The sequence below is a fragment of the Lycorma delicatula genome, chromosome 1 (assembly GCF_047948215.1).
Source record: "Lycorma delicatula isolate Av1 chromosome 1, ASM4794821v1, whole genome shotgun sequence".
Classification (NCBI taxonomy): domain Eukaryota; kingdom Metazoa; phylum Arthropoda; class Insecta; order Hemiptera; family Fulgoridae; genus Lycorma; species Lycorma delicatula.
Genome location: NC_134455.1, coordinates 310,984,730 through 311,107,247, shown reverse-complemented (window position 1 = coordinate 311,107,247; position 122,518 = coordinate 310,984,730). Strand labels below are relative to the sequence as shown.

The 122,518-nt window shown below is 29.5% G+C and overlaps 1 protein-coding gene across 3 annotated transcripts; it reads right to left on the bottom strand.

Annotated features, from left to right (window-relative positions):
* Positions 1-6,654: 6,654 nt before the first annotated feature.
* Rab32 (RAS oncogene family member Rab32) lies at positions 6,655-99,343 on the bottom strand. Of its 3 annotated transcripts, XM_075381596.1 has the most exons (6): positions 99,180-99,343; positions 39,257-39,348; positions 19,220-19,427; positions 15,078-15,259; positions 11,197-11,340; positions 6,655-7,831 (listed from the first exon to the last, which is right to left on the bottom strand). In XM_075381596.1, exons 2-6 carry the CDS (start codon positions 39,305-39,307, stop codon positions 7,715-7,717), a joined length of 702 nt encoding a protein of 233 aa, XP_075237711.1. In that variant the 5' UTR covers positions 39,308-39,348; positions 99,180-99,343; the 3' UTR covers positions 6,655-7,714. The 3 variants fall into 3 exon arrangements, with proteins under 3 accessions (XP_075237711.1, XP_075237716.1, XP_075237702.1); XM_075381601.1 differs by lacking the exon at positions 39,257-39,348 and having other exon boundaries at positions 99,180-99,340; XM_075381587.1 differs by lacking the exons at positions 39,257-39,348; positions 99,180-99,343 and adding an exon at positions 85,946-87,482.
* Positions 99,344-122,518: the final 23,175 nt, after the last annotated feature.

Sequence of the window (122,518 nt, the reverse complement as noted above, 5' to 3'; positions counted from 1 at the left end):
ATTAGCTCCAAAACATCCTCCAGAAGAAAAAGTTGCAGTATTTTGAAAATGTATCAATAATTTAAAAATCTTTAATTCATGATTCGTTTTATAAGACGAATCATGTATAAAATCATACTTTCCCTTCATTATAACTTCATTATTAACTTTTGCTTAGAAGTTGCTTTAAAAATTTGTTTTTTCTCTTAGTGAGCTTTTAGTCCCCCTTCTTTACATGCTTATCTCCATTATAATTAGTATAATTTATATATATATATATTTTTTTTTTTAAACAGAATCATATTTTTTTATCAAACTTTTCATTATTCTATACTTATGTTTGATGTTTGATACTTTGCACAACTGTACTTTTAGATATATTACTGGTGACTACACCTGGTAAAGAACATTTAGTAGTTAATCAGGATAACAATGTTAAGAGTCTATTTCATCATAGTCTTGGTTGTTGAAGTGCTTCATTTATGGAAAACAATTATTTTTAAAATATCAAGCTGTAGTCTAATGTCAATTAGTGATAACTGGTATTATGAATTTATTTTTTCAATTTCTGTCTGCTATCTGGACACATCAGGATAGATTCCCAGTTATGATTATGATGAATACTAATAACAAAGTTTCAAAAGAAATCTTGGATAATATATCAGATCAACTTGTTCACCATCAATTTCATTAGGTCCAGCATCACATTAAATTTTATAAAATCTAATTATCCTACCTACTGTCTTATTTTCATAGTATGTATTCTACTAGAAAAAGATTGAATGGTTAAAGTTGCTCTAGGTGTTTAATCTTTGTTGGGTAAGTAAATAATCCCAGAAATTTATCTTATTTTCATATTATTTTGTCATACAGCCCATTTACCATTTACCTTTATGTTGAACATTTAACATTTTTAACATTTGTTTTTGTGTAACCTTAAATTATAGATACTGAAGTTTTTTTACAGTTAGAATAATGTGAGGTAGACAGTTGTTTTCAGTTTATTATGTTTTGTCAAATAATCTGATAAGGATTTCCTTATCTCTGGGGCTTGTCTTTCAGGTGATGAGTACTTATAACCTGATTGGTAAAGTACAGAAGTCATTAAATACAGAACTGGAGAGATTAGATTAACTTCTTCATAGATGCACATTAAGAAATAAAGGTGAAGTCTCTAAGGTCTCTAAGTCTTTACTTTCCTCAGTAACAATAATGATAATGGTGATTGTGATAATATTAATAATGCCCCAGATAAAACGTAACCCCACATCTGCGGCAGGCAACGACTCTGTACTTTTGGTACCTTTGCTTATTTTGGCCAACAGGATAATAGTTTTGATCAGGAGCTTCCCTGTGCAGAATGGGATTGGCAGTCCTGAGCTGTCCGAATTAGTTGAGCTTGTGCTTCTTGGTTTTGCTGTTAGCAGCGAGGGCATGAGACATGATCGTGATCCGTGTGGGCTGGAACCTGGTTGAGGGTGGGCTGTTGTGACCTTAGCTCTGCTAAGTCTGACGCCGCTCAGCGTGAGTCAGTCACATCGACCCTTGGCAGGGATTGTCTTCCTATGGGTAATGTTATTGGAGCTACGTACAAGTCCAGGAATGTCGGTACTGTGAGTCAGGCAGTGCCAGACTCCCTGGCTGGGTTAATTTGTTGGAGGCAGCTGACAGGGGAACCCAGGCAGCATCAATGATATGGAGCACGTCCAACTCTCTCTCTGCTTACACATCTTATGACATATTGACTAATGAAACTATAGGTTATGGAAGCATCAATGTCTAATATTCTGTGGTAGAGGGTCCATGTAAAATCCCTCATTCAGGAGAACCTTTGTCTTCAGAAGCAAAGAGAAGGAAGAGTGTCTAGTTCAGTAAAACAGAGATCAAACTAAATTTTGAACTAACAGCTTTAGGCCAATTTCAAAGTATCTAGTGATTAAGAAGAAAGGAGTGAGACTTTTCTAAAATTAGTTTTGTGATTAAATCATGTTAGCTGCAAGAGGACCTGTAAAATAAGACTAGGAAAACTGCTACAGGTTAGTTTGTTAGTCATTACAGCTACCGAAAGGTACGAAAATACGACTCATTGACTTTGAGGTTGTACCGCATGATACACTAAATACCTACAAGGGAGTTGTGTGCAGGGCCATTCTAAACTGCACAGTAGAAGAGATAGTCAAGGAGCTTCTGGAACAAGGAGTTTTTATGTACAAACAATTGCACACCTGACATATGCAGAAGTTGTACACTCCGTTTAACATTTAACATACCCAATTGTCCTAATAAAATTAAGACTGGCTTTCATAGACTGGTTGTCTGTCCTTTCATCCAGACTCCACTGTGGTGTTTTGGATGTCTGAAATTCAAACATACAGAGGCAAGATGTACTAAGAAACAGATCTGTCCTTGTGGCAATTAATTACATCCAGATGACACGTGCAAGCATCTGGAAGTTTGTGTTAACTGCCATTTAACAAATGGGATTATTTTGCTAAGCTAATTTATCATTTTGCTAAATCGCAAAACTGTCCGATCTATAAGGAGAAAGTAGCAATAGAGGAGGTAAAGACCATTCAAAAGGTCAACTTCTTCGAAGCCAGAAAAACTGTAATCAGCAGATCACTAAAGCTTATGTCCTATGCTCAGGTTGCCGCAGCTCTGGCAGCTTCTTTTAAACCAAAGGATGTAATTTCTTTACTGGCAACAGCATTAGCAAGCATGGACGAACATTTCATCGATCACAAATTGAAGAGTCAATCAGTAATTATTAACAAATCCAAAGTCAATAAAGAAAGAAGTGAATTTATTTAACCAAGATTGTTACACAACCAAGGAATTAAACTTCGACCAGTCAAAAGGCAAGGGAAAGCAAAAGCAAAATGAAAAAGACTGATGCTAAGGTAAAGATTGAAAAAATCCCAACTTGGGAACCTACAAACCAGAATCAAAAATTTTGTAAAAGTAAGAATTCAAATGACCAACAGTGATGCCTCCGAAAGCACAGAGGCCTTTGGGTGAGTGGGTGAGCATTAAAGCCTCCCAACATGCTTCAGCGGGAAGTGAATCGCGTTTCAACTCTGATGTACTGCTGACCATACCATCGGAGCTGGTACCATCTGATGCCTGCAGCAAGACTTCCTAGCCCACCGGTTGGTCTAGTGGTTAACTCATCATAGCAAATCGGCTGATTTTCTTTGGTGGATAGGTTTCAATTAACCACAATCTCAGGAATGGTCGACATGAGACTGTACAAGACTACACTTCATTTACATTCATACAAATCTTCCTCTAAAGTAATACCTGACTGTGGTAACAAAGGCTAAACAGAGAAAAATAGAGAGAGGAAGACAATTTTAATAATAAGAATAATTTTAATCAAAAGAAGAGAATTTTCATAGTATAGACGGACATTTCATTAGTAATGGTTATAGTTCTTTTAAATGTTGTTAGCGAGTTATTTTAAGTGTGTTTTAAGTGGCGAGGGCTCTTTACACCCTTGTTATGTCATATTTCTTTTGGAATTTTTTAATATCCCTTGGCAATTTCTGAATGATCTATTCATATTATGACAAGACTAGTATACTGGCTATGTGGCCAGTGTTTTCTACAGGGAAGTAAAAGAAATTTTTGTTTTTAATGTGGATTGTGACTAAACACCAGAGTAGTCAATTCCCCTAAAAAAAAAAATAATGCCCTGGATAAAACCAATCCCACATCTGTAGAATAAGATCTATGCACCACGTCCATGGTGGGTACTTTACACGTCCATGGTGGCATGGTACTTTAGCACCTTCACTTATGTCAGCCAACAGGACTGTGGTTATGTTCAGGAAATCTCCTATGGGGTTTGGGATTCGTGGTCCCGAGCTGGTTGCGATTATGCTCAGTTACACTGTTTCCAGTGGTGGCAGGAGACATGACTATGACTGTTTATCTGATGCTGGTTGGAGTCCTCATCCCTTCTTCTGATTATGCAGTTTAAATGTGAGCTGATGTGAGCTTAGCTCTTCCGATGTCTTGCACTGCTGACAATGAGTCCAGTCACTTCAACCCTTGGCAGGGATTGTCCTACAGGTAAGAGTATTACAACCCTTACTGTTATGTTTGAGCTCTGGTATGTCTGTATTTTGGGTCAGGCAGCATCAGACTCAGTAAAATTGTGGTAGGACTCCCTGGGTTAAATCTGTGGGAGGCGGCTGACTGGGAGAACCCAGACAGTATGATCCAGGGTACGCCCAACAGTCTTTCTGTTCACACCTTATGACATATTGACTGGCAACACTATGGGCAGTGGATGCATTTACTTCCACACCTTCCTTGGCAAATGATCCATGCAAAAACTCTCGTCCTGGAGGGCTTCTGTCTTCACAGGGGACAAGGAGGAAGAGTGTAGAATTCATGAACGTTGAGAAGACTGATTGAACAAAGTTTCAACTAAAAGGCAACATAGTGATACCAAAATATTTGGTTATCAAGAGGAGCTAAGGAGATTTTAGCAAGATAAGTTCTTTCATGATAGCCTGAGGCATCAAAGAAGTTGCTGGATGACCAGTAAATAATTAAAATAAGACTGCAGTAGGATTTACAATCCTCTTGACTGCTGAAGGCAAAGATTGGACTGGTAGATACTGAAGTTTCACCTCACAGAAGTCTAAATATCTAGAAGGGGATAATTATGTGCAAGGACCTTTTAAACTCTAGAGAAAGAAATTGTTGAGGATATGAATGAATAATGAGATACTTCTCAATAGAGAAGTTCACCCTCCATGTGGCATGTACTGATATTCAACAAACCAAAGTGCGCAGAAAAGTTAAAGGCGCCTTTCACAGATTAGATCTGTGTCTGTTCATCCCAACTCCATTGTGATGCATTGGATGTAAGAGGTTTGGACAAACAGTGGCATGCAGCACAAGGAAACAGATCTGTGTTTGTGGTTCATCCTGACGACCTGTGCAGGGATCCTACTGTCTGTGTCAGTTGTCATGGGAATCATTCAGTAAGGTCTACAAACTGTCCAATGTGTAAAGAAGAGGTAGCATCCAGAAGAAAGGTAATGTTGTATGCACAGGCTGCATCAACTCCTGCAACTTCTTTCAAACTGAAGGAAGTAATTGTGAGCTAGCACCAGTGTTAGCAAATATGGCTGAACTCCTTTGAGGAATGAACCTTAGGACAGTGAGTGCAGATTGGGAAGGAGGCCTGAGGCCAAGAGATTGAAAAAGGTTTAAAAAGGTTTAAAGAGATTGAAAAGAGGTTTAGAGATTGAAAAAATCCTCATGCAAGGAACTGAGAAGGTGAGGGATAAAAATACTAGAAAAAGACGACTTAGGAAAAACCAAAATAGAGCCCACAATAACACAGAGGCCGTTAAGTGAGAGGGCAATAAGTTTATCCGCCCAACAAGCTTTAGCGAGGAGTGCATTGGAGTCGAGACTCGAAGCTGCTCAGACTTGTGAACATGCTCATCGCATCATCTGAGCCAGTATCAAATGATGCTAGCAGAAAGACATCCTCTATAATTTGCTGTGAAGGGTTGGAAGGATCAATCTCTGAGGCATCAGAATCTTTCAAATTCAGGAAGATGAAAAAGGAAACAAAAGGGGATGGCCTAAGGGTAAACCTAGGGGATGGCCTAAGGGTAAACCTAGGCGATAGAATTAAAGAATGAGTATTTCTATGAGTTTTAACATTTTTTATAAAAATGAGTTTTTAATATTTGTGTGACGCAGCATTTGAAAGTTTTGACAACGTTTTGCTGTAAACAGATTGCGTGTTTTAAACGGTTTTTGAAGTGTTTTACTTTTAAGTGGCAAGGGTCCTTTACACCCTGATTATATTGCATTTCTTTTGGGTTTTTAATATCACACACTCCATCATTTAAGACAAAAACCATTTTTTAAACCCTGTATTCCCCTAGTAGTCTCACAATTAAAATAAATATTCAACATAAATATTTTCTACTACCACATATTTCTAATGTAGAGTAGAGGGAATTTATATTTCAGTAATCTTCTTTACCTCCTATTCTTCAATAATGTCTATAAAGGGAATGTATATCATCTGATAATCATGAATTTTCAGTTATGCATATTTATTTACTGGTAGTGATGTCATCTTTCAAGCTTTATTGTAATAAAGACAATACTACAATTTACACAGTTTATTCTGGTTATATAATTCACATTAAAACTATTGATCAGGTCTCCTCTTCTATCATTTATCAACTTCAAAATTTGTTGGTTTGGGATTGGAGAAGATATACATTACATATATATGTAATGTCAAATGGGATTCAGCCAGGATTAGTTACTTTACAAATAGAAGGTAATCTTTAATCTAAAAGGTTCAGAGTTGAAATTTCCATCATGCAGATATTTTTAAGATAATACATAATTAATTTGTCATTAAAAAAATTGGAACACAGCTGTAATTGGGCATTGGCCTATAGTTGCTGGATAAATAATAAACCAATGTAAAACAAAACTGATGGTCTAGGATGTAGAATATATAACTGGAGTAAAAAAACTATTACAGAACAGAAAGAAATGATTAGCATTAAACTATTCAAATGACTTGTGCCATATAACTGGTTTTACTACTATGGAGAATGTCGACAAAAAGGGTTTTATAGTAAATAATATAATTCAAACCTATAAGTAGATCAAAGTCGAATATTGAATTTCATAAAAGTCATTTTATTAAATAAAAAATTTATTTCAACAAATTAACATTATAATTTTAAAAAATCTGTTATTTAAACATATTCTTATAAAAAAGCTTAGTAAATATAAATTTATATTTTTCATAAATATATATTTTTTAATAAAGATTTATGGCACATGTACAAAATCTCAGTCTAAAATAGCAAAATTATCACTACAGTGTTTATAAGGCAGAGCAATATCAGTAATTTGTTCTTGAACAGAATGCACATTATACATTTGTCAATTTATTCCTAATCTCAAAAAAATTCTTACTTGTTCGTTTCTGTAAAACATGAGTGCCTTAGAATAATTTAGATAATAGTATTTGTTTTTTAACTGGTTGTTTTTAATAACAATCTAAAAACTGAAATTTTACATTCTGTAACTACAAAAAATAATTTTAATTTAAATGCAATAATACAACATAATGTAAAATTAAACTTAAATAGTTCTTATGAAGAGTACCGTGCTGTACAGGTTATGTGCAAAAGTAATTTTATGGGCAGTTTACATATCTACTTACCAACCTTAATTTCGATTAAGAATGTTTTAAAACTCCCTAACTAAGCGTTAATATTACAACTATTATTTTTAATCAAATAGGTACTTAAAATTAAATAAGGATCTTATAATATTCTTTTACAATTACATAATATTAAAAAAATAATGATTGATACATTACAAATTAAACTAACCGCTTATGAATAAAAAATAGATTTCTGACAAAAAAAATTATAAAATTGTCATATCTACCAGTGACAGGTTGTATAATTTAGTTTCTTAAGAATATAAATGCAATGGGTGTATTTTAATCAAACTACTATGATTAATACTTAAGGAATGTTATAAATGTATTTATAAAATATGATGTATATTCATTAAAACAAAATATAAATTCTTATATTTCATATGTTAATTTAAATATAAAAAAAAAAAAAAAACTATATAAAGAGTAATCTCAAGTCATTTCTTGCTTATGTTATGAAAGGACACTTTATTGTGTATGTGTGTGTGTGTTTTGAACTATCGATTAACAAGAGCATGACTTTCTATCTTCTGACCCTTTCGTTTTACCATGTAGAGGAAACTTTGAAGTATCTCTAGTCGAATCTTTACCATTCTGACTTAATTTGTCATTTAACAAAATCTGAAAAAAAAATTAGTATTACTACAGAATTGTAAATGAGTTAATTGAAATTAAGAAAGACAAAACAAGCAATTATGAATTAAAGAAAATCAAAAGACATTTCTGCAATTTAACAGTACAAAGTAGTTTTTAAGTGGCTTAATTTTTACTAATTTTGGTTTTGGTCTCATGAATATAAACTCAATTGTATTATTTCCATTTGCTTTACTATATTTACATACAAGATTTTTTTGTATGTATGCAGTCTACCTTCAAGTTTTCACTTTAGTATGTGTTTTACCAAAATTTGTGCTATTTTAGACTGCACGTATTATTAAATGTTAATTAGACTAGGAGGTTAGCTAGTGTTAGGTGAAGTTTGGTTAGGTGATATATCTGGAGATCCTGGGTTTAAATTGTTAAAAAAAGGTTGTATTGATTGATATACTACAAAGAGGTCAGTACATGGAAATGACATTACTTACCTAACCCAACTAAACCTCCAATTTGTAATTGTTGGTTAATTAAAAAAAAATATATAAATCCTACAACTTGATATTAAGTGAAAAAACCTATTTATTAGACTTTTTTAACTGAATATAATGGACAACATCATGAAAAAAATTTAGGAACAGACTGGAGTGGTAGACCTCATGATGATGGTTGCATACTAAAGTAGCACTGATTTTTGTAACTAACTTAAAACATCATTAAGTTACTCTTTCTGGCTTATGGTGCATACATAGTGTGTATTCACAAATTTAAAGTTACTGATTTTGAGCATTTGAAAATAGTGCTCTCTTCAGGAATGGATTGATATGTGACAAATATTACATCAAGTGTAGATGAAAAACATACCATTGGATTATAATATGATGGATCAACTTGTCATTTTTCATGTTTCAGATTTAAGAGAGGCTAATTTTCCGATTAATTAATAATTGTATCAAATCATCACGGATGAAATGAGTATTTTTTATTGTATATTAGTTAATTGATTGTTTTAGAAGCTATGTACCACAGTATGTCAATTCATGAAAATATTTCATCCTAAAAATAATTTATGAATCTTTCAGATGTTCCATATTTGGAACAACAAACATGACTTGCTTACATAACTTCAAAGTATAATAAATATTTTTAAATTAGTAATAATCTAGTAGAATTATTTAACTTTAACAATCAACTGTACTAATATTAAATAAATTAGAAGAAATAATATATTTGACTGCCCTCACTGATTACACTAAAACAATAAAGATGTTACAGCAACAGAAATTGCAGGCTCATTATTATTTTGTGTTTGTTGTTAAACAAGCCTCCCAGCATCAAATACATTTTTCAATTAAATCTAGATTTTCTAGACAATCATTTCATCTTTGCTGATGTTTTAGTTTTGTATAAATAGTCATATTTTTCTTATTTTCTTCATATTTTATAGAAGAGATTCTCTCTGAATGTAGTTTTACTGAGTTGATTGGTTGAATGCTCTATATCATGGTTAGTAATATTTTGTAATACCATAATTTACATTTTTCATAATCATTCAACAATTTAGCCTCATTCTTCATTAAATTATGAAATTTTTGTTAGCTGCATGAAATGCTATTCATCTACTATTGTGTTAACTGAGTTTTTATATACTGTTGAACTGATTTTTTTTAATTTGGCTAAAAACTTAGTAATTGCCATTGAATTACTCACTTCTGTTTCTGTAACAATCTTCTGTAACTTTCCAGAAACAAGTAAAACTCATACACCAGAGCTCTAAAAACTCTAATTTTCTAGTCATAATTTTATAATGATGATAAAATTCTGTTAAAAGTATACAAATAATATAATATTGTAATTGTAGACCTAACTAAATGATAAATGATGTTAAAAAAAATTCAAATTAGTAACTATAACTGATCTAAGAACCTCAAAATAAAAGTAGAATAGATGAAAACATTTGGAAATTTTTGTACCAGACCTCATAATATCAGTGAATACAAAAATGCATTTGGGATCCAGCTGACAAATATTTGAACTTAAATATATTGTTAAAAATTTCTTCAAATATATTTTTTGATGTTTATTGTGTTATTTTCATTCACTAATATTTTTCTTTACAACATGATATATTTTTAATGTATATAAGAGTAATTCCCAGACTGTGCACTGTGGTGCCCCAGGGAGTCATGGCCTCTTCAAAGGGGCGCCGTGAAATATTGTAAAAGCTTCATAATTAATTGAATCAAGACATTTATGATTATTAATTTAATGTTAATAAAGAAAAAAGTAATGAAGATATACTAGTTTTATTTATTTTTATTTCTTACTTACAAGTAGTCATACTTTTACTTAGGGTAGGGCACCATGAAAAAATTCCAATTGAAAAGGGGCATCGCACTTGGAAACGTTTGGGAACCACTGGCATATAACATATTAACAAACACAGATTCAGTCAAAACCATTTATTGTAATCTGATTTACTTACAGTTTTTCTCTACTGAATAAAAACATGATTGTCAAACAGTCTATCCAACTTTAAATGTATTTGACAAACAACATCGTTCAAATTAATTTGTCAAATATATTTGATAATGAGTGGCTTAATGATTTAAAACCATTGCATTTTAATGTAAGCTCTTTAATACTCAAGTATTATAAATAAAAAATGATTATTTGAAGGAATTTTAGTTGACAGTCTTTGCTTATTTTTTTTATATATATATATATATATATATAAAAGAATATATATATATATATATATTTTGAGCATACATATATACAATATATAATTTATATACATATATAAAATACAAATGAATTTATATTATATTGGAAGTGTGTTTCTGTGTTTCTAAAAATGTGTTATTATAAATGCAATATAAATAACTTCAAATATAATAATTACAAAAATATTAAGTACTAAGTCAGAAGTACTTTCTTCCGAGTTTGAAAGAGAAATTTCAACATGATACAATCTCTGGGAAGTCATATTTGTATTTTTTTTACATAGAACAAATCTGCATGTCTTTTTCTTTCAGGTGATAAAACTCGTGTAAGGAAATTTTACAATTATGATATGCAATAATTTTTTTTAAACCGACCAAAATTGTCCAGTGCCAAGAAGCCCAGGGTTCAAAGTTTTAACAACTATCATACACACATCTGGGATTTTGATGTCTATCTTATATAAGATATCCTAGCCGTTGAATCAAAGACAAAATAATGTTGCTTGCCCCGATTTCCTGTATATTCATGCATATTATTAAGAAGCATCATACTGATAAATACTCATATAATGTCTCAACAAACTCATAAATACCTAATTCAGTTTATAACTCAGCCTTCCACATATAATTTTTGTACATTGTAAATATTTCATTAAATCTAATTACCTTTGTAACTAAACTTTTTGTGGCTTGATCTATATTAATGTTTTCTTTTGCTGATGTTTCAAACCAATCTGAAAAGTTATTTTCTTTACAGAACTGGTCTATTCTCTCAGGATGGTTCACAAGCCCCTCCTTTTGCTGATCACACTGAAATTAATAGTAAGAGTATGTTAATTGACAGTGAAGTAAAGAAGAGAATATTATGTAATAGTTAGTGGTTTCAAAGTTAGTGGCAATCATTATATGTGTGTTAAGTGCTACAACCATAATTTCAGATTTCTTGACTAAGGCACCAGCTAAATTAACTACTAATAAAAAGCATATGCCAGGTTTACCATGAAAACTGAGTGAGGATTTCTATTGCTTTTATCATTAATTAATTAGATTGAACAGTAAAATGAGATTCCTGATAAATAAGAGGTAGCATCTTGGTGTCTTAACTGATTCAATGAAGCTGAAAGTTCATAAAATTATAAATATTATATGAAATTATTGTTAGGGTAGTATCTCAGATAAAAATGGCCAGAATTCTTTATTAAGAAGAGCTGAATAGTCATGGAATCCTAAACATTTAATTTTCAACTCTTCAACAATAAGAAAAACTCTGGAAGAATTATTCAAACTTCTGTGAGAAAAACTCTGGAAAACAAAAAGTTACTAATACGTAACATAATGCATTAACATAGGTTACTAAGTCATGGGATATCATCCAATCAGGTTAAAATGTTTCCATGAAAAATAGGCAAAAACCTACTTAAAAGCAGAATGTTATGATTGAAAATAAACTTTCTTTAATCTGCAACATATTTCAGAACAAATTTTTGAAAAACACTTTTCAATCATTTACTTTTATAAGTAACATTCCAAAAGCAGGTTATAAGATAATATGGAAAAGAAAATTACTGAAAACTATAATTTTCAATTGTTTATTTAAAAATCATTACCATGAAATTTAATCAACACTCATTATATAATAGGATATTTACATTAGAATTGTGGTGGAATATTATTTATTTGACTAATGAAATAAAAGGCTGCAGCAAATATTATTGAATTAAAAAATTCAATACAAAAAAATCTTGCTAACCATTTATATGAATTAGTGTCTCATGAATTCTGTAGGACAATATTCAGTGTAACAAATTGCTCTAAAAATAATTCTCTCTAACTTTATATAATTTTTTTTATTTTATTGAATACATAAATTTTCGCAGTTCTTTTTATTGTTTTATTTTTTTCAACCTATCAGTTACTATACTAACACAATGCTTTTTAAATTACAAAACAAAATTGGTTTATTCCCAATATTGTCTACAAGAAAATTAACTCTCCCTGATTACCATAACAATCTGTAAGAAATCCATATTAAAATGTAATAATTGTGTTTTTCCCTGTTATAAATTAATGGTCCTTCCTCTCTTCCCCTTTCAAATGTACTTCTGGACTGTCAAGCTTGAGACGTTATTGGTTGGTTAATTTTGTCTTGTGTCTAAGTCTCAATGTCAGGGCTACACAGTTAGTCCCATATTGACATTAATATTGACAGTGATTTGAAAACTAAAGTTTAAGGTTGCATTTCACAAAAATCGTTAAGTAGGTTTTGAAGAAAGCTGTGAACACTTTTGTTGCAAGTACTTAATTTTTTTTTTAATAGATTTAATTGATATCTGCTGGCCATATTGGTAATTAATTAACAGCTACCTAATAAAATAATAACAAAGCAGTGAAATTGAATTAAATTGTTTAACCATTTTTGCTTCAACGAATGAACATTTTTTATTCAGTTACTATGATACTACTTTCTGAGACATTCCAAGTGTTGCAGAATTATCAGTTGCAAAGAGAAAAATAATTTTCTCTTGCTAGAGCTACTCAATATTAATTTTATATTGTTGTAAGTTAATGAGTATTGTTTAAAACAATGTTATGGTAATAAAATTGTTGTTGATATTTTGTAAATACAAGTAGTGATTCTGATTAATGCTAAAATTTATAATAGCATAATATAATTAACCAAATTCTTCATTAACTGTAAATCAATTTTTGTTTATCTCATATTCTTATCCAGATTTGTTAAATCTTATATTTATTCTTGATTTTATATCCTTAACTTTGGATTAATCTAAATATATAATTAAGTTCTTGAATTATTACTAAATTATTATAATAATAAATGAGTTATTGTATTATTTATTTCTTTTATTATTTTTCAATATAAAACTAAAATCTATGATTACAGGGTACATAAATGAGACAAGCATGGCCTGGTCATCTGTACGAATCAAATCTGTATTAGTGTTTTATAAATTACAGCAGCATACAAATTAATCTGAACACATGGAATCTTTTTTTTATTTTTATTTGTGACTATACTAATTGACCACATCTGTTCTTTAAGTTGTCTTTCATGTTGTAGGTAGTGTTTTGTGAAAGATTATTTCATTGTTTAATACAAAATCATGTTTTTTTGTTCTGTGCGTCTTAAATATATAATAGTAGACCTAACTCCAAGAAAGTATTTGAAAATTGTTTCTCTTTCTGAGCATAGCGATATTACAACAATCAATAGGCTTCTGAGTGTGGTGTAGGACTAAGGGCAGTGAATGCTGTTTTACATCAATTTAAAGAAACTTGGTTCCTTTTCAACTCAAAGGAAAGGCAGATATAGCTGTAAAAGAAAAAAATATTCCAACTCAGGATTGGTTGGTTATTAGTAAGAAAAAGTAAATTTGATTTAAAATGCTGTGGACTTAAATCGAGAATTAGGAACCGGTAAAAGATTTATACATGTCAACTGTAAGACAGACTTCTTGTAGCTGGACGGAAAGCTTGTCAGCCAGCTAAAAGCACCTTTTAATACCAGCAATCTGCAAAAAAAGGCTCTTGTCGGTCAAAGCACACGCTATCTGAACCAAAGAAGAATGCTATGGAAACTATGTTTTCCAACAAGTCACATTTTTATGTCCAGGGATAAAGAGTTTCATATGTAGAAAAGCCTCAGATGAGTCATCACTGGTTCATATTCAATAATCAGTTAAAAATCCAGGAAAAAATGTTTGTGGTCGTTTCACATTTGAACGCCCTTGTTCATTACTTCCAGTGGATGGTATGTTGAAAAGTGATGGATATAGCAAGATTGTGAAGGAAAGGGATGTGATAATTTCAAAACAAATTCTCACAAGACAATGGAATGTTCCAACAAGACCAACAAGATTTTGCCACACTGCCAAAAATGTGGAAAAACATTTTGAAGAACGAAACATTTAAGTGCTTCTGTGGCCAGGCAACTTCCTGGTCTTAACCCAACTGAAAATCTTTTGGCAATAATCAAAAAACAACAAAAATGAATTGTACTACAAAAATTGGTTTCATTAAAGCAATAATATAGGTATGGTTTTATGATGAGAAAATAAAAAAAAAATCATCTATGTGAAGAGATCAATAATAAAGGACATTACTAGATATTCACAAATGTACAGGTAGGGTTTTTTCTAAATAAAGCTACTTTTAAGTAAATAATATCTGTGTTTGGATTAATTTGCATCCTACTATATAAATAATTCTTCTTGGTTATTATTAATTTTGATTTTATTAACAGATTTACTGTTCAATAACAATATCCACTTAAGAATTAACCATCCTTATAAATGATCATATTTAATTTCAGTATAACAGGGAAATCTTAAATAATGTATGTATTATTTTCTGGCCAGGCCAGATAATAACACAGGAACGAAAATAACTGTAAGAACAATATTTACTTTGGGTCATTAGTTTGGATCATTAATATTCAAATTTGTACAGAATTTAACTAAGGTGTTAAATATTGAACAATATTTATCTTGCTATAATTTCTAATTTAAATTAGTGATTAATTCTTTTACCTTGTTGGCTAATAAAACACATGGAATAGAACTACCATTAGAAAGTTGTACTTTAGAATCCAAATCTTGTTTCCATTTCAAAACAGCATCAAATGTTGCTGATCTTGTTACATCAAACACTATAAATGCACCAACTGCTTCCTTATAATAAACTCTTGTCATGTTTCCAAATCTTTCCTGACCTGAAAAATGTGTACAATACATTAGTTATGTTAAAAATAACACAAGCAGTTAATGCTTAACAATTTAAAGCAGTTTAATGCTGATTAATTTACCAATTAGACCAGTTAATAAGAGAAATATGTAAATAAATAATTTTTTTTAAATAAAAATTATTACTTTATTTTCATTACAACAATCTTTGATATAATGATATAATAGTATAATTACAATAATTACAATATTGCTTTGATATAATAGTTTAATTAGAAATATTAAGTAGATGAAATTATGGGTAAAAAGATGTAAACCACTGCTGGGAATGAAACCTGTAACCAACTGATCTAGAAACTAATTTGCTAACCACTACTATTTCAACTGAGTGACTTAATCTCACAATTCTAATAATTAATATGTAAGAGATGGAGTTTATCATTTGCAACGGAAAAATTAGAGAATTCATGAAAAAACAAAATAAAATATGAAAACAAAGTTTTAAGAAGGATTAATCTGATTCAAAGTTAAATAGTTAAACAAGATTTGTTCATTATATTGATAGTTCAATAAAATTTACTGAACTATCAATAAGCAGATAGCAGTAAAAAATATATTATCTTAAGAAGTCATGGCATTAAAGAAAGAATCATATTATATATACATATTATATATTGCATTACATATTATATATGTATACATATATTATATATTGCATACATATTATATATTGCATTACACCTGTCTTTGTTTTTATCTTTTTCTAATCAGATATTATAATTCCTAATACTTCCTATTCACATTTAGATCAATCATATTTTCTATTTTTAAAATCTCTCTTATTTACTAGATTTTAATTGACTTTTCCTCATCTATATCGTAAATAGTTGGTTTGCTCTTCTACATTGTTCTAATTAAGCTTCTACTCTCATTTACACTCCTCATTATTTATTTGTTTTTAACTTGTCGGTCAACTTAATTTTCTTTAAACTTTATTATATTTACATTTCAAATACCTCCACCCCTTCCATTTTACAATATGATTTCAGAGAGTTATAAAGAAAGACACTATGTTTTTGTTACATAACATATTATCTGTCTGTTAGGTGTCAATCTGTTTAGTTGTAAGTGCCATGTTATGAGAAATATTTTTACTAGAAATCAACCATCCTCATGAATAAAAAGCACCTATACCATATGTATCAGCAGAAAATTGTTTAATCAATATGACAAATTTTAGGTGTTTAATATCACTATAAAAATTAAAAATACAATTTTTTCCACAAAAAAAGAACAATGATAAGTGGATAAAGGAAATAAAAGAGAGTAACAATAGTCTTTTAAGGGTTAATATAACTTTCTATAGTAATTATTTAGTTGAGTAGTGCCTCACCTTGAAATCACAAAACATATCAAATTCATTCAAAATTAATATTTATTCATTTAATGATGTATTTTGGGTGTCAGAAAATAGAAAATTAGTAAAAATTTACATTGTGATACACATAAAAAAAAAAAAAATGAAAACTCAGAATAACACAATAGAACTACTAAAACCATCACTAAACAACTTAAAACGAACAAAAAAATGAAAAAGTAAGTTAATTATTAACGAAAACTGCAATAATAACCACTAGTACTTTAAGCAAGAAAAACGCAACTGCTATCTAGAGCTGAACCTAACCTAATTATTTATTACTTAAATAATCAAAACATTACTGTTGATTAGTTTGGTTATATTATATAACATATTATATATATTTTTTGATTATATTATTTATTTTCATGTTTATATCTTTAAATGTAATGTTTCACTATGATATAAGTATTTTTTTCGATTTTCATTAAGTTATATGTTATTTGTATCACTATGTAAATTTTTACTAATTTTCAATTTTCCGACACCCAAAATACATCATTAACTGAATAAATATTAATTTTGAATGAATTTGATATGTTTTTTGTGATTTCAGGGTGAAGCACCTCAACTAAATAATTACCTTTCTGGAAATGTGTATTAAAAGAATTAAAAAATTTACATACTGTAGAATTTCAGGTAACAATATATATTTTCATGTTTAAAATGAAATAGACAAATAAGATAAGATTATTATCATTAATCATTAATTAATTAATAATTATTATTAATATTAAATGACTATTATCATTTATAAAATGATAATGAAAATTATCATACTAATTAGTTAATAATTAATTAGTGTCTTACTAATTAGTTAATAATATTAATAATTAAGTAATTACTAATTACTTTGTATTATATGTGTGCATGTAGGAAAATTGCATGTATATTTGTATAACCGTACTTCTACGGCATAGACTTGCAAGAAAACTAAAAACCATAAAATTCTTTATTTAAATTTTTCAAGTTGCATTACTCTAAATGAGCTGAAGGTTTGCCCCTATCTTTATCAACTGAACTATTGCTAGCTAAGGTGAGACGAGCAAGCACAATTGTTGTACTATCTTACTAGATGACATCTTACTAATAATGTGACACATTTGTATATAAAATTAAAACTCAACAGATTAGTACAATACAATTACTAGTACACTAGACACAGCACCCATATTTCAGCTCACATGTTGTAGATTCATTTCAATTTGAAAAAACTCTTGCAAAGTTCTGCGCAAGAAATGACTTTTCATATTCAACTCCCTCACTATTTCGCAGTCAGAAATGCACTGATATTCAGAGTATAATGCACTAGACACATTTGATTAACCAGTAGACCCTATACACAAGCATCAAATTTCAACTCACTGACCACTGTGACTCACTGCATAAGCGCGTATGAAAAATACACCATTACACACTCAATGTTACCTCAAATTCTTTTAACCTTAAATTGAGTATAACTCACGAACAATTCAACAAATCTTCATTCACAACTTCAGATATACTATTATAGCACAGCTAAATTTCAATGAAATTGAGGTAGTACGTTTGGAGATTTTCACGCCAGAAAATTTTATACATAGGCTTATATATCTTATATATAAATGTAAAAGTTTATCTGTTTGTTTGAAACAGCATCATGCGAGAACAGACAGAGTGCTTTCAAATTTTCAGAATACATTTATGTTATCCCAGGGATGTGGTTTTAAGCTATAGATTGAGACCCTAGTCACCTTAGGGGTTAAAATATTAAAGGTATCAATCAAAAACAAAAATTAATACTTTTACTTCAATAATGAAGTAAAATGATTTTTTTTCTTTAATGAATATCTGTTCAAATTTAATATTCTCACATCTGTGAGAATAACAAATGCGTTAGGGCCCCATGACCATATATATATATATATGTATAAGGAAACGCCAATTTATGTGAATGGTATTTACATACTCCTCATTCCTAAAAATGTAAAGAAAATTCTTTCATTTTCATCCCCCCAAACCCACAATGTGACAAAAGTAATATCATACTTAAATTACAAAATTTTTTCAACTTTATTAATGGTAACCAGAGAACTACTCAACCAACCTTGATCAAGTTTTCGCATACACAACTTCATTTATACTACTACAGCATATCTAAATTTCAAGGAAATTGATCTAGTAGTAAATTTTATACATTATATATATGCATATAATATAATATATATCGAAACACCAATTTAAGCAAATAGTATTTTTATATGGCTCAAATCTCAAAATACCTTTCCAGTAAAGAAAATTCATTTCCACCCTTTCCAGCCTGCGACTATAAGTAATACTGTACCTTTCTTCTAAAATTTTCATAAATTCTGCCTTCTGAATGTGTTTTCCTTCTTTTTTTCAACCATAAAAAATATTTTATTTATCATAAAATAAGTGTTTTCACATAACTGATTAAAAAGTGCTTTTGTCATATTTTTCCAAGGGTTGAAAAGTTTGAATTAATAGTTTTTTTATTTGAAATTAAATTAATTTATTAATTATCGAATTGACACTATTAATTAAAGAATAATTATAACTAATACATATTTACCAGCAATATCCCATAGCTGAAGCCTAATGACTGTGTCTTGGTCCCAGTTGAGAACTTTAAGAGCAAAATCAACGCCAATTGTTGCTCTATAGTGTTGTGAAAAAAATTCGTGGACATAGCGCTTAATAATTGAAGTTTTTCCAGTACCTAATTCACCGATTACAAGTATTTTAAATAAACACTCTCTCTTATCTCCAGATGCTTGGGTCTGTAAAATAAAAAAAAAACAAAGCAATTTTAATTTTTTAAATATAAAAAAAAACTAAACTAGTACATATTTTGTGACAAATAATAATATCTTTTAAATTCAATTTGAATTCTGTATATGCAAAATCTTAATTTTTTTTTAAGGATTGTTTACGTACTAATTTAATTTTATGTATAGTCCAGAATTGTTTTTATTCTTATGAAATTATTTCCTGCTAAGCATTTATAACTTTCATTGAACAGCAACCAAGTTATTCTGATTTTAATGAAATATCAACTAAAAAGTTAAAAGCACATTTTTTTTTATTTTTCAGATTATCGTTTTTCATCATTTTTATTTTCTGTATAATATTTATTTTATTTTGCAGTTTTGATTTATTTATATTTAAACATTTGGAGAGACCTACTAAGATACTGTCGATATGAAAAAAAGTTGTTCGCAGAAAATGCAAAAGGAGAAAAACATTCTTAATGAAGACAAGAAAATGGTTGCCAAGAAATCAGATATGTGAATTAAATTTCTCTATAATGTAGTAATATAGATTGTCTTTTTATGATAAGCTGACAGTAAAGCTTCTTGAAATTCTGCTTGAAATAATTTGAATATGAGAATGGCTGTGTATTTTGTGCTTCTCTAACTTATAATAAGCAGTGATGATGACTAAAACAAAAATATCTTCAGTTACATTAGAATACATACTATACTGATATTCAATATATTTCCATTTGAAAATTCTAGAAAATTATTAGGAAAACTTGTAGTAAAAAATAATATCCCTACATCCAGAGAACCTTACTCATGCACAGTAATAAATGTTGACATTGATTCCCTATATTTCTTTCTTACTTTTATCAATACAAAGCTTTCTTGTCTTTGAGTTCTTGTAAAAAAAATATGAGATGCAGTTTTTGTGTGCCAATATTTTAAATTAAAATAAAACAAAATTATGCTGAATAAAAAAAAAAAATATATATATATATTTATGTTAAAAAAAGCGCAAAAACTCTGTTTTTTAAAAACTTCTCTAACTTTTTGAAAGGTGCACCAAATTAAGGGATAATAAGAGAGTGATTGTCATTTAGTGCCAATTTTTCAAAGTCAAAATTAAATTTTTGATAAAAATTTTTTAAGTTTTAATGTGGTTTACAAAGCAAGTTATATTAAAAGAAAAGAATAATTAAATAATTTTTAATTTTAAAGAATGATATAAAACACTTATTGTTTAATGTTAAAACAAATATATGAAAGTGAAATCATTCAAGACACCTAAAAAAGTCATTCAAAATTGATGGTGGAAGTGTAAAAGTATCGGAAAAGAAAGATAATGGAAAAATATAAATAATAAAAAAAATTTTTATCATAATTGTACTATTTCTATAATAATAATAATACTTATACTTATACTTATTTTCATAATAATTGTATTACTATTTTCAAGAAGAATTTTTTCATTTACATCCACTCTTAAAGAAAAATGTAAACAATTAAAAAACTTTAGAGCTTAGTTATCAAAACACCTCAATGTGAATGTAAAATGTTTTTTGTTCTCTTGTTATTAGTTCTGCTTTAGTTCTAGTATTGTCTGTTCATTCCTAGAATTGAGCCTGTTTCTAGAGCAAGAATTTCTACTAGATTCTTGTTTCAAGCATAATAATGGGATAACACAGTAAATCACTGAAATTTTGACAAAAAGTTCACTAAAACTTCTATTTCTTATTCATAGCTGAATATACTTTAAAAGCAATGATTTTAAATATACATAATCATTTAAAGTTTAGCAGTTTTAAAATTTTCATCAGTATATTTGTCCATGATTGTAACAATATTTGATACTTAAGAAGAATAATTCAATTTTAAAAGGAATGAATAATGTTTAATTAAACAAAAAATGTATATAATGATAAAGTAAAAAAAAAAAAAAAACATTTGATATCAGACTGTTCAGTCATCCCTATACATCAATTTTATTTTACAGATATTAGTAGCAAGAGATATCAGAAATTTCAGACACTTCTGAATTATAAATTACAAGTAATTAGAAACAGGACATTGGTACATACTGATAAGATTTTTTGTTCATAATTAAGGAAAAACTAATAAAATATTAGCCTAAATTTAAAATAATAAAATTATTATTAATTACACGATGAAAGTAAACATAAGTTAACCAAAATGGGACAATTCGTAGGACACAGATGCATGAAATTAATGTTACATAAGTTATAAATTCAGGTTAAGATTAAATTATTACTCATTGTATAGATAGAAAGAATTGGAGAAGAGCATCAAACTACAAATTTAAGATAATGTAGATGTGGTTTACGACAATTAATAATTAGTTTTTAATTTATAAGTCTGAATTTATTTTCATCAATCAAAATAAAAAAAAAAGTTAATTTAATATACAAAGTGAATCATAATGTTTAAATTACGCGTATTGAAGAATTTTCATCAGATTATGTTTATACAAAAAATTGTCAACTTTTAACACAATTATTCTTTCACTGATAAATAACTAATTTGTCAAATTTTAGGTACTCTGCATATTATAATGTAAAATTCTCACCTAGAATATAAACAGCATGTTCCAAATAAAAGTTGTTAATGTCTGTTCTAAGTTGGATGTTTTATGATTAGATATATTTAATAATATTCCATTATGATATTTATTATAATAAAGTAAATTAAAAAAATACAAAGCTACTTTCTAAAAAATATCTGCCTAAATTCACATTTGGAAAGTGAAAAAAAGGCTCTAGAAATCAATATTACTTTGTAAAAATGTAGTCAATGAAGCTGATCTTTTCTACAAGTGCAAATAAAAATTAAAGATGTTAAACTGAATGCAATTTAAATTGTATATTATATTTTGAGAAGGATTAGCTTAATAAATAGATATTTTATTCAGATCAATAAATGATTACATATTTAGATCATGTTAGGAATGAGTTGATGTGTTAATCTATAAATAAAAACAAGAATTGACTCAAACATTTCCTGGAAGAATCGAGGGAAACTAGGATTGCATATTCACAAATTTATAATAAATGAAAGAGCGCTTCCTAATGGCAGCGTTAATAACAATTATATGAATAATATATAAATAAAATACAAAATAAAATAATTTAAAAGGTATTGATTGAAATTATTTGAGTATATAATGTTTGTACACAATTATTATAATGCTTGTGTACATTAATTTTTTATTTAAAAACTCTGTATAGTATTTATTATATGAAAGAAAAGTATTTAATATAATTTTAAATATATTTGTTTGAAGATCTTTTAAATGGGTCATAATTTATTAAAAATAGTGACAGAAATTTAATAATACTTCAGTTATTAAGTGAAAATTTAAATTTCATTACAGTAAAGCATTTTGTTTAAACACTACATACACATTAGATGACTGATTTATATATTCAGTTTTAATATTACTTTTGCTCTAAAAATTATGGTTGTTTGTGTTATTACAAAGTTCTGTTTTGGCAGAAAAATTATGGTTACAGTCATAATGTCTTAATTTAAAACTGCTTGGCCAAAAATTATTAATTAACACCTGATTAATGTTATTTATTCTACAAAGTACTGTCATTTTATCATAAAAAAAATATAAACTATTTTGTTGAAATGCCTAACATATTATTTTAATATTATGTTATGCTTGCCTTAGAATTTTAAAATGTTTATATATATTTTTAAATTGAAACAACAATGTTTTTATTTACTTGTTTTAATATTGCTATTGTACTAACATAGAAATAAACAACTGACATCAGAAGTTACTGTCAAAATACTGGGTTAATGGAATAATAAATAGCATTTTACCAGAGAAAATTATTTCATTAACCAGATTATTATATGAAGTAGATTTGTAGCATATTGTAACATTTACATATTTAAAGTAACGAAACAACATAATTACATAATAATTCATATTTTGTTTTCTAATGAAGCTATATTATAGATTAAAGAATTTTAATAATTATCATACTAATACTACAACAATAAATGTTTTCTTAAAATTCATTCTAGCAGCTGATTAGTGTAATATACAGAATTCAGTTTTACTATTTTTTCTTTTTATTTGTAATATGAGTATTTTTGTAGCACATTATAACTTACAATAAATAAAAGTGAAAATGTTTAAAAGATAGAGAAAAATGAAATGAAATATTTACTTAATTTCTTATATGTTGAAATTTTTGATACTTTTGTAAAGCAAAATAATCTGCTTGTATCATAAAAAAAGGTAAAAAAAGGGGAATTAAATTTAATGTGTTAGGTATTATAATAATAACCCACCAGGTTGGTCTAGTGGTGAACGTGTCTTTGCAAATCAGCTGATTTGGAAGTCAAGAGTTCCAGCATTCAAGTCCTAGTAAAGTCAATTATTTTTACACATATTTGAATATTAGATTTTGGATACTACCAATGTTCTTTGGTGGTTGAATTTCAATTAACTATACATCTCAGGAATGGTCGAACTGAGATTGTACAAGACTACACTTCATTTACATTCATACATATCATCCTCATTCATCCTCTGAAGTATTATTTGAAAGGTAATTACCGGAGGCTAAACAGGAAAAGAAAATGGTATTATAATAATGTCTTTTATTAACAATATCTACGATGTTATTTATGTGTAGCTATGGCCCCATTATACAGTTTCAGGTTTGTGGTTGGAATCTGCTTCAAACATAAATTTCAAGATTTTTCTCTGTACTTTATCATATATATTTTAATATCCTTCCCATATTCATAATGCCATTCTTGTGACTGTCTCATTGTAAATATGTGACCTATCATTAATGATATTGGTCTGAAGTCATACTGATCCTGAGAATCCTCCACTGTTGTGTGAACCTTCATTTTTAGAATTTAAAAAAAATGTTTCCATAATAATATATTAAAATTAATGCCTTTTAGTTCTTAAAGTCCGTTCTGCTTTCTTCCATAAAGGCAGGAATTATAATTATTTTTTCCCCATTATTTTTAACTTTATCTCATGTTGTTTATTTAAAGATGTAGTTTAAAATACAACTTAATGATTAACCATTAAATCAAAGCAATAATTATTTTGTTTGTTTAATATTATCATTAATTATTAAATAATAATTAAATAAAAATAAAGGGATTAAATACAACTAATAGACTAGAAGAGCTGTCATGTAAGAAAATTGAGTTTTTTTGGTTAATGTGTAGTAAAAAAGGTTATCTAAACAAACTGCAGTTACCTGTACCTTTTATTACCTGTTATGCAATTACAGTTTGGTACCGCTTTCTAAACTGAACAAATTATGACTCTACTACTCATCCAGATCCAACCATAACCTAAGATTTAACAGCAGCTTATTAAATTTACTGACTAGTACTAGATTTTATAGAGTCAAATTTTTCAGATCTAAAGATAAACTAAGTTACTTTATTTCCAATATTTGATGAAAATATTTAAAAATTTAATGGACTGTTAATATTTGGTTTAACAGTGCAAAACTCTTATAGCGTATCTATCATACATTTTTATCTGAAGAAGTTAAAACTAGATTGCTTGGTAAACATTTTAGAGAAATAAATTAATAATTTTCATCTGTATTAGACTCTATTTTTTTAAGATAAAATTTTTATTACTGATCCATTAAACATTGGTTATGCAGAAAAAAAAAATTAAACCTGTTTAGCGAAATTTTGGTTAAACATTGTGTCAGAGTAACACCAGGATTTCTTGGATAACTGAAAACATAGTCATAAAATTGCTGGTTGTAGTCAAATTTTTGAATACTGAAAATGATGTTTTGTTTTGAATATGAAAATGATTTATACAAAAGTAAAATATGGCTGAATAAATGTTTATTTTAAATTTGAATTTCGGTAAAACATATGAAATTGACTTGTGAAGTTGTGTATTTAATTGTTAAAATTATATCAGACAGTTATGAATTAATTGTATTATTGTGAAGTAGTCCCTTTTTTTAATTATGGTGTTTTTATCATTCAGCATTCTATTCAGAGTAATTTAGTACAAAAAGAAAATAAGTTAAACATCGTAGCTTCAGTAGCACATGGCTAACACTAACCATGGTAATGTTGTGATAAATTGAACAAAATTTATCATGATAATAATAGAACTAAAACTTTCTTTACTTTTTTTTTAATGAGTTTTAGGAAGGAGAGTCACCAAACTTTAAGACTGATAAGGAAAGTGGTCTTCATAGCAAGACCAACAATGTTTGGTCTTTCTGTAAAAATCCTGATCCTTGATAGAAAATAAACCCAGAAAAAGTGTTTCTAAATCTTATTAAAAATGACATTATAAAAAAAAAATTAAAAGGTGGGGTTCGTTGCACCTTAAAAGAAACATTATGCACTACTACAAAAAAAGTAAGTCTCTTCAGACCTAACTGTCTCATAAAACCTTCATTTTTTGGAAAGTCAAAAGATGGCAATTGTGTGTGCATTTTAACTAGAATTTGTTTTCTTGACTGTTTTCATTTCTTTGAGACATTACTCTGAGAGTACTGAAATAGTGTAAAATATTTCTATAAACTTTTTATATTTGAAAATTTTAAATAAGGTAAGAAATTTATACGTTCGTGTTTAATCATTCCATACAAACATGAACCATCATTTCTATAAATTCTTTTTAAAATAATAAAATTCTACAACAAAAAACTGTAACATGTGCTATATAATCATTTTTTGGACATACTTTGGACTGGCTTGTCTGTGACACAAGAATCTTAAAATTCTTATACTGAAATTTATTTCCTGTTATTTTTTAGTAACTTTATTATTATAATAGGAAATTTTTTCTGGTCAGGCTTGGCAGCTTTCAATACTACAAAATTAAACTATCAAAAAACTGTAGTTGGGCAATAATCTGTTGTTTTTGAAATAAATAAATGACTTCTTTTATATTTTGTTTTACTTATGGATTAAGTATATAAATGAATATGACAAAATTAGAATCTGTATTTAGAAAATGTTGTATCACCCCATGTGATGTGAATCACATACATCTATCATGCTTTAGATAATACAAAAAAGTAAAAATGAAGCCAGTTTGTAAGTTTTTTTTCTTTTAATCAAAAGGAGTGGTATTGCTTTAAAAAAAGCAAAAATTGGTTAAAAGGAGAAGTAGCATGTAAGCAAGAAAAGGAAAAAATATTGTTCATAAAATTTTTCTATCAGATTGGGAAGAGTCCATCAATAATTAATGTCAAATCAATGAAAAAATAAAATAATGAAAAAAAAGATGTTTTCAGTAAATTAGAGGCAGAAAATAAAATTCATCAAATGAATTGGGAGATTTTAACAGATTATTTCTTGAAAGAGAAAAAAATAATATCTTGCAAATGAATAATACTGTTTCTAGTAAGAATAAGATTATGGATGTTTTAATTTTTAAAAAATATATTTTTTAAATTTATTTACTTTTGTAAAATTACTTTCATACATACAAATTTTTTTATGCATTTGTTTATTTATAAACAATTCTTAATTATTAATTCTTAATAATGATTATTTATCCTTATTTAAAGGAAAAAGAATTATAAATCTATAAAGGATTTTAATTATGAATTCTATAAGATATAAAGAATTATTAAAGAACTATTGTGTTTATTTCACACTGAACCCAATTGTTCATTAATTTATTTACTTATATTAAAATGATTGGCTGGTGAGTTTTTATATAATTATTTTTAAAAAATATTTTGATACACTCATAATGGTTCAAAGCACCTCCTTTTCCTATTAGGATAATTTGTGTCCTTTTTTATCTCTTAATAAAAAATTTATGTATGTATAAATAAGTGTCAAAATTAAAACATAATCTAAACACCTTTGGCACTATACAAAGTAATTACAGTATTTTTTAACTATCAGTTACAATATTGTTCTGATTTGAAGGAAAGAAGATAGTTTTTTTTTTCAAAGAAAATTCTATAATGATTCATTTTTTAGTTCTTAATTCATGTGATGTAACTGAAATTTGTTTTAATATCAATTAAACCTTTATATTTTCAAGAAGTCTAGTAGGTTTCAAGATAAATTTTTACATTAAAAATAAAATCTAAAAAAAGAAAGACACAAATAAGAAAGTAAATTATGCACTAAAATGGTTAATTTGAATTCATTAGACAAGTAAATGTGTTTATTTTTGTGACTCAGTTGATCCCTGATCCAGTGTCAAAAGATAATTAAATTTTAATTATAAGATGCTTTATATCAGTAGCTTTGTAAAAAGTATCATTTCCTTCATTATTTTCTAAAATATTTAATGTACATTATGGAAGGAACTGATATTATCAATACTCGCTCTTGTGTATTCGGTTGTTGAATATTGCGCCCCTGTGTGGGAAAACAGCACCCACATAACAAAGATTGATCTGCAGCTCAAAGAAGCCATGAGAATTATCACTGGTACTCCAAGATCTACTCGCATTCAGTGGTTGCTTGTCCTGGCTAATATTGGTCCACAAGATCTGAGGAGGAAAGCAGCTAAGGTAGACTTGACTCAAGAGGATCACTTCTCATAAGAACTCTCCCTTGTACGATGCCCTACAAGATCTACCAACAACTCGGCTGGGGTCACGCAAACCGCCCTGGTCTGATTTATTTAGAAAGTATCAATTCTGTTAATGTGGCCTCCAGGTGGCAACAATGCCGGAATGAACGTCCAGCCAACAATGCTCACCTGGTTCAAGAGACAACAAAGGATGAGTGATTCCAACTAGTGTGCCAAACCTGGTTCATGCTGAACTGCATTAAGATGGGTCAAGGGAGGTGTGCTGATGGCAATTGCGGAATGGAGGAGTAGACAATGAAAGATATTGTTATGCAGTGCCCACTTGGAGTGTTTGATAGTGATCTAGTAACTCTAATCAAGTGACTCTGAGTGCTCTGGACTGGTTGTCAAATTTGGACATTTCCATCTGATTGTGTATACTTTTGTCTACTTGTAAAACCATACGATATATATATTGATATTATGAGTATTGCTAATATGTTGTGTATGCATTATTGCTAACAATTTAAACAAACTCAAACACTTTTTATAGTTCCTTACATCACTTTTACATCAAGTAAGCAGTGATGTAATTTCTATCAGTCATTTTTAAATAATGATTGTTAAGTTAATAATTCCTTTTTTGACCATTTTACCGATTACAAAATATTTAAAGGCAGACTCAAAGAGAGAAGTTTGGGACAGATCTTGTAAAAATACTTAATTAGTGAGCTATATTTAAGAAAACTGGGATTAACCTGATACTTAAAGTAAATGTAAAAACAATCTGAGAAGGTTAAATTGAAATTCATTAGCAAAGATAATTGAGAATGTAGGAATAATAAATATTGGTAAAGATCATGAGAATAAATAACTAGTGACAAAAAATTTAATAAAATTTACTGTACCATTGATTATTTAAAGTAAGTTTTGACTGCACATACAGTTGCAGAAAGAGTAATATTTTTTCAAAAATGCATTAATTTTAAATATTTAACCTGTTAATGTGTTAGTGATAAAAGTTTGATAAATTAATTAATTTGTGATGACATTGCAACGTACTGGCTAAGTTAATAATACTCGTAATAAAATGGGTATTACTTAAGAAGCTCAGGTGTTTAAATTAATGTGGGTAAATATTTTAATAGGATTTTTGTGATTATATTGTACAATGATAAGATTAATACAATGATAGGATTGATTGAATTAAGAAAAATTCAATCAATTGTAATGAAAAAGTTAACTGTTTAAATTTGTTATATTTATTATGACAATAAATTGTCTAAAATGATCAAAACAAATGGAATCATAAGTTTATGATTTCACACATTTGTAAATTAATTTGCACATATTATTCATATGTAAATGTTAAGTTTGGCATATTTTACAAGTTTGTTCTCCTCAGGTACAACAATTTATTAGTTTTTCTACCAGTTAGTGACATATTTATAGAAATTTTACTTCTAAATAATTCTTTTTATCTTTTTGTGTTATTACAAAAAAGTCTAAAATATTAATAATAATTTAGCATATATTAGAACGTGTTTGTAAATAAAAATAAATAATTTTTATAAAATAAAAAACTTGTTTAGTTTTTGTAGCTTTCTAATAGAAATATTAAAATGTAGTCTAAAAAAAATGTATGTAGTCAAAAGTTCACAGTAACTTCACTTATTAAGGGTTTTGACAAATACTAATTTCTGATATCCTCAAAAGATATAAAGTTAATTTTGAAAATAAAAACTAATCAATTTACGCTTCATTTATTTTAACTACTTTTGTTTTGAGTTTGTAACTATGTATACAGTGAGAAATATTTTTGGAGTAAAGCAATTTTTAAGTTTTCATTGACTGAATTCCTAAATAGTTTATTTTTGTAGGTTTGTTAACCTATCTTTATCTTGAAAATCATTTAAGTAATCAAAGTATAATAGTGTGGTATATCAGTTCATTCACCTAAAAAGACTGCAACTGGATAGTACACTAAAAATATTTCTTTTTAAACTAACATTTTATTTATTTTTTTAACTTTCAGATTAATAAAAAGAAGTAGTTTATTTATATAATTTTTATGATAACATGTTAATACTAAGGTGTGGTGATAACTAGTATATGTCCTTTTTATATCAGTGCATAGACAAGCTATTATATTATACTGGAAATGACTTCTCATGAAATCTGAGTAAGGTGATTGTATCATAACATATTGTATCATAATACCAGTTATGATACAATCAGATATTCATTATATTATATAAATTATTTTCACTTACTCTAATATCCCCAGATGAATTGTTACATATATTAAAACTTTTTTTTTTCATATTTTTATATTTTTTTAATATTATTAAGTTGTTTCAGTTTTATACGATTCTACATAAATATTAGTGATTTTGTTGTTTTATAATTCAATGTAAAATTTTGGAAATTATGATCTGTTTTTATTTTTTAAACAGTGTAAACCTGCTGTTCCAGATTTTATTAGGATGTGATTCAGATGAATTAAAATCCGGATAATCCCTAAAGTCATATAAATTAAATATCACAGTAACTATGAAGTTATAATATAAAAACTTATTTGAAATAATCTTTAATCTACTTAATAATGTTAAATACAAATTTCATTAATAAGATCAATTTTGAAGTAAAAAATAAACTTATAAAATAAGAAATTGGTCTACAATAAACTTAATATGTCATTCACATTTCTTTAAATGAGGGATGGACAACTGCAATTTGTATTATGGGTGCAAAAACTTATGCTTGTGTGAAAAGTCATCTAATCTGTAGCTAAACTCTTAATTTACTGATGAATAAATATGAAAAATCTAAACCTTGTGTGCATTTCATAATATTATGCAAACTTTAAATAAAAGAAATTGGTTTAAAATTACAAAAGAAAATGGTCTTCTGAACTTTAAATAAAAAAATAAAAAATTATATAAGTATGTATTTAAAATAATTTGATACTGCATGCTGCATTAGTCTTGATAATACAGATGTCTACATTTGGACAGAATCTGGATAACTGGTATTATATTGCATAAATATTTTCTGTAGTCAATCAAATATTTTTTTTATTATTGAACAATTCAAATACTGTTAAAAATATATTCAGTTTTTGAAGTAATAATTTACCAATAAAGAGAGGATGAATTTCAATTAAATTATCCTTTCTTAATCTTTGAAGGATGAAAATGTTGTTTATGTGGAAAATTTTTGAAAACCAAGATTATTTCTACTGTTTAAATTCATATTTTCTCTCTGTTATTATGTGTTTTTAATTGTATACTGCAAATAAGGATATGCATTAGTCTAATGCATCAGCAAATAAGGATACAAGCAAATAAGGATACTGCAGATAAGGATAGTTTAATGCAAGTGTTGTTTATACATAAGCTATAACAATTTATTGTTAATAAACTAAAAATAGTATTAATAATCTTGACCAAAAATTAAAAGCATGTTGATATTCCAGGTAGAGCTTTATAAAACTTTAATCTCCATAAATAGCGGATCAGAATGATGATGGTTCTAGAATTAAATTGACACAGAAATTAAAGCTGGAATTTAACCTTGAAAAATAATCTGTCAATTTCTTTGCTATTATAGATTTTTAATTTACTCACTTGAGCATCTTAATAAGATTTTTTTTTAATTTCTATTCTAGTTCATAATGTTCCATTTGGTTTCAAAAATTATTTTATCATAAGAAACAGTTACATTATTTGGTCTCATTTTAAGCTTTTATAACTTTTTACTGGGACTTCTTAAATGAACACAAGGAATATAAAACAGAACCAGTTTTCACAAATTATCCTGATAACCTATTTTCTCATAAATCTACTTTAACCTATATTATCGTCAACCAACATCTCATAAAATATATTCTTAGTCCCATGTAGGATTGTTTCAGTTAGAATATATATTTTTATCTATTTTATAACCACAGTAAAACGTTTCAGTTTTATTTACATTGTCTTTCTTTATATATCATCTCAATACAATTTTAGCTACAAAGGTTAGGTTAAAATTAATGTTCATATGATTATTGTGGATTCAGTAATTTGAAATTAAAATAGTTAAAAAAAATACTGTTAATAATTAAATTAAATGAAATATGACAATTGATGGTTCTTGAACTCTGCTGATAAAAACAGGAAATGTGATCTTTATAATAGTATGAGAGGTGAATTATATCTTGTCATGTAAAGGAAATAATACTACACAAATAAAAGATTTTGTAATGTGAAAATGTTCATGTAGAACTTAAAAGTGAGCATCTTGAATATATTAATACATTTTATTTGCATTAAATTAATCATAATTTTTTTAAGTTTACTACATTATTATAGGAGGCTACAAACTAATAATAGTTTGGCAGTTCAACTCCATTTTCAGATCATTAGTGAGAGTAATTATAGTTAATAAAGTTTGTCTGAAGAAAGTCATATGAGCATTCATATTTAGTTAAAAATAACTATTACTTTTAGTAAATTTGAACATGGGTTACAGCTCTATAAAACAAAGTCATTACAGTTGATTAAATGATTACAAACCATTAGTTAATTAGCTGATTACAAATCACTTAAATATTTTTTTGTGTTTGTGTTAAAAGTTCTTCTGTAGGTGTCCAAAATGCTTCCATAGGGGTCTATCCAAGTGATTGTCACTTGCAACCATACCATACAATGCTGGAGATAAATTTGGGTTTTTCTTAACATGGTTGAATGTAGTTGATGTTAATGTGAAACTTTCTGTAACATTGGTAATGACTGAATTTATTCTCTCATAACAATATCTTAATTGGTGAGGTCATGATTATTCAATTTCGAAAAATGGTAGAAAACAATATGCCGTTCAGTGAGTTACTTGTAATTAGGATTGAAAGTGACAGTATTCTATCCAGTCATAAAGTGCAGGGTAGGTTTTTGTAAACAGTAATAGTAATAATACTTGCAGAAAGTGTATTAAATGAAATTTGGATTTTTCTATTGCTATCTTATTGATAATCAATATTAGTTTCCATGAGTCATTGTAACATTTTTAATAAAATGGACTGAATTTTGGTATTTATAATTTGTCATTAAATCAATTTTGTCTTTTTATCTGAATTACTATTTTGTATGCTACATATATTTAATATTTATTAATTGTTTTATTTCATAGATTTTTAGAGTAATAAAATGTATTTATAAGAAATATTTATGTTTGTTATTCTCTCAATATTCTTGTTGAACCGAAAACACACAAAACTATAAGTGATTTATAAGAAATAAAAACTTACCTATCTTTCAATCAATTTAAAAGATTAAGAGATCTATTTACTACAAAACATTAAATTAGTAAGTGGAAAAAACATTTAATAAATATTATGTTAAATATTATATCAAGAAATAAAAAATAAATTCTCTGTCTGGTTGTCATGAAAAAATTATTTATGATTACGCTTTGTAAATAAAATTGTAATAATAATAGTATTATTTTTACTTTATAATAATAAAAATAAAATGATATAATGCCCTGAGGTAGATAATGCTCATGTCTGGAACATAACATCTATGTTCCACGTTCAGGGCGGCAACAATTGTACATAAGCACTATTCATAATGCTGGCTAACGAGGCCCCGAGTGTTTTCCTCGGAGATGGAATTTTCTTCCACCTGAACTCCACCTACAGGCTATTCTACAAGGTGTGGGTTTTTTGGCCACCTGCAGATATGAAAATTAAAACGATTAAGGAAATAGATTCACGTCGCCTTAGAGCTGGTGATATGGTGGGCAGGGACGAAGTAATTGCAGATGCAATGGAGGCCCTTCCACTGTCCACATGCCCTCTGCAATGGCAAGCATGTAGCTAAGGTGAACATGTATGTCAGTGCATGGGAGCCCAAAAAACTACAATGTGTAGGGGCCTGGAGTCAGTGCAGAGATTGCGCATCTGCTCTCTGCCAGGACATATGCTAGTTCCACTGGAACTAGCATATCATCTTGGACTACCAGGGTTGGTAGTCCAAGAATGGGGGTGAACCCCGATGGCTAACCTTTCTACAAAGAGTTTCTACAGAAGCGATTAAAGATCATGCAAATTGAACAATCACCAAATGTGACAGGGATTTATTTATATAAACACCCTCGTCTAGAACCAGCTGTTTCACCTGAGATGAAACTGAGAAAGAGCTTTGAGTCAAGAGGGATAGAAAATGTGGCTAAGAGCTTACAAAGAGCTCTACTGAAGAACAATGTACCAAAACCAAAGTATCTGGTAATTACGCGAGATGATGGTAATTTTTCGAGAGTAAGTACTTTTCTTATTGCTTGAGAAATAAGTAAATGGCCAAAGGCCCAGTTAAAGAAATCAGGAAAAAAAAAACATGATTTATGTATTTATGATTCACAGTCACAGAACATCCTAGGACTTAAAAATATTGTCAAATTTGCTGTATGTTGATCCGCACAGCACACTCAATAGATCAAAGAGTGTTGTGCTCTGTCGGGATCTGCTGAATTGCACAGAGCAGGAAATAGTTGAGGAATTGACACCACAAGGAGTGATGGAATGCCGCAGGTTAAACATGAGAAGAAATGGTGAAGGGCATGAAGCAACCAAGGTGGCCTCTAAACCACAGAGGCCACAAAAAAACCATACAAGGGGGCCTGTCTCCCCTGCCTGAGAAAGGCCCTGAGTTTTCAGGGCTTTCAGAATGAATCTGTTCAAAAAATGGAAAAGGATGGCCGAAAGGCAAACCCAGACATTAAATAATTAAAAAAATTAGTGAGTCGATTCGTCAATGGATTATCAATGGATATTTGTTAAACATCCATGAGCTCCAGCGGTTGGTACATGATGTAGAGCCAATTTGTATATGCCTGCAAGAAACACATTTCAACCGACATGAAAATTTCCAGTTAAGAAGATGCAGTACATTTCGGCGAGATCAACCGCCAAATATATGAGTTAGAGATGGATATTAACATCGACTAGAACTACCACCAAAGCGGTTGAAATAAACACAAATCTGCAAGCGGTCGCAATCAGATGAAGAATCCACTGCTGATCACTATCCGCAACATATACTTGCCGAATTTTGATTGGCGGGAGGATGACAACATGGTTAACTGCTCAGTTTCCCCCACCTAAACTACTGATGGGGGACTTTAATGCAAAAAATTCTCTTTGTGGGTCGGATTGAGTAGATCCCCACGGAAGAGAACTGGAAAAGTTCCTACCGAATTCTGATTTCATTATCTTAAATGATAATTCAGAATGTCTTACAACGCCAGAAATGGATCGACGTCCTGTACAGATGTTGCACTTATAAGTGCATCGATAGAAGCGAGGTACTTTTACCAAGTTTCAGAATATCTGTACAGAAGTGATCATTTCTCGGTGCAACTTGTAACTGATGTTACAAGGAAAATATGTCCGATCTTCAAAAGATGGATCTTTGATATGGCAAACTGGACGAACTTCACAGCTAGTAAGATACTACCTGAAACAACTGGAGTTATTGAAGCCAATATCGATGCTATAAATAACGGCATATTTGACTCGGCATCAAGATATATTCCCAGAACATCCGGAAACTTGATCATCCCTAGATGACCAGAACATCCGGAAACTAAGAAGTGATCCGAATTATTCGTACCATGTACGTTTAAAAATAGAAGAACTTATGAAAGCATTGGAGAAAGTTGGCAACACAACTGTTGGTCCGAATGAAATTCATTATGTCATGATCAGGCAGCCGAATACCACTGCAAAACGTAGATTGTTAAAAATATATAATCAGATATGGCAGGATGGAACGTACCCACAGCAGTGGAAAAGACCATATGTTGTTCCAGTTCCAAAGAAAGATAAAAATTTGACAGATCCCAATAGTTGAAGAAAGACTAATGTGCGGTGAATAAAGCACTTACAGTCAAGCATCTAATAGAAGAGTGTACCATATATGAGGATCTCAGAAAGGGGTTTCGGTCTAAGAAATAATATTGCAACCGACTTGAAAAATGGAAATAAGGAAAAAATAGTTGCGTATCTGCATGCCAGTGGACTATTAACAAGTCTATCAGCAAATTCACGCTGTGTTAAGGAATCTCTAAATGAAGTAGTTAATTTTATGGATAAAAAAAAGCGGGTCTTGAAGCTAGGCACGTATGAAGCCGGGAGGTAGCCCTGTTGCCTAGGACGCCCGGGCTCGCCTGCACGCAAGAGTTGGGAGAATGGGGGAGTCGTGGCGTCGAGGCATCAGGGCGTATCCGATGATGGCATGAGGAACAATTGAGAGTGGACAATTGCGGGGCAAAGGATATGCGCAAGTCATGCCTGGAGCCAGGTAGGTCAGGACCGGGAAGGGCAGCCTCCCCGCCGAGGGATTCTTTGGCCGTCCTGAACAGGCGGTCGAATACAGGGCAATTTATAGGGGGACAGTCAACTGCCACGGCATCCTGGGGCGACTGATGTAATGCTTAATGGGGGTTCCAGTTGTCGCGGGGGTGCTTAAAATAAAAGAAAAAAAAAATCTATGGGTATGGTAATTTTTTAATAATGTCGGTATTGCGAAGTTATTTGGTTCGATGCCCGTATAACAAAAAAAAATAAATAATATTAATAATGTCCGGGACAAATTAATAATGTCCCGGATAAAGCCAACCGTTCGTGCAAAAACATCTATGCACTGGTCAGGGCGAGCAAAGATGTGATACTTCGATACTTTTACTCATATCGGCCAACGAGAAAATGGTCTTGCTGAGGAGCTCCCTGTGGTGTACGGGACTGGCGATCCCGAGCTGGTTGCAGCTGGATTGGTCGGAAACTGAACGGGGAGTGTCCATCCCACTTCTCGGTTGTGGAGCCGGGTTGAGGATGGGTTGATGCGAGCTTGCTCTGCCGAACTCTTGCGCCGTCCAGCGTTAAGTCGCTTCGGCTCTTGGCAGGGATTGTCCCATGGGTAAGGGTATCGGAGCCCTTATTGCTATATGCGAGCCCTAGGATGTCGGTATCGTGGGTCAGGCAGTACCTGACTCCTCAGCCTGGGTTAAATTTGTGGGAGGTCTATGATCTGTGCAGGGTATACATTTGTGCAGGGTTTATGATCCGGGGCACCCCCAACTGTCTCTCTGCCTGCATCTCGTGATATGTAGACTGGCGAAAATATAGGTTATGGATTTTTCAACTTCCACAACATCTGTGGCAGAGGGTCCACATAAAAACTATTGTTCTGGAAAGCCTTTGTCTTCACAGGCGAAGAGAAGAGTGTAGAATTTAGTGATAAAGAAGAGGTTATATATCTGGGAAAGAAGAAGGAAACTTGTAAGTTTAGACCAAAGAATAGTGGTTCAGTACTAAAATATTTAGTCATACAGAAGAAGGATGGCGATTTTTGAAAACCAGCCCTTTCGTGATAGCTCATGGCATCATGGAAGGTGCTGGTGAATCATGTAAGGAAGACTGCAGTAGGACTCTTCATTGAAACAGTCAATGATTTACAATCCTCACGGTTATTAAAGGCGAAGAAGATTGGACTATTAGATGTTGAAGTATCACCACACGGAACCTTAAATACATCGAAGGGTGTAGTTGTATGCAGGGACTTGTTGAACTATACCGAAGAGGAGATGGTCAATCAACTCAGTGAACAGGGAGTTATAGCTTATCATCAATTGAACACCTGGCGCAGTGGAGAAGTACACCCTCCATGTCAGAGGTATTGACATTCAATAAGCCAAAATGCTCAGAGAAGATAAAGGCTGGCTTTCACAGTCTAGATGTCCATCTGTTTGTCCCAACACCATTGTGATGCTGTGGATGTCAGCAGTGTGGACATACAGTGACACATTGCACTAGGAAACAGATCTGTGTTTGTGGTGAGCCGCTCCATCCTGATGACCCATGCAGGAATCCACCTGTCTGCATCAATTGTCAGGGGAATCATTCAGCAAGATCTAGACATTGTCCAATATATATAATGAAGAGGTAGCAATCCAAGAGATTAAGATCATTCAAAAAGTGAGCTACGTGGAAGCAAAGAAAATTGTAAAAAATAGATTGTTGACGACAATATCATATGCACAAGTTGTGTCATCTCCTGCAGCTTCCTTCACTACAAATGATATGATTGCGGAACTGGCTGCAGCATTAGCAAGTATGGTTGAATGTATTATCGTTAACAAACTTAGAAAACGTCCAACTAGAGAGGGTAGCTTAAATCAAGAGAAGAAAACACCAGCTATTAAGGAAAAGAGTTTGTCTCCTTTGAGAAATGAACCTTTGAAGATGGACAGTGAATGCAGGCAAGAAAAGAAGCCTGATCAAAAAATCTAAATTACTAAAATCCCCATGCTGGGAAGTGACAAGATAGAGGTGAAAATCTTACAAAAAAAGATTTAGAAAAAACAAAAATGGAGCCCCCAAAATATCTAATGCCTTTAGCAGAGAGGGCTAGGACTTTGGGTGCCCAACATGTTCTACCCCAAAATATCTAATGCCTTTAGCAGAGAGGGCTAGGACTTTGGGTGCCCAACATGTTCTACCGGTGAGTATATCCAGTTTGGACTTTGATGTACTTCTCACCGCACCACAGGATCTACTGTCATCTGATGCTGGCAGTAGGAGATCCTATGTGATTTCCTCTGGAGAAACTGAAGGATCGATCTCAGAGGCCTCAGGTACTTCCGAATTTGACATCGTGGCCCTCAGGAAGATGGAGAAGAGGAACAAAAAGGGATGGCCTCAGGGGAAACCTTGGTGATAGGCATTAAGATGAAGCTCATTTTATATGCCTTGACAAATTTTAACGAATGGATGAATATTTTTATTTTTGCGTAAAATCATTTTTTTAAATATTTTATTAATATGATAATCTGGATATGTAATTCTTGATGTTTTGTTGTGAGTGTTCTGTGTGATGTTAAATGACAAGGGCCCTTTACACCCTTGTCATATTATGTTTAATAGACCTTTCAATGTGCGGTTTAATTTTCATCACAGAGAATTTTTGTTTTGAACAAATTTCATAAAAAATGGCTAGAAGGATTTTAAAATAGTAAGGGCCTTTACACCCTTGTTATGTTGTGTTTTCAGGGTTTTAATAACCATTGGATCATAAAAACAAAAAAAATTAGATTAACGTTTAAATTAACGTATAGATGGAGAGTCTACTTTCTTAAAACTCAACTATGATGCAAAGACTGCAAGTGATTTGCCTTACATCACTATGTGGCATGATAAGAGAATATTTAATCTGAATGAATGTTTAATCATAATATCCAGTGTTATGAAAAGTCAACTGTTTGGTTAAGCTATTTTACTTACCCAATGATTTTTTGAATAATAATTAACAGTTGGAATAATTGTAGGTATCATTATTCTGGTGGGTTGAAGATACTACCTATGAAATATCAGGTCTGAAAAAAATAAAACATTTTTGTTGTAACTGAGTCTATATCTGTTACATATGATGTATTACTTATTCTTGAGAGGGCATGTAGGCCAAAAAAAAAAAAAAAAAAAAAAAAAACTGTTAACTTCTACTATTGCTTGGTAGTGACCGAGATATGCTATGTGGGTAATTCTGAAAAGGGAGTTGATCCTACAAGCAGTACTAAATCACATGAGACCTGATTTAAAATGGAGATATAAATTTTAAAAACATTTTTCCCCAAAAAAATATTTTTTAAACAGGATTAAGCTGATTAAAGTAAAAATAAAAATTATAGTATTTTTGTTGCAGCAAATGGATTTAACTGATGTCCTTTAACCATTTTGTAGAAGTAACCAATTTGTTTGTAACAAACAAATTGGTTAAAGGACATAGGAAAAAGTCATGCTTGAAAGCTATTCTCAAGATTAAAAAACATCTCATATCTAAATACAATGGAATATACTATATATTTTATAAATATTTTGTATTAATTATATTAATGGCTTATAAAATACATAATGTTAATATTTTGTTGAAAAAAGTATTCTGCAACACTAGAATTGCTTTAAAAGTTACATTACTCTAAATATAGAAGGAAGTTTTGTGATTTTCATCTGAATACGTTATGAAGTCAATGCTGGGTAAAATTATACTTGATGATATTATCTTTATCTGTTCAAAATTAATCATGCTATTTGGAAATCAAACTCCTCTAATTACTTAACACATAACCAACACACATGCACATGTGTGTACACACATAAAATTTTTACTATAAATTGTTATAATTGTAAACAAGCAGCTATATTACATAATGAAAAATATTTCTGAGTATTTTGTAAACATGAAACTATTGAGTAAATAATTGTTATCTTATAAATATTATTAGAATGAAGATATTATTGTTCTGAAATTTTTAAATAATTTTTTAATATTAAACTAAATAATACATTTTCCCTTACACAAATTCTATGTCAGGTTAGACTTGTTCTAAAATTTAAATTATTTGTTTGTTTGGTGGTGAATAATTTTGTTTATATAATATATCTACATTAATAATGCAATCTTATAAAAGTAAAGTTTAAATAAAAGTTAAATAAATAAACTATTTTTATCACAAATATCATATTATGGTGCCATTAAATTACTTTGCTTTTAAAAGGTTTATTTTGAAATAATAAAAACTATTCCTTTTGAAATATAAACAAAGAGTTAATGAAAAACTTAAAGGAACTTATGATAATATTATCTTCATAATAATAAATCAAAAAGGAAAAATAAAAAAAAATTTAATCAAATTTTAATATGGAAATATCTACTAGGTAAAGAGAAAAAAGTTGGCATAGTTATAAACAATTTTTATACTAATCTAAACTAATAGGATTCAGTGTTAAAGAACTACCTTCCCAACAGTAACCTAGAAATTTTATAACAGTTTCAAAACAAAATCCAGGCAACATTACTAATGTTATTTGGTTTTCAAGGTAAGTGGGATCCATCATATCTATTTTTTCCTAACATATAAGATAAGTGAGACATTATAATGAAATTTACTTAAGAGATTGGATAAACAAACAAATAATTTGGTTTTAAATATACTATATAATACCTATGAATAAGGAGGATACACTATATTTTATAGATTTCCATGTCAAAGACTAAAGTACCATTTTATTATGAGTAAATGTTAAAAACAAGATGTTTATGAGTTATGCCTATTATTTATTATTTTTGTTTTTTGTAAATGAAAATTACAGATATAATTTCTATATCTACAATTTAAAATCTGTATTTTAGATTTTCATTGGAGAGGGCTGTGTTAGATGGTTTATTTTATTCCATATTTCTGAAAGTTTGCCTTTCCTGAAAGGAAAATGTAACTTTAAAAAAGAATTTTCTATAGGAAAAAAGAAAAATTAAAAAAAAAAAACATTGTTCATACAAAAACATTTTCTTGAAAAAGTGCTGATATGAAAGTTCAAATCTGCAATTAGAGAAAATACTCTTGAGAAATTTAAGGAAACCCCAATCTTTGAAACTCCTTGTTGAGAGAACACTTACACTGATTACACATTACACTGTTAGTGTAATGAATAAATGACCTGCAATGAATAGAAAAAAAGATTTTCAGTGCATTTTAATTTTGTTGCTAGTTTTGTGACATAAAGAATCATACTTGTTTGTTAGGTTAAGTATGGTTAGCTTAATTTTATAAAACCACTGGGTTGATTTAGTAGTGAACGCATCTTCCCAAATCAGCTTATTTGGAAGTTGAGAGTTCCAGCATTCAAGTCCTAGTAAAGTCAGTTATTTTTACACAGATTTGATTACTAGATCGTGGATACCGGTGTTCTTTGGTGGTTGGGTTTCAATTAACCACACATCTCAAGAATGGTCGAACTGAGACTGTCAAGACTATTCTTCATTTACACTCGTACATAGGCATCCTCATTCATCCTCTGAAATATTATCTGAAGGGTAATTACCAGAGACTAAACAGGAAAAAGAAAGCCTACTTTTATAAAAAAATATTTTTAAAATGATGAAGGGAATTTAATTTTATAAAAAAGTGAATAGAAATTCAATTAATATATGATATTTTTCAGTTACCATACAATAACAATGTTAATATTGTAATAATAAACACTGAAGTATGAATCAATGGGCTTGAAAAAACAAAAGAACTGTTTTACTGTTTGAGGTACAATGAAAAACATATTCTGCAGAGTTTAAATAATGGTGTGTTGAAGCAGTGCAGAACATTTGAGAAGCAGGCAATTTGAAACTCTTGTTTAAATATTTATAAAACATATTCACAAAACAAAATTTGTTAATCTGATAGCTTGTTTAGCAAAGAGCCGGCAGATCGAACTAATTATTTTGTTTCAAATTTATGTCTAGTTAAATGGTCACTGGATTTGAATATCTGTAACAGAAGATTCCTGAATGAAGAGGTTACGATGGACTTGATTTAAATTTTATAAGAAAATGATAATCACTTCTAATGATAGGTAGACATAACCTGGAGATGAAATGCTAATTTGGGTATAAATTTCATGAATATTTCTTTATAATATCTTCAGATCTTTTCGTAGAGGTATCAAGACTAAATTGTTTTTAAAGAAAGTATTACATTGTATGTTAGCATATAACAATATTAAAAAATCTGATATGGACACCACATGACTTATTGTATGCCTATTAAATTACATATACACATTTAAAAAAAATGAAAAGTACGTACAAATTTATATCATTAATAACTTATGATAATTTTTCATAATATTTTTATTGTTATTATTGAATTATAATTTATGGTAAAACCTTTTTTTACAATCAGATGTTAATAATTATTAATAAATCTATATATTTAAATAAAAAAAAAAAAAGTTAAAGAAAAAAGAGGTGAAGTCAGATTCGAACCGATGTGCCTTCCCCTTCTAAGATCCAAATATTTCATTAATTAAAATTTTATTTGGCTATAACTCTGGAACCAATGAAAATAAATACCACTTATGATATGTCGTTGAAAAGCTCTTAATGAGGTATTATTACTGCAGTAAAGAAAAAGTCCAAAATCCAAATTCTTTGGATTTTTTAGACCAGTCGATTGCAATCAAAAGGGGTGTTGCACAACTAGATATTAAAAAAAAATAAATCCAAAATTTCAACATCCTACAGCTAATCGTTTTTGAGTTATGCGAGATATATACGTGCAGACGTCACGCGGAAACTAGTCAAAATGGATTCAGGATAGGTCAAAATTGATATTTCTGTTGAAATCTGACATTTTTTGCGATCACAAACAATACTTTATTTTGCGTATAAGAAAATAAAAAAAATCATCTAAATGTCATTCTGAAAGAAAAAAATGAGTACAATACTTTTTTGCGCTAGAATTAAGTTATACGAGTCATCTGTAATGTATAAGTGAGCAAATGCCTGTTTGATCTAATATGGATTACCTTAATCCATATTTTTCTATAAAAAACATTAAATTTCTATAAATTTTATTTTATAAAATTAGCAACGTGCAATAAAAAAGTGACTTATTTACGTTTAACATCCTTTAAACAAGCACATGCAATTAGTGAAAGGTTACCAATGTAATATATTTGCTACAGTTAATTCGTCATTTAAAAAAAAAAAAAAAAATTAAATTAAAGTTCAATTTTAAATAGCTGATATAAAATTATTAAAAAAAATTATTTATTAAAACTACTATTCTAATTTCCAATTCTAATATAGGAAAATTTAACAAAAAGAACTTATCTGTTTTTTATTAATTTTATTATGAATTATTTCTGTTAACCATCCTTGAAGTTACAATTTCAATAAATTCTTAATTGATTTTTTTCATATGGAGATATTAAATATTTAAAAGAACTCCAACAGGAACGTTGTGGTTTTATGATATAATTTTTAATATTATTATTCTTTATTTCTATAAAGAGATTCACCCATTTTGTATTGATTTAAAAAAATTGAATTCTACGAGCAAGGACTAAGTAAGTAAAATCTAACATTTAGAGCTTTTCCCAATCTGTACTGGCTACCGTTTTGAATCCGAAATTGATGAAAAGTCATTACACATTGTTTCATATGATAGTAAGGAACATAAGTGTAAAATTTCATAAAAATTTGTGAATGCGTTTGATTGTAATTGTGTCAAAAGCAAACAAATCAATTTAGTCAAAAATATTACAAAAAAATGAATGCGCCATGTTTTAAAATTTAATAGATTGTATGAAAAGTTGTAACTTGAATATTTATATTTCTAAGAAAAAAATATTTTTATATTAAGTAAAAAAATCTATACATAATGAAATCGATTCCGAATTTATTCTAAAATATATTATGAAAATCTTTAAATTTTAAATACTCCTGACTGAAAAACATTTCAGTCAGAGGAGATAGGTTATCATTGTACTAATTTTGGTTTAAGAATTTAAAAAAGTAGGTAGGCATGTATGACAAAAGGCTTATAATTAAGACTTATTAGTATATAATATCTGACTGAAAACAATTATTCTTAAACAATATATATGTTAGAGAAGATACGTCTGACAGTGTAATCATTCTTCCTAGAATTGTTTGAGGTGCACTGATGAAAAGTAATATTTGGAAGATTATTTTAAGAATAAAGATATTAGCCTACAGACTAAGTTATTTTGTGATTGTTTTTTAAGTTTACCATTTAATTTGTATCATTTTTTTTGTAGGAGAGTAAAAAAAATACGTAGCTTACTTTATGAATTGTATTTTTACAATATTTTTAACATAAACTTCTTTTTTAAAAACCGTTCAGTAATTTTTTTGCGTTTAGGACATCCAAAGTTCTCAAGCTACACTGATTTATGTAAATCATTTGCTGTACTCTACTACATACCTCGTTTCCCTATGATAGTTACAAGAAGAGTTGTAAACTTTTAAAATGAATAACAGAATGACGTTACCACCGACTGTGAAACCTCGGCAGTGATATCTCGTTTAGGTTTTGGGTTTTCAAAACGTGATACCGGTTGAAATTTGATTTGCGTTATGAGGTTTGAAACAGTATATGAAATTATCTAGAAGTTGCGCAAAGCTATCCATAACCTCTGATAAAAAGGCTGAAAAATGGCGTTGTTGCTGCATGCGATCCGCGTCCTAATTTCGTAGTTGTGACGTGTCATCTTCTGAGAAAATTCGGATGGAATATTTTCAGTTACCCACAGTCAAGACTTACCACCAAATCGCTTCCATCTCTTCATAAAGTTAAAGAAATTTTTAGACAAGAAATTCTGCAAGTGATGATAAATTGAAAGATGTATCGGCAGCAAAAATGTATAAAATTTGTAGACCGTTTCGAAAAATGTATCAATGCTGACAGCGATCGTGCAAAAAAGATTAACTTACGTAGTTTGATGAAAAAATTATAAATAAATTTATACATAAATTGTAATAAATTACAAATCAATGTTAAAAATATATAAATATTTTCATGTTAAAATTTTTAATCTTTATTTTCAAGATAACCCACAATTTCTGCTTATCATAATAACCTTAACAGATTTGATCCAACCTCTGATGAAAAATGAAAATTATGATTATAAAAAATATGACACAACCAAGTTTTTATACTTTCCTGGTGTTGGCTAAATCTTATATATGATGCATGAAAAAAGTTTAAAAAAATTAAAACTAAATCAATATTTCTTAAATCGAATTCTTTAAATGCAATAAGTAAAAATATAGCTTTTTGATTTTTGGGGAAGGGGAAGAATTTGGGGCAAAAATTTTAAAATTGTAAGATAGGTAAGTACACATGTAGCGAGTTTAATATAAGAGGGGGTTATGTTAGCAAAAGTTTGAGAATATTTGCCCCAAAGAAATTATCTATCCCACCCCTTGAAAATATTGTTATCAAACCTTTACCGACAAATTGCTCCATAAAAACGAGTCTCCGTGCTAAATTAAAAAAATCAGTTTATCCTGTCAAAAGTTATTAAGCTTAAAACATGCCATAAGTACGTACGTGTGTACGAACATAAACCTTGCTTTTTTCCCCCTGAGTCATGAAACGTCGAGAAATGCAAAAAGACCCATACCCCATTATTTGACTGATTACTATACTTTCCTTCTTTCAGCATAGCTCTAGAGCTATGATGCCAGGAATGCATGCTTAAGAACATGTTGAGCATAAACGCAAAAATTCTACCAATGATCTTACAAACTGTTTAAAATTCCAACACTGTAAAAGAAAAAAAAATTACACATGTCATCATCACATGAGTGTTATCATGTGGTCAATGAGAAGAGTAATATGATGATAAATTCATTTATTTTGTGAACATACACATAAATAGTTTTGTTTGATCTATATCCCTCTTAACCTGACCTTTTTTAGTTTTAAGAATTTCAGTTTTTTTTTAAAGAATTTATAACTGCGATAATAATGAGCATAGTACATTGATTAATCTAATATATAAAGTTGTTCTCGTAGAATTTATTTATATATGATTATTTTATAAAAAATTTTATTAACTTTTTATTTTTACTGACAAAAACCACTACCTTTCGTGACGGAGGAGTAACGTCTCCTTTCGTCCGGAATTCGCAGTTCAAATTGCGGACAGGCGTGGTAGGCGTGGCATTTTTATAACCTGTTTATTTTAATGTTACATTCGCTCTGATAGGTTGGTGTCAGAAGAAGCATTTTGTTATAAAAATTCCTCTAATTTATCCATTCATCCGTCCGTCTATCTTTTCACAAAAAACAAAAAAAACGGGATATGAACGAAAAAACGGGAAAAGAAAAAATGAATTGTTCACAAAAATCTAATAAAATTTGATAGTTTGCTTATTCATAGCTTTATTTATCTACATACATATTTAAACATATTACATTAAATATTGTACGCATTATTTGTATTTATAAATATAGTTTATAAAATCAAGGAGATATTTTCTCAGTTAAAAATATATAAAGAAAAAAGGTCACTTTACAGTTTATTTTTATCTTTTTTAAAGACATTTATTATAATTAAATTTTTGTACATATTTTATAATCAGTTCCACTTCTGTTATTGTTTGAAAAGGACGTTGTTATTATTAAATAGCGGTGAACCTTGCTGTGTGTCTGATCCGTGATCATTATCTAACCAAATAATTGCTGTTCTTCCGTTCTTTTGTAATCGAATAAATCCCGATGAAACTGCGATTACAGCAAAAAATTATCGGTTATTTATTTTTAATTTGTAATCAAATTTTGTTGCTAGTAGACTCTAATAAATCAATAGATTACATTTTCATTAAATAGCATAAAAATAAGCATTTCACAGTAAATAACAGTAATAAAAATTAGTTAATATCTATAACTGGTTCAGTTCACTGTGTCACACAATTTATGAATATAATTATGTGGTTTAATTAGAAATGAGGAATTTATTATTTTAAGCTCGTAATTATAAAATAATAATAATAATAATAATTTTGTTTTAAGATGGTCTCCATGTCTCCTCTTATCCCAACCTTCATGAAGAGTTTTCTAAACAGAGAAGCGGAAGACAAGTATAAATGCGACGATGTGCATAAACAGTAATAAAACTTTAAAATATGCATTTATCTATCCGAGAATTACTAATATTATACGTCAAAAAAGGAAAATAACTTAAAAAAGTTATAAAGAAAAGCTAACATAAACGTGTAAATCTGCGTGCATCATTAATTAAAATTGCGAAAATAAACATCTTGCTCTGTCAAAATCGAATCAAATTCGGTGAATCATTAATAAAATAATTTTTTTTATATAATCTGACATTCATTTCAAATAAATCAATATCATTGTTGTCACAAAATTTCTTAAATCAATGCATCGTGCCAAAGGTGCCAGGTTTTCTAGACTGCAAATTTTTAAATAACATGTGACGTCTGGGTCTAATATATTGGTTTGCTTGGCATTTCTCCCACCACTACCCTATTCGGTCGCCCTAAAGCATAAGACCGAATGTCTGTGCCACAAACGGCTATTGAGCCTTGAAATATTTTAGCGACCAGTGTCCTAAATAGCTCCTAGAGCTTACCTAACAGCGTGAGGGGACTAAGTGCGGTGCCATACACCACCGACTTACGTGTCCCAATCGCTCACTTGTCATATATTTACTAAAATGGGCAGGCGCACCCCGTTACCTTCTAAAAATATATATGACATCCGTAAATTAAAATTTACTTTGTCTAGACAGCAATTCGCTGCCACGCCTAGGTCGCTGAATGCCAGCAAGTACCTGTCCACCATATTAAAGCGCTTGGATTCTTAATTGGCGGGTGGCCAGTCATATATATCTCTAGGTTAGCTTCTCACAGCAGTGCGGTAGGAGTCTTTTCCCCTTGGGTAAACTACTGATGTCGGTTGAACAAAGTAACGGCATCAAGGAACTCCCACACGGTCCGACAATGCGGCTCTCGTCACATTGACTCGCCGCTTGTAAGTGGCCAATTTTCTCCTTGACCTCTAAGTTCCAGGGTGGTCTGGTTTCTGCCCCCCTCCCAAGAGCAGGGCAGTCAATCATCAGGTGTTCATTTGACTGAATCTAACGTATGGCACTTGAAGACCAGCACTGGTGAAATCAAAGTTAATAGAGCCAATGAAAGCTTTATGGAAAACCAACAACTCTTGCAGCTTACGCCTCTTCTGCAATGGAAAAATATCCCAGTGCTAACATTCATGTTCGTTTGAGGGAAAACGCGCATCAAGACTACAACGATGCCTCAGATTATAAAATAATATTTTTTGCAGCCTCTGCCTGTCGAAACATGACATTTCTTCTATAATTCCATAATACAGAGTAGTGCTCTAAATGTGAACAAATCATACTACTATATAAAAGCAAAATAGTATGAACCATTAGAATGAAATGACAAGAGACCCGCAGAAGCAGCGGAAGATTTTTTCTGGCTTTAGAAGTAATTCTATCGAGTAATTAAAAAGTAATTTAAAGCAAACGTTACTTCCAGATCCTCAATTAAACTTTCACGACGAACGATAGTGTCAGCAATCTTATACTCATTATTTAATCATTAATTTCTTGCGAGAAAAACATGAGCAAAGGTTTTTCAAGATTTAAAGGCATGCGATTTTGAATTGCCCAATCGTAAATATGTTTCCTTCTGCAACTCTAAAGATTCTGTATAACTGTTTACCCTTCTATAGAATTTCATATTATCTGCAAACAACAAAATTTCAGAAAACATTTCATCCACTATAAAAATAAATGATATAAATAACAATAGGCCAAGATTTCATCTCTAAGAGACTCCTGAGGTAGCCTTATACAATGAAGAAATCTTACAAACCACTTATAAGTGAAAATATTTCCTGGAAAGGTAAGACTGGATCCATTTCAACATCATATCTGAAATACCATGACGGTGAAGTTTCCTTAGTAATATATAACGTGATAATTTATCAAAGGCCTTCTTAAAATCGAAATGCGCAACATCAACCTGCCCTCCAATTTTAACCTCAAGGGCTGCAAAAGACATCAACTGATTCAGATTTGTGGCGGGTAGATCTTTTAGCTATAACACTGATCAATAATGTCACACAAAGGTCTATACAAATGTTCATAGACTATTTTCTCAAAAAGCTTTGCGACTGAATTAAATACTGAAACGGGCCTATAATTCTTAATGTCATGTAAATCAGTTTTTACTGGAACAGGTGACATTAGTGCGACTGGGATACCTATATTATCAGCCATTGGATATGGGTTATCACGGTTTGTACCTACTTCATTGCAATCACCTGGTTCATATGTTGACTGAAAATATTCTCCGAACTTCTCACAAAGATCTTTAACATACGTCAAGACTCTAACCCCAGTTCCAATAGGATGAATACCTCTGGAATCATTAAGGAAAGACTTCAAATATCTAAAGAGATTCTATGGCTTAGCCTTAAGTTCGTCTTCAACCTTAGTCATCCTCTGCAACTTATTCCCCTGAAGAAGAATATTTATAGAAGAGAATTTTTAAAATTCTCTTAAATAAACTTTTAGAATTTAAAATTAAATTTTACTAAATATGATGATCAAATTACTTAACTGGGATCGCTTAACTATCACTACACAATGAGAAAATAATGTTTAAAACAAAGTAAATAAATTATAAAAGAAATTAACAAACAAGTAATATTTATATATACCTCTGCAAGTCGAATGTTTCAATCGGAGTGTGTAGGATAAAAGTAAAAAATACTAAAATATTACATTAAATAAATTCTATTTGGATTACTCGTTTTATTGTCTTATAAGTATTATTAATTTGATAATAAATTATTATTATTTCTTCATTTATTTATGTAGTTTTATTTGTTGACGATGGTTGTTTAATAGTTGAAATGGTTATCGAGTTTCAGTTATTAATTATAATTTTTTTTTTATAAACGTTTTCTTGTTTTTCCATTTTTTTTTTGTTAAGTTTAAGATAAGTTCATACTTATGAGCATCAATAACCGATACTAAATTGTATCAATTAATTAATTTTCAGAAATAGCACTTATCAGTAAGGTACTTGATATAATTTAATTTAAAAATAATAATCCATAATGACTATTAATTTAATTTCTTTAACCTATCAACATCATTAAAATGTTTATCATTTTTTAAAAATTCAGATTGGTAGAGTTTAAAAGAAACAATCTAGTAGAGTTTAAAAAATCTATTTGTTAAAACGTAAAAATATGTATATACAAAAAAGTAATGAAGGTTCTTTAGGTAGAGGAACGAATTTTTCTCCTTGATCACGTCTTTCGTGAAAGTGAAAAGTATACTGATTTGTATTTAAAGTACAAGTTTTCTGAAATGATTCATTGTACTCCTGTTCCTCACTACAACGCAGTTCGAACTATTATTGAAAAATGTTGGGCAACAGGCTCTGTCGAAGACGGTGATCGAAGTGGAAGACCACCTAAAGTAAATGAACAGAAGCTGCTTGATATTTCGGATGCTATGGCCGAAAATTTATTGAAATCGATGCATAAATGAGCACCAAATCAAGATATCGGACTTGCTGTCGCACATAAAGCTATAGAAAAAGATCTGAAACATCTCCCCTAAAACATAAAGTGTGTTCAAGAACTGAAACCTACAGATCATACCAAAAGGTTTATTGACCAAAATTCCATAGGTATCCTCGACATAACGTTTTTTACAGATTAAGCGTTGTTTCATCAGGAAGGGTATATTAATTCACAAAGTACACGACTGTGGTCGACAACTAAACCCCCATGAATTACACAAAGAATTTTTACACGAAGCGAAAATTGGTGTCTCGGTCGGTGTGAGTAGAACGCGCATTGTGAGAATTTTTGAAGATACAGTTAATAGTGATCGCTTTTGTGCTGTTTTAACAAACTTCATTAGTCAGTTAACAGAAGTGGAAATCAATCACGGTTAGTTCCAAAAAGACGGCGCCACAGCACACACAGCTAACAGGTAATGACATTTTTACGAAATTTCTTTGGTGAACGAATCATCTCGAGGGGTTTGTGGCCTGCACGATCACCCGATCTGACTCCTCCGGATTACTTTCTATGGAGGGCAGTGTATCAAGTAAGCAGTTATCGCAAGCGAGACCACGCACGATTGACGAACTAAAACCGCAATAACTGCATACATAGAAGACATTCCAGTACATTAGCTGGTTAAAGTTTTGAAAACAAATTGAAACGCGTGCAGTGTCGTGTTGATGTTGGAGGAGATCATTTTCAACATCTTTTATAAATTATTCCAGTAATTGTAATATCCGTTTCTATAAAATAATGAAATAAAAAAAAAAAAGTAATAATTAAGAAAGTTTCATTAAAGTTCCATAATTACAGTGCACAGCAATTTTCTGAACGCTCTGTATTTTAATAATCTATTATTTACAGCACATATAATAAACCGGGTATTTTATATATATGTATAAAAACTGATATAAATACACACACATACACACACACACACACACATATATATATATATATATATATATATATATATATATATATATATTGTATGTGACATAATATAAATGTGTTATATAAACACATTTCAGATGCACCACCATTTTAGATTGGAAGATCAGAATTTAGTTTTAATTATATAATTTTTTCGTCTCATCGAGCTTTTTAAAAATACATCAAATGATCATTGGTTCCATTTGAAATTTTTGAACTGACCCTCCCCACCACCAGTCCCACACATCACCGGAAAAACGAGTGAAATATATGTTCATTGACGTAACCTCTCTGTACAAGGAAGATGCCGCAAACCGCAACCAGTTATCTCACCTTATAAAAAACGTTTGACGGGAGTGTAAGATTCTTTTCAGCCACCCGGTATTTTCTATTTATCCAATAAAATATGACCCAGGGACAGATCACTCTTCTAAAAATAAATAGATTTGTTTTCTACTTTAAATCTGTTTTTGTTTTTTACTAGTGAATTAATTCAGCACAAAAGCTTACAAAGAAAGCTTGTGCGTGAGAATATGAAAATGGAAATTTGTAGCGTATAAAAAATGCCATTTCTCATACTCCCACCGGGAACAAACCTATAATATGGATAACGAATGGAAAGTGAGTGAAAAATTTATTATTTATATTGGAAGGATAGACAATCCGAGTTAAATAAAAAGTTGTTTATTGATTTATGTTTTCTAAATTTATAAATTTTCGCTTCAGTCTGCTGAAGAATAGTACTTAAAAATAAGATATTATGTAAATATTTTAATAATAATTCATATAAAATGGGTGTTAATGGTCTGGTTGATGTTTATTATTTAATATTTAATTACTAATATTTATAAATAGAAAGTGGAAATTCAGATAAACAGATACTATCAGGTAGAATTGCTTATTAATTTTCATTTGTAATCTCGGGGTGAAGTGAACAAAACCTATTATAAATACTAATAGTATTAAAAATGCTATGCAGTATATAAGAAATCTGGGGGATACCTTTCTGATTTAACAAAAATTGAGAAGCGTCATATGTAATTTGGTAAATTTCAGTGGACACTGTACTTCGGTAGCGGGCCGATGGACTCACAAACAATTCAAATGATGTTTCTTATGTATTCTGTGATATATTCAATAACTAAAATGTATGATATTTTAGTTTGGTATGCAATATGATTTCGTATATCAGTTACATGCTTTTATGTATGATGCATCAACAATAACTGCACGTATGATTTCGTCAAGCAATAGATAATAATACTCTGCTAAAGAAGTAAATAAAATATTCAAATTTTTTATGTCAACGCTTATGTAATTTATAGATGCTTAAAATTAACATTCTCAGTAATAATTAAACTAAGAATTATGAAAAAAATGATCCCTTTTACGCAAAAATAATTACAAATTTCAACGATTTTAAATAAAAAGTTTTTTTTTTTAATTTTAATTGTAGTTTAAATCCAAACATAATTTTTATTGACACACTCTGTGATATCCTACACTATTTTTATTCCACAGTAATTTTATTAAAAAATCTGAAATTAATTAAAATAACGGTGCAGAATCATTTTTAATAAAAGTTTTATATTCAGTAACTTGTATATTATAGGCTACCATATATAGCTTACGGAATTGATGTTTCTTTTTTCTTCAATTAAAGTTCAATTCAATCAGAACGGAAGTTACTACATTACTGCTGGGACTCATCAGCTTCAAATATCCGGTGGTTTCATCGTTATTTATATTATTTCTTCTATATTTTTAAATTAGTCCAGAACGAGTAGAAATAGGTATTTGTATAAAAAATTATACAATTTTTATTTCTAAACATGTTACAAGAAAGCAGTTCTTATTTATTTATTATACTTGCAATTCATTTTTTTTTCAACAAAAAATAAAATTATTCGAGTGTATACAATAAGAAAATAAGAAAGTTAAATTGGTAGATATGAAGTTTGTATTTGTACGAGAATCACTGAATATTAGAGCAAATTTATTACAAAAAAAAAAAAAAAAAAAAAAAAAAAAAAAAAAAAAATGAAAACTTTAACACGTATTGCTCTAAACTATGCAACATTTTTAATTTCATTTAACATAATGTTCTTGTATTTCGGTAAATAATCAGGGGTTTAAAAAAAATACCTTTTTTCTTATAAGATACTACAAATAAAGTAAATTTACTTAAATTTTGTAATTGAATATTCATGATGTTTTGTGTTTTAAAAATTGAGAAAGGTTTTTTAAAAGTCGATTACACTACATTTAAATTTAAAATGAACGTTAGAAAAATTTCGCATGTGTGTGACGTTATTTTCGCTTTTAGTTGATAAGGTTTATTCACCTTAAATATATATTTTTTAAATATGCCTGCAGTTATGATACTACCTGTATAATCTCTACCTTCTGGTCCGAGATTTTCGTTCAGTCTATTGAAAGCCGCGTGTATGTTCGTTTTCAATCTAATAGTATCGGGGGTTCAATCTACGGAAATGATTCAACATTATTTTACGTTATCATTTATTGTTTTACCCATCTCATCTTTGAGAATATTTATGATTGAGATTTAAATTGCGTAACTAAGTAAATAAAAATTAAATATCGAACTTAACCGATTTATAAAAAGGGTATTTTACATTTAAAAAATAATAGAAAAGAGTGGTATTGGCTGTTTGATTAAACGTTTATTCATTTTTATTAATCAATAGTTAATTTAATCTACGTCATAATTTTATTGTATTTTCATCTGCAAAATTGCACAGCCCTCAGTTATAATTCATTAATAATTCAGATGGTGAAACGTAATGAAAAAAGGGTTGATCAAATTTTCTCTTCGCTCCTTTACATCTTATATTCAGAATTATATTAAGGTTTGCTCAGAAATTTTACATCACTTTATTTGTGGTTACGTTCTCTTTTAAATATTTAATTGCTTCACTGAATTTATTCTCTTATTATTACTATTATTTTAAAAGTTACGTTTTCCTATTTTCATTGCTTTTTATCTTCTTACTTTTCTTCTCCTTTAAAAAAGTTGATTTATCTCATTTATAAAGCATATGTTGTATAAATTTTTAATATTTATCTTTATAATTCTAATATTTTACTAATTACAGCAGTATTTTTATTTCCAGTAATGAGTTACTGGAAACTTAATGTTTTTTAAAAGTTAATACTATTGTTATTGGTGTTAAATTTCCTTATGTTCTTTCTCCTTTAATTTTTTTTGTAATATTTTTCTTTTTTTTGGAAATATTACTTTATCTATTGTATTAAAATAGTTTAAAAGAGTTTCTAAAAATCTTTTCCTAACAATTTCTGTTAAAAAATACAGTTTGCGAGTTTAATATCCTTTAATTAATTTTTTTCATTCTAAATACTAACATTGTACAATTGTAATATAGACAATCAAACCCGACTAAATTTAAACTTCTTTATATGGATATAAACTTGGATCAAGGTTCATCAAGGAAGTGCTTTCTTAAGTGCAAACTGGTGAAGGCGCAAAAAATTGTTGGTATATTTAAAGAAATACCAATAACTTCGTTTTAGTTTGGGTTTTATTTATTTTTTTTAATATACTGTTTGCGAACAGCTAGAAAAAATAGTCTTACTACAAGAAGTTCATTTGAATACCACGAAAACCTTTTTTGTATGGTTTCAAAATTTATTTACACTCGACTACATTTACAAAAAACTTGTAAATGTAGTCATATGTAGTAAATTTGATCATATCTCAAATCACATTATAAGGAGTCATCAGCAAAACTCCGCAAAAATTACACACTAGTATATTAAAAACTTTTATGCCAAGCACATACAATTAGCAATTATGAATTACAACTAGAACAATAGAAAGAAAAATTAAGAAAATTATATGTAACAAATTTGAAATTAAGAATCGAATAGATAGTAGATAATGCACCATACTCACATCCAAGTTTACTGTAAATATATTAAGACACTATAGGGACACTTAGGTCTAGAATTTGCAGTCGGTTCAATCTTCTAATGCCATCTCCATTGTCTAGTAGATTTACTGTCAAGTGATTTGTGTGATGGTAAAGCCGAAGCGGTGGTTAAGAGGAGAAACATTGTATCTCTTCTGCACGGACCGTAATCCTAAATAATTCTGGATCTCATTTTTCTTTATAAAACAAAGTTCATCTGTTGTATACCTCGCTAGCTTATTCTGAAATCGCTGTAGGATATCGATATTGCTTCTGCTCGCGGTGCTCCGTAGTTCAGATTAATATAATTTATAATTTTTAGTAAGTCCAGATAAGGTTTAGAATTGTTGAATATATCGGCAACTTATTAGACAAGGACAAACGAGAACGTCTGCCCAACAACCAGAATATCTCCTTGTACTTCATCTCAAGTTGTCTTCTCTTCTCTTCTCTTTTACATGAACTTTCCTCGTTAGTCGATGATCAAGATGTAGATCTAGGTATCTTAAACTCTCAGTTTGCGGAATTATAATGCCATCAAGGTAGAGCCAGAGCAGTTACCTATCCTCATCGTGAATGTCATATGGTTCGATTTGCTTGGTTAACGCGTATTTCGGTTTTCAGATTTCAACGGAAATATAAATTTTGACCATTCCTGAATGCATTTTGACTACTTTCAGCGTCACTTCTGTACGTACATATGTACGCATCTCGCATATTCTCATCTCATCTCTCTTTTTTATTGCAATTGAATGAAGAAAAAGTGTCCAAAAAGGCCTAAAATTCAAAAAAGTTTGGATTTTGAACTTTTTCAAAACTGCAGTAATAAGCCCTGATTAAGATATTTTCATTGATATATCTTAAGTGGTACTTATTTTCCTTGGTTCTAGAGTTATAGCCAAATAAAATTTTAATTAATGAAATATTTGAATCATAAAGGGAAGGCACATAGGTTCAAATAAGGCTTTCTCCTTCGTATTTTTTTTTTAAATTTAAATATATTGCTTTATTAAACATTATTAACCCGTGATTGTAGAAAAAGTTTTACACTAAGTAATAATTCAATAATAACAATAAATAAAACATAAAAAAATATCAGAAGCTATTAGTAAAATAAAATTTTGTGTACTCTTGAAAATGTATATATGTAATTTAATAGGCATTATTATATATGTGTATAGATTTGGTGAAAAATCTCATTATTTAATATTAATTGAAAATTATAATTTAGAATCGTATTATTTTTGAATTTATTATTTTAATTTCTGTTTAATTATTCTGGAATTTCTGTTTATTTTATCTACATAAAGTTAACTACAGAGTGACTAAAAAATAGACCCTCACGACAACAACATATACACTTAGGCATTTATGCCCGATCTTTAATAAATTGCAAAATATTCGTGTCTTTTAGTTCATTACACCTCTGATATTGTCGGACAATATTCTCCCTTAGTCGGAGTTGATCATCATTTCGTTTATTTTTTTTTTTGTTGCCAATCATTTAATCGCTCTTTGGTTTGATATATTTCTTCTGATCTTAATTTGTGTACACGTTCTCTAGTTTTCAAATTTTGTAAAATGCGTCTGTAAGCATTGACGGGCTATTTACCTAATGTTCTACCATCCTATTTTTTTATTCTTCCTTTGTTTGCAACATTTTCTTCCTTTTTACTCTTTTTTTGTTTTTAAATTTGATATAGTAATACTAATAATAAAGGGACTTTTATTCTATCCTGATATTTATTGTATAAATATTTGATGTTAATAAAAACTAATATTTCTGCAATTGTGTAACTGTCCACTTTATTAAAGAATTGGAGGATAGTATCTCACTTTCAAATGGAATAAGTTTAAAGGAAGTGCAGCAAAAAATGTACATATGTAATTTAATAGGCGTACAAAGAAGTCATGTAGTGTCCACAAGAAACTTTTTAAAGAAGTACTACCATCACTTCTACAAGTCATGTGTTCAGCGAAACAGACTGGTTATTGTGTACAAATGCTATAGTACAATATCAGTGGCTTAATCTGTATACGTCATTATCTGATATTAATCGATAAAAAAATAAGAACCCAACCTATAATGATATGTATTGTTAAAGTAAATAACATATTTACAAGAGTAAGTCATAACATTATCAATACCTTGAATCATCGATATTCCCACATACGTTCGTTAGATAGCTTACATCGAACGTAAAAATAGGATAATCTATACAAAGGTGATATAAGATAGAGAGTTGTTCGTATTAAAAGTATATTCGTATTACAATTCGGGTTCTAAAAGAGCATGGTCACTGAAAGGCAGATAAAGCAAACTTTGTAGCTTTACATTAATGACGTTGTTTACATGTCATATCTCTTGCTTTTTCAGGGTATACATACGGTTTATGAATAGTGCATCCCGATCTCCATGGTAGAGTGGTATCGCCTCGGTCTTTCATCCAGAGGTCCAGTGTTCAAATTCCGGTCAGTCATACCATTTTAAATAAGCTCAAAATTTTCATTATGGCAAAATGACTACAGTCGATGTCCGTAATCTTATAAAAAAAAGTCCACGCTATACATGTAAAGCTAGATTATAAGAGTTTATTAATCTAATAAAATAAATTTATTATTCTCTTTTATCGAGATTTTTTTTATAAATTTTGGCGTATTATTACAAAATGTATTTACTTTTTGTAAAATGCGTCTGTAAGCATTGACGGGCTATGTCAAGTCAGTACAAATACTATTATGATTTAGTATTAAAGAAAGATCTGACAATGATGTACGTTTTGAGTACGACTGTGTATTGAATGTGTATTAAATGTGATGTGAATATGTAAGGTATGAGGACCGTTATCGACGTAATGAGAGGATGGTAAATTTTTATGTTTCCAGAGTCTTTATATTTCTATCGCTAGATCGATGTATTTTCGTTGCGTTCGGTTTGGATGTTTGTGTCGCTGAGGATGGTATTGTTTGTTAGATTTGTTTTTGTCTTCAGTCATTTGACTGGTTTGATGCAGCTCTCCAAGATTCCCTATCTTGTGCTAGTCGTTTCATTTCAGTTTACCCTCTACATCCTACATCCCTAACAATTTGTTTTACATATTCCAAACATGGCCTGCCTACACAATTTTTTCTTTCTACCTGTCCTTCCAATATTAAATCGACTATTCCAGGATGCCTTAGTATGTGGCCCATAAGTCTGTCTCTTCTTTTAACTATGTTTTTCCAAATGCTTCTTTCTTCATCTATTTGCCACAATACCTCTTCATATGTCACTTTATCCACCCATCTGATTTTTAACATTCTCCTATAGCACCAAAAGCTTCAAACGCGTCTAATCTTTTCTTCTCAGATACTCCGATTGTCCAAGTTTCACTTCCATATAAAGCGACACTCCAAACAAACACTCTCAAAAATCTTTTCCTGACATTTAAATTAATTTTTGATGTAAACAAATTATATTTCTTACTGAAGGCTCGTTTAGCTTGTGCTATTCGGCATTTTATATCGCTCCTGCTTAGTCCATCTTTAGTAATTCTACTTCCCAAATAACAAAATTCTTCTACCTCCATAATCTTTTCTCCTCCTATTTTCACATTCAGTGGTCCATCTTTGTTATTTCTACTACATTTCATTACTTTTGTTTTGTTCTTGTTTATTTTCATGCGATAGTTCTTGCGTAGGACTTCATCTATGCCGTTTGTTAGATAGGTGATTTTTTTTTTATATTGAAAGTTAATGTCTGGTCTATTGGCGGGGATTATTCTATCCTTATGATTGTCGAAATCCCAGTATAATTTGTATTTGATATTTCTGAGTATGAATGTTTGGGTATTTGTTAGGTATCTCTGTTTTGATGAGTTTATATGTTTTAGTTAGCGCATGGTATACTATTTTAGCTAAGTAATTGTTATTAATTTATTTTATTGGTTGCCGAGTAACGTAATTCTATAAATTTTAATATTATTGTAATCAGATTATTAATTTGCAGATTTTATATCAAAACAGATCAGAAATATTTTAGCAGTGGTAATAGAACAGTGTCATTACAACGATACCACAGGTAAAAAAAAATTCATATCTTTTTCTATTTTGAATATTAATGATATAAATTATGGCTTGCTTACTAAATATTTTCAGAATTATTTTTAAGAAAAAAGGTAAGACGTTAAATGAACGAATAAAAGAATACTTAGAAAGGATTGAAAATCTTGAAAATGAAGTCCAATCATTTTTACAAGATACACAACCTGAGGCGGAATATACTGAACCTTTAAAAAATGAATATCAAGAAAACATACGCCTAGCGCATTTGGAAATGATTTATATACATATATTAGAAAAAGAAATTAATTCGCCAAGCAAAACACAAAAAGATTTAGAAAATGAATTGAAAAGAAAGAAAAAGAAAATTTTTCAGTTATAAAAAAAAAAATACTTAAAAATGAAATCAAATCATTTGTACAAGATACAAAATTTAAGGCGGAAGAAACTGAACGTTTAAAAAAAGAATATCAAGAAAATATACGCCACGCGTTTTGGAATTGAGTTATATAACTAAACATAAATAGATTTAAAAATGAATTGGATAGAAGAATTAAAATGAATATTTTTTTCAGTTATAAAAAAAAAATATTTAAAAATTAAATTCCATCATTTGTACAAGCTACAGAACTTGAGGCATAAGAAACTGAACATTTAAAAAAGAATACCAAGAAAACATACACCACGCGATTTTTGGACCTCAATTGTATAAATATACTAGAAAAAGGAAACATTTCTCTAAGAAAAACACTAATAGATTTAGAAAATGAATTGGATTCAAGAATTGGAAAAAATATTTTTTTAGTTATAAAAAAAATATTTAGAAATGAAATCCAATCATTTGTAAAAGATACACAACTTCCGGCGTAAGAAACTGAACATTTAAAAAAGAATACCAAGAAAACATACACCACGCGGTTTTTGGACCTCAATTGTATAAATATACTAGAAAAAGGAAACATTTCTCTAAAAAAAACACTAATAGATTTAGAAAATGAATTGGATACAAGAATTGGAAAAAATATTTTTTCAGTTATAAAAAAATATTTAAAAATGAATTCCAATCATTTGTAAAAGATACACAACTTCGGCGTAAGAAACTGAACATTTATAAAGAATACCAAGAAAACATACACCACGCGGTTTTTGGACCTCAATTGTATAAATATACTAGAAAAAGGAAACATTTCTCTAAAAAAAACACTAATAGATTTAGAAAATGAATTGGATACAAGAATTGGAAAAAATATTTTTTCAGTTATAAAAAAAATATTTAGAAATGAAATCCAATCATTTGTAAAAGATACACAACTTCGGCGTAAGAAACTGAACATTTAAAAAAGAATACCAAGAAAACATACACCACGCGGTTTTTGGACCTCAATTGTATAAATATACTAGAAAAAGGAAACATTTCTCTAAGAAAAACACTAATAGATTTAGAAAATGAATGGGAAAGAATTGAAAAGAATATTTTTTCAGTTATAAAAAAAAATATTTAAAAATGAATTCCAATCATTTGTAAAAGATACACAACTCGTGGCGAAAAAAACTGAACATTAGATGAATGATGAAATTGTGAAAATACTTAGTACTGTCAAATAAAATAAAACAAAATTTTTATTAAAACGTTTACAAATGTAGTTTACTTTTAATAACTAAAAATTATTCCTTACATATGCATATTACAGGCAAAGTTCTAACCCTGTAGGATAAGACACACACCACTGTAAATTTATAGTCATTGTGGAATTCAGAGATAATAGTGTCTAAATTTAAAAAAAAAGAATTGGGTGTATCAGGAACTAAGGACTACTATTTTTCTTTTGATAATATTTTTATCATTGATTTAGAATAATTCTAAAGATTAAAGCAGTCTCTACTTTTAAGGGTTCCTTTATTCAACGCAAGAATGGAACAGGGATATAAAGGGTTTTTCCAAATATCTGAAAAACTATTGATAAAAGCAAAAAACAAAATAATAGCAACTTATAAAATTTATTATAAAATTTTAGTTTTAAGATTTTATTTTAATTTTTTAGTTTAATAGCCCCCAGATTAATGAAGCTTTCAGATAAACGGATGAATCGATATCCAACATATGTATTCAGCATCAAATTTTCCGAATTATAGTTAATAATTTTTGATTTAGAGGGCTCCCTTATTTTGTGGGGAGAATTTAGTAAAAAATATTTTATAAAGTGATTCTTATCAAAAAAGCTAAATTAAAAAAACGAATTCTTAAAAAAAATATTGAAAAAATAGTTTATTTTATAGGATAATGAAAAAAATTACATCTTATTTTGGGCCCGGGATATATTATAAGACCCTAAAGAAGACAAAGAAGAATAATAATACAATTTTTTTTGTAATAAAAATAAATACAAGAAAGAAGAATCTTAAGGATGATTTTTGGACCCAACAGAACAGAAAATCAAAGGAAAAAGAACAGGCTAAAATCTAAAAAAGAAATTTAGTAAGAAATAAAAGATTTAGAAACGGAAATACAGAAAAGAAGTAAAACAAAAATAAAGTGGCACCAGGTAGTAAATCAAGATCTACCAAAATTAAATAAAAATTGAAAAAAAATTACAAATAAATTAGTTTTCAAAAACAATTGTGAATTTCAAACAAAATGAAAACCAAGGAACTCTAGAAAATTTACAGAAGAGCAAAACAAACACTCTTGAAAATAACGAAAAACTAGTGAAAACAACGGAAAGAAAATGGAAAGAATAAAGGAAACGGCAACGAAAACTAAAAGATCTAATCGTAAGAAGAAAAATAGAGTTAAACCCCAAAAAAGATTTACAGATGGAGAATAATGTTTTTAAAAATGTTATAAAAATATTTATATAAAGGTTAAGCTTAACAAATCTTGTTAAGTAATGTTTTCTCAAAATCTAACTTCCCCATCAAATAAAAGCTAATACAGGAACGAAAAACTTTTCTTTGTTTAAGATCCGGTATGGTAGACATTTTTTGATAGCCCTATATATAATGTATAGATTATCAACAAACAAAAAAATTTCATTATTTTAACCGAGGGAAGTAAAACAACATACATCTCAGTTTTAAGAGATTTTTTGTTTGTTTTGGGGCGCAAAACGCCTGGCCTGAGCGTTATCATCGCCCGGAATTTTTATTAATAAAAGGGTAAAATAACTCCAAAATAATAAAACTTATAAGTTGTAATTTTAAGAGATGGGGGTTGAATTTTTGTAAATGCTTTTTTTGGATTATTTATGGAAAGCGGGGCGTTGCCAAGTGTGTAAACATTTACTTGTTTAAATCAAGTAAATATTAAGGAATATCCTAGTAATATTATACATTAAATTAGAATAGTAAACTAAGTACCGATATTACGTAGTGTAAGTTATTACTTATTTAATAACCAAGTATACAGATTCCCATCTTAACATTGGGATAAGAAAAATATAGTTTGGTGGGATTTTAATGCCTGGGTGATGTTTTGACTCTATTCTATTTTAATGAAAGCACTACAGAACTACTATTATAAATGTAAAAATAAAATATTTGGTAAGTATCGAATTAGGAAATTTTTAGATGAGTAGCGTTACACGTTTCATTTAAAGGTGCTGTAAAATATAGTAAAAAAATGATCAGAATTATTAATTGCGGAATTCGAAATTGACATATAATAATAAAAAAAAAAAAATTATTCCATAATATAAATTCACCACAGTAATTTATGGTTGTTTAAACATTTTGAATATTTATTAAATAAGGTACCAAACTATTAATTACAAATGATATAGAAAACAGAGATTTTAAAAATACATTAGAAATTATTTTATATTTGCTATTAATTTATTTTTCCGTTTGATGCGTAAGAAAATAAATAAAAGTAGATTTTAATATGGGCTTTCCGACACCGGAGTTTTCATAAATTAATTTTTAATATCGATTTAAGCACTTTACATAAGGATTTAAAATTTCACGCTGTCAAACAGAAAAAAGAATTAAATTAGATTTAAGAAAAATGTTCACAGCTACTTATTTCATTAAGGTGTGGAAATCAGAAAACAAAAATTTTCCCATCGATGTTTTTTCATCTTTCAATCTTGTATGATAAGTCAGCTTTTACAACCGCTAAAACTTACATTAGATTTATCTGCCTCTCATTGCTATTCAGTATTCCTTTCATTATTATATTGCATATAAAATTTCAATTTCTTTGAAAAATATTATCAATTGCCTTTCATATTTTTATAGACATCAGTAAAATGCTTGTGTTAAACGTTCAAGGTTATAGTAACCACTTAACTAAAGTAAATGGAATCATATTTTTTATTACAACAATCAATTAAAATGTTATATTTGTTTTTTATATCTTACTTTTTATTATAAGCTTTTATTTAACTTGCTTTAGTTATAATCAAATCTTGCAACTGCTATATCTTTTGATCTATCGTATGAAAATTAATGAAATTTGGTACACGTATGTAATTTCGACGTGTAAAAATAAATATTTTTACTTTTTAGTCTTAATAAACAAACAATAATATTCAGATATAAATATTGTTAAGGATATTTTTTTGGATGTAAAAAGCTTATTGTTCATAATACTAAAAAGTAAAAAATTCAAAAAAAAATTACAATAATATATTTGATTACATACAAAAAATTATTTTTTAAAAAGATTTTATTTAACTAATATTAATATCAACATTAATAAAAAAAAGGAAACAAATTAGAAAACCCCTTTTAAAGTAAAAAATAAGAATTAAATCAAATTGAGAATTTTAAACACAAAAATATAATATATTAACAATTATAAAAATGGACTGAAAAGTAAAAAATAAATTATATAAATCTCTAATAAATAACCAATAAATAAAAAATAAATAAGCTTTTTTAAAAAAATAACTTCTTATATGTCATCAAATATATTTTTGTAATTTTTTTGTATTTTTTACTTATTAGTCTTAATGAACAATAAACTTTTTACATAAAAAAAAATATATTCTTAATAATATTTATATCTGAATATTATTGTTTGTTCAAGATAATAAAAGAGAAAAACAAACTTTGTCAGTTACTTATTATTGTCTACCTTCGTGGTTGATGTTATATTCGTAAATAAAAATGCTATTAAATAAATTGGGTCAGTGAGATTGATATACTGGTTTTTCCAGGAGATGTTCAGACTTAACGGATTGATTCAGGATATCAAAAAAAGACAAGTTCGTTTGAACAAATGCCCTATCTTATTTCATTTTCCTTCTGTCTCCGGATTGTGTATTTTAAATAAAAATTTAAATCTTAAGAACGAATAGATAATTTTAATGAATTGTGGCATACCTTTAACCACCATCTTCTACAAAATACATACGAGTAAATTTGGAAATTTTATAATGGACAAATTCAAAACGGTTGTAAATTATCATTTTAGGTTTTTTTTATGAAAGTTTAAATGTTAAGGCAAACACACTGATACCTCATTGATTTGTCAAATAAATTGGTTTATGAACAAATGAGATACGGCTGAAATTTTTATAGTTGGTTAAAAATCATATGGAGTCTAAGAATTTTGTGCCTGATTTCCCTTCCTTCACTACATGAATCAACAAACATTTCTGTTATTATTAGTAACAAAATACCTCCTGGACACTGCGTATTAAATTCTCACAAACAGTATAAGTCAGCTGAGTGTTTAGTCACTGATCCTCAATATAACTTACTCATTTATTTGGTTGACAATATTCCTCTCCACAGTGTGGTGATGTAAAAAAATGTTTGTTCAGGTAACATTTCATTTTTGTCATAGTAAAATTTTTTCTAATCTATATTTTGAAAATTAACAAATGGTGAAATTTTCATTTTATTTACTTATTGTAATACTTGTGCAATAAAAAGCTTATTTGAAAAACAATCTTTGAAAGAAATTTCTTTATGCACATGTAGGATGAACACAAATTATTTTATTTATTTATTTTTTTTTTATGAACATTATTCAGTGGAATGTTAGAGGTCTACGGTCCCGCATTGAAGATATTGGAGTACTGGTGCACGTACATGATCCGATAATCATGTGTTTCCAGGAAATTTATCTTCTACGACATGACCCAATACCACTCAGAGGATACTTCTGTAAGAGATACGACTGTATAGTAGACGGTAGAGTGGTGGAGTTACTATTTTCATGAGGGATGAGGTATCAGCTACAAGGATTCAACTGACCACTCTCGTTCCTGCTGTTGCAGTGAAGATCTCTGCCCCCTTCAAGTTACATATCTGCAATCTGTATCTGTCACCGAACACTGAGTTCAGTGCTCTGGATATCTCAAACCTCCTCACACAAATACCATCTCCATCGTTATAGTAATAGTAGGAGACTTCAATGCCCACCATGTTTCCTGGGGCTCAACCTTCTGCTCTACTCGAGGAAATATTGTACACAGTGTGAGACAAGACCTTTGTTTGCTGAATAATGGATCTCACACATTCACATCTTTATCATCTGGTACTATGTCTAACATCGATCTCTCCATATGCTCACCGAATTTACTCCCTCATTCTGATTGTCTTTTGGTGATGACTTTCACGGCAATGACCACAAACCAATTATTATTGGTTTTGGTGTGGACCATGAGATTAAGAGAAGGCCAAGGAGGTGGATTGTTGAAAGAGCAGATTGGGATGGATATCATAAAGCCTTATAATCGCAGTATGACGACGGTGCGAACATCCTTGAGCAATGTTCCACCTTTACGTCCATGATACCTGAAACTGCCAGCAGATGTCACATATCCCACAAACATCGGGTAATCCTAAACGTCCTTCCGTTCCATGGTGGAATGATGATTGCAAATGTGCTACTAAGAATCGACGGCGGGCACTACGGAATTTCAATAATAGACCTAAAAGTGAACATCGAATTTTTACCGCAGGGCTAGAGCGGTATGCCATCGGGTCTTCTTGAACGCTAAGTGGAATTCATGGACGAAATATGTGAACACCATCACGTACTACTCTTAAGTCTACTCTGTGGACAAAAATCCATGCAATTTTCAGATTGCCAAGGCAATCTATTCTCGGTCTCATCGAAGAAAAAGAACTCCTTTCATCATCTTTGGCTGTAGCAAATACTTTAGCAAAATCTTTCCGGTCGGTGTCTCTCATTTCATCATATAGTAACGATTTTCAGAGGTCCAAAGCACAGATGGAAATATTGGCATTAAACATTAGTGATTCGGTTGGTGAATTCTACACTCCATTCGTATTTAAAGAATTGTTGCACGCACTAAAGAACTCACGAGACACTTCCCCTGGACCAGACATCGTTCGCCCTTGTATGCTTTCACACCTTCCTAACTCAGCACTACAATATCTTTTGAATATTTACAATGGTTTATTCTCCGAACAAGTCTTTGCGCCTGGCTGGTCAGAAGCATTTATTATACCAGTACTTAAGGCTGGTAAAAACAAAACCGATCCCTCAACCTACCGCCCTATTTCTTTAACAAGCGTGTTGTGTAAAAGAATGGAGAAAATGGTAAAGCACAGGCTTACATTGTACTTGGAGAAACATGGCTTTCTTTCTTCGAAACAGTGTGGTTTCCAACAAGGACGATCTTCCCTTGACCATTTAGTGTCAGTGGAAACAGCCATACAAAACTCCTTCCTGAACTGCCAACACCTCGTTGCTATGTTCTTCGATATAAAAAAGGCGTACGGCACAACTTGGCGACGTGGTATTCTTAACACTCTCAAGAGATGGGGAATCAAGGGCAATGTGCTTGCTTTTATCCGGGGATTCTTAAATCTCCGAACATTTCGTGTTCGTGTGGACGATTCACTTTCACACATTGTCGTCTCAGAAAATGGAGTACCTCAAGGTAGTGTATTAAGTGACATCTTTTTTCTTTTGCCATAAACAGCATTACCAATTGTGTACAGGCTCCTGTCTCATGTTCTCTATTCGTTGACGATTTTGTTATTTACATTGCGAGCTGTTCAACGCCCACTGCAGAGCGACTGGTACAAAACACTATATTTCGCCTTGAGGCTTGTTCCGGAACTACTGGTTTCACATTTTCTTCCGACAAAACGAAAGGTGTAGTTTTTTCTCGGCTACAGAACCCTTCTATTCCGCGGGTTTTTCTGAACAGAGAGCTTATTGCTATCTCTCCTTACGTAAACTTTCTAGGTCTGCTTTTTGATAGCCGTCTTACTTGGGTCAAACATATAAAGGAATTGAGTACAAAATGTTCCAAACTTTTGAATATGTTACGAGTCCTTAGTAACACCAATTGGGGAGCCGATCGGTCGTGTATGTTACGTTTTTACTATTCCCTTGTTCGTTTCCCTTTAGATTATGGTTGTGTCGCCTACTATTCAGCTCGGCAAACCGTGCATAAAATGCTGGACGGTGTACATCATGCTTTTCTTCGGCTTGCCACAGGTGCGTTTAGATCTAGCCCTATCGCAAGCTTACTTGTTGAATGTGGCGAGCCATCACTTTGGGATAGACGAGACCAGCTTTTGTTATCTTATTTTGCCCGTCTTCAAGTACAGCCAAATCACCCGGCTCTTGAACCATTTTAAGGAAGTATGAAGACCGTCCACGCTGTACTGCGCCTGTGGGTGTCCGTACCCGACGTCTGCTGAAGCATATAAATGTCGACACTCCCTCGTTTTTTTCATCATGTCCGCGCTCATTTCCTCTGTGGAGAATAAACCTTGTAAATTTTCCATTTGACCTTAGAACATACGATAAACAATCAACACCACCTACTGTTTTCCGGCAAATTTTTCAGTATATTCTCACCAAGACTTACGCGGTGATATACACTGATAGGTCGAAACAAGACGATACAGTTGGTTGTGCTTTTGTTGTCAACGAAAGAATTTATATGTTTGGTCTATCCGGTATTACGAGTGTGTTCACCGCTGAACTACTCGCTATAAATAAGGCTCTAAATATCGTTAACCCTGAATATAGAAACATTCTTATTTGCAGTGATACGTGTAGTGCTCTCCAGGCGTTAGTAAACTTTTATTCCAAACATCCTGTCGTCATTGTAATTTACGATGCAATCGTTGAGTTAGGGAATCGCAACAGAGAAGTAAGTTTTTGCTGGGTCCCTAGCCACGTAGGGATTCCAGGTAACGAAAAAGCAGATTATGCTGCCAAAGAAGCGTGTATTCAACTTCCATTCACCACCCGGGTTAGTACCTTGATACGTAACATACGTATCGTAGCATATATTTCGCTGAAATCGCACTAGCCCATCATTACAATTTTTAAATATTATTTTTTTTTTAATGACATTTAACTTTTACTGTCCGATGCAACCTAACTACTCTAATCACACTACCATACGTAACCAGTGAAACAGAAATTTATGGAAAACTTCTCCAATTCTATTCATATAAATTTTTCGCTTTATCTCTCTCTTTATTCAACAGCTACGTATAACTCAAAGCCCTTTCTTTTTTTTCTTAATCATTTGAACTTATATAACACATACTAAATACAGCTGTTTGATGTTTAATATTAATTATCTTTTTAAATTACCTTACAGGAAAAAAAAATATTTATATTTTAACAATGAATCATGTGCAAAATCTAATAATATTCAAAGAAAAATGCTGATAATAACTACCTAAAAGTAAAACTAAACTCCAGTTTTGAGATATATCTCAATATTTTCCTAGGAAATATATTTTTATAAATTTATCCAAGGGTTACCTTCCTGGTAATAGACAATTCATATTATCTCCATGACAATAAAAGATACTGGCGTCTGTCCAACACCAAGTATTTCGTTCGTCTTGGGTGAATTAAATTACTTAATCAGTCTAATTAAAAAAAAAAAAAAACTCTCAAATAATGAAGTTTATATAATTACTATATTTGTGGAATCTTTAGAGATATGATACATAATTAATAGCAAATAAAAACGTGATGTATTTATGTAGCTAACACTGTAAATTTGAAGATCAATCTTATTATAAAGGATAGTAAAACAAATTATTATAGTGGTTGTCACGAAAGATTACGCTTGTGTTTAACCTATTGTATCTCAATAGGTTCATGTATAAGTATGCGTACTCTATTTTTAACTCTTAAGTCTATATTTGATAACACAAAAATTTGTGTTCTATTTTATATTCTTTATTTATTTCATTAATTTTACGTTATAAATAAAAAGTTTTGCGAATTTTTATTCTGAGTTAATTAACTTCTCATTATGCTACTTTCCATCACCTCTGTTTTACTCTCATCTACTTTTGAAATTTGATTATTTTCCTCAGTATTGAGTTGATATCATTGATTACTTCAATAAACTCATTTCTGCGTTAAAAACAAAAAAAAATCAAGTTTATTCAAATGTTTGTTTCATACGTAGATTTAAAATAAAGAAAAGTGGTTATATTCGTATCCTTTTTGATTTCTGTAGAGTAGCTTGCTGCCTTTCCTCATTTTCTTGTTTTATTGTACCGGCCTATTTCTTGTCTAATCATAAAGTTTTTGTTCTCATTATTACTAAGCGGTTATTATCAATATTTTTTAAATTTTAAACATCTATTTCATTAAGTTATCTATAATATGTTTGATGCAGTGCACCTGTATTTAAAGAATAAATCAATTTACAACATTATTATTTTTCCGCTTTATATAAAAATTAACTGTCACAATAGTGTAAAATAAATAATATAATTTAAAGTGATAGAATATTTGTATTTTAAGGAGTACGTATCTCTCAATCATTTTTTCGAAAATAAATGGAATTGATAAAACTAAACTTAAATTTTTAACTATTATTCCCATCAAAACAAGTTTGACTGCATCACTATTTTCATAAAATTACAAAAAATTTATCAAATTGAAGAAAATTAGCAAAGAATCCTTATGATATTTTCTTCAAAATCGATTTCACTGATAAAATAAATATAAAAAAAAGAAAATATCCTATATTAACTTACAAGGATAAGCAGGATTTAACAAAAATGGATTGTAGCCATGCAAAGAAGGAGGTAAACCTTAAAAGAAGCCATTGGAAGTCGTCTTTCGTGTTAGTCTACTACAATTACATAATCGATTTCTGCTAGGAACAGTACTCTGGACTAGGTAGGTCTTAGTGTTGGTTGTTAAGGTCAGGAAAGTAAAAACAGACAAATAAGCTACGAAAAAAGGATTCTATTGCCAATCAATGCACTGAACCTAAGCTTATATGGTACAGAAATTAAATGTTTAATAATTTTAAAGTAACGCAATTATCATATGATTTTTAAATTTAGAAAATAATTTAAACGAAGTTACAATATTTTTGAAAACCTGAAAATTTGTTTAAATTAATAGTTAACGAAAGTTTACTGAATTTTATCAAAAAGATCGGGTTCAGTAATTGTCATTTTTAATATATCAGGTCTGTTTTAATAACTCATAATAATTTTTTTATGATTTAAGAATTATAAAATCATTAACGCAACGGACATAAATCAAAGAAAAAAGAACTATCTGGTTAAAATTCCGAAAGTAAATTCCGACAGTCTATTGGAGAAATCGATCGTGCTGATTCTATTACTACAATGGGTATAATTTTACGATGTCAACTTTCATCTATATACGTAACAATTTGATTTATGGTAATGAGATATTTTCTTAGGTATATACATATCAAGCATGCTTGTACACACGCGTAAAAATAATATACATATATATACTGTATATACATATAGAAGAAATAAGAATCAGGGAGATAGTAAAATAATTATATTTATTATTGACTCTAAATTGATAAAATTAAAGAAGTTAATAAATGTGATTGCTTTTTAACTTAACGACACAAAATTTAAGATTTATCTTAAATTTTTTGTGTCGTTTTTATTAGGATAAAAGAAAAACACCAAAATAATTTTATAAATGAAATAAAACTTTTGAAATATCTTTCTTTTAGATGTGTCAGGACGGTAATGGATAGGGCTGGTATATTTTTTCGTGCCCTTATAAAGCCTGCAGTGTAGTATCAATAATCATGAAATATATATTAAATGAAACGTTATACTTTATAATGATAACTTAAATGAAAAAAAAAACACAAAATGGCTGGCAGATGGGATATTTTCCTTGAAAATCAAGATACCTCTTACGGTTAAGGGGTTTTCCTTTTTGTTGACTTTTGTTGACCTTTTTGTTGTTTGTGGAATTCTTAATTTTAAAATGACAATTAAAGGTAAAGGGAATTCACTAAACTTCTAATTTTATCCAGTAAACCCTTCGAGGGATATTTGTTATTCTTGAGATTATATGCCATATTCAAGAATGATTTGTGACTTATGTCAGATTGCCTACAACCATTACGTTAATTGACCTTGACAATAGTATATATATATATATATATATATGTTTGTCAATGAATTTAAAAAACAATGTTTTGTTTGTCAGCAAAATAAAATTAATAAATATGTTTTTTATTGGTTTTGTTTTCAAAGTTATGAAAAAAAAAATGTTATTAGTTTTTAATACTTATTTCGGGTTTTATTTATAAGTTTTATTATTATTTTTTAATTCTGTATTTTTAACAAATTTCTTTTCTGAATCTAATGGAGTCAAATGTTAAATAAAAGTGGTTAAAAGAAAATTTTAAAAATACATTTATTTACACTCGTAAAAATAATATGAATGAAAAATAATAATATAATTTTGTAAAAGATAATGTCCAAATTGGAAAAAATAAAAATAACAATGAGTTTGAAGATGATTTAATAAATCAATTAACACGAAGAAGTAATCAAAAATAAATTTAATAAAATCAGTGAAATTCTTAGACAATAATTCAAATAGGTATTTAAAAAAATCCCAAGGAAAGATGAGAGATAAAGATGACAAATTGTAAATTAGATTAATAAAATTAATCTTTATAGTTTGAATATTGATTTTACAAATTTTAAATAACTTTGAATTTTTATTAGAATGTAGTCACAAAATATAAAAATGAACAATAGAAAAGAGAACTAGTTACGTCCAATATGAACTTCATATATTAGGCAATAAAATAATGCATAATCCTAACAGATTTCGAAAGTAAAAGTAAAGCGAAGGTGTGAAGATAGATCAGTAAAAATCAAATAAATAAGTCAGTATAACATAAAACTATAATTTGGAAGTTTTAATTGAACTTATTTGAGTTCATACTAGTTGTGCACGTTAAAAATTCTGAAAATTTAGTATTTTTTAAAATGATTGTATAAAATCTACATATAGGAGACTAGAATGGTTTTCAGCCTAATCTTAAAAAGCACGCTTAAGAGGAATATATGAATATCTACATGGCATCTGTACCTCGGGAGAAGAAATTTGAGTTCCGTTATAATGGAACAAAGTATTTAAAACTTTAAGGAAGATCGAATTAAAATACAGAAGAAGAAGGCAAATATGATTTGTAAAAGAATCAGGTAGCATTGATAAAAGTGAAAATAAACAAAGTACTAATAAATAAATAAAAATAATAAGAAGAGGACGTCGCCAATCCTTCTGCTTTAAACTTGTAAAAATACGAGTTAGGAACTAAAAAAAATTGAAAATTCTTTTCAAAGAAAAATTTTATACTGTTTTTTTTTTGGTAGAACTCAGGAATAAGTTCAAGAAATTCTAAGTGGCATAAATTTAATGCTAAGAGTAGGAGAGAAATTCCGTTTGAAAATAAATTAAACAAAGATAATAAAGTTTGACAAAGCCTAGAAAAAAATGTCGAATTAAATATTGCGGTAAGGAAACATTAAATACCATAAGTTACACAATTTGGTTAATAAGGAAGTAAAATTACAAAGGCTGGACTAAATCAGATAGGAATCAAAAGCAGACTGAAGAAAACAAGCAAACATTTTACGAAAGAAGTCTGCTAATATCAAGTACGGATTAAGAATTACAGAAACAATATTTTTCGTGAAGTGTAGCGTTTCATAAAAGTAAAACGTGGATGGTTGGAAAAGCAGAAAAGATAACAGAGGTCTTTTAAATGTAGGATAATGGTAAAAGTTAGGTGGGTTGATTGAGTTTGAAATGAAAAGATCAAAGGATGAATAGGAAATATAATGCCTAGTGGAAACGAAGAAAAACATAAAAAGTATCAACTGACGTTTCGTTTAAAAAAATCCTCCTCCTCGTAATTTTTCTGGAATTAATTTATAACAGAACCATCAGAGGAGTATCCTTGACAGAATAAAATGTAGCTGAAATCAGTCAATTTTGTAAGCAGTAAAGATTGAATATATATATATATATATATATATATATATATAATTTTTTTTTCGTTATGGTCTCTTTGGACCTCGTTGAACTTTTTGCACAACAGATGTCTTCCGTCTGTTTTCCCAGTACAATTTCATTTCGTCTCGTTTAACTTGTTTTTGTTCATCAGTCCACTGCCTCCCAGTTCTAGTCTTATCTGTAAGTTTTCGGAAAATGTGTTTATTAATTTTATCTCTAAACTCAGTTCTGTTACACTCATCGCCTTCGTTCACTTGTAGTTCGCTGAGGTCCTTCTTAACTTCGACTACCCAATCCGTAGTCGCTTTCATATTTGTTAAAAAACTAAAGACGCGCTTCGTTAACCTATCATCCAACATCCTGAGTATGTGACCGTAGAACTTGACCCTTCGTTTTCTCATCGTCGACGTCAGCGGTTCGTTGTTCCCTTTATAAAGTTCTTCGTTACTTCTTAGTCTGTAAGATCCGTCTTCTAGTTTTCTTGGTCCCAATATTTTCCTCAACATTCTTCTTTCACGTATTTCCATTTCCTTCAGTTCATTCTTTGTCCTGAGTATCAAACATTCTGATGCGTAGAGTGTCTGATTTGAGCACGGTAGTGTAGTGTCTTATTTTTGATCCGTATGATATACTTTTTTTGTTGTAGATATTCTTTGTTATCCCGTATGCTCTTTCTAATTTCCTGGTCCTTTCCGTGTTAGCTGCCATTAGCTTGAATAATTTCTCCAAGATATTTGAAACGATCGACTCTCCTGATATTCCCTCCTTTTGTTTTTATTTCTTTCTCCTTGTGATGTCGGTATTCCACGTATTCCGTCTTCTCGTAAGATATCTGTAGTCCTGTCCTTATGGCTATTTCCTCTAGTAACTCTATCGATTCTCTAGCCTCTTCAACATTTTTTGTAATTATTGCTATATCATCTGCAAAGGCCAAACAATCCACTTTTATTTGGTTTTTAGACAGGTTTTTCTGATAGTACTGAAGCCACTACATCATCATCTGTTACAGTTTCGTGCGTTTGTAAATCTTTGTCAAACTCTTGATAATCTTCAAAAGATGCATTTGACAACGATTGGTTTTGCAGACTATTGCTACATTCCGCTAAAGGTTCTTCTTCGCATGCAACGTCAGTAACTTCGCCAGCCTTTGGTAAAATCCGGCATGTCGAAAGAAATTTTTTAGAGTCAGTGGAGAAATCTCATTTCATGATCTTTCTAACATAATTATAACATTCAGGATAGTTATTTGTTTCCTTTTTCTGATCTAAATCCTGTATCATTTGTAAAGTTTGATTTTTTTTGTAGTGAAATTCTACCGACTAGTTCACACCGTGATCTAAGGTTGTAAGATTGGTGTTGTTTTCGGTGGTAAGAACACTGATTTTATACACGAATGATTTTTAACGTGTGGATGAGCCAGACAGTTGTCAATAAGCTGCAGTATGTTGTCATTTTCAATATTTAATTTACGGTTCCATTTTCAAATTTTTAAAACATCGGGGTTTAGCACTTTTGAAACAGCGATTTAAAATGTTTAAAACATCGATTTTTAGCACGTTTCCCAATAACCAGAAGGTTTTTTGTCAGTTCCAGTTATGGTTGTAACAGCAATTAATACTTTTAGTCTTTCTTTTGATAATTTTACCCCGAACACGTTTCGCCTTTAAACTGAAGGGTTCTTTCCGGCATCAGTTTAAAAAAAAAGACCGGATTCATAAGCATTATCAATTTTTTTGTCCAAATAGCTCTCTTTTAATTTTGGAAATGATTTCTAGCCATTTTTCAAACATACCGGTTGAAGCTGCTGCGACCTTGCTGCCTGTTCACCCCGACACAATATCGTGACGCTGAAGTAACCGTTGTATCCAAGCTGAAGTTATTTTACGTGGCGAATTTTTCAGAAAAATCTTTCGTCTTAGTTTGCAATATAGGGCTGCTAATAGGGATATCACTAACCCTCTGATATTTAAACCATTTTAACAGCGCTTGGTCTGCATAATTATGTTGACTAGACGGTAATTTTATTGATTTCATAGAATCTGTTTCAAATTTAAAAAAAAGTTTTTTCGCGGTTCTTTCATATCACTGATATTCTCGATTGACCTACGCCTAATTTTTGGGCAAAGTCCTTATTACTCTGACCATTCTCTCAACGCCAGATAATGTGCGCCTTTTCCTTTATCGTGAACGTTTTTCGCAAATTCATAATTAAATAACTATTAAATGAATTACACAGGATATGTAAAATAAAATACTGTACCCGCACGGTGTGATACGCTCACAGCATAAGATTAATAACAATTGAATGTGGCTGCTTCAGTTTACAATAATCTGATACAGGAAGAAGATAAGAAAAACAAGAACTATAGCACATATGCAGGTAAAACGGAAAGGATTCTTGGGCTCCATTTTAACCGTCAAAATATTTTTGTAGCTACAACGTAGATATATTGCGTTACTGACGAGTCAATTCAGTCCGTCATTAAAAGCGATAAAATGTTGCATTGCAGTAGAAAAAATAAGCCGTAATAACCGATATGTCACTACAACCGATGTTATTATAAACAATATACATACTGTATTTATTTATTAATATCATACCAAACCAACTAAGAGACAAGTTTTTGGTCACTATATCCGTTATGTCATTATAATAACCGATCTTTACTCTCTCTCTCTCTCTCTCTCTCTCTCTCTCTATATATATATATATATATATATACGAATCGAACTGACTTTTTTATTTTTACATTCAGTTAAAACATGAATTGAGCTAAGTTACTAACAGCATGCATCTATTTTTTGGTCAGTGATCAAAAAACATATATAAGTGCATGAGAGATTGAATACTCTTTATAAGGTGCATTAACTAAAGATGTATTTTAAAAATACGCTTATATATATATATTTATTTTTTTTACATAAACATGCTATTCCGGTTAAGCATTCTCTTTGCATACACGACATTTGCAAGTTTATTGATCAGATGTAAGAAAATTGTTACGTATTTTAACTGATTTAACCCAGTTCATTTTTATTGTAGTAGGATATGTTAGGTGCTTTATAAAAATATTAAAATTTTTAAGAATAAAAAAAGATAATTGTTGTTAATTGTTAATGAAGAAATATAAATCTAAATAAATAACTTGGCCTTTATTTTTATCTCTAGAAAATATTTAATTTAGATCAGGGCTTTTATATATATAAATATACTATTATAATTATACTGAGTTATAAGAATAGAATATTTGTACAAGAGGTGAGCTATTTATTACGTAAAACATAGATAACTGTAGAATTTTATAAAAAAAAACATTTTGTTGAAATGACTTTTTATTTTTTATCATTCATTAATTAATACAGTGAGTAAAATAGTGAGAAATGCGTATTGTAATGTAATGCAATAAGATTAAATAACTACTACAGTAAATTTATGATTAATTTTTAATTTTTTCTATTGTTATATTTATCGTATATAAATTTTTGTATCACGTTGGCAATTTTTATAATTTTGTTTTGAGTAAATTTTTTATCAACGATATAATTCGAACGGCAAACATTTATAAAAAAAAGTTGGTGAAATTAAAACTTGAACTATAGAAAAGGTGTAACTTTAGCTATAATATTGGCCAAGAGGGTGAGCTGCGGTAATGAAAGTGGTCAAAGCCTCTTCACAATTTTTTCCTATATATTTGTGATCATAATTCCAAAAGCTGGTGAGTTAAACCAGCTTTAATTCTGCTACTGTCCAGTAACTGATCTGACTAGTTAACTAGAGACATTCTAAAGCAAGAGTTAAAGAAAATTAGTCGATTCCTTTCTTCGTTAGCATATGCTAACGAATAATAATGCGGTCATTACATAACGCACAATTGCTAGAAAATATAAATTTATTTCACTATTAATATACTTTAGCATGTTCAGCAATAGTTACTTTAGAGTAGAAACAATTTAAGTTGGCCAGTTGGTGAAATAACATGCAAAAATTAAACTCCTAATTTTTGCCAAACTTTACTTTCAGACGATAAAATAAATTTTCGTTAATACTAAAAACTTTCGTTAATGAATAATATATGAATTATTATAAGTATGCTGGTGTAATTAGTCAAATATGTTATTACATATTTCATCTAATCTGTTGTTTATCATTTTACCTCAGATATGAAGCTAGAATTATGGAGGGAGTTCGACTGCAGTTGGTACCACTTTCGACCGGCGAGTTGTAATAGGTATTATTTCCGATATATGTTCACGCCAAGAGGAAAATGGTTCATTCGATTCATGGAAAAAATTGATATTTCATTAAGTGTATTTCTGAGCTCATTGTCGATTTATAATTTACTAGAATATTACTCGTCTGATTCGCTGCGGATTTATATTCTAGTATTCTATGTTGAAAATAATATATCTAAGCAGTGCCTATGTTTATTAGAACCTTGTAATTCCTTGACGGATAAATTTTTAATCGTGGAACTGGTGAAAAACTATTTACCTAAATTTTGCGAGTTAAAGTGGTAGTATGAAGTTTTAAAGAAAACAAAGTAGCTGGCGGTAGATGCCAGTTTTTCAAAGCCGAAATATTAAGATTGCTTGAAATTCTTTAATTGAAGTAGTAAAGTGCTTCAAGATCAAATGATTTATAAACGTTCTACTAAGTAATTAAGCAATAGATACGAAAATTAGTTGGAATAGGACAATTAAAACAGATTTAAATTGCCACCAATTAGATTTTTAGAGAAAATATTTTAATTTTCATCGAAAAAATCAAAAAGAAAAATATCGCAAATTAATGATTAAATTAATAAACAGGATTTGAAAATGTGGATTGAATAGCACAACAAAAATTGTTGTTTTTACTCGACTGCCCAAAAAGGAATGAAATGTATTTAGGAAGTACGTATGTATGTTTATTCAACCGAAGCAGCTCAGCGACCAAACCGATTTAGATTTATCACCCCGTGCTGGAATCCTTACGTTACCGGGAGTGTAATAGACTATATGTGTGTGTATATATATATATATATATATGTCTAAATATATTAAAAAAATTAAAAAAAACAATTTATACTGTATACCAAATTATAGCATAATTATCCTATATTAAAGAGCAATGTTTGTCAGCAATGTTTTTTAATTTTTAATATTTATCTCTTGTAATAATTATTTTCGATGAGTGAAAGTGGTATATCCAGATTTGTTAAACGGCTAAAAATCAAATCGTTAAATGTACCATTAAATATTTTTAAAGCCGCTTTAGTCATTTCCAATCACGAGATTCCCATAATCAGAATTTACACAGTTTTATTCTACCTCTTTTCATAATACTTATATATATATATATTTTATTCTTTTGATAGATATGCTGACGTAATTTTATAAACATGAACCAGTGTATAATGTTGGGTTAATTTACTGTTGAGAGTTTTACTGCTATATAAACATTCTACTTGCTAATAAATTTATTTTTCAAACAATAAACTGATAGTTGAGAAGGCGTTCATTTCTATCTTAATGAGCTGTATATGCTTTAGTTCAGAACTACATATTTTGCATTTTGAATGCAAAAGGGAAAAAATTGAGCATACTGCATAGAATTTAAAAAATAGTTAAAAAAATTTATTAAATTCCCTAGCAAGTAGCACTGTAACCATCAATTACTATAATGCTGTACAAAAGTTCTGGAAAGTGCTTTTCAGAACCAATTTTTATGCGTACTGTGAAATTGTAAAATATTCTCGCGTATTCACGGTTCGACAAGTATATTGAGACAAAAATGTAAAAAGTTTTTATAAATAAGATTTATTATTCTAAATATATGAAATAGAATAAGTAATAATAAATATATATGACATATAAAATAGTAATTCAAATCAAAAATAAATTTGATTTAATGAAAATTAAATTATAAAAACCTAAGATAATTCAATTATACGGTATAAGTATATACCGATTTACTAAAAAAATTATAATAGAAAATAGTATTGTGTTAATAATAAGATAACAACAGGAAAATTTAAAATCCATACAATTCACTTTCTGTAAGTATTATTTACTTTTACTGCTTACAAAACAACTACCCTAGCTTTATGAATCAATAGAAACAGTTAACTTCACTCCATAACTCACCGAGCAGCTTATTGTTTTCAACCACATGTCCAAAATGGAATACTCGTCACTCACTTTTCACTCATTGCTTTCAAACACTTATTGTTATCGCTTTTTTCGCACGCTGCACCAAACTCGAGCTTGCAAAACTACTCACTCTGTCCGCTGGTTCCCGGCAGTACTTATACCTCTTGACCTGCAGAAACAGACCCGACCCGTTTTTTGATTGTTGAAGAATAATAATAATTTTTATTATCCGAGCCTTCTACGCTTTTCTGTAAACCCTTTCCTAGAAAGAATCCCATTGTCATTCCTTCTAGACTTTTCTTCCTCTATTTTCTCTTCCTTACTTCTTTCTGGAAGAAACGTATCCCCGTTTCTTCATGACTGACTTCGTTAAAATATGTTTTTTCTTTGCTGGAATAAAGAAACGTTTTAGGTTTATGAAAGAGAGGAGGAGGCTCTCAGTTCATCTAATATTTTATTTTATTTTTCTAATGTGTACGTTGCAATCTGTTCAAGGGAACAGGTAAGGGAACAATAAGCAATCCCCCACAGCCCAACGAGATGAAAATGATATGTATACATTCCAATAAGGTGTAGTTTTACAAGTATAAATCGGCCTTAGACGTATGGTTAATTGAACCCAAACCACTAAAGTACACTTTGTCCACATTCTGGTATTCAAATCCAAGTATAAAATCAAGTAACTTACTAGGATCTGAACCTCAGAACCCTCGACTTCAATTCGTCTCATATGTATTTGTTTATACAGGTGTTCCATGAAGAAACGGGGAAACTTTTAGGACACCTTCTACACGTAGAAATAATGAACAAAATTCATGTAAATGTAGGTCTGGAAACGCTTTCTTTTCAAGTTACGGTCAACGAAAGATTTCGCCTGGATTTCAGCTCTTCTAATAAAAAAAAAGCCCGACTGTAATTTTTTGGATCCAAATTAAGGAGTTAGGTTGGAGGTTTCTTATGTAATCTGAGCTAGAAAATAGGATAAAACAGGTTTCAGAACTCTAATTTCAGTAGTTTTTAAGATATCTAACGTAAAAAACAAAATTCGTGTCGAAAAATAATCTTTTTTTTGGGTTTGTAGTAGTGACTACAAATAAATGTGGAAGATTTAGTAACAAAACTTGTAGAGGGTTTAATTCTGAGAAAAGTAATAAAATACAGCCAATAAAAAGTAAATGAAAACTTTTAAAAATCGTTTTTTTTTGTTGCAAAACAGACGAAAAATAGATAGAAAATCATATTATTCTTTGTGTACAATTTCTGGTAATATAAAAAACAATTATATATATATATATATATATATATATATATATATACAAAACTGTCACCCGCATGCTTTTTAATTATCCTGCTCGTATATTAGTAATTATCCTATATTAAAGAGCAATGTTTTTTAATTTTTAATATTTATCTCTTGCATAAAAAGTATAATTATAATAATTTATAATTTTAGTTTCATGAAGAAATTTTACACGTATTGTAATATTCTCCCATGTAAGAGTTTAGATTATTTTGATTACATTTATAAATAATTGAGAACAGTCTTAAATTATTAAGTTCTGGCTTTATAACGTTTTTAATAGTCTACCGTCTGAGGAAACATAAAAATCTATTATACTAAATTTTAGTATTCTACTACCAAAATAAATGTGGAGCTTTAATTTTGAGTGTTTTACATAATTTTCTCACTAATTCATTATTAAAAATTCTTCCAGTTGATTAGTGGATGAAAATAATCAATGTATTCCTTTTTTATGAATATTTGGGAGCTTGAGAAGTAGAATAATTTTAGTCAATTCCATACCTGTTTACTGATTTTCGAAGTTTAAGTTAAAAGAAAAGGAGATTTCTATGCGAGCGCTTAGGATTTAAGAGGAATCCCCTGGCAAAAGCTTAATTTCCAAAGGGAAGTGGTTAGTAAATTCTACGTCGTATGAATAATAAAGTAACTTTTGAAAAATAAAAACTTATTCCGGATTCTCTTTCTAAATACCTAGAGATATGCTTATTTAAGATACTTTCAGTTCTAAAATTCAGTTCCTTCCTTAAAAGTGTTGCAATAGGTGTTCATTTAAAGTGTATAGGAACCCCATTTGCTCTGAGGTGTTAACTAATGTTTTATATCTGTGTTGTATTCGTTTACTATGTTGATTTTATAAGATCTATCTTTTAAATTATAGTTCCAAATATACGTCGAATTTATAATTCTAGGTGTTTTAGAGAGTGATTAGTAAATAATTTAATATTCTGTAAACATGTAAACATCATTTAATCGCTGATTTATGAATAAATACTAAAATGAACCAGTGAGCGATACTTTACGTTTATATACAGGCTGCAGGCAATTACCAGAAACTACAGAAACTTCTCTTTTGCTCAAAAACAACTTCAGGCTATTTGCGTGATTACTAATATAGAAAATTAAACTGTTTATAAAAAATATATGTAACTTTTTTATATTTTAATAAGTCAAATTATTTTGCTTGACAATTCACATAAACATATAAAATTAAAAGCTTACAAACTAAGTCTCTACAAAAAATATTTTAAGTATTAATTAATTTTAATGGTGTCTGATTTAAAAGCTAATGGGAAAAGTAAACTGTTGATTAGGACTGAATTAGTAAATCGAGTTTTATTTCTGTAAACAAATTGTTACTTTAAAATGTCTTTCTGGTTCTACTAATGAATGAGCCGTAAAATTACATTTTTTGTCATGTTCATTACATTAAATTACTTTCATTTATGTCTGTACTTCCGTTTTAAGAACAGAGTGGATATAAACGGGAAAGAATAAAATGAACGTATCAATTAATAGAACATTTCTTATTTAAAGCCAGTATGAATTCGTTTAGAGTTTATATTATCTTAAACGTCTAGTAAAAAAAATGATTGCCGTTCAAGATCTTATATTTTACTATCTACTTGAAGAAAAAAGGTATGTTTTGCAACTTAAACCTTGTTTGTTTTGCGAAATTATTTTTGGAAATTACATTTTATTTGAAGAAAATATTAAGGAACTACTTGTAAAAAGTACTCAGTTTTTCATTTGTTTTTCCATTACTGCAAATTTAACATTCCGTTTCTACATTACGAGATTATATAAAAATTAGCATTTAAGTATATTTAAATACAATAATTTAAGAATAGTTTCATCTGTCATTTAAGATTTAACTTTATTTTTAAATGATCTGTGTCAAACTTAATAAAATCTACTTCACCTTTTAATAACAACAGGATTAAATAAATAAATAAATATATATATATACTCAGTTATATAAAATCCATGGTTAGGCAGAAAATACTTTTGAACCTTTGTTGTTATGGAATCACAGTTTGTTGCACTCTTTCTTATGACTGTGCACATGTAAAGCATCTGAGACAAAAGAACCAATGATACTCTTAAAGTAATGATAGTCCCTAGTGGTGAACAGAGTGAGTGTTTTATATATTAGATAAAATATAACTTATCCCACCGGGTTGGTTTAATGGTGAACTCGTCATCACAAATAACCTAGTCTCGAATTTATTTTATTTATTTTCAAAGCAAATCGCGATATCAACAATCTTTAATTAGTTATCATTAACTTAAATTTCTCGTCCTTTTTTGTAGATTACTCTTATAATTATTATTACGTCCTTTTTTGTAGATTACTCTCTGTTTTGATTGAACAAATAGGCCTTTAACATAGTTTTCTTTTATTTCTTATAAATTTTTTCACAGAAATGTAAAAATTGTTAGTAGAAATTAAAAATGTTTGCATATAGTTTGAAAGGATAAAATGAGTGCGTGGGATGGATTGAAAGGAAAAAGTGCTTTTTGCGTGTATGACATTAAGAAGTTTTTAATAAATAGATTTTATTATAAATCTATTATTTTGCATCAGTGTAATAGGTATTTTCATCCATGGTACATTTTGATCTACCAGTCAGACAAATAAGCGGATAGCTATATGAAAAACAAGTTTCAAGAAATTTATTTATTTTATTTACTAATTTAATTTATTTTATTTATAATAATGATGATGATAATAATAATAATAAAAATAATAATAACATGATTATTCAATTCATAAATCTCCTTAATTCACTAGTAAGTAATTTCCCCTAACCCAGTATTCTTGAAAATGCTACAATTTTCGAAGACATTTGCTAAGTTAAAAATAATATAATAATATTGTAATTTTATTCACCGTTGTAAATAATAATAATAATAATAATAATAATAATAATAATTCACTAATGTTAAAAGATATTTACACTTGAAAGTTTATGTAAATTAATTTTAAAATAATTGCTCTAATTCAATTAAACAATAGATTTTTCTTGGATGGTCAATACAGAATTTTTTTATCAAAGTTTTTAATATTTAATTTTTTTCTATATTTTTTATTTTGGTTATTAATGAATGCAGGTATATAGAGACAAACAAATACGCATCACATATTTTACGTAATAGATGTTTTATAAATCAATTCACGTTGATTCATTGTTACATTATTGTTATAAATTATTTAAATAGATGTTCAATTACTTATTTGTGACAGTAGTTGAATGTACAATTACATATTCTTTTGTTTTATGAATTGGTTTATATTTTTCAGTCGTTAGTACAGTAATTTTTAAAATAACAAAAATGAAATATACAAACACATAATTTGTTTCAAATCGATGGAAAACTTTAGGGTAATGTTAAACACTGTGGAAAATTAAAATAAAAAACTGTAATTCCTTTTTACGACAATTTCTTAAATTAACTTTCACAATATCAATGTGTATACTATATTTACAAAACCAAACTTATAATTACATTCAGATATATAGAAAAAATATTTTTTGTACTTTAATCTGGCATATTGACCTTGAATGTATGCTATTTGCTTCAGATTATGATAAAAACATAACCTTAACATATAAGTACAATATATATGTAAATTGATAATTCTTATACTATTTAATTTTTTTTCTTTATTTACTTACTTCATTTGTTATATGTATAATAATTATTTATTTAACATATTAAAGCAAAAAAAAAAAAAATAAATAAATAATTATATTTTCCTATGAAATATGAAAACTGTAATATGATATAGTTTACTCACATGTTTTTTTGTTTTACTAGAACTTTTACTAGGACAGACTAGGAGTCAAAATAAAAATAAAACTTATAATAAGACTCATGTAAAAATAATTTAAGAAACTGGTTATTTAACATGTCTTTTAAATACATGACATGTTTTTTATAATCAATAATTTTATTTCTAAAACCTTTTATGACTATTTACTTGAACTATAAACCCTATTTATTGCATAGTTTTTTAAGTAAAAAGTAATAGCAGTTATAGTAGGATATAATGAATTAAAAGGGAATTATAAAAAAGTGTTTTTGATCTTTAGGGTTATGAATATTTATTTTCATTATTATTAATTACTTGACCGGTTATTATAACATTGATTTATGTAATGTAAAAAAAAGAAAAAAATAATTCTATAAATAACTTCACTTTCTCTCAATTAAGTAATATTTAACTGTTGAATATTTTCCAGATTTCTAAATAATATATTTTTAATGTTATTTAAAATTAAAACTTTTATAATGAAAGCTCATTCTTCAAACAGCTAAATGTCGGACATTTAGAGGAAAAACATTTAACATGTAGGCTTACTTAACAATATTAAAAAAGTATTTTTAAAGAAAAAAATAACACGATTGTAAAACGCTATTTTTACTCACCTCAGGTTCTGGGGGGAAAATACGTCCCTGTTTTTTCTTTTCTGGTTTTACAGGTGGTAGATTCTTTTCTTTATCTTCATCAGGAGATCCATCGGCTAAGATTTTATAATTTCCTTTTTGTGCGTCCTCTGATGCTTTTTCACTTGAAATAAATGTAGATAATTTTTTTCTGGATTGATTATCTTCATTTGAATCGCTCAAATCTTCTAATTCAAGATGCGGTATAGCAAGCGACGAAAGGTTTACTACCTCCATAGAATGTAATGGTGATTTCTGTAACGCTGGTAAATTCGCATCACCGATTTCTGGATTCGTTTTAACTTCATCAATAGTTAGCGACATAAGTTCAGCTTCTTTTTCATCAGCGGTCAATATGTTTTCATTTCGGTTCGATGATGTATTTTCTTCTAAATCTTTTTCATCTGCAATTTTTGGGCTATCAAGTTTCGTATCCGCATCGGAGCGAGGCGTTGCAGTTCCCGACTGAATTGCCGATTCTAACGAAGGTTCCGAGCTCGATAAAAATTCTTTTCTTTTGTTATCGGCGACGAATGAACTTTCTGAAGGTGAATCTCGAGATAATTCTGAGTTCGATGCGTATTCCAGACTTCGTGCCGAGTCTTCTATATACGAACCTTCGGGCGATTGACACGCAGGAGTCCTGAAGTCCTCACTTAATTCTGATTCTTCGCACGATATATCACCAGATATTTTCGGCACATTTAAACTTTCAAGTTTAGATTCTGCTTGTTTAAGTTCTTCTTTAAGGCTTACAGTAACGTTGGTCAAATCCGATGTCGTTGTACGTCTTGACGATTTTTCACTATCTTCCTTCACTTTTGAACTTCCTTTAATTTTCGGATATAATTTATCCAAACTAAGCTTCCTTACGACAGATTTACTTTTTGTCGGTTTATCTTCGGTATTTAAATCCTGATCCTGATCTGTCGATGTCGACTGTTTTAATGGCGATATATTTTTTTCTTTACTTTTCTTCGATTTTTTCTTTTTACTGCTCGTCGTTTCGTCCTTACTATCAAAAGATTTGTCTTTAGAACTCATCTTAAAACTTTTCGATAAGCTTTTTTTGAATTTGGAAAATTTATTTTTGTTCCTGACTTCCGATGTCGTATCGGTTTCGGTAAACGTGTTTTCGTTGTACAATACTTCACTCAAATTTTCAGTCGAATCTTTATTAGACATCACAAAGTACGCATGAACACTTTTCCAAAAAAAATCATATTTTTTTCACGTAAAAAACCAGTATTAAAATAAATAAGATACGTAAAAAAATAAGTATGTTTGGCTTCTCATTAGGTTACGTAACCTTTTACGATAAGATACTTATCTTCCGATGTATTACTATAAAAAACTATTACACGAATAAGTTAGTAACAAAAAAATAAGAAAAATGAAATTTATACCTTAATAATAAAATCACTGCACGCACTATTGCCGAAAAACGCAAGTTAATACCGATCAGACATTACAATATTACTGCTAGTCAAACTCGCACCGATGAATGCATGCTGGGGACAATGTAACAAGCAGGCACGCAGACAGGTTGGACTGCTCGGTTCAACTAAGATGTTATATAAGACCTCATAAGGAGGGGATCGCCATGAATCCGTTTGAAATTAAAAAAAAAAAACACCTACATTAGAACTGTAAGAACAGCCCTGTTGGTTCAGACGCTTAAAAAACATTATACTTCATTAACAATAAAATAATTATTACATAATTTTAATTAAAATGTTAGATAAGTCGTAGCCCACCATAATGTAATTATGCGATTACGTAATATCGTGGTTCATATGACAGGTATGCAATACAGCTGCGGATAAAACAACATAAAATTAGTTGAAACAAATGTAGGAAACAGTAAATTTAAAAACATATGTATTTTGACCAATATTATTTCTATAATATTCAAAATTTAAGAATAGTGTGAAGTTTAACTTGTAGTTAAAATGTTAAAGTAAAAATTTTTTTTAAGTTAATCTTTAATAAAAATATTTTACTACAGTATTTTAAACAATTTAAAATTTGAATTTTATGTTTTAATTTAGCTTTTTGTTTTAGAGCTGTCCAATATTTAATGTTGTTTTTTGTGTTTTAATGCTAGACTCCTTTTTATTATCGTCCATAAATAAAACTCAAAATCGAAAGCTAATGCAAGTAAAATATACGCGTATAACAATAAAAAAAGCTAGTACATAAACCAATACAATTCATTTAATATCATGAGAAAACAAGATAACGCATAATAAATTACTCACTTTCAAAAACTCAATTTGAATTAAAAAAAAAATAATTTAAAAATTATTCATTTATTATCATTACCATTCATTTTTTTAAATTATGTCTTATCGCGTAAATATTAAAATTATATTTTTCTTTGTTCGTAAAGAATTATAATACAAGAAAGAAAATTATCAAGGAAAATCTTTCCATATTTGTACTTATAAAATGTGGTTGGTTTAAAACAGTAATTAACTTTGCTATATAAATTGACATAATAGAATAACATTTTCTCAGAGATTGGAGGCGATATAATGCATTGATAGAAAGGAGCATATTGATTTGTTGTTTTACTCTCCAATCGCTGTAATTAAATTTATGTATATAAAACACCTGACGTTCAAGAGTACCAGTCAGAAGAATCCGCTTTCTTTGAAAGTAATGATATTTATTGTAGTGAACCGAATCAGATTTTCATTAACATAATTGAAAGTCACTGGCATTTTAGTGGGCTTGGCATTCTGATCATGTAACAGTATATTCGGGTCAGAGAAGAAGGTAACAAGAAAAACTCTACTTTCCTCAACAAGCTGTTTGTTATTCTTGAAAGTGGTTTTTCGAAAGTGACTTGTGAATGGCAGCTCCTTCGTCTACAGTCATTACGGTTATTCTACTAAAGAACAAATAGATGTAAAATAAATGATGTAAAGAAAACATGTAAAAAGAAAAAAAAACAATAATAAAATATATGGTAGTAGTAGAATTTGAAATTACTAAAACTGATAAATAGAATGTAAGCAATATTTCGAGACTTTATTTAAATAAGAAACTCAAGGAAAACAAGTTACTATTATTAATAAAATTAAAGAAAGAATTCACCATTATTCAAATGAAAAAAAAAAAATTAATTTCAAGACTATAATTTAGTCTAGCAAAGGGAAGATATTTCTACCGGTCAAAAAACATTTCTTTTAATAGTTTGATATCTTGAAGTTTTAAGGTCCAGATCAGTAACACTAAACATCTATCTATTAATCCACAAAACAGCGTGTTTTTAGTAATGCATACTTACTCCCTAACCTCTCATAACATTTTTAATCAAAATCTAGTGAAGAGATTTTGAGAAAGCATTTGCTGTAGCTCGAAAGGGATATATTTTATATAAATATAATTTTGCTCTTGTGCTCTTAATAATAAAACTTATACTTTAAACAATACATTTTTCTTTCACCTCATTCTTGCCATCGATGTACAACTTTCAATTTTTTTTTCTGTTCATAAGGTGTAGAAGGAAGAAATCCTAAAGTTTATCATTGATTTGTAAACTATATCAAAGAATCATGAGGTTACAAATCTGTAAAATTTCTATAAACATTACTAAATTTCTACTTTTCCAACCTAACGATTTGAAAACTTTTATGATTCATCTCTTCCTAAATAAGTCGTTGTTATTATAGAATTAGTTAATTGCAATATGTTAATTAAAAATTTCACTAAAAATTAATTATTTTTAAAATTTCTCGTAATATTATTTTAGATATTTTTACGTTTAATAATACTTTGAAACAGATTGGATTGAATTATTTCTGTTTTTTATAACTTTTTATTTTACGATAGTTTTTGATATGAAAATAACTAAAATATAAGGTGTTTTTATTGCATAAAGTAGTTATAATTTTCAACGTTATACATGGGGAACATTTTTGTAAAAATGCCAAGAAAGTTTGGTAGCATCATTCACATACTCTTTTTGTTTTGAAAAAATATACTATATTTCAGGTAAGGAAGATTTAACATTGTTGAAAAATAATTTATTGTAAATAATTTTTTGGACAAGAATTTTTAAATTCAAACTGAAACTGTAATGTGCAAGCTTTATCCTCATAAAATATTTATTCACTTAATACATAATAAATACGGTGTTCATCAAGAAAAACATCAAAATTTATATTTCTCGAATCATATACATATATATGTATACATACACACACACACACACACACACACACACACACACACCCAGGCACTCTTAGGGAAAGACACCCGCCTTGTTACGATCCCGGTCGCCATAGTACCCTCTCTATTCCTAGCCCTGATGGGCTATATTGGAGGTCATCTTTTACACCTTCTAAACTTGATAACAACACAGTCATCAGTTTGGCTTCTGTCAGGTTGCCGATGCAAATGCCTTAGCAGACATTTCCTTCAATGTCTATATATATATATATATATATATATATATATAAACAAAAAAATAAAACTTAAGAATAGCAAATAATGTACCGTAAAAAAAAAAATGACAGATAAAAAAAAAAAAGGAAAAAAAACAATGGATTTGGATGGTGTGTGTATATATATATATATATATACACACACTTTAAGTGCATAAACATTTCTACATATATATAGACCTAAGTTAGGTGCTACAAATTCAACCTAACGTTTGTTACCGTCCAAAGATGAGACACTACTCGATTCAAAAAATGGCATAGTTACTCCCAAAAATAACATATCAGGCTAATTAAGAAAATTGAGAAGTGAAGTTGTTTAGTATTTTTCTTCTTCGAACGGGATATGGTAATGCATTTTAGCAAGTCATAGAAATACCATTAAATGAAAAATATAATTAAAGGAAAGATATCATGTTCCAGTAAGGATATAAACTCTGCAAAAAAAATGAAACTTAATTAACATATATTTAATCAATAAGGAATAGATTTAATCGATTAATAACATCAAAATATTTTCTGATTTAGTTAACTAACCGTTTTAATTTTTCAGACGACCACTGCTCTAGTTCATGTGGGTGAAGGATTGTAATATCCTTCAAGTATGTATAATCTAGATGTCGTAAATTAATCATATTAAGAAGTTATTTTATTTTGTAATAAATTAGCGTTTTACTTATGAATACTTTCTGCCGAGAGAAACGATAATGTAAAAGAAGAAAAAATCTACTCACCCGGAACGAACAGTTCATTTAATTTAATGTAATTTCATTTGCAGTACTCATTTCAATCTTTCTTATGGCTGTAACACATATCAACCACCTGAAGTGCAGGAGGGTGTCTTTTATTTCTAACTAATGCGATCAGTAAGACTTTCTTTGATAATAATGATGTTAATTATATAGCCAGTTCTTAAGGTGAACAGACTGAAACAGTTACTTGTAGGGCTTAATATCAGCATTTCTGTGGGCTTGATTGCTTAAATTTACAACATATTTAGGCTCAGTAAAGAAGGTAACAAGATAAAGAATAGCAAACAAGGCAATGGAAAACTAATCAGCTTCTTAATTTTCTTAGAAAGCTTGTAATTATTCAGAATTTTTTTAAGAGTAACATTTAATTTTTTCTTGAAATACTAATGTGGTTTTCTAAAAGCATTTGGTTATGGGATGTACAAATAAAAAATATTACAAAGGTATCAAAGAAAACCTTTTTTGAAAATGGAACAAGCTTCATAAAAAATCACTAAAAACAAAACAAATAAAAAATACTTTATCATTTTTGAATTTTGTAAGTCGCAGACAAGTAAAAAACAAAAGAAACAAATTTTAACAACAATTTACAGACTTTAATTTTCAATTTTTAATGTCGAATTCTCTTTTAAAAAAGGTTTATTTTATTTATAGTTTTTAGTTTTATATGTTTATTTAAAATCTATCCAGGCCAACCAAAAAAAGTTGCCCATTAAACGGTGCAGATGTTTTTTAAACCGCTTGTGTTATAACAAACGTGACAAACGTTTGTCTCGATGAAAATTAAAAAATGAGAAGAAATCCATAGACACCACATTAACACGGATAAAGTTCTGTATAATATATGTTAATTTCTCCTTTCCAAATAATTTTCTTAAATTTTTGCATGAAAATATTTTGAATATAAGAATAACATAGGTGTCTAGCTTCCTTAATTTTAGTTTTGTAATAGAGTTTAATTACTCAACTACAATCCAGTATTAAGCACTAATGATGGTAAATCCTCCTCTATGAATCATGAGACCTTGCCGTTGGTGAGGGGGCTTGAGTGCTCAGGGATACAGAGTAGCTGGACCGAAGGTGCAACCATATCGGAGAGGTACCTGTTGAGAGCCAGACTAAGGAATGATTCCTGAAAGAGGGCAGCAGCTCTTTCAGTAGTTGTTAGGGGCGTGAGTCAGGACGACTTAAACGGCCGTATCAACATCACTCAGTCCTCCGAGTACTGCGCAGCTGAAAGCAATGGAAAACTACAGCTGTTTTTTTTTTCCAAGAAAATGTGGCTCTGCATTTTCAAAAGCAATAATGGAGGCGCCTTCCTTGGTAAAATATTCCGGAGGTAAAATAGTCCCCCGTTCGGATCTCCGGGTGGGGACTACTAAGGAAGGGGTCACCAGAAAAGTAAAAAATAACATTCTACAAGTCGGAGCGTGGAATGTTAGAAGCTTAAAAAAGGTTGGTAGGCTAGAGAATTTAAAAAGGGAAATGGATAGGGTAAACGTGGATATAGTAGGAATTAGTGAGGTTCGGTGGGAAGAGGAAGGCGACTTTTGGTCGGGTGACTTTAGAGTAATTAACTCAGCGTCAAATAATGGGCAGGCAGGAGTAGGTTTCGTGATGAACAAGAAAATAGGGAGGAGAGTGGAGTATTTCAAGACGCATAGCGATAGAGTCATTGTAATAAGGATAAATTCAAAACCTAAACCGACAACGATTGTTAACGTCTATATGCCTACAAGCGCCCATGATGATGATGAGGTAGAATGTGTATACGAAGAGATTGATGAAGCAATTAAACACGTAAAAGGAGATGAAAATTTAATAATAGTTGGAGATTGGAATGCAAGCATTGGAAAAGGCAAGGAAGAAAATATAGTGGGTGAATACGGGCTGGGCAAAAGGAATGAAAGAGGGGACCGACTTATAGAGTTTTGCACGAAGTATAATTTAGTAATTGCCAACACCCAATTTAAAAATCATAATAGAAGAATATACACTTGGAAAAAGCCAGGCGATACTGCAAGGTATCAGATAGATTATATCATGGTTAAGCAAAGATTTAAAATCAACTCGTGGACTGCAAAACTTACCCTGGAGCAGACATTGATAGCGACCATAATTTGGTGATAATGAAATGTAGATTGGGGTTTAAAAACCTGAAGAAAAGGTGTCAGATGAATCGGTGGAATTTAGAGAAGCTTGAGGAAGAGGAGGTAAAGAAGATTTTTGAGGAGGACATCGCTAGAGGTCTGAGTAAAAAAGATAAGATAGAAAATGTAGAAGAAGAATGGGAGAATGTTAAAAAGGAAATTCTTAAATCAGCAGAAGCGAACTTAGGCGGAATAAAGAGAACTGGTAGAAAACCTTGGGTTTCAAACGATATATTGCAGCTGATGGATGAACGTAGAAAATATAAGAATGCTAGTGATGAAGAAAGTAAAAGGAACTATCGGCAATTAAGAAATGCTATAAACAGGAAGTGCAAACTGGCGAAAGAAGAGTGGATTAAAGAAAAGTGTTCAGAAGTGGAAAGAGAAATGAACATTGGTAAAATAGACGGAGCATACAGGAAAGTTAAGGAAAATTTTGGGGTACATAAATTAAAATCTAATAATGTGTTAAACAAAGATGGTACACCTATATATAATACGAAAGGTAAAGTCGATAGATGGGTGGAATATATTGAAGAGTTATACGGAGGAAATGAATTAGAAAATGGTTTTATAGAGGAAGAAGAGGAAGTTGAGGAGGATGAAATGGGAGAAACAATACTGAGATCTGAATTTAAGAGAGCATTAAAAGATTTAAATGGCAGAAAGGCTTCTGGAATAGACGGAATACCTGTAGAATTACTGCGCAGTGCAGGGGAGGAGGCGATTGATAGATTATACAAACTGGTGTGTAATATTTATGAAAAAGGGGAATTTCCGTCAGACTTCAAAAAAAGTGTTATAGTAATGATACCAAAGAAATCAGGGGCAGATAAATGTGAAGAATACAGAACAATTAGTTTAACTAGTCATGCATCAAAAATCTTAACTAGAATTCTATACAGAAGAATTGAGAGGAGAGTGGAGGAAGTGTTAGGAGAAGACCAATTTGGTTTCAGGAAAAGTATAGGGACAAGGGAAGCAATTTTAGGCCTCAGATTAATAGTAGAAGGAAGATTAAAGAAAAACAAACCAACATACTTGGCGTTTATAGACCTAGAAAAGGCATTCGATAACGTAGACTGGAATAAAATGTTCAGCATTTTAAAAAAATTAGGGTTCAAATACAGAGATAGAAGAACAATTGCTAACATGTACAGGAACCAAACAGCAACAGTAGCAATTGAAGAACATAAGAAAGAAGCCATAATAAGAAAGGGAGTCCGACAAGGATGTTCTCTATCTCCGTTACTTTTTAATCTTTACATGGAACTAGCAGTTAATGATGTTAAAGAACAATTTAGATTCGGAGTAACAGTACAAGGTGAAAAGATAAAGATGCTACGATTTGCTGATGATATAGTAATTCTAGCCGAGAATAAAAAGGATTTAGAAGAAACAATGAACGGCATAGATGAAGTCCTACGCAAGAACTATCGCATGAAAATAAACAAGAACAAAACAAAAGTAATGAAATGTAGTAGAAATAACAAAGATGGACCACTGAATGTGAAAATAGGAGGAGAAAAGATTATGGAGGTAGAAGAATTTTGTTATTTGGGAAGTAGAATTACTAAAGATGGACGAAGCAGGAGCGATATAAAATGCCGAATAGCACAAGCTAAACGAGCCTTCAGTAAGAAATATAAGTTGTTTACATCAAAAATTAATTTAAATGTCAGGAAAAGATTTTTGAAAGTGTATGTTTGGAGTGTCGCTTTATATGGAAGTGAAACTTGGACAATTGGAGTATCTGAGAAGAAAAGGTTAGAAGCTTTTGAAATGTGGTGCTATAGGAAAATGTTAAAAATCAGATGGGTGGATAAAGTGACAAATGAGGAGGTATTGCGGCAAATAGATGAAGAAAGAAGCATTTGGAAAAATATAGTTAAAAGAAGAGACAGACTTATAGGCCACATACTAAGGCATCCTGGAATAGTCGCTTTAATTTTGGAAGGACAGGTAGAAGGGAAAAATTGTGTAGGCAGGCCACGTTTGGAATATGTAAAACAAATTGTTAGGGATGTAGGATGTAGAGGGTATACTGAAATGAAACGACTAGCACTAGATAGGGAATCTTGGAGAGCTGCATCAAACCAGTCAAATGACTGAAGACAAAAAAAAAAAAAAGATGGTAAATATGAAAAATCTTCAAATTGGTAATTCTGTAGTCAAGATGTAATGTTTCATTTAAAAAAATATTTTGCTAAATTTATTGGAAAATAAGATTTACAACGAAGTTAAACGAATTTTTCTATCAAAATAAAAAAAAAAAACAAATCAAAATTCGTCCATATTATCGAAAAAAATTATTGAACACGTATAAAGGGGAAAATACGTATGACTCGAAATGAAAACACTTATTATATTAAAGTCTATTAAACGTTAGCAACTGTTGTCACACCATTCATCTCAGGAATGATCGACCTGAGACTGTAAAAGACTATATTTCATTTACATTCATACATATTATCTTCATTCAATAACTGAAATAACACCTTACGGTAGTTCCGGAGGATAAACAGAAAAATAAGAACTATTATCACAGTTTATATATGTTTATTCTTATTGTGTACGTTGCAATCTGTTCAGCTACTGAAATAAGTAACCCCCTATAGCCCAAAGAGATAAGGATGATAGTAATACTAATGTATTAGTCTACTAATATAGTAGTCTGTATTAGTCTGTCTGTCTATATTAGAATATACTTAATGGTATATACTTGTACTGACTCAGGTCGATTATTACTGAGATGTGTGGTTAACCCCATCCACCAAAGTATAACCAGTATTCACTGTCTAGTATTGAAATCCTATAAAAGTGACTAACTTTTAGTAAGATTCGAATCTCAGAACCTTCAACTTCGAAAATCAGCTGTTAAACAGGCGATTTGCGACGATGAGATAACCACTAGACTAGACCGGTGAGTTTACTGTTTATATTAATATCTAATTGGTTATATCACCAAACTAGATTTTTGGAAAAAATTAGCAATAAAATTTCAAAAAAATGGAAGAATAGTATTAAATGATATGTTTATAATAATATTATTTATGTTTAATAATAATGTTTATTTATTTAACAAAGTTTTTAAATAAAATCATAATTAATTACGCATTGCTTGGTGGAACATCAATAATGTAGTTACATAATAGGTTACGTAAACATCTGTAGCAGTCAAAACAACTTTGGGTGTTTCTTGAAGATCCTGCCACACACTATGTTATGGAACAGTAAGAAGAAGAAAACAATATATATATATATATATTTTTTTTCAACAAACATGTATTAAAAAAATAATAAAGAAATTACAACTCCAATATTAATAACAATTTTTAAAATAGTTTTTAAAATTACCTACCTAAATTATTATATAATTTTAACAAATAGCTACGTCACCAGAATGTATATTAATAAAGTAATAATTACGTAATTATGTAAACAATTCGTATCTAACAAAAAGTATATCTTAACAACCAGGTAAACAAATTTAAAAAAATATATATATATATTTTTGTTACAAAAAAGAGTAAATAATAATAATAAAAAATGAAAAGTTTTCCAATAAACTCTGTGTATGTAATATAATTTAACCTAAAGAGCTATTAAAACCAAAACAGAAAACTAGGAAAACATTTTGCGTTATGAATAATTTGTTACTACCGAAATTAAACACCAATATTTTAGTTTCATGGTTAACTATTAAAAACAGTTATTACTTTACTTTTTTAGTAAGAGAAATAATTTATTTTGAAAAATTATTTTAGTTAAAAAATTATGAAACTTGTGATTTTATAGAATTATGTAATGTTCAAAATAATATGGGTAGTATTATCAATTAGTTTTTTCTTTTTTGATTTTAACTATTATGTAACAGAAGTCCATATTGCTGTAAAAAGCTCTAAATTCATTTATAAAAAGTTATTAAATTTATCTTCAATTAAGCTAATGGACTGAGAAAAGTGTACTTAAATAAATTACCACTAATTTTTAGTAAATATTACTGTTACAAAAATATGAAATGTTACATCATATAATAACAGTACTGATTTGTTTATTAATAATTATATATACGAGATTAAAAAAAAAATTTAATAAAATATAAATAATACTACATATAGTTATATATTTTTCCGACGAATTCAACAAATTTAATTATAAAAGGTGTTATAATTAAACCTAAACTAATATTGACAAATGTAGAGTGATATAATTTTATGGAATTAGTAACTGATTTTTTAACTAGTAATTTTTTCAATTAAAATTCTCCTATTGAAGTGAATTGTGTGCGAGTCCGCGCGCGCGTGAAGGTGTACACAATGACATACGTGTTCGCTTTCGTGTTTCGGTTAATATATTGTTTATCAATATGTAAATAAAATTTAAAAAATAGATTCTCTACTCAGTTTACAAAGACATAAATAAGAGAAAAGTATTTTTTTAGGTTTTTGTTATATTGTAACAGAAATTCTCGTTGTTGTACAAAATTCTATTGTAAAATGTTTGTAAATTTTTCTTGTTAAGCTAATGGATTCAGAAAAGTATACCTAATAACTTTTATTTGTTTTATTAATACTGGTAAACCAGATAATTTAAAGAGCACATAAAAAAGTTGTTTAGACCGTCAATTAAATAAAGATATAATTCATTTTATTAATTTGTACTATGCATTGTAAAAAATGAATCAATGCATGCTGCACTGTGTCCATTATACAAGATAATGACAAACTTAAATTAAATCGAGTAGTTTTGAATGGGGTTTAACTTTTTTGATGCCGACCGTAGCAGGTAGAAAAAAGGCTGTCTTCCCAGCCGTGATAAATTAACCTATATAATTAACACATTTTTTTTTTCATTTTCACAGTAAGTATAAAGTTCTTAAATTTTAAATAATATTAGAAAAAAGTTCAGTTAGAGATCAAAAAGAAATGCCATTTTGATCTAAATTTATCAATATTGTAACTGGAAAATATATAACCGACTTTCGGTGGTTGACACAGGATATAATTGTTTTTTTATTACATTTAAAAGGAATCGATCGATAATTTTAAAAAAGGAAAAAAATCAATAAAAATGAAAATGAATACGTAAATAGATTTATATACATGTGTGGCAGAAGACAATAAAATGATAGACTGAATAAGAAAAAAAAAACATTAAAAATATTTTTTTCCTGGATTTATGTTTTTTTTCGGAATCAAGAAATATTAAGCAATATTAAAATAATTTTTTATCAAATATCAAAAGTTCAGTAGACTATTAAAAAATAATTTAAATCATACTAATTCCAGTAAAAAAAAAAAAATATTCACTTTTTATTTTAATGGTAGTTTAATACGGAGTAAATAAAATATATATTTATATTTACGTTATCACATATTTTTCTTTCTACTGTTTAAAAATAATAAGTTAATATCATTAATTAATTTTAATTACGAAACATAAAAACATTATTTATATTTTACGACTACTGTTATACAATGTAATCTATTACAAAAATAATTTACATCGACAAGATAATACTTTTTTACCGATAAGTAAATAGGCTGAAAAAAATGTTTTGTTTAAAAAATTACAAGAAAATAAACCAGCGTCGTTAGTTACGATTACATTCAATGCTGTAAAATGTTATGTAATACAATCATAACTCTGATATACAAGAAGTTTTCGTGTTTAGATTTATAAATAATTGCCGCGCTTTATCGTTTTAATGCACGAAACAAAGGTTGCATGCATTTAAATGTTATTAGTATTTTATTTCACAAATTTCAGAACAATTAAATGGTATTATGTAACAAGGTATGATAATTTAAATTAACATTTTGTTTTATTTTTTTCACGCAATTAAAAAATATAGACTTACCATTTTATGTCACCAAGTCATTGATAAAGATGTATATAATGGAAAGATATGATATTTTTCAGTTTAAAATTAGTGTAACCGTTAACTTATGTTTAATAACCACTAATGAGCATCGAAACGGTTGTTAACAGCTGATATTCATTGGGTGTTTGACAAGGGCATCGACTATCCGAAAGTTTAGTACCAAGAATATCCTACAGATTGAGCCTCTTGGCCGACCCTGCGCTTGGTGGTCGATACTAGTATTTGCACAATGGTGCTATCTATTGAGCGTTAGATTTAATATTTTGTTAAACAACGTTTTACGAATCGATTAAATAACAATAATAAAATAAATAAATAAACAAAATGTATGAGGTCAGTTGATACAATTATTCAATGAATATTAACAAACACTTTTTTTGTTACATTCGTTTTTTTTTGGTTAAGTATAGTATTACAATAATTCTTTTTCTTAATTCTGTTTGTTAATTCAACTAGTTATTTCCTTCGTGAAATAATATGAGCCCGATTACTTGAAATGAAGAATTAGCACGTATAAAAAATTGCTTTTTAATAATCTGTTATAAAGAAATAAAATTATCTGATTTGAACGTTTTTGCAGTTAATTAAAAGTCAGGAATTTTAAATGAAATATAACTATAAGAGAATTAAATTTTTATTAAAGGTTACCAAAGAACGCAGTGTTTATCCATACTGTACAAGAAAAGCAGGTAAATCCTAGCATTGCACTCTACATACCCCACAAAATTAACCTTTGAGCTCCTATTTTATATTTTCTGGAAATGCAATCAATGGTTGCACTGGTCAATTATGGCATGAATTAATTGAAGATCTACAGAGTGTATCACGAAGTTCTCCCGGGAGTTTTAAATCTATTCTACTCGTGAAAGTAATTGAAAAAATTCATGTAAACATATGTTTCAAAATGCTTCGCTTGCGAGTTACGGCTATTGAGAGATTTTACTCGGATTTCAGCTACCCCAGTGAAATGAGGTCGTACTGAAATTTTTAGGACTTAATCAAGGGGCAGAAATAATGACTTCTTAAGACTTTTTTGTCGAATAAGAACAAGTCTAATAAGTCGAATAAGAAGGTCCCAAAAAAGTCGAATAAGATAGGTCCCAAAATCGAATCTGAAGTAGGTTTTAAGAGATCAGAGACTTAATTAAGGGGCAGATATAGTGATTTCGTAAGGTTTAGGCCTGAAAATTCGAATAAGATAGGTTCCAAAATAGTATATGAAGTAGGTTTTGAGAAATCTGGAGTGAAAACCGATAAATTAGGGTAAAAAGCCCCGTTTTTTATGTTTGTCGTACAATAACTTTGTTAAATTGATAATAAATACTTAAAACTTTAAAAAAAAATTGTAGAGAATTTAATTCTGAACAAAATGGTGTAAGATAAGTTGAATAAAACAAAGAAGTCAGAAACCTCTCTAAAAGAGAAAAATCTTTTGAGAACTGAATAAGTTTATTATGTACATTTAAAAAAATAAAATAAAAACCAAAAAGAATGTATTATAAAAAAAGTTGTGTAATAATTTTATTTAAAACAAAAAAAATATTTTTTTAAAAATTTATTATCATTATTATTTTTAATTCATCGAATAGAATAACTTTCTCGACACAAAAGTACATAAAATAAAATAATTTAATAAATAAAATGATTTTTAATTATAAAAGGCAATTACGTAACATTCTTCTGCTGACTCGTCATTCGACGCTGTTTTCACAATTTATTTTCTGAATAGTTATCTTTCAAAGAGCTCTTTTATTTCTTGTTTCCATTAAATTAATACAATTTGACACTTCTGCCTTTTGAACTAGAGTAACATTTTCCTCACTGACATTATCCTAAAAAAATAGAAGAATCTTTATGCCTGTTCAACCCGCCGGGTTGTTCTAGTGGTAAAACACGTCGTCGTAAATTAGCTGATTTCGAAGACAAGAGTTCTCGAGCTCGAATCCTAATAAAGGTTATCTTTATCGGATTTGAATACTAGACCGTACTTACCGGTGTATTTTGGTGTTATATATGTCTCAAGTATGGTCGGCCTGAGTGTTTCTTTATTTTTCCTGTTTAGCCTCCGAGAATTAACGTTCAGGTATTACTTCAAGGATGAATGAGGATGATATGTATGAGTGTAAATGAAGTGCAGTGTTGTACAGTCTCAGTTCGACCATTCATGAGATGTGATTTAATTTAAACCCAACCATCAAAGAACACCGGTATCCACAATTTAGTATTCAAATTCGTGTAAAAGTAACTAACTGCCTTTACCAGGACTTGAACTCTCGTGTTCACCACTAGACCAAGCCCCGGTAGATTGGTCGGCCTGAGTCTGTACAAGACTAAACCTCACTCATATATCATAAGAGAAGCGGCTGCCTATGGGCGCCGAATTCAGAGAGCTGCATGCCATCCGGAATATTCGGAAGACTGGAAAATTTCGGATATTCATGCGAGAATAATAATAATATGCCGTAATTCGTTTCATCGTAATTTTTAAATGGTGAGCCGATTTTATGGTTGTTAAAGATGAGCTCATCTTTTTATTTGACAACCAGTATGAATGTTATTGTCTTTTTCAATTTATGTTTTGGCGCTGTCAATGAATGGGCGGAGAAGAAAAATTAAGCTGGACAAGGCAACTGCATTTTATATTTGTTTCTTTATAAGTAGCATGGTCAATCTTGACGAAGTAAGAAGTAAAATTATAATATTTTATTACAAGTAAAAGAATTACTTCGTAAGTTCTTAGGGCAAATCGAAGTAAAAAATGTTGGTTTATTAGTTATACGAGGTGTGATAAAAAAATACAGTGAATGAATTTTTATAGCGGGAACTGCCGACGCTACATCCATATGCTGTAATTTGTCCAATAGCGTGATCAACTGAGACAGGCAGGGACAAGTTGTAACACGTTCGAGCTTGCCAGTCAGCTGCCAGAGCCGCTAGAGTGAGGTTGTGTTTATCGTATCTGTCGCGCAACATGGATTTTGAACAACACATTAACATTAACTTTTGTTTTAAGTTGCAAAAGAGTGCCAAAGAAGCTCACGAAATGTTAGAATCGGTGTACTGCGTAACTTTGAAGACTGTGTACAAGTGGTATGACCGATTTAAAAACGGAAATGAGTCTGTTGAAGAGAGCAGCGTGCGGGACGTCCAGTAACCTCAAAAACAGTTGAAAATGTGCAAAAAGTGGAAACAATGGTTCGTTCAAACAGGCGAATGACTATTCGAGAGCTATCGGAAGACCTTAACATCTCGTACGGATCGACGGATCGTACGGATCTCAAAGCGAAACGACGTACGAAGAAAGCGATCAGAAAAATGGAACAATGGCTTCCTTCTTCACCACGACAACGCGTCGTGTCACACCTCGCTTCTCATTCGCGAGTTTTTGGCCGAAAACAGTGTTCCTGTCTGTCTACATCCGCCATACTCACCGGATTTAGCACCATGCGACTTTTGGCTCTTCCCAAAAATTAAAACTGTGCTTAAAGGAAAACGTTTTGACACCATTGCTGACATTGAGAGGGCCACGACCGAGCAGCAGCTCTTCCGAAAGACGCCTTCCAGAAATGCCTCCAATCATGGAGTCAACGTTGGGATAAGCGCATTGCTAGCCAAGGACAGTACTTTGAAGGAGATTAAATCGAATTCTATGTAACCTTATTACTTTTTTTAATAAAAAATTATTCACCGTATTTTTAGATCACACCTCGTAAGTTACTCTAGTTCATAAAAAACCTTTCCTTAACAGAAATCGAATAACAGGACGTCCGGTTGACAGACTTTTGGATATCCGAGGACTTACTGTTATCAGTTATTGAATTCTACTTAATGGATCAACGGATTGGAATTTGTTGATATTAATAACTTAACTGTATGTAACCAACTATTTCGACTCACTGAATCAAAATTTGAAGATCCCGAAGTCTTTAGTGTCTATTGACAAAGACGCATGAAAGTCTTGAAGTTATTATGAAGAGGGTTAAAATAGTGGATGAAATAGCAATCGACTGCAAACATTAAATGATTTTAAGCTATTGTTGCAAAAAAATAAAAACCGAAACGATTCTTTAAGTATAGAGCAATATTGATTGCAGTCCGATGCCGGTTACCCGAACGTCCACTAACCGGGTGATCAGATATAAGATCGAAATCAAATAAAGCTATTTTTTACTGATGTACGGTATTTTAAATAATAACAACCACATTTAAACGATCAAAATTTTTGTTTATCATTTACGGCAAATATTTAAGTTCAAATTCTTTTCTCTGCGATGCAGTTATTTTAAATATTCTATTTTTTTTTCAAATACCACTTTCATCTTGTTTATCAGATATGAATATAATAATAATTTTTTTAAATGATGGCTTTTGCTCTCCCCTTCTAGGCTAATTCCATCCTCCATGAAACTATCTAATAAACACAGGAAACGGGGAATCCTACTTAACTTAGAGAAGTTGTGTAAACAGAACAGAACAGTAACAAAACCTTATCATGTCAATTAACCTACCAAGGTACCTGGAGAGGTGAAAAGTATAAAAAATTAATATTTATGAAATAAATCTTAGTCTACATTACGAAGTTAAAATAGTACAGGAATGTTTACTTGCTCAGAAAAATAATATCTGATACTAAAATTTTCTTAAATCAGACTAAATAGATTTTAAGTATGAAAAATAACTCTAAAATTATATTCACAAGGTATTACTAAATAATTATAAACAACTCATTATTTACAACAGAAGCATAAAGACATACATTAAAATACATACATACATTAAAATAAATTAATTCAAAAAAAGAAGTCATATGAAAACACTTCCAACTATCCTTTTAGAAAAATTAAGCATTTCATTAAAAATATTTATTCATCTCGCCTCTCATTAATAAAATTAAGGATTTCGACACATCTGATCATTGGTGATAGTGTATCTCGCTGATAGTATGAATCAGCGAGAACACTTATGAAGTGTTGGGAAAATATTTATTATTATTAAGACGATGGGAAAATATTAGTTATTAGGGAATTTGTGGGGAATATTTTTTGGTTTTTTGTGAGTCTCATCGAGATAAGTCAATTTGAGTTAAAAAGACGAAAGAGAAAATACACTTTCCTCAGTTTTTCTTCAAGAGATTGCAAAGTTCTAGTAGAAGAAAAATTGGTAATAAAATAAGACTACAATGATTTTTTACCATTAGTTTACTATGAAGTGAATTATTAAGCTTCAAAATCTTCGGCAAAGATAGAATACCACTAGTACGGATCTACTTTTCACTCTCAATGATTTTTAAACCGTTAAAAAAAAACAATTAAAAATGAATACCTGCATCTGTCGTGTTATGTCGTGTCATTGCAATACCTGCATTGACGTTTAAAACGTTGAGTTATATGACTCTAAGGCTGATGAATTCAACTTCGAATAAGTAACTCAGGATGAATTTCAGATGAACCATTCAGTACCAAAAAAATGAAATTCTTGCATTTTGTTACTTTAGGTTATAATCTGATTATTTTTTTATTAATATTTATTTGTTTATTTTGAAAACAGAGTTAAAAATATTTAAATATATGAAACAGGAAATTTACATCGTTATGTTTATTAAATTCATAATAAGAATAAAAATTAAAAAAAAATGATATATATATATATATATAAAGTTTATCCTATTAATTAATTTAAAAAACAAAACATTTGTTTCATCCGAAAGATGAATTAGATATATTTAAAAAAACAATTCTTATAGTTTAAAAAAATCTATATTACGAATATAATTGAAAGGTTTTTTCAGATTTAGCCATGAAATTAAAATATTTTTACAGTTCCTCGACAACATGAGAATATACGCAGAAATATTGTTAATTAAAGAGGCAAAACACATGATGCAGTATTTGTATTAAGCTAAAATTGCGTTCTAGCCTGGTTATAAAAAAAAACAAACAAAATACTGTTGTTGATTTCATTTTAAGTAGTGAGAAACTTTTAAAAAACTGTACAACATTTTGTTCTTCTCTCTTTATTTATTTCTCTCCCTCTACAAGCTCCGTCAATACATACACACACACACGCACGCGCGTACAAACACAAAGAGAGTTTTATGCTCTTATATTTTGCTATATATGTAAAACATAACTAATTAGCTCAACCGGATCTACACCTGAATTCACTACGCTAAGAAAAACGCCAGTTCCTATTATAATATGTGTTATTTTCCAACAAAAGAGCATCTTTCTATCAGTTTATTGTTTTATTTTTTTATTTATAAAAGCTGTATAAGGGTATTTGATTTTTGTGGAAGACAGTTCATGTTAATGTGCTTCATTGCTGAACGTATTTGAATTCTAAGATTTTTATCAAATTAAACTTTCATGCAAAATTAGAAATAATATTTTAATTAAAAACAACATAAAATAATTTTAGAAGGAATTTGAGCTGAGTTACCAGTAACGAACAGTTCGTGTAACATTTCAATCTGAGTTTAGTTTTTTAAGATTCTGATTAAAAATATTTTTAATGACACTAGTATATTTTGGACTCTGACTTTATCTATTCATATAACACTGATATATATATATGTATATATATATATATATATATATATATATTTAATTTTATTGTCTTAATGATTAGATAATATGCTCTTAGGTTTGGATTTCGTCTCCATTTACATAATTTTATAAAAAATTATTTCTTTATCATTAAGTCATTTAATATCATTTTCCCTAACCGGTCTTCTGTAATTAGATCATTACATCGGAAGTAGCATATTAAAAAATGCACATTTTTCTTAATTTAATGGAGCCTCATATTTAAAATTTAGCGTTATATTATTTTGCATCAGTAGTTCTTGATCTAAAAGTTCGAAATAAATGACGGATAAGTTTACACTATAAATGAGACTTTATTTTAAGAGTACATAAATAGAAATTACATCGTTTCAGGAACTTACTTAATTCTAGATTTACTAATTTTAAATCATTAAGTTTTAATCAGAGTTATAAACAGCAGATCGAGTTTATTTATAATAATCTTTATTCAACTCTATTAATTAACATTACTCAAGTGAATTAAAATTTCAATAATAAATTATTTTTCTTCTTTCTTATTCTTTAATAGTATTTTTACTTTTTATATTTACTTAATTATGTAGAAAACAGGTGATCAATATCATCGACCTAGAGTTAATCTAGAGTTACTCGTCGACCTAGAGTTGCTCTTTACTTATTACGACGAGTAAATTGATTTCTCGATTAGTGGAAAAATTACGCATTTTAGGTTTTAATGTAAATCGATTTGGGATAAAGTTAGGATCTAGTTCACTAGTTAGTTATTCAATAATTAATAATAGATTACACTGCTTAATTTTCCCTAATTATTTATTTCCTTCAGTAACAACAAGTTTACATTCGATTACAATTAATTAATGACGGATGAAATTTTGTAGTGTATGATAAAATGCCATGTTTAATCGGGATCCTAATCCAAAACCTTCAGGATAAATGACAAAGATTCTACCACTCTGACAAGCAGTTTGGCAGAGTGGATTCAGAGTATGTAATTTATTTTTTCAATATAGAAAGGATTACTTTTTTTTGTTACTTTACGTTTCCTATCCCATTATTTAATGTGGTTTTATTATATTAAGTATTAAGGTACAAAGAAAACAGTCGGTGTTGGTTTTTCTGAAATTTAGGGTGATGAGACTTTGTGGTAAAGAAAGTGAAGATGTAATTTGTAAGACTTAACATCACCTAAATTTTGGTGCGTTGCCATACTGATGTGCAACACTATGTTCAACTCAGTAAAAAAAAAAAAAATGATAACCATTTCTTATTTTCCTAGTAAGCCTAGAATGAGATGCTTTTTATTTTTAGAATGGTTTGGCCATTTCTGAGAGTGACTATTGTCATATGTCTTAACTGTTGACAACTAAAAAATAAAACAAAATATTCATTTTTTGTTTCGGTCGACTTGATACTTACAGTAATGGATTGTCCTTATGCAGACTCTTGATCAGTGCCGTTTATTCTACCCTAAAGACTAAATTTTACCGAAATAAAGGCATTCAAATTTAAATAAAAATAGGCTTTACTTAGACTGGAACCAAAGTCTTCCAGTATCATTGAAACTGTCAAAAAATCCAGTTGCTATGATATTGGTCAGTTTTTTCAGTTTTTGGGAAATAGAAGGAAAAATTCAATGTACAAGTACCTATTCATCCATTTCCTGGATGTAATGTTAAAATTTATGTCCCTTGTCGTTTCTACTAAGTTAAAAATTGGCACCATCTCTTATGAATTTAAAAAAAAACTAATTTCATTTATAGTCACGTTAATAGAAAACTACAGTTAAAAGAGATTTTCATTCTTTAGTATTGCTACAAAAAAAGATTAATATTTATAAAATTAAAAGAATGAATTAATAATGATGATAATAATAAATAACGAGAATAACAATGATAATAATTATGCACGATAAATGAATAATGTATAGCTAAGTATGAAAAATGTATGATAAGTTACCTTATATGGAATAATGTGAAGGATATGTGTCATCGTATCTGAACGGAAAGTTAGGTAACTTGATTCTCTTAACCTAGACCTTAAAAGAGTTAATGATCTTAAAACCAATGCTACTGAAAATTATAAGCTAAAAAATATAAAAAGAGAGATCGATTGATATAAAATATAGAAAATTCTTGAGCAGTTCTGTGTAAGACCACCATTTAATATCGGACGCTTTCACTATTTCGCAGTCAGAAATGCACAAATTTTCAGAGTACAACGCACAACATACGTTCGATTAACTTGTAGACCCAAGCATCAAATATCAACTCACTCACCCCAATTATACGCACTGCATAAGTGCGTATAAAAAATAAACCAATAAAAATTGAACCTCAAATTAAGGTTATGTTGTCGATCTTAAATTGTGCGTAACTGAAGTACGACTCAATCAATCTTCATAAAATTTTCAAATGCACAACTTCAAATTCACTAATACATCATATCTAAATTTCAGTGAAATTGATTGAGTACTTTTGGAGATCTTCAAGCTATAAATTTTACACGTAGCCATATATATATATATATATATATATATATATATATATATATATATATATATATATATATATATATGTCTATGTATTAATGAATTACGTATGTAATGAATATATATTCATTATATATATATATATATATTCTCGTAAACTACGCGCAATACAAAAAATGACAAACAAAATTTACTTAGACTGGAGCGGGATATCTTATGATGACCTTGGATGTACTGTTGTAATATTGAAAATTAAAATAATAATATCCCCACAAAAGATAAAACCTTTAAATTTATTTTCCAAAGGAAAGAAATGTAAAATATTAAATCGAAAAGGATTTAAATTATCATTTATTAAAAATTACAATTATACATTAAAATAAGAAATTCTAAAACCAAATGAAAGATACACAAGAACAGAATAATTTTACTTTTCTTTTTTTTGCTGGATGATATCACCACGTAAGTTTTGAAGCTTGTGCGTGGGATATTAAAAATGGAATTTTGTAGCGCATGAAAAATGCCATGCCTGACCAGGATTCGAACCCGGGGCCTCCAGATGAAAGGCCGAGATGCTACCACTTTGCTACGGAGATCGGCAAATTATTGATATTAATAATTTTTCAGTTTGTTTGATTGAAAAAATACTGGCTAATATTACGTATCATTGTCGGTTTGATATTTTAAGCGATTTCGTATTCTTAAACTGATAAGAGTTTTAACAAAGAATTTTACGAGTAATATAATACAAGAAGATCAATCGGTTTCAGAAAGGACGGATATTAAGAGAAGAATCAGGATAAAGATTGAAAATAAATTAGGCTGGTCAAACTTTACACATTTTTGTTTTTTTGTACCGATGATTTGAATAAGATGTAAAAAAAAGAAAAGAAGTATTTTTTATGAGATACAGAATAAGTATTTAAGCGATTCAGTTGGGCCAGATCGAAATATTTAAACTTAAGAAGATAGATCAGACGGACAGAAGCCCAATCCATAAATTGTACACGAGGGAGAAAGCCTCTTCTGTGTAAGCAAATAGAACTTCAATTAAAATTAGTAAAAATACGACTCTGCTCTCTTTACACTATCAAATTTTATATTGAAGATATGATATACAATATACTAAAAGAAGAAGGAATATCTATAGGAGGTTGTTAAACTACATCACATTTGCCAATGATGGTGATCCTAACATTTGGATAATAATAAAAAAAAATTTATTTGTAAGCAGAAGTAATAGAAATGTTAGAATGAGAATAAATGTAAGGAAAACAGAGGATAATTAATAAAAAGGAAAAAAAATAGTCAAGATAAATAAAGGATAGAAGAAAATGGAATTAAAAATTGCCAACGAAGCATTAACAGAGTGAAGTAGTGATCAAAACAAGAATAACAATGGGAAGCACCTTTTAACGAGATCAAATGAATATTAACAGTATGAATTATGAAAAAACTCATCAATTATTACTTATGAAATATTTGTTGTAGCAGTATGAAAGCTTGACTTTAGAAAAGAGAGAAAGAGAGGAGATAGGTGATTTTGATTTGAGGGTATGGAGGAAGACAGAGAAAAGAATGGATTAGAGATGTAGAAGTTTTTAAAAAAATGTCTAAGGATAAACTTCTACGTTTAAGAAAGGAAATTGGATTGAACATGTTCGCAGAGGAAAACAATTTTTAGCAGCTTTTCTTAAGGGAACCGTTGAAGGGAAGAAATGAAAGTAAGGAAGGCAGTGAAGCTTATCGATAAATTCACGATTTATGGGCGTAAGTGAGTTACGAGTAAGCACGGAATAGCAAAAATTAGAGATGTGTTTGTGAAGGAACCGGCCACTCGGCAGAATAACGTATGATGATAACACAGTTCAGTACTGGTCAAATAAAATAGCTGAAGATGAAATAAAAATTAGCCGGAAAAATCATTGGAAATAATATTAAAATTACAAGCTACATGTATTTTAACGAATCATATTTTACATTAAATTTTAGTTTATGATTAAAAAATTCAAATCCGCATTTTTAAAAATATTGATTGTTATAAAAAATTAAATATACTCGTATATTAAATAAAGTTTGGTAGTTTTTTAAAGACGTAAACAATTCTCTTTTGGAAATTTACATATATTTTATACTATATTTAGTGTAAAATAATAATGTATTATTAATTAATGTTAATTTATAAAAGTAAAATATCGTTTTTTCCAAACGTTTTAATAGTTATAAAATTAAAAATCACATTTTCTTTTATTTATCATAACTTTTTTGAACATCTGCTTCTTTATTTTAATCATTTTAGAAAATGATTCAGTTATGATTCTTTTTATTCAATTGACTAATTGTTTAACGTCTTAAAAAATACAGACAAAAAAGAAATCCTCTCTTTTATATTCGTCCCTGTAATAACATAGGCTATTGAAACAGTTGTTCAGATTTTCATTAAATTTTCAATTCCTCAGGTTGAAAATAACGGACACTTCCGTTATTCATAGCGTGGTTCACTTCCGTTTCCACCAATGTTTCCTGTGCAGTACATTTTTCATGAATATTTTCTTTACAATGTCTCTCTCCATCAGTCCCACTCATTCTCTCCTTTTTTCTTTCGTAACTCCTTTCTATCTCTCATTCTTATTCCGATATGGTGTCTTTCTTTTATTACTTTCCATCACGCTAATAATCTAATTTTCTTCATTGTATGGCCGAAATTTACAGTGCACCATTAATATTTTATTTCTAATAATATTTATTTTTGTAATATTAATGTCTTTAAAATTTACTCAATAAAAAGAGGGACGTAGTATAAATGAATGTTTATATTAACTATTAATTCTGAGCCTTATTAACGCTGAATTTAAATAAATTGAAAAAAACGTTTCTAATATTTTTTTATTTCTCATGTTCTGCAGAAACGTGTGGAAATTTTAGAAACCTTCTTATAGAGATTTACTTTACATAAAATAATTGTAAAACAAAGTCTTCGTTGTTAAACTCTTTTAATTTGATTACAAGATATTTTATGATTAATCTTTAAATGTAAAAAAGAATTTTGGCAAACGCTTATTGAAATAAATTGGTAAACAAGAAGTGCTCAAAGAACATTTACGAATAAAATTACTTAAATAAAAACTGGATTCCCATTTCGATTTTTAAACGACCATCATAGTAGATAAAGAAAAATTAATGAAAAGAAAATAATTAATTAAAAAATGAAGGTGAAGAAATAATTTTTTTTATCGTACTCTCATAACCTCCTACAACTGTCCACCACTCCAGCATGGGTATGATCTGGTATAAGTAGAAATAAACAGAACCTTATACAACAAGGCTGTATTAACCTTTCTTGGTATGTTGTATTAGATTTTCCTGTATTTAAAAAAAAAAAAAAAATATGAAATTGGTTTATATTGATGTAATGCATAATCTATATAAATAAAAATACAGATGTTGTTCATTTGTTCAAAATCTTAAAACTCCGAAAGTTCTTCACCGATTGCTTTGAAATTTTGAAAAAAATTGTATTCGAATACGCGCGTGTTATTATAAATCTACTATTTATATACATAAGATGTTACACCTGTGACAGGAAAGAAAAAAACATGCTTTTTTTGAAAAACAGCACTACTTGTTGGACGTAAAAGCAACACAAGCTATACTAAATATTTTACGATTCCATTTCAATGTTTCCGAAATGTGTGTCCACTATAAACTAAAAAATTACTGGACCGATTTATGCGCGGAGAAAAAGGGAGAAAGGGAAAAATCGAAAAAGGTAAAAGGGAAGAAGGTAAAAAGGAAAGAAGGGAAAAATAGAAAAAAGAAAAAAAATGAAAACGGGGAAAAGGAAAAACAGGAAATGGAAATGGAACGGGGAAAGGATAAAAAAGAAAAAGGAGGGAAAGAGGAAGGGAAAAGGGAAACAAGGGGAAGACAAATGGGAGAGGAAAGGGAATGGTGAAGGGGAAGAGGAAACGGAGAAAGTGAAAGGGGAAAGGGGTATAATAAAAATGAAAATGGGAAAAAGATAATGGGGAAAAGGAGGAAAAGTAAAAGGAAAGGAAAAGGGGGAAAATGAAAGGGGAAAAGGGCAAAAGGGTAAAAGGGAAAGGTTAAATTTTGTGAAGTACCGTAATATTCAGTTTGTTAATCAAACTTTAAGTGTGTTCCTTTAATCTATATATATATATATATATATATATATATACACACGCAAATCTATCAATAGCGAAGCATTCCCGAGTCTGGTAATACTAAATAACTTTCATCTCACATATTTTTTTTATAAATTTTTCATTTTTCCATAAACAAATTCATATGAAACATTTTTATAGTGATTGCACTCTCGTGTAGAGAGAGATTTAAATATTGACATGCTATTTAAACTTATTTTTTCTTTGCATTCAATTATAAGTGCTTTTGTTGCTAAGTATATGTAAACTTTTTCTCGTTAAATTAATTCACCGTAGAAGTTTTGAAAAGCTTATACGTGGAATATGGAAATGGAATTTTGTTGGGCATGAAAAATGCCATGTCTGACCGGAATTCAAACCCAGGACCACCGGAGGAAAGGCCGAAACCCAACCATCACTCCACCACGGAATCGGTTATTGAAACAATAATTTTAAGAAATCTATTACTCATTATAATGAATTTCATAAAATGTAAATTGTAATATAAATATGGCAAAGTATTATTCAATTCGTCTAAACAAACAATTATTCAATTAAATATGTAATAATGTTTCGGAATTCCTTTAATCCTTATAAATAAAATTATAATTTTCATTGTGAAAGCCATGTTGAGTTAAATAAAATCACTTTGATAACCCACCGGGTTAGTCCATGGTAAACTCGTCATCCTAAATCAGCTGATTTTGAAGTCGAGAGTACTAAGGTTCAAATTGTAATAAAGGCAGTTACTTTTAAACGGATTTGAATACTATAACGTGGATACCGGTGTCCTTTGGTGGTTGGGTTTCAATTAACCATACATCTCAGGAATGGTCGACCTGAGACTGTACAAAAATATTACCTGGAACAACAAACTTCCCCTATTTAAGAACACTATTTCACTGTGGAGTTCCTCATGCAGAAATAACCGTCAAGAAGAAATTATTATCTGCCGTTTGAGATTTACTTATAGATATCTGATAACTCAAATAGATGCACCAATTGGTGCTCGCTGAGACTGTCGACTGACAGTGAACCACATTCCTTGTGGATTGAATCTGTTGTGCGGTATTACGTTGCAAAGTAAAGCTGGGGGCTAACATTCGAACTATTCCAGGGGATGATGAAACGAAGTTATCTTATGTTTTACGAATCCTTAGAACCGTTCATTTATATTCAAACATTTGAATTACTGTATTTCACCTATTTATGCCATTTGCCGTACAGCAGATGGTAATTTTATTATCTTAATCAGATACATAGCGTAATATATCATGTGTTTTTGTTTTGATCTTAGCACATGATCAAAACTAAAGGATTTTTCATTTTAAGATATATTTTAATTATTTTTAAAGACGTTTTTGTCTTTAATTAATTGTGAATTTTTAACATTTAGTTTTTTAAACTCATACATCGTGTTCGGGTAATGATAACGCCGAAACGTTTTTCTCCCTGAAAAAATATTTACTTTGGTACTTACAGAAGTAAAAATTGTGAAACATTTTTAATAATCGGCTAGTAGATTTTCTGATAGACTCTATTTTAAGATTATTGATCCTAATAAAAGTAAGAAATATTACCATATTATTTTGCTGGCATTTCTATTTTTTTTAGCAATTATTTGCATGAATTTTATAATAGTATTACCACAAAGATTAATTAAACGTATTTTCTTACAACTACTTCAAAAGGTTTTGAATTTAATATGACGAAAAAATACTGGTGGTAACTTATAAAATGTAATTTTCATGAAATTTCAGGTATAAAAGCTAACTTCTTTTAAAGGTTTCCTTAAAAGTATGAATTAGTAAAAATATTTTTCTTTAAATAAAAAAACAATACTGTAAAGCTTTGGATAATGAAAATATTTCAATGATAACTATGATTTTAAATTAATTTTATTGTTACTATTGTTTCAGACTGTAGCTTATTATTAAGGTAAGCCCGTGATGACTGTTTTTTTTCCACAGTAAATAAGGAGTATTCCTATTTGATGTACTCTTTTCCTCAATCTTTTAATAAACTCAATTAAAGTTTTTTAAATAATTTTTCGGTTTTCATTGTAAATGTTATTCTACTTTTATACGGAACCACATTCTAGAGTTAACTTAAGGAAGATAATAAGTCTGGAAATAGAATATAGATAAAAAGCCCAATTTTTTTTTTGAATAGAAACTACACTTTTCTTGCTTTTTAAACACTTTTTAACAGAATAAAAAAAAAGCTTTAATTTGGTGTAGTTTTTAAACTCTTGGTTATAAAGTTGTAACAGCTCAAACACGATTTCCTTTTTCATTAAACAAATTGCAACTGGTAGCTTTACAATTGATAAGTAACAATGGCAGACCATAGTCCCGGCGGGGGGGAGGGGCCTCTTTTGTAGTTTCCTCACTTCAGGCAAGGCGTAGAAGACTGAGCTCGGTCGCTTGGGTTCGCTTGGGTTCTGGCGTGGACGGCATAGCCGGGCTCGTCAGGTGGACTTGAGTGGTTAGAGGAGAGGCACCTCTCCTCCTCCAGGTCCGCGTGATTCTTGATTGCAGGTCCAGTCCTGGGAGGCTGGGAGGATAAAAACCCAGAAAAAAGTAACCTTTTCTTCAAATTAGTTGAAGAATATTTTTAAAATACTTATTTCATAAATAAACGTTTATTTATTATTATTTTTACAGAATTAAAATAAAAATATTTTTCAGTAATTTCTTTTTTACTGCCTAACTTGTACTTGAATGAACAAAAATTATTACATGAGGAAGTAATATGGCTCGTAATTAAAAAAGATATATTGAATTTCTTCTTTTAAATTTAAAATTGAGTTGTAATAACAAGTATATATCTGGAAAAACCCGAATAGATATTTCTTTATGGAGACTTCTACGTTGCCGACTTAAAAAAAAAAAATTACTTCATTAACTCTATGCTGGTAATGCAGCAGATGAAAAGAACAGGTTGAAGGTGATTTGGTCACGTGGTAGAAAAAACTTGTTTTCTGCATAATTACGGTTCCCTTAGTTCATTATTGAATATATTTACAAGTATAGTTGTTTCTTAGTTTATTGTGAAGAAAACTTCATTGAATATTATTTTTTAGCCACATAAGGAAATTACTAGTTTTAGCAAATTGATTAAAAAAAGCAATAAATAAAATTTAATATCTGGCATTTACTGAAACAAAATGTTGCTAAGAAGTCCAGGTGATGGTGGGATACGTAAATTGTTTATTTTGTTCTATTAGTAGGCTTATAACCGTTCAGTTAGTATTTGACCGTGTATTTTATTGTTAAGGTGGATATTTCACACGCTGATCAGTTCTGCAATGGCAAAGGAAATATTTACAAGTAGAAAACGAAATCCCCTAGGTTCATAAGGAGATGATACAAATAATGACATAATAACTACAATATATATATATATATATATATATATATACATATATATATTTATATATTGTAATATATTTCAACTAGTTTTTCTAGCTTGCTGCCAGATCTGGGTGTATGTGTGTAAACAAATGCAATTACTGCTACCGGCTTGCCAGATCTGCAGCTGCAAATATAAATGAAATGTACCGGTAAACATGTAGTCTTTAACAGACTCAGGTCAACCATTCCTGAGACTTGTGGTTAATTGAAACCCAACCATCATTCATCTTATTTTCTGCAGTACCTAACGGTGGACCAGGAGGTTTAAAAAAAATAATAAAATAATAATAATCACCGAAGAACACCGGTATCCACAGTCCAATATTCAAATTCATATAAAAGCAACTACTTTACAAGAACTTTGAAAATCAGCTGATTTTGCGATGACGAGTTTAACCAGTAGACGAACCCGGCGGTTGTATTACAATATGATAAATATAATATATTACAATAACTACAACATTTCTATGGATCGAGTAGGGACAGCCCGTGCCTATTCTCAGTTGGATCTTTAATACATTAAGGAAAATAGGTGTGTTACAACATACTGTCAAACAAAACTGTTGATCGATGGTAAAGGTTTACCAGATTTTCCTGGGAATTCTAGGTAGAATGCAATGCCGTAGAGACTCACTGCCAGGAGGTCTTTAAAGCACTCCTTTAGTAGATCTATTTGTTTCGTTTTTCTGCGTCCTCCTGTTGGTAGATTGTCCTTCACTTTCCTTTCGATATTTTCTGTAATCCTTGAATCTTTGGTAAACCTTTTTGATAATAGTGAGCATTTTGCTGGGACGATCATCTGACCCATGTTAAAGTTTTTAGGTTGCTTTAGTTATGCCATCTTTAGAATTTGAGTGGTTGATGTAGTAGACCAAGAAATTATCCGGTTACTTCTTTTTATTTGTTTATATTCAAACTCAATCTTGTGCGAAGGTGCTTGTCTGGTGAAAATGGGTCTACTGATCTCTTCTAATACATGAATATATAACATACAACATAGTGTCTCAAAGAAAAATAAATATATTTTACTTATATTTATATTCAGTATAAATGTAATAGAGTTACATATTTTTCATACAATTATTTAATACATAAATATTAGATTAAGATCGGCTTTACTGCAGGAGCTTCTTATAGTCTTTATGTACATAAACATAACTTGGCAAAGATTAAAGACAAATTTACTTTCATATTCATAACTAAAGGCTCATCTCTTGGTTGGGAAATATAACCAATTTATTTAACAGATGGTGGTACCCAAGGGAATACATAAGTGTTTAATCAATGAATGAGCAAATGAGCAATCAATCAGTCTTAAATTTAATCCATTTACTAAGCACATTAGAATTGCTTGACAGTTTTTGGGGAAATCGTCCCTTAGTCAAAATTTTTAACTTGCCAGAAAAAAGTTGAAAAAATGAATTTATATTCTTTAACTGTAATAAAAAGAGTTACGGTTTTTATCTAAAAACAACGGAAAAGGTAAATTACATGATTAGACCTGTACAGAGTACAGAGCAAGCGTGTACAATAAGGTCGTACAATTTTTGAATTGCCTTTGTGGTAGAATAAAAAAATATAAAAAGTACTACTTCAAATATACTTAAGTTTAATTTTTTTTTTAAATTGTTTAAATTGTTTTTAATATTTAAAACTTATGTTAACTTTTATTTGGTTGCCGTTTATCTTTTGGCTTTATTTGTTACATACATAAACTCTTTTGAAGAGTATCACTAATCATCAGACTTAGTAATAATTATAATTTTAATTGCAGTATATTTAGAATTTTAATTGAGAAATTAGATATTTATTTACTATTTACATTCATACTTCCTTAAAATTGCTTGAATAGTTAATATATTTCAACGAACTGAAAATTAAAAACGATAAGGTAGACATTTTAAATATTCGATGTTAAATGATAAATAACTGCCAAAAAAAAAAAAAATAAATAAAAATTAGTGAGATTTATTTATATACGAACTAATTGTAAAGCTACAGGATGAAATATTTTAAACACTTTATTAATAATCTATTCTCTTTACCGATGATGTAATTGTAATAAGTTATTTAATAGTGGATAAGATTCACGCAAGCTACATTTATCAGCGTTTAGTGACAAATAAACAATGAATTTAAAAATTTATTTTAGAAATTTATGGAAAAAAAAATGCAAAACTTTTTTTAAAAGAAAATGTAAAAGTGCGGTTATTATGTGCCGTTAACGTCTTATGCATTACGTTTTTTTATTCTGAAATAGAAAGGAGAGTACAAAGGGCTTTCTCCGTGTTTTTTTTTCACTTCTTAAGTATACAGTACTTAAAAAATAAACTATGTTTTTTGTGAAAACACCATCAAAGCACCGAATAATCTTATATTTTTCTTGTTATTAATTGTTTTTAATCAAAAGAAAGAGTTGTCCGGTAAAAAAATAATTATATTTATCGTTCATATTTTGATCAATAAACTGATATAATTTTATTGCACTGTACATATTATTATATTTTTTAACCTCCGAAACCACCGTTAGGGATTACTTTAGCGTGTGAAAATGCCATGCCTAACCTGTTTTCGAATCCGGGACCTCCGGCGGATAAAAGGCCGCTACAACTCGCACCACGGTGGCCAGTACATATCCACGTATTAGATAAAGCATAATAACAGGTCAATGAACGTACTGTTAAATTAAAATAATATTGCAGTTATATTCAAATTTTATTTTTATATTAAGTAAATTATTTTGGCAATTGTTGATTATTGTTATTTATTTTTTGTTTGGTGTTTTGTTTTTGTTGTTCACTTTCATTTACCCCGCCCCCCAGAACCGGATCCGTATATCGGAGCATAACTCAGCTCCAGGGGGTGCCTTCGCCTCAAACTACTTCGGTAGAACACAAGGTCCCGTCCAGGTAGCTGGAACTCGGTCTTGCAGTACATGCCACGCCTCTAATGAGAGGATCCAAAAGGTATTTTTTGGTCTTCATTCATTTGACTGGTTTGATGCAGCTCTCCAAGATTCACTGTCTAGTGACAGTCATTTCATTTCGATATATCCTCTACTTCCTGCATCCCTAAAAATTTGTTTTACATATTCCAAAAGTTGCCTGCCTGCAAAATTTTTCCCTTCTACCTGTCCCTCCAATATTAAAGCGGCTATTCCAGGATACCTTAATATGTGGCCTATAGGTCTGTCTCTTCTTTTAACTATATTTTTCCAAATGCTTCTTTTGTCATCAATTTGACGCAATACCTCTTCATTTGTCACTTTATCCACCTATCTGATTTTTAACATTCTCCTATAGCACCACATTTCAGTAGCTTTCTAAGTTTTTCTTCTCAGGTACCTCGATCGTTCAAGTTTCACTTCCATATAAACCTATGCTGTAAACAAATACTTTCAAAAATTTTTTCCTGTTTTTTAAATTAATGTTTCATGTAAACAAATTATATTTCTTTCTGAAGGCTCGTTTCGCCTGTGCTAAGGCGAAACGAGCCTTATATCGCTCCTGCTTTGTCCATCTTTAGAAATTCTTCTTCTCAAATAACAAAATTCATCTACCTCCATAATATTTTCTCTTCCTATTTTTATATTCAGTGGTCCATCTACTTTATGTCTACTACATTAAATGAAATGTATCTTGATTGGAACTTCATATATGCTGTTCATTGTCTCTTCTAAATCTTTTTTACTCTCAGATAGAATTACTATATTATCAGCAAATCGTAACATCTTTATCTTTTCACCTTGTACTGTTTAGTGTTACTCCGGATCTAGATTGTTCTTTAACATCATTAACTGCTAGTTCTATGTAAAGATTAAAAGGTTACATGGATAGGAAACATCCTTGTCGAACTCCCTTTTTTATCACGGCATCTTTCTTATGTTCTTCAATTATTACTGTTGCTGATTGGTTCCTGTAATTGTTAGCAATTGTTCTTCTCTCTCTGCACATGACCCCAATTTTTTTTTAATGCTGAACATTTTATTCCAGTCTACATTATTGAATGCCTTTTCTAAGTCTATAAATGCTAAGTATGTTGGTTTATTTTTTCTTTAATCTTCCTTCTACTATTAATTTGAGCGATAAAATTGCTTCCCTTGTCCCTGTACTTTTCCTGAAATCAGATTGGTCTTCCCCTAACACCTTTTTCCACTATCCTCTCAATTCTTCTGTACAGAATTCTAGTTAAGATTTTTGATGCATGACTAGTTAAACTAATTGTTCTGCATTCTTCACGTTTATCTGCTCTGGGTTTCTTTGGTATCATGAAAATAACACTCTTTTTAAAGTCTGATGGAACTTCCCCTTTTTCGTAAATATTACAACCAGTTTGTATAATCTATCTATCGCTTCCTTATGTGCACTGCACAGTAATTCTATTCAGCAGCCTTTCTGCCATTCAAATCTTTTAATGCTCTCTTAAATTCAGATCTCAGTATTGTTTCTCCCCTTTCATCCTCTTCTTCCTCTATAACATCATTTTCTAATTCATTTATTCCATATAACTCTTCAATATACTCCACTCACCTATCGACCTTTCCCTTCGTATTATAAATCGGCATACCATCTTTGTTTAACACATTATTAGATTTTAATTTATGTACTACAAAAGTTTCCTTAACTTTCCTGTATGCTCCATCTATTTTACCAATGATCATTTCTCTTTCCACTTTTGAACACTTTTTTTTAATCCACTCTTCTTTCGCTAGTCTCCACTTTCTGTTTGTATTATTTCTTAATTGTTGATAGTTCCTTTTACTTTCTTCATCACTAACATTCTTATATTTTCTACGTTCATCCATCAGCTGCAATATATACTCTGATATCCAAGGTTTTCTACTAGTTTTCTTTGTTCCGCCTAAGTTCGCTTTTACTGATTTAAGAATTTCCTTTTTAACATTCTTCCATTCTTCTTCTACATTTTCTACTTTATCTTTTTTCCTCAAACCTCTTGTGATGTCATCCTCAAAAATCTTCTTTACCTCCTCTTCCTCAAGCTTCTTTAAATTTCATCAATTCATCTGACACCTTTTCTTCAGGTTTTTAAACCCCAATCTACATTTCGTTATCACTAAATTATGGTCACTATCAATGTCTGCTCCAGGGTAAGTTTTCTAGTTAACAAGTTGATTTCTAAATCTTTGCTTAACCATGATATAATCTACCTGATATTTTAAAGGATATTTTAAAAGATTTAAATGGCAGAAAGGCTCCTGGAATAGACGGAATACCTGTAGAATTACTGCGCAGTGCAGGGGAGGAGGCGATTGATAGATTATACAAACTGGTGTGTAATATTTATGAAAAAGGGGAATTTCCGTCAGACTTCAAAAAAAGTGTTATAGTAATGATACCAAAGAAATCAGGGGCAGATAAATGTGAAGAATACAGAACAATTAGTTTAACTAGTCATGCATCAAAAATCTTAACTAGAATTCTATACAGAAGAATTGAGAGGAGAGTGGAGGAAGTGTTAGGAGAAGACCAATTTGGTTTCAGGAAAAGTATAGGGACAAGGGAAGCAATTTTAGGCCTCAGATTAATAGTAGAAGGAAGATTAAAGAAAAACAAACCAACATACTTGGCGTTTATAGACCTAGAAAAGGCATTCGATAACGTAGACTGGAATAAAATGTTCAGCATTTTAAAAAAATTAGGGTTCAAATACAGAGATAGAAGAACAATTGCTAACATGTACAGGAACCAAACAGCAACAGTAGCAATTGAAGAACATAAGAAAGAAGCCATAATAAGAAAGGGAGTCCGACAAGGATGTTCCCTATCTCCGTTACTTTTTAATCTTTACATGGAACTAGCAGTTAATGATGTTAAAGAACAATTTAGATTCGGAGTAACAGTACAAGGTGAAAAGATAAAGATGCTACGATTTGCTGATGATATAGTAATTCTAGCCGAGAATAAAAAGGATTTAGAAGAAACAATGAACGGCATAGATGAAGTCCTACGCAAGAACTATCGCATGAAAATAAACAAGAACAAAACAAAAGTAATGAAATGTAGTAGAAATAACAAAGATGGACCACTGAATGTGAAAATAGGAGGAGAAAAGATTATGGAAGTAGAAGAATTTTGTTATTTGGGAAGTAGAATTACTAATGATGGACGAAGCAGGAGCGATATAAAATGCCGAATAGCACAAGCTAAACGAGCCTTCAGTAAGAAATATAAGTTGTTTACATCAAAAATTAATTTAAATGTCAGGAAAAGATTTTTGAAAGTGTATGTTTGGAGTGTCGCTTTATATGGAAGTGAAACTTGGACAATCGGAGTATCTGAGAAGAAAAGGTTAGAAGCTTTTGAAATGTGGTGCTATAGGAGAATGTTAAAAATCAGATGGGTGGATAAAGTGACAAATGAGGAGGTATTGCGGCAAATAGATGAAGAAAGAAGCATTTGGAAAAATATACTTAAAAGAAGAGACAGACTTATAGGCCACATACTAAGGCATCCTGGAATAGTCGCTTTAATTTTGGAAGGACAGGTAGAAGGGAAAAATTGTGTAGGCAGGCCACGTTTGGAATATGTGAAACAAATTGTTAGGGATGTAGGATGTAGAGGGTATACTGAAATGAAACGACTAGCACTAGATAGGGAATCTTGGAGAGCTGCATCAAACCAGTCAAATGACTGAAGACAAAAAAAAAAAAAAATTTTTAAAG

What these genes read in the sequence shown, in the direction of transcription:
- Rab32 (XM_075381587.1), bottom strand. Translation starts at nt 87,148, where the DNA reads ATGTCTAATAAAGATTCGACTGAAAATTTGAGTGAAGTATTGTACAAC. An exon ending in TTTTCCCCCCAGAACCTGAG is followed by an intron (nt 19,428 to 85,945) that starts GTGAGTAAAAAT and finishes TTTATTTTACAG; the next exon opens with ACCCAAGCATCTGGAGATAA. An exon ending in CAAAAAGTTTAGTTACAAAG is followed by an intron (nt 7,832 to 11,196) that starts GTAATTAGATTT and finishes TTTTTTTTTCAG; the next exon opens with ATTTTGTTAAATGACAAATT.